The sequence below is a fragment of the Pongo abelii genome, chromosome 18 (assembly GCF_028885655.2).
Source record: "Pongo abelii isolate AG06213 chromosome 18, NHGRI_mPonAbe1-v2.0_pri, whole genome shotgun sequence".
In the NCBI taxonomy this organism is placed as follows: domain Eukaryota; kingdom Metazoa; phylum Chordata; class Mammalia; order Primates; family Hominidae; genus Pongo; species Pongo abelii.
In genome coordinates, this window is record NC_072003.2 from 54711754 (window position 1) to 54833649 (window position 121896).

A 121896-nucleotide genomic window follows, 5' to 3' on the forward strand; every position below is an offset into this window, starting at 1 on the left:
GCCCAAGCTGGTCTGAGCACATTCCCTTACAGCACAGGGAGCTCACTGCTTGCTTTCCAACTAACTCCCCATAACCTGGGCTTCCCCGGGGTTGCTCAAACAGCGGCAGGAATGTGACCCCTTCCTCACTGATATCCTGGTGCTCCATGGGGGCCAGATCTCTACTCTGATCTCTTCCACCTGACAAAAGAGGAAAATCCAACCCCCAGGAGCACAGGAAACGGCAAGGTCTCTGCCTGGCTTAGTGACCTGCAGACAGACAGACTCACACCAGGACCTATGGCAATTCACTAGCCTTATCCACTTAAGACTCCTTCTCTGGGGGATGAGTCCTGCCCGGGAAGAAACTTAGTGGTGGCCTTTCCAAGGTAACACTTCTATTGCCCAGGAGCTTTTAGGTACAAATAATAAAAACATTACTCAAATTGGACTAAGTATAAAAAGGGCTCACTACACTAAAAAATCCAAGACTAGATTGGTTTCAGGTATAGCTGGATCCAGGATCTCAAACAGCATCACAAGGCCATGTCTTCTGCTCCCCTGCTTCTCTCTGAGGAGCCCCTTGCCTCAGACAGACACGTTCAACAGTCTTCTATGCCCATTCCTGAAGTTAGCATCATGTCCCTGAGGGATCAAGTCTCCCACTGGCCAGGAGCACATGGCTGGTAGGGACACCTGCTTTCTCGAGGACAGCCTAGTATGCTGTGAGCAGAAGAACAGAGAGTGGGGGTGAGCAGGCACAAACAACAGCTGCCCCAGCACCACATCCTAACCTGTCCTGACCATCCCAGCCAGAGGCCACACATTTGGACAAAACCAAAGTCAGAGGCTGTGGCTAAGAACACAGCAGGGAGAGATGGGGAAGTGGGCCGGAGCAGAGTCTTGGAGGACACAGTGACTCAGGGACTCAGAGACCCCAAGTGGGGGTGGTGGAGAGAAAATTGGATGGGGGAAGCAATGAGCAAGGTGGGGGTGGCAAGGAAGGAAGCCAACTGCCCACTTGTCCTTCCCAGCCCAGCCAGAATCTTTAAGCTGTTTTAAGGTCCTGGAGTCCACCCATGAGTCCAGGCTAGGCCAAAGAGGGTCTCACCAGTCCTCTGTCTTGCTAAGGTCCCTCAGGGAAGTGGGCCTACCTTATGAACCCTTTAAATCCTCATTCTTTTTATTTGCTGTTGGGAAGTCCCACCTAGAGCCTACCCTAAATTTCTCCTGCTGTTGGTTACAAATAAACAATTCTACCTTCAGACTCCCAAGTCTAAAGTGGCCTATCTTTACCTTACCTCCACATGGCAGAAAGGGAAGCTCTAGGATGGAACTTGTGCCTTTATAAGACAAGAAAATCCCTAGAGTTTTGAGTCAGCTAGAAGACTCCTGAGCAGCCCAGGGCAGAGCCCCCAGTTCTCTGTTTAGCCTTTCCTTCTACCCTGGGCACCACCCCCACCATCCCCAACTCCAGTTACCGGGCCTGCCTTTCCATCTCCCCATATCTAGGGAAGTATCATTCATTTCTTCAACCATGTATTTATTCAACAGATGTTTATTGAGCACCCACTATGTGCAAAACCCTGTTCTAAGTACTGGAGATGCAGCTGACATTCAAGTGCAGGAGTCAATTTTAAAAAGTCAGAAATTAAAGTAACAAGATTGTTTCAAGACAGCAGTAGCTGCCGGAAATGAAATAACACGGGAGTGACTGATTTTAGGGGATGGTCAGTCAAGGAAGGCTTTGCTGAGGAGATGGCACTGGGGCTGAGACCATAAAGATGAGAAGTTTTGCAGTTCAAGGGAACATTGAATGCAAAATCCAGTGGGGACAGATGTGTCAGTTGGGTCCTCCAGGAATCAGAGTCTGAGATGAAGCTATAAGTTTGGTGGACTAAGAAAAAAAAAGGGGGATGAAGCATATTTGAAAAGAGAGAATCTCAGACCTCCAGACAGCTCTGAAAAGTATCAACCCACCCAATGGGGAGCTCTGGAGAAAGGATAGCAGTCCCACATTTAGGCAGATACACCAGGCTCTAGCCCCCTGCCGTGCTTAACCATTAGCTGGGGCTTGACTGAAAGGAGGACGGCTTAGGCTTAAAGGCTGAGGCTGTCATTTCACTGCATTCTGCTGCTGAATGGCAAGTTCTTTCTTTTTCTTTTCTTTTTTTTTCTTTTTTCTTTTTTTTCTTTTTGGAGACAGGATCTTGTTCTGTCTCCCAGGCTGGAGTTCAGTGGCACAATCTTGACTCACTGCAACCTCCACCTCTAGGGTTCAAGCAATCCTCCCACCTCAGCCTCCTGAGTAGCAGGGACTACAGGCATGCGCCACCACTCCTGGCTAATTTTTGTATTTTTAATGGAGATAGGGTTTCACCATGTTGGTCAGGCTGGTCTCGAACTCCTGACCTCAAGTGATCCACCTGCCTCGGCCTCCCAAAGTGTTGGGATTACAGGCGTGAGCCACTGAGCCCGGCCTGCAAGTTCTTTCTTTAAAGAGGACCCCAGCAGCCACCTTTATGGCCCTCACCACAGGGTTGCTATCTTTCAGGAATAGAGAGAAGGCAAGTGTGGCCCAGGCTGAAAGATCAAGGGAAAGAATTCGAAGATAGAAGCCAGAGCTGGGCCCTCCTCTTTGCCTCCCCAGGTGGCTCTGCACCTCCCACCCTCAGACTGCATTGCCTAGCTCCTGTGCTCCCTGGGCTGGACTGGGGAGCATGGCAAAAGATCAGAAGGAGAGAGGAGAATAAAGTCAGTGTGTTTATTTCCGGATTCCTCCTGGGAGGTTGCCTGGGGCTGGCTGCTTCATTCATGGCCTCTGCTGTGTGCAATTTTCCCTCCTTTTGGGTTCCAGGAACTGCTCCCTCTGGTCAGCCCTCTGGGCCTGGTGCTTCTGGCCCAGGTCCCTGTGTGCCACCCCTTGGCTTCCCTTATACCCTACCCCTGTGCTTTGGAATTAATCCGTTGTCAGTAAGCTCTCCTCAAATTATCCTTATCCGGGAGGGCCATCTGCTCCCTCCTGGGGTCCCGATTGCTGCAGAGAGGTCATGGCAGAGTGTGGAGGGTTCTGCAGGCTGTGGCAAGGAGTTGTGGTTTTATTTTAAGAGTGAGTTAAAGTTGGCAAAGGGTTTTAAGAACAGTAACCAGGACTTCTGAGCCTCTGGAGCTTGGAATCCATGAGCCTGGGGTTGAGGAGCCCAGCAGAGAACCTAAATCTTCTGGGATGTCTTGGCCCTGGGGAACGCCCTGCCTCTGCTCCTTAAGGGCTCTGTGTCCCAGCCCACTTTTGGGCCCTTGAATGCTTCTCAGATGTACCTGGGACCTGTGACAAAACCAAGGAGGGCAGGGACCTCGGGCAGAGGGTCTCTGTAGCCTTCTTGCTCTTTCTGGCCTTCCCTTTTACCCTGGGGACCACCCCACCAGCCCTAACTCTGTTTACTGAGACTGCCCTTCCATCTGCCCATATGTATGGAAGAATCATTCATTTCTTCAACCATTTATTTGTTCAACAGATATTTATTGAGTACCTACTATGTGCAAAACCCCGTTCTAAGTACTGGAAACACAACTGACATTCCAGTTCAGAAGTCAATAAAGAAGTCAGAAATTAAAGTTATAAGATTGTTTCAAGACAGCAGTAGCTTCCAGAAATGAAATAACACAGAGGTGACTCATTTTAGGGGATGATTAGTCAAGCAAGGCTTCACTGAGGAGGCAGCACTGGAGCAGAGACCTTAAAGATGAGAAGCTTTGCAGTTTCTTATCTTTAAGACGGGAGGTTTCTCGGCTAAGAGGTTTCTCAGCTAAGAGGTTTCTCAGCTAAAGTCTTTCACTGTTTCAGTCAAGACTTTCAGGTTGCAAGTGACAGAAACTCAACCCAGGCAGCTTTAAGCAAAAAACAAAACAAAACTCAAAGTTGAGAGGAGGAGATGTATTGGCTCACAAACTAAAAAGTGAAGGATACTTCTGGCTACAGGCAGAGCTGGGTCCAGGGTTTCCACTGATTTTTTGGCTCTGTTCCTGAGGTGAAGCTTCAACTTCGGGAAGCCTCTAGCTAACCTTAAAGGTAGCTCCACCCTTAGGTCAGACCAACTTCATTTACAGGTGAAAGTGTAGGTGCATCCCAAATATAGGCATAACTCCCAGAGGTTGCAAATTCAATTCCAGGCAGCCACCATGAAGCAAATATTGCAATAAAGCAAGTCATACACAGTTTTTGGTTTCCCAATACGTATAAAAGTTATGGGCAGGGCATAGTGGCTCACACTTGCAATCCCAGCAATTTGGAAAGCTGAGGGGGGAGCATTGCTTAAGCCCAGGAATTTGAGACCAGCCTGGGCAACATAGTGAGACCCTGTCTCCACAAAAAAATCAAAAAAATTAGCTGGGCTTGGTAGTGCATACCTGTGGTCCCAGCTACTCGGGAGGTGGATGTGGGAGTATCACTTGAGCCCAGGAGGTAGAAGCTGCAGTGAGCCATGATTGTATCACTGCACCCCAGCCTGGGTGACACAGTAAGTCCCTGATTAAAAAAAAAACAGTTATGTTTACATTACATTATAGTCTATTAAGTGTGTAATAGCATTATGTTTAAAAAAAAGTACATACTCTAATTTAAAAACACTTGATTGCTAAATAAAAAAAAAAAAAAGAGAACAATCATCTGAGCCTTCAGTGAGTCATAGTCTTTTTGCTGGCAAAGAATGTTGCCTCATTGTTGATGGCTGTTGACTGATCAAGGTGGTGGTTGCTGAAGGCTGGGGTGGCTGAGGCAATTGCCTAAAATAAGACAACAATAAAGTTTGCTGCATTGATTGACCCTTCTTTTCACAAAAGATTTCTCTGCAGCATGCAATGCTGTTTGATAGCATTTTATCTGTACTAGAACTTCTTTGAAAATTCGAGTAAATCCTCCCAAACCCTGCCACCACTCCTTTATCAACTAAGTTTATGGAATATTCTAAATCCTTTGTTGTCATTTCAACAATGTTCACAGCATCTTCACCAAGAGTAGGTTTTTGTCTCAAGAAACCACTTTCTTTGCTCATCCATAAGCAGCTCCTTATCCATTCAAGTTTGATCATGGGATTACAGCAATTCAGTCACATTTTTAGGCTCCACTTCTAATTCTAATTCTCTTGTTATTTCTGTCACATCTGCAGTTACTTCCTCCACTGAAGTCTTGAACCTCTGAAAGTCATCCATGAGAGTTGCAATTGACTTCTTCCAAACTCCTGCTAATGTTGATATTTTGACCTCCTCCCACGAAATCATGAATGTTTTTAAGGGCATCTGAAATGGTGAATCCTTTTCACAAGATTTTCAATTTACTTTGCCCAGATCCATCAGAGGAATCACTATGTATGACAGCTATAGCCTTATGAAATACATTTCTTAAATAATAAGACTTGAAAGTCAGAATTACTCCTTGATCCACGGGCTGCAGAATGGGTGTTGTGTTAGCAGGCATGAAAACATTAATCTCATACATCTCAATCAGAACTCTTGGGTGGCCAGGTGCCTTCTCAATAAGCAGTAGTAGTTTGAAAGAAATTTTTGTAAGGGCCCAATATTTTTGAATTAGCAGGCAAGCATTGGCTTCAACTTAAAGCCACTAGCTGCATTAACCCCTGACAAGAGAGTCAGCCTGTCGTTTGAAGCAGGCATTGACTTCTCATCTCTAGATATAAAAGTCCTAGATGGGATCTTCTTTCAATAGAAGGCTGTTTCATCTGCATTGAAAATCTGTTGTTTAGTGTAGCCACCTTCATCAATGGTCCTAGCTAGACCTTCTGGATAACTTGCCGCAGATTCTCCATCAGCACTTACTGCATACCTTGCACTTTTATCTTATGGAGACGGCTTCTTTTCTTAAACCTCATGAACCAACCTCTGCTAGCTTTAAACTTTTCTTCTGCAGCTTCCTCACCTCTCTCAGCCTTCATAGAATTGAAGAGAGTTAGAGCCTTGCTCTGGACTAAGCTTTATCTTAAGGGAATGTTATGGCTGTTTTGTTCTTCTATCCAGACCACTCAAACTTTGTCAGTATCAACAATAAGGCTGTTTCACTTTCTTATAATTTGTGTGTTCACTGGGATAGCACTTTGAATTTTCTTTAAGAGCTTTCCTTTGCATTCACAACTTGGCTACCTGGTGCAAGAGGCCTAGTTTTTGGTCTCTCTGGGCTTTTGCCATGCCTTTCTCACTAAGCTTAAACATTTCTAGCTTTTGATGTAAAGTGAGAAACGTGCAACCATCCCTTTCACCTGAACACTTAGAGGCCATTGTAGAGTTATTAACTGGCCTCATTTTGATATTGTTGATTGTAGGGTCCAGGGAGGCCCACAGAAACGGAGAGAAATGAGGAATGGCCAGTCAGTTGGTAAAGCAGTCAGAACACACACATTTACAAGGGTGATTTAGTTCACCCTTGTATATGGGCACAGTTTGTTTTTACTCGCGTCCATCTGAAGAGACCACCAAACAGGCTTTCTGTGAGCAACAAGGCTGTTTATTTCACCTGGGTGCAGGCGGGTTGAGTCCAAAAGGAGAGTCAGCGAAGGGAGATAGGGGTGGGGCCATTTTATAGGATTTGGGTAGGTAAAGGAAAATTACAGTCAAAGGGGAGTTGTTCTCTGGCGGGCAGGGGTGGGGGGGGGTCACAAGGTGCTCAGCGGGGGAGCTTTTGAGCCAGGATGAGCCAAGAGAAGGAATTCCACAAGGTAATGTCATCAGTTAAGGTAGGGACCGGCCATTTTCACTTCTTTTGTGGTGGAATGTCATCAGTTAAGGCAGGAACCGGCCATCTGGATGTATACGTGCAGGTCACAGGGGATATGATGGCTTAGCTTGGGCTCAGAGGCCTGACATTTGTGGCACTTCAAAACAATTAAATAGTAAGATCAGAGATCACTGATCACAGATCACTATAGCAGATATAATAACAATGAAAAATTTGGAAATATGGCAAGAATTACCAAAATGTGACACAGAGACAGGAAGTGAGCACATGCTATTGGAAAAATGACATCAATAAACTTGCTTGACGCAGGGTAGCCACAAGCCTTCAATTTGCAAAATTGCTATCTCTGCACAGCACAGTAGGGCAAAGTGTGAATAAAATGAGGTAACCTGTACCTCCAGCTAAAGCCCCAGAATTAACTTTCCTTGGCTCCAATGGATTCACAAGCCGGTATCTGAATCATCAACTCACCAAGATGCCTGGATCTGCCTTTTAGCCCAACTTGGGTCACATCGTCACTGGGGAGCCAGGAGGTGTGTCACATCTGCTGAACTCAGACCTAGAGTTGGGGAGAAGTGGCTTCCCAATGGGAAGCTAAGGGGCAGGTACTAAAAGTAGGAGGACAGGGTCTTGGGAAGGCTTACCTGGCAGATGGCCACTACCTCCCTCAATGCTCTGTCCCCTACTTAGCGTCCCGCACTGTAATTTCTGCCTCTTCATCAATAAAACACCACCTTAATGCCATTGTACCCCAGCACCAAAAACAGTGTTCATCAAAAACTTCCCGAATAAATGACAGAATTCATGTCATATCGCAATGTCTTCTAATCACAGCCTGCGTAGTTTTCTGGGGCTGCTGTAAAAAAGCACTACAGAGTGGGTGGCTTACAACAGAAATTTATTCTCTCAGAGCTCTGGAGACTAGAAGTCCAAAACCAACATGTCAGCAGGGCCACACTCCCTCTGAAGCCTCTGGGGGAGGAATTCCTTCTTGTCTCTTCTAGCTTCTGGGTCGCAGGCAATTCCTTGTCTTGCAGGCATTCCCTGTCTTGCAGGCATTGCTCCAATTTCTGCCTCCATGGTCACATGAAGTTCTTCTTGCTGTGTGTCTCTGTGTCCAAATTTTTGTCTTCTTATCATGACAACAGGCTTTGGATTAGAGCCCACTCATCTTAACTTGATTGTATTGGCAAAGACCCTATTTCCATGTGAGGGCACAGTCACAGGCATTAGGACTTGAAGATATCTTCTTGGGAACAAAATTATATCCACTAAACAGCATTTTTGCATCTATATTAAGAATGACTAAAAGATGCTGCAGTAACAAACATATCCCAAAAGCTCCATGGTTCGTTGCGTAAGAGTTTGTTTTTCACTTACGAAGTCTGTAGTGGGTCTGGTGGCTTTAATTTTATAACTTTGCCAGATCAACACAGGGCTCCCAGGGTTACCATGGCAGGGGAAGAGAGATATACAGGAGTGCACAGGGGCCCTGGAGCATATTGCATGTGCTCACCAACAAGCCCATTATCATCAGATGCTGCCTGTTCTCTCCTCGCCCCCGGGCCATTCTAGGCCCCAAGTGAGGATTCTTGGATCTCACACAAGAAGGAATTTGAGGCGAGTCCATAAAGTGAAAGCAAGTTTGTTAAGAAAGTCAGGGAATAAAAGAATGGCTATTTCATCGGCAGATCAGCCCCAAGAGCTGCTGGTTGCCCATTTTTATGGTTATTTATTGATTATACACTAAACAAGGGGTAAATTATTCATGCTTCTGCCTTTTAGGCCATATAGGATAACTTCCTGATGTTGCCATGGCATATGTAAACTGTTGTGGCACTGGTGGGAGTGTGGCAGTAAGGCTGACCAGAGGTTTTTCTCATCATCATCTTGGTTTTGGTGGGTCTTGGCCAGCTTCTTTACTACAACCTGTTTTATCAGCAAGGTCTTTATGACCTGTATCTTGTGCCAGCCTCCTATCTCATTTCCTGATTAGGAATGCCTTAACTTACTGGTAATGCAGGCCAGCAGGTCTTAGCCTAACCCCTATTCAAGATGGAGTTGCTCTGGTTCCAATGCCTCTGACATAGTCACTGCTGGGCACAGAAGCCTCTCTCTCACTGAGTGCTGCTTCTGCAGCCATTGCCATCTCTGAATGGGCACCAAACCCCACACTGGAAACCGATACCCTTGGAATGCCAAAACCACAGAGGCTGTGAAGAGGTACAGTCAAAGCTGCCCTCTGCCAGAGGAGCCCCAAAGCATGTTATGTAGACTCCAGAGATTTTCCGAAAAGGTTAAAACTCAAATTGGGCAAGTGTAAATGAACAACACCTAGTGAAGGGAGTCACATATAAGGCAACACAATAGAGAGTGGTGAGGACTGTGGCAAACCAAAGTATGTGCCTCATCTAAAGGGAGCAGTCACTATTCAGCTTCAGCAAATTATTGCCATATGGAAACTGGCATCCAGTATTGCCAGATTTTTGGGAAATTTTTTTAAAAAAAGAAAACCAGAAAGTCAGATTTTTACATGAAGTTTCCCAAATTTCAAAATGCTGTTCAGGCTGGATTCAGCCCACAGGCCACGAGTTTGCAGCCCCTGCTTTAGTGAGACAACTTTTTCCATTTTCACTCTCAGCTCTCAGCTCTCCAACTTGGCTCTCTGGCTATCCAAAGGACGTGGACATGAGCCCAATGGGGCTGGGCCAGGAGGCAATCCCCCTTCCCAACTGACCTCAGTCTCGCCCTCTCCAAAAGAGCCAAGGTTTCTCACTGGGTCAGGCTGAAGGGCCTGGCTCCCTCCTGCGGGGCAAGGTCCCTCCCAAGAGGCTCCTTTAAAACTGACTCTGGAAAGTCAGCAGCACACACCCACCAGACAAGCCTGAACTTGTCTAAAGCCCACTGAGACCCAAGCCACAGAGACTTTTCCAGCCGTGATGATCAAGACTCATAATCGTGACCTCCAATGCCCCCCACAAGCATATTGCTCCTCATTCTTTCAGCCCCTGACCTTACTTCTCAAACTGTTCCCTGCAGACCCCCAGTCCTATTTGCCCCCTTCCTAGGCTGGTCCTTACTGACCCCTCCAGCTCCATCCCCTCACCCTGTGCCCCACCTTTTTCAGATAGAAAAAATTTCCTTCTCCAGTGCCTCTTGCTGTTTTTCATCTCTGGGCCATTGTCAATGTTCCCTAAAATATTTCCCATATTCCCCGCTCTTCAGGTCTCAGCTCAGAACTCACTTCTTCCAGGAAGCCTTTCTTGATTGTCTTTACTAGTTTAGGGGCTGAAGTCAGGCGTTCCCAACAGCCTGCTGGAGTTTCCAATCACAGCTTATCTCTCAACTGTCTTTCCTGAGAGAGGGAGAAGACATTCCTCAGAGAACTTCAAAATTGGGATTCAATCTGAGAGGCCACATGGATTCTTGGCTTGGTGCAGGAAAGGATTCAAGAGTGAGTGGGGAATTCGTGGAACTGAGGGCTCCTCCCCTTTTTAGACCATATAGGGTAAACCTCCCCACATTGCCATGGCATTTATAAACTGCCATGGCACTGGTGGGTGCTTCCTTTAACATGCTAATGCATTATAATTAGCGTAAAATGAGCAGTGAGGATGACCAGAGGTCGCTTTCTTTGTCATCTTGGTTTTGGCTGGCTTCTTCACTGCATACTGTTTTATCAATGGGGTCTTTGTGACCTCTATCTTATTAAACCAGTCTTGTCCAATTTCTATCTCATCCTGTGACTGAGAATGCGGACCCTCCTGGGAGTGCAGCCCAGCAGGTCTCAGCCTCATTTTACCCAGTCCCCTGTTCAAGATGGAGTCGCTTTTGTTCTAACGTCTCTAACGCGGGGCCCGTGACTGCTCTATTTCCCAAGGTGTATCTAGCATCTCGCACTATGCGAGGCCAAGTTAAGCTTACACATTTGCTGAAGGAAAGAGGTAGGGAAGCAACCTGGGACCTTCCACTGTCTCTGTTTCCATCTCTCTCTTTCCATCTCTGTTCATCCCATTCCTCTTTGTCCCTATCTCTAAATATCGAAAATTTCTGTCTCTGACCATCTATCAATGTGGCTGATCACCTGTTTCTGACCATTTCTTCCCGTTCCTGACCCCAGGGAGTGCAGGGTGTCCTGGCCCAGCCGGCGTCCCTCCAAGTAGTACCGCTGCTCTCTAACCTCAGGACGTCAAGGGCCTAGAGCGACAGCGCCAGACGTTTCCCAGGAGGGGGTTCTGAGGCTGTGTGCCCAGATCGCGAGAGAGGGAAGTGGGGTGACGAGGTCGCGCACTGAGAGTGGACGCAGAGGCCAGGAGTAGCAGGCGGCCGGGGAAAAGAGGTGGAGAAAGGAAAAAAGAGGAGAAAAGTGGAGGAGGGCGAGTAGGGGGGGATGGGGCAGAGAGGGGCGGGCCCGAGTGCGCCCCCCGCCCCCAGCCCCGCTCTGCCAGCTCCCTCCCAGCCCAGCCGGCTACATCTGGCGGCTGCCCTCCCTTGTTTCCGCTGCATCCAGACTTCCTCAGGCGGTGGCTGGAGGCTGCGCATCTGGGGCTTTAAACATACAAAGGGATTGCCAGGACCTGCGGCGGCGGCGGCGGCGGCGGGGGCTGGGGAGCGGGGGCCGGACCATGAGCCGCTGAGCCGGGCAAAGCCCAGGCCACCGAGCCAGCGGACCCTCGGAGCGCAGCCCTGTGCCGCGGAGCAGGCTCCAACCAGGCGGCGACGCGGCCACACGCACCGAGCCAGCGACCCCCGGGCGACGCGCGGGGCCCGGGAGCGCTACGATGGAGGCGCTAATGTCCCGGGGCGCGCTCACGGGTACCCTGAGGGCGCTCTGCCTCCTGGGTTGCCTGCTGAGCCACGCCGCCGCCGCGCCGTCGCCCATCATCAAGTTCCCCGGCGATGTCGCCCCCAAAACGGACAAAGAGTTGGCAGTGGTGAGTTGCTGCGCTGGCCTCAAGGAACCACGTTTAGACAAACTTTGGAGGCAAAGGATGGGGGTGTCTCTCCCCCTGCCCTTGGCGGTGGGCACACAGCGTGGGGGAGGGGCTTCGATAAACAGCTTGGGGGGTCTTTGGCGAGCTATTGGAGTGATCTCTTGCAAACGGTGGGGAATCTTTTGTAAGCAAAGAAAACCTTTGATAAACAATTTGGCAACCTTCAGCATACAGCAGTGGGGCGAAAAACAAGCCAGAGAGTGGGAGAGGGGTGACCTGGCAAACTACTGGAAAGGGACTCTTATGTAAATAGCGGGGACCTCCTCTAGTATCTGGGACATTTGGCAAGGGGGGGCGGTCTTTGTAAACAACTTTTGGACACATCCGGGCAGTTGCTAAGGGCTCTGGCCAAGCGTCTAGGTAGGCCTTTGGCAAACAGCTAAAGGGGTCGTTTTTGCTAATGTAGGACTTTGGGAACGGGGCTCTGGCACACAATTTGGGTAAACTTATGCGCGCATAAGGATGGGAGGGAGCTTGGCCAAAGCGGGGCTTGGCAAACTTCTAGGAACCTTCGGCACAGATCCGGAGAGGGACCTTTAAATAAACAGCTCGAGGGGGCCATTTGGGAAGTGACTGGGGCAGGAGGGAAGCAGAGAGCGCATCTTTTTTCTCCTGGCTTAATGGACAAATTGGTCAAGGGCTGGGCCTCGGAAAGTTTCCTCGAACTTCTCCAAAGGGTAGGAGAAAAGAAGGAGAGAGCTGGCCCGGCAGGAGGGAGGAGGAGTGGGGCAGGCGCTGGAGGGCCAGGCGCGTGGGGCGGGGGCGGACTGCGCTCCGTTCGGGTCGGAGAGCGGCCAGAGAGCCCTCCTTCCTGGCTGGGCTCCCAAACCGCGGTTCAGATGTTGTCTTGTGAGCGTGCGCGCCCCTGACTGCAGCGGCACTGAGCCTGGCCGCAGTGTTGCGTAAGTAGGGCCTGAGGAGAGAGGCAGCCCAGGGACCCATCAAGATGTCCTTTCCAGTCCAGGGGATATCTGCTCCCTTGTTGCCTCGGCCACCCTGCCCTCCAGCCTCCCCCTCAACCTGTCCGGGAGAAGACTCCCATGCCCTCTTGTCACCCCAGGAACACCTTCAAGAGGTGACCCGCTCCCAACTCTCACCCTTTCCAAGCAGCTAGGTCTCAGCCGCCTCTGGATAGATGGGTTAGGAAACCTCCATACGTTTTTAGAGGGCTACTTTTTTCAAGGGTCTGGAGCTGGCCGGCATAATGACGCGGCAGTTGGGTGGGGGTGAGAGTGGAGCTTTGGGACAATGACAAAGCTACTTGGGTTCCTACACCTTTTCCAGCCAATGGGTCACAGGATGAACCCCTAAACTGGGGTTCAGCCTGGGGGCCACATGGGTTCTTGGCTTGCACAGGAAGGAATTCAAGAGCGAGACAACAGAGTAAAGTGAAAACAAATTTATTAAGAAGGAATAAAAGGGTGATTATTCCATAGGCAGAGCAGGGAATGGGCTGCTTGACTGAGTATACATATGGTTATTTCTTGATTATATGCTAAACAAGGGGTGGATTATTTAAGAGTTTTCCAGAAAAAGGGTGGGGAGTTCCTGGAACCGAGAGTTCCTCTCCCTCTTAGACCATATAGGGTAACTTCTTGATGTTGCTATGGCATTTATAAACTGTCACAGCGCTGGTGGGAGTGTCTCATGTATTTAACATGCTAATACATTATAATTAGCATATAATGAGCAGTGAGGACGACTAGAGGTCACTTTCATTGCCGTCTTGGTTTGGGTGGGCTTTCTCCAGCTTCTTTACTGCATCCTGTTTTATCATAGGGGTCTTTGTGACCTGACCTGTATATTGTGAAATCAGTCCTACCAACCTCCTGTCTCATTCTGTGACTAAGAATGCATGCCTGCCCTCCTGGGAATGCAGCGCAGCAGGTCTCAGCCTCATCTTACCCAGCCCCCACTCAAGATGGAGGTGCCTGGTTTGAACACCTCTGACAAATGGAAGTCTGTGTTGTCCAGAGGCAATGCAGTGGGGGCTTAAGAAGATAGCTCTGGACTTAGACCGCTTGGCTTCAAATCAAAGAGTGCATGAACCAACCAGCTGGCCTAGTGATGATCTTGGGCAAGTGACTTCTCAGTTTCTTCATCTGCAAACTGGGAAATTTCCTATCTCAGGGTTAAAAGAGAGGTAATCTTAGGTGCTTACCTAGCACATGGTAAGTACTCAATAAGCACTAGCCATTATTCCTATTATATTATTATTGTTGTTATGTCCTCGATTTCCCCTTTCCTAACTACTTCCAACAAGGCTAGGACCATTGTCAGAAGATCTCCTGGCTCCTTTCACCATTCCAACACAATACTTATCACATACTTCATTTTGTTTTATTTGTGATCTATCAGCCTCCCTGTTAGGATTTGAACCTTAGAGACAGAGTTGTCTATCTTGTTCACCAATTTATCCTCAGCAGTAGCACTGGGCTTGGTACATGGTAGGTGTTAAAAAGTATTTGTTGAATAAATAAATGAGTCGGTTGCTCCCTGAACCTCTGCAGGGACCTGCTCAGTTTTGGCCTCAGTTTGGGCAGGGCCAGTTGTATGGCTCATGAAGGGCAGGACTACTTTCTTTTTGCAAATGGCTGATTCAGGATTTAAACCCAGGTCTGTCTACTGCCAGAGCCCATGCACATAGTCCTTGAATCTCTTTAGAAGGAAACAGGAGGAAAAAAGTCCCCAAGTCACCAGCTGCAAGGTAGATAAATGAGTTGACAGAGGTAAAGGAAGGATGTTGGAGTATCACGTTTCCTAGCACAGGCTCTGGAGCCAGATTGCTTTGTCCCAAATCCAAATCTACCATTTGTGAACTGTGTGATCGTAAGCAAGTTTCTTAACCTCTCTGTGCTTCAGTTTCCTCCTCTGTATAATAGGGTTAGTATATCTACATTATAGAGTTTTGAGCGTTAGATGAGTTAACATATTCTGACTTTAGTGCCTGGACATATAGTCAGCATCCAGCACCAACTAGTGGTAGCCATGCTCTCTGTAGCTGTACGTCCTGTTGCTCAGCTAATGGGTGACAGTGCTGGTTTGGGAACCCAGTAGTCCACTCAGTGCTCTGGGACCCCCGGCTTATATCCTGTCTGGACTGGGTTGGGCGGCTGATTGCTACAGCCTGCTTTGGTCAATACTGTGCCATCCTAATGTGGCTGCTTGCCTTGGGGGTGTGCATTTCTTTCAGCAATACCTGAACACCTTCTATGGCTGCCCCAAGGAGAGCTGCAACCTGTTTGTGCTGAAGGACACACTAAAGAAGATGCAGAAGTTCTTTGGACTGCCCCAGACAGGTGATCTTGACCAGAATACCATCGAGACCATGCGAAAGCCACGCTGCGGCAACCCAGATGTGGCCAACTACAACTTCTTCCCTCGCAAGCCCAAGTGGGACAAGAACCAGATCACATACAGGTGCCGGGGCAGGGCTTGGGGAGGCAAGGCCATTGGGCTGAGGGACACGAGTCTCCTTGACCCATGCATTCTCTCCACTCAGGGGATCCATGAGGTGTCTTTTGTGAAGGCTTGGCATCTTAGAGAGTTTCAATACACAGTTCTTAGAAAATGAAGTCAGACAGACTTGAGTTTCATACTTGCTAGCCATGAGACATTGGGTTACTTTTCAGTGCTGTGAATGTTGGCTTTCCGATCTACAAAATGGGGCTTAAAAAATGCCCTTATATGGTTGGTTGGGGGACTAAGCTAGACTAAACTAATACAAATGGCTTCTATGATTTTTGACACAGAGCAAGAATGTAGTAATGCTAGTCATTGTTATTGTTTTTAGATGAGGTCATTGGGATGGGCAGAAGAAACGTGATGATTGGTAGCTAATTGGATTTAGCAGCCCAGTTGGGTTATAATTGGTTGCTAATTGGGCCAAGAGCTGTGCTCTGTATGGGTGGTGCTGGGTTCCAATGGTGAGATCTTTGCCCTGTGCCCCATAATGCACTACTTATGGCCCTCCCCCACCAGCCAGAAGTGACAGATGGAACTCCTGAGCTGGGGCCTAAAAATGTTGGCTGGCCCGGGACTCCCTGGGTCTTCAAGGCATTCTGGGAAGGTTGTCCTTGGCAGTGAGCCCTGCCCAGCCTACACACACATACACGCAGGCACATGCTCACATATACATACACATACCTGTGCACCCTTCCCATGCTTGTGCACATACTTGTATGTTCACATACACACACACACTCAAACTTTTTCATATATCTGTGCACACACACATACTTGCATATACACACACTTGTGCACATGCATACACACTCACATGCATTTCTACCACCTCCAGGATCATTGGCTACACGCCTGATCTGGACCCAGAGACGGTGGATGATGCCTTTGCTCGTGCCTTCCAAGTCTGGAGTGATGTGACCCCACTGCGGTTTTCTCGAATCCATGATGGAGAGGCAGACATCATGATCAACTTTGGTCGCTGGGGTAGGCAGAAGATGGGGCAGAAGAGGGGCCAACAGGGATCAGTGTTGAGACGAGGGGGCGAGATGGACATTAGAGGGGCGTGGGGATCCTGAGGGCAGCTTAGATAGGACAGTAGATGGTGTGGGCCCTGGGGGTGGTTTAGATGGGGGCAGCACAACACGGAGTAGACACGGGAGAGCCACGTTGACATGGGGGCAGATGGTATGCTGTGGTGTAACCTGGAGGCCGCCTAAACCCGAAGCAAGTGGTCTACTGTGCTGTCCAGTATGGCAGCCATTAGGTAGAATATACATGGCTATTTAAATTTAAATTAGTTAAAATTTAAAATCAGTTTCCTGGTCACACTGGGCACATTTCAAGTGCTCAAAAGACACAAGAGGCTAGTGACTATTGATTTTGGACAGCACAGACAAAGAATATTCCTCTTATCACAGAAAGCTCTGTTGGATGATGCTTGTAGACACTGAGGAACTGTAGATATATAAGAGTGGTTTGGAAACAATGAAGCAGTGTAGACATGAGAGGAAGGGTCATAGAACCTGGGGCCAAGTGGCCATGTGAGTTTATGGTGTGAACACTGCCAGTAGCACAGACATAAAGGTGGGTGGTGTAGACACTGAGTGGTAAGTGATGAAGGTAAAGAGCATGGGAAACAATGTAGACAAGTGGGTGGGTGGTACAGGCCTTGGTGACAAGGTGGGCATGAGGATTCGTGTCGCAGATATTGGTGGTAGTGTGACATGAAGGCAGGATTGTGGTTAAGAGGGCAGTATTGACAGGATGGAGGATGGCATAGACACTGGGGGTGATGAAGGTGGGGTGAGGACACTAGTGTGGCAATGTGGGTATGTGGTACATATAGTGTCGTGGTGGTAGAGTAGACAATAAAGGTAGAGGGTATGGACACTTGGAGTCATGTAAACCTGGGAGAGCACTGTAGACCATAGGATGGTAACAATCAGGTCAGCAGATCTCTACTGAGCTCCTGTTCACAGTCCTGGATAACCCCACTGGGACAAGGGAAGGGGACAGATGCTGGGTGGGCTGACAGTCTCCACACGTAGATGGGGTGTGGAAGGGTTTCAGGGTCTAGGTGGCACAGCTAGAAGCTAAGACCCAATGTGTGTTTCAGAGCATGGCGATGGATACCCCTTTGATGGTAAGGACGGACTCCTGGCTCATGCCTTCGCCCCAGGCACTGGTGTTGGGGGAGACTCCCACTTTGATGATGATGAGCTATGGACCTTGGGAGAAGGCCAAGGTAAGAAAGGGGCCCTCTGCATGCCCCAGACCTTCTCTCCTGTCCTCTCTCCACTCCATCTGCTTGGACCAGAGAGGTGGGAGGGGAGGAAAGTCACACATCTCGGTGAGTCAGAATCTTGGTCTCCAAAGAAGGCCTGGAGAAGTCCAACCTCTCCCTTCCATGTCACCCTTTAGTGGTCCGTGTGAAGTACGGGAACGCCGATGGGGAGTACTGCAAGTTCCCCTTCTTGTTCAATGGCAAGGAGTACAACAGCTGCACTGACACCGGCCGCAGTGATGGCTTCCTCTGGTGCTCCACCACCTACAACTTTGAGAAGGATGGCAAGTACGGCTTCTGTCCCCACGAAGGTGAGCATCCACTCTAGTCCCCAAGACTTTCCACCCCAAGCCTCCAGCTTCCCAGGCTCCCCACTGTGCTCCGCCCTCCACACTCTCCAGGACTGGTTGGCACTGCCAGTCAATGAGCATCCCTCCAACGTCCTTCACTCAGTTCCCCCACATCCTGATCTGAGCCATTGCTGTTTCTCTCCCACCAGTACCATGATGAACGTAGTACTTTAATTAAATCAAGTCTATTTTTTTTAAGTTTCACCGTTAGCAATCATTTAGGAAGTCACAGATTTGATTTGCTAATTATTTATTTCTAATATATATTGGAGTGAACTTAGAACTATTGCAATTCCCAGTGGTTCTCTCTAGAACCAGTCTTTACCCTACAATCAAGATTGATACTTCAAGGGCATGAGGAAAGGCTTGCTGGTAGCTGGAAACCTAGCAGTGTGATAGGGAGGCAGGACTCAGACCAAGGCTGGACTCAACCTGGTTTGCAGACTCCAGCTGAAGAATTTCAGCTATTGCTCCTGCCTTGGTCCTGATGCTGCCTCTGCTAATGTGTGTGTGTGTGTGTGTGTGTGTGTGTGTGTGTGTGTGTCTGGGCACAGGGGATATACTATCTGCCTCTCTTAGGCACTGTCTTTTTCTGCCTCCTGTCTAGCTTGTGTCTGCATCTCTGTGTCTTGATAAAGACTTTAGGCTTGACTCAGTATTTGTGTTTGTGTGCCTGTCAGTGCCTGAGACACAACATTTCAGAGATTTTGAAGCCACATGGGGGAAATCTTTTAAAATGGGGTACAGATATTGACATACACACTCAATCCTTTTTAAAAATATCCTTGACACACTTAATAGTCATAAATCACAAAAAGACAGTGTATGTAACTTCATACTCTATGAAGTCATCATATTTGATAATTCTGCAGACTGAAAGCCCAGAAAACCCGAGGAAAATGGAAAAAAGTCTAAAAATTTTTAACACTATCTTCTTTCCCATGTCACAAAGACTCTTTAGTCTACATAGACTAAAGGCTGTCTTTTTGTCTGTAATTTTACGTCTGTGAATCTCCCTAACCCATTGTAACTGAAAACTGAGCACCAACCATCTTGACAGAATGAAACAAAGAGCTAGTTAATTCCCTTCCTGTTTACACTTTTATTACCAGAGCTAAACTTTATATTAAGTAAGAGTTTTAGCCATTCACCGTTAATAAGTCAGAAATTTTGAAATAAAAATATTTTTTGTATCTTGCGTTTCCCGGTAGGGATTACATGTGGCGTTAACCCTTCCCTGTGTCACCCCTCTGATAGGAACAGAATGCTTTGGTGATAGATGTGGAAACAGCTGTATTTCATAAATTTGGGAAGGGTTATTCCCTGCATTGGACATTAGCCATTTACTTTGTGCTTAGCCAGATGCAAGTACGCACAACACGCACGTGTCTGGGTCTCGAGGCAGAGATTCTTGTTACTCAGCCCCTGCTGACTGCTGAGTCAGTGTCTCATTCTTGCCATCCTTGTCAGGGGAATTTGGGAGGAGACAGGGGCTTCCTGGGTGGTAGAAATGGGAGGTCAGAGGCAGGGGGCTGGCACTGGTCGAAGTTAACACTTTGCCTTTCTCAACTCTGAGGCCACTAAGGTATCTGGACTCAGTCTTGCCTTTTCTCTAGGTGCCATTGTTTCTGGCATTGCAGGACAAGGTCTTTTGGAAGAGAGGGGAGCGGTGAGGACACAGGGCCTTGAGTTCTGTGGTGGGAGGCCAGGGACTGGGCTCCATTCCAGCCATGGTGGAGTTAACGGGGGCTGGTGAGGTCACCTCTGGCGCCGTTGTGCACAGATGGTCCTTGTTATGGACTTGTGGTTTTGCTGGTTGGCAATTCCAGAGACACACCATTTTTTAGCTTTGGGTGGATGAGGGGAGGACGGGGAGAATCCAAGACAGACAGGCCAGGCTCTGAACCCCACTCCCTCCCCCAATTCTCCATTTATGGCCCCTGTCTTGAAGATGTCAAAGTAGGAGCTCAGAGTGTTTAGTAAAAGGGACCTGAAGGCACCACCTCCCTCTCCCTCCCTCCTCCTCTTCTCTCTTTCTCTCCTTCCTGCAGAGACTGCAACAAGGCCATCCAGGAAGGGGCCTGGGGTTGACAGGAGGTAAAGCTTTCTTTCTGTGTATGCGTGTGCACACACACACGTATGAGTGACAGACTGAGCAAGAGAGATTGAGATTCGTGTGTTTTGTAGTTTTTAGTTACAACCTTCATTCACTTCTTTCATTTCTGTGACCATGAGCACTTTGAGAACCAGCTTTGTCCTAGCCTTGATTTCTCCACATATCAAATGGAGAGAGATTCTCGTGGTCCTGCCTGCCATGACTGATGTATTCATGTCATACATCATTATTACATGAAATTTGCATGGTACAGGCGTGGACCAGGCAAAATGGACAGTGCCCTTGGGGCTGAGGCAGGGTTCTAGAAGCCCTTGCTGTGTGCCAGGTGTCAATCATTTTGTTGTTGGGTGGTCCACAAGGTCCCAGGGGAGGGATTGGGATAAGCAGGGAAGCAGAGGTTCTCTCTGGGAGCTCAGAGAAGCAGCTCCTTACCAACCAGTAGAGATGTTTTCTTAATATTTTAACAATGCATCAACTTCACTGGTGTGAACCGGCAGGTGGGCAGCCAGCCAGCCCTATGCCCATGGAAGCATGTCTCATTCACATCCTTCCCTCTCTCCCCCACCCCTAGCCCTGTTCACCATGGGCGGCAACGCTGAAGGACAGCCCTGCAAGTTCCCATTCCGCTTCCAGGGCACATCCTATGACAGCTGCACCACTGAGGGCCGCACGGATGGCTACCGCTGGTGCGGCACCACTGAGGACTATGACCGCGACAAGAAGTATGGCTTCTGCCCTGAGACCGGTGGGTGCCACTGCCTCTCTCTCTCTCTCAGGGCCCAGCACCTGCTGTCCGATAAAAAAAAAAAAAACCCCATAAGACTCCCTGTGCCCACCTCCTTTCCCCAAGACAGGGGTGCTAAGACATCTGTGCAAATGACATCCACACCTAAGATGTCTGTGTAGCTAGTCAGGATACTTGTCACCTGGTATGGCCTGGGCACTGAAATCAGAACAGACATTGGGCATCAACAGTTGAATTAGTGACACCTAAATGTCAGGCCTGCTTAGGATCCTCTGACCGATCTGCATCCCTTTTCTCTCAGGCTCTCTGACAGATACTTCTCTCTTGTCCTCTCTGACCCTGCAGTCTCTTCCCTGCCTTTCCTGGTCTTTATCTCCACCTTTTAGTCTGTTTTTTATTAAGAGCTCCCTGCTTTCCTCCCTGTCTCCCTCCTGCCCTCCTTCTCTCTATCCCTCCCTCCTTTCCTTCTTCCCTTCCTCCAACAGGAATTTACTGAGCGCCTGCTTTGTGCAGCAGACACAGAGGTTGGTCTCTGCAAAGCCCTGCCCAAGGGGGCTCACAGTTGAGGGTCATGTGCTGGTGCCATCAGCTTCATCCAACTCCCTTTGCCCCTAGCCCATCTGCCCCCTTCCATGGGAGACTCATTAGAACTCTGGAATCTGGCTTCCTGGGTTTGAATTGCAGCTCTGATACTTCCTAGCAGTGCTGGCTTAGGGAAATTTCATCATCTCTCTGATCTGTTTCCCATCCATGAAACGCGTTGCTATTCAGTCCCTCCTGCACAAGGCTGTTGTCAGAGGTGGGTGAGATGGGTCTAAAGATACAGTGCCTGGGACTGAGTCTAACTTAGGTGTGGTTTGTTAAGGTCAGCGTCATGTTATTGCTTCCTGGTGGTAGCCTCAGACTCTTCAGACTCTTTGCTGTGCCTTGACCCGTATCCCTAACCCCACAGCCATGTCCACTGTTGGTGGGAACTCAGAAGGTGCCCCCTGTGTCTTCCCCTTCACTTTCCTGGGCAACAAATATGAGAGCTGCACCAGCGCCGGCCGCAGTGATGGAAAGATGTGGTGTGCAACCACAGCCAACTACGATGACGACCGCAAGTGGGGCTTCTGCCCTGACCAAGGTACGAGGCCCTGGTCATTGGACAGAGACCCTGGACATTGCCCTTGCCCCTAAACTTGCTCCAAAAACCTTCCTGAGACCTCACCCACTTCAAGCATAGACACTGCCCCCTAGACACCCACCTACCCAGACCCGCCCACCTAGGCTGAGACAATGCCCATCTCTGGTGGAGCCAAGGTCCCTGCTTAGATCCTGCCCATCCAGGTGGAGGCACAGCCTCCAAAATCAGACCCTGGTAGATCAGGTGCTGCTACCTGCCTCCTGGGTAAGAACTGGCCTTCCTGAGGGGTCACTGCTCTTGCCTTCCCCTTCAGCCACCCTCCAGGCGGGCTTATGACTACCAAAATTGGCTGAGTTCTGAGCACAGGTTACCAGAGAGAGACAATTCTTCTAAGAGACATTCCCACTGCACAAAGAGGTGCATTCAAGGAGCTGGTAGGCAGCAGAAGAAAGGAAAAAAGGAACAGCCTCATGCTTGATCTGACCCCATGGTCCACGCAGCCCTGGGGGAGCCCCCAGAGCCCTCCCTCCCCCATCAGTCAGCACCATCTGTTACCAGGGTGCAAGTGGTGGGTCCTCGTCAATCCTGGGTGCTGAGGATGCAGCTGGCTGGGACAGCTCTCTGTCCCCTGGGACTCACAAGCTCAGGGGAGAGAGTGACCAGAAGACAGCTTATGACCTTACTATGTGCTCAGTGCAGTGAGCAGGGTGCTTGGGGCCCTGTGCCCACTCTAGGCTACAGGGCCCAGGGTTACAGGGTTGCTTAAAGCTCCCTGATGGCCCATAATGGCCAGGTCAGTGGGCAGGTCCAGGGCCTGTCAGAATTAGGCAAGCCTGTCTTTATGTTACTTTCATTCTTTTTAATCATCATGAGATGGAACTTGGCAGATGTTGGTGGATAGAGGCTGGCCAAAGGAGGTTTTCTTATCCCCTGCTAAATTCCTTGCTAGGACACAGTCTGATTTTACCAGCCTAAAGGTGGGATTCTCCATCTTCCTGAGTGGTTCAAGGATCCAGAGCTCAGTGGCTCACCCAGAGTGAATATTATAGTCTCCTAGGGCTGCCATGACAAAGTGCCACAAACTGATGGCTTGAAACAAACCCCATGTATTCTTTCATGCTTCTAGAGGCTGGAAGTCTAAAATCACCGTGTCAGTAAGGCCATGTTCCCTCTGAAGGATGCGTCACTCCAGTCTATGCCTCTGTCTTGACATGGATGGCCTTCTTCCCCCTCTGCCTGCCTCTCCTCTTTTTTTTTTGAGACGGAGTCTTGCTCTTGCCCAGCTGGAGTGCAGTGGCATGATCTCGGCTCACTGCAACCTCCGCCTCCTGGGTTCAAGTGATTCTCCTGCCTCAGCCTCCTGAGTAGCTGGGATTACAGGCATGCCCCACCACACTTGGCTAATTTTGTATTTTTAGTAGAGACAGGGTTTCTCCATGTTGGTCAGGCTGGTCTCGAACTCCTGACCTCAGGTGATCCACTTGCCTCTGCCTCCCAAAGTGCTGGGATTACAGGTGTGAGCCACCGTGCCTGGCCTCTTTCCTCTTCTTATAAGGTCACAAGCCATATTGGATTAAGGGCCCACTCTGGTCCAATCTGACCTCATTTTAACTTGCATCTTAATTACATGTGCAAAGACCCTATTTCCAAATGAGATCACATTCACAGGTCCCTAGGGTTAAGACTTGGGCAAATCTTTTCTGGGGGGACACATTTAACCACAACAGGGTGTGACACAGGTTTTGCTTGCTGGCTGTGGCTCAGCCTGTGCAACCATGCTAAGTGTGAATGGTTTTTACTGCTTTCACCTGGGCAGAAATGGTGGTAACAGGGGGCTAGCCTATCCCCACTCTTCTTACCTCTTCAGAGAGGCTGAGGAGCTGGGTTTGTAGAGCTCATCTTTTATAGAGAGACACAAAAAGCCAGGAAGCAGGATTTTAAAATGAATGGGATTTTAAATAGAAAATTTGCAGATACTACTTGTCCCGTTCTTTTATAGCACACTTGCCCTGATACTGACTTGGAAAGAGACAAGAGGACTTTGGCTGACCCCACTTGGAGACAACAGGCACTAATCCCAAAATTGTGTATTGATCCCAGAATTCTCAGGAAAAGAAAAAAAAATCAATACATGCCGCTTCCAGGGTTCTCAGCCTTACTGTGGGGCTGTCCTCAAAAATCTGCATCACTGGGTCAGGTCCTGATTTCTCTCTCATCTCTCTTCCTTTCAACCCTCTCCCCTCCCTGCAACCCTCAGGGTACAGCCTGTTCCTCGTGGCAGCCCACGAGTTTGGCCACGCCATGGGGCTGGAGCACTCCCAGGACCCTGGGGCCCTGATGGCGCCCATTTACACCTACACCAAGAACTTCCGTCTGTCCCAGGATGACATCAAGGGCATTCAAGAGCTCTATGGTAAACCTCCAGGCGGGGGTTGCGGGGTGGAGGGTGGGGAGGGGGGAGGTCATGTAGCCTGGGATGGAGGCCCAGGGGGTGGGACCAGCAAGATCTCATCCAGCCAGGAGTGCTGGAGAGGAGGGTAGGAAATGGGAGTGTTGACCTGGTCCTGGGAAGGCAGAGCAACTCTCCAAGGGGATGCTTGGATAACTCTTCCCTATCCAAACAATGCTAATATCCATGTCACTCTTAGCACTCCATTTCTGGGTTTCTCCCGTTTTCTAGGTGAGTAAGGTCACCTGGTGCAAGGTTACACAGGTTTGACCAACCCAGTGGAGTTTAGAATCCAGGAGAATAGCCAAGTACAGGACAGAATTTTCCATCGCGTGGAATGACCTTAACAATATGAGGGTGGAATTTTCTGGTTTTCATAATAAGCTTTGATTTTAGTATGTAATAGAAACAGAACAACCAGTGCCTTAAGCCAATTATTATTTATTTATTTATTTATTTATCGTTGATGCTTACAGTGAGGCTAGAGTTTAAAAAGTCAGTTCATTTTTTAAAAATATTTAATGGTCCTGGTGATATCTGAGCCAGGCCAAAATAGTGAAAATGGTGCTTGAGTGATGAAGTTTGGGGACTGCTAGACTCAGGAAAAAGCCCAAGGTCTGCCGTGAGAGGTGCTGGGTTCAAATGTGGCCTCTGCCCTTCACTAGCTGCAAGATATTGTGTAAGTCTTTATACCTCTTTGGACTCATTTTCCTCATCTCTAAAATAATCACTTATCATGAAAAGTGCCATACTCTCAGTGCTGGACACACCAGTGGCCCCCTGACTGCCCTGACTCTTGTGGGTATAAGAATCTGAGCTTTGGGTTTGAATCCTTGGGCAAGTCACTCAACTTTTCTGGGCTTCAGTTTCCTCACCTGTGAAATGGTGCAATCATGATACCCCACTCCCAGGGCTATAGAGAGGACTGATTTGGGTGATGTCAGTAAAAAGCATATATAAAGTACAAAGGGCCCCGGGACTCCCCAAGTCCAGGCATCTTCTTGTTACCTTACGGAGCTTACACTAAGGCCAGAAGACGATTTCTTCTGACTCTTAGCTGGTTGGGTGGGCACCCCTGGGGGCTCAGCCTAGTGGGGAGAACCTCTGGAGCTGCAGAGAGTCTAAGGTCAGGTGTTCTCCCCCAGGGGCCTCTCCTGACATTGACCTTGGCACCGGCCCCACCCCCACGCTGGGCCCTGTCACTCCTGAGATCTGCAAACAGGACATTGTCTTTGATGGCATTGCTCAGATCCGTGGTGAGATCTTCTTCTTCAAGGACCGGTGAGTGCAGGAGCTTGCTTCTTGTCCTCCTTGTCTCCTGTCCCCTGCTCTTATACCATTATTCTTTTCCCTCACTCTTTGCTGAAGACTCCACCAAGTGCTTCACAGAATGACCTGAATGAGGCAGTTTCTGCTGTGTGTCAAACAACCTCCAGGTTTCAGTGGATTTGCACCCAAACATTTTGTTTGCTCTCTCATAGTCTGTGGGCATACTAGTTATCTTGGCTTTCAGCTACAGTTTGGGTTCAGGTATGCTCTCCCTGTTGTTCTCATGGGATTAGCAGCTACTCCTGGCAGATGACAGGGTGCAAGAGGCCAAACTGAACTACACAAGCTCATTTAAAGCCTCCACTCACATCTTGTCTGAGAATATTATACTGCCTGAAATAAGTCACATGGCCAATCCCAACACCTACCATAGAGGGTGGTACTGCAAAGTCACATGGAAATGCATATGAATGCATAATCCTAAAGTCGAAATGGAGGGAAGAATTGGGAACCATAATTCAGTCTACCACAGGCCTTCTTCTAGAATGGTGTTGCCCTCAAATGGCCACTTTACTGTGTGTATGGGTGGTGAGTGACTGCAGAGTAGAAAGAGGTGGTATTCTTCATGCTATAGATAAAGATCACCACTCAGTTGACTAAAGACTGAGGTTTACCCTAATGCCCTAGTTCCCTGAAGAATGGCAGGCAGTATCTAGGACCTCATTAAAGGGTCTGTCCTTCCATTCTTCTATTATCCATCTGTCTACCCATCCATCCATCCATACCTATATCTTTCCATCCATCATCCATCCAGCCAGCCAGCCATCTATTATCCGTTATTTATGACCCAGCCATCCATTATTCATTATTCATCCATTTATTCATTCATAGAGTGTAGTAGTTGAGAAAATGGACTCTGAAGCCAGATTCTCTGGGTTAGAATTCTGTAACTGCTACTTACTGGTTATATAATCATAGGCAAGTTAATTAAGTATCTTCTTTGTACCTTGGTTTCCTCATTTATAAAATGGGGCTAATATTCCAACCTATCTCCTAGGGCTGTTGTAAGGATTAGATGAACTTAGTGCTGAGAACAAAACAATGCCTGACACAGAGTAAGTGTATTCATATTAGCTATTGTTATTGACAAATAATTGTTTGGTATCTACTGTGCCAAATACTTTGCTAGGCTTTAGTAGCTGGAGGAGGAAGAATGATGTTCTCGGGACAGTGGGGTGGGGGGCTGCTAGATCAGGGTTCTCAAAGACAGGCGCATGGGCCTTCTATAACAGAACCACCTAGAGTGTGAGTATTGAAAGGTGGGTTTCTGTCCCAGCTTCAGACCCTCCTGACTAGAACTCTGGGGCTAGGCCCCAGGAATCTGCATTTTAGCAAATTCTCCCAGTGATTCTGATGCACATTAAAGTTTGTGCATCACAAGTCTAGTTTGAGAAATAGGCATAGAGAACTGACATGGCAAGATGAAAGAAAAGTGATCGCAGAGGCGTTAGGTGCTTTTGTGAGCACGTCCCAGCCAAGGAAGGCTTCACAGATGCAGCAGCATTTGAGCAGAGCCTTTAAAGGAGAAGCAAGAATCTGATGGGGGTGACAAGTTAGGAGGTTCTTTGAGACAGAGGGACCTGCAGAACCAAGCCATAGTGATGTGAAAGTTTCTGGATAAGCCAGCGAGAATCTGGTGAGGCTAGAAGATGTTCCATAAACTTTCAGGAAGAGTTTCCTCTACTCTAGGCACTGGGCCAGATTCTGGGGTGCAGATGCCTTGCCCTTCACAGGGTCTGCTGGCCAGTGGGGAAATGGCAAGAATGCAATGAGAGATGAGACTTAGAATGTAGTGAGAAATCAGGTCCCATCAGGCCTCGAATGCCCAAATGAGGATATATGACAGCAGATGTCAGCACTGCTCTGCAGTCCCCATTGTAAGGATCTGGCAATGTCCTTCATCTGGAGCTCCTCCCACTAAGAAAGCCCTGACCACACATGCAGATCTCAGATGTGTGGGGCCTAGGAAAGGATGCAGAGCCCAGACCCAGGCTGGAGCCATCCCTGGCCTACCACATCACAGTTTTCTTTCAAAAGGAACTTGATGAGTGTTTAATGGGCTTATTTGATTAACCAGTAAATATTAAACTTCAACCACGAGCAAAAATTGCTGCTAGGCACTGGTGAGGGTGGGGGTCATGAAGGACAGTATCGCAGGGTGATTAAACTCAGACTTTGGAGTCACATCTGGATTTGTATCTTGGTAATAACTAACTTACTTAGTCATTGATGTAGTAATAACTAAGTAATTTGAATCTTAACCTCTCTGAGCTTCATTTGCTAAATAAAAATTGTGACACCTTCCTATGCTAGGATGTTTTTCTGCAAATAACAGAGACTATCCCTCTGCAAATTCAATCCAGCCTATAGAGTAGAGAGAAATTGCTTTCATATGGTACAAAGTCCATGGGTAGAGCTGCCTGCAGGGGCAGAGAGAGGGTCAGTGACTTGATGTCTTTGTCCAACGCTAGCGTCCGCACTGACTTCATCCTAAGGCCGGTTCCCCCTCATGGTCACAAGAAGGCTACCAGTGGCAATTGGGGCTCTAATCCCTGCCCTCTCCCAGGAAGCGAGAGAGAAAGAAACATGCACAGATACACACACACAGACCTCCAGATGTGAAATACAAGTCTGTGTGTTCCGTCTTTACACCACTGTAAGTCATATGGCAACTGCCGAATCAGTAACAGTGCTAGGGAATGCTAAACTCTGATTGGCTTAGACCAGTACTTCTCAAATCTTGGCATGCATTAGAATCATCTGGAAGGCTTGTTAAAACACAGATTCTGGGCCCCAAGCCCAGAGATTCTTATCTGTAGATCTCTGGAAGGACCCAATCATTTGCATTTCTAATGAGTTCTCAGGTGACTCAGATGCTGCCGGTCAGGAGACTGCACTTTGAGAACCAGTGGCTTAGACCAATCAGTATCTACCCCTAGAATGGGGGTTGGGGACACAGGGTCTCAGGAAGTGAAGGCTGGATCATAAATGTGGAGTTTTGTGAAGAAGGATGGTGGGGAAATAGATAACTAATGCTAGGTAGACCATCCAGAGTGCATGCTGTCTTAAAAGATTGTGAGGATTAAATTACAAGGCACATGAAGCGCATGGCATTTAGTAGGACCTCAATAAATGATAACCCTTGACAAAGCACACAAATTCATTTCATTTTAATTCAGGAAATACTTGAGTGTCATCAGCTCCTGCCCCAACTGGCCTCTAATCAAACACGAGAGTTAAGGCAAACAGACACTACTGTTCCAGGTACTCAGAGTTGATGATTTTGAGAGGCTTAGAGAGGGAAAACACAATATGGACAGAGGTAGTCAGAGAAGGCTTCCTGGAGGAGGTAGAGGGAGAGAACAGGGTAGGAGGATGTTTCTCAGCTCCAGCAGATTGCAGACAGGCGCTCTGCCCATTCTCCGGTCCTTCTCCAACCTTCCTTTGATCTTGCCTCCCACTCCCATCATGGAATCATCTCTGGGATGTTTCTGGGTGGGTTTGGGGGGTGCGTGTCGTTTGAGCTGCAGGGTGACTGAAGATGTGCTTTCCTGTGCCTCCTTGCCTCCTGCCAGGTTCATTTGGCGGACTGTGACGCCACGTGACAAGCCCATGGGTCCCCTGCTGGTGGCCACATTCTGGCCTGAGCTCCCAGAAAAGATTGATGCGGTATACGAGGCCCCACAGGAAGAGAAGGCTGTGTTCTTTGCAGGTGTGTGGGAAGCACCCTTCCTTGGCCCTCAGCTCCACAGGGCTCTGCACCAGGGCTCCTGGGTGTCCCAGGCTCACTCCCCCTCCCAAACCACAGTTCCTATGCACCCATGAGTGCTCCCTTTCCTTTATGGATTCATTCTTTCAACATTATTTCCTGAAGTGCACAACTCCTCTGGGAGATTGGTTCCGACACCCAACATCAGACAGCATTAACCCTCAGTGTACACATTTCATTTTCTTAATTCTTTTCAATCCGTCTCATTTCTTTTCTAGAAGAAAAAAATCTCAGTTTAGTGCTGGTGTGTCCCTAACGCCTTTGTAGTGATACAGTCTTTGGCAGGTAACAGTTTTAGTTCGAATGTTTTAAAGAATATTTGTTTTCATTTTTACTTTTAGACATAAATTGGTTTTAACAGATGCAGTTAGTTATAATAGGGTGGAGTTTCAAATCAGGAGAGAAACGGATTTTTCAGTAACTGATATTTTGACAGTCAAAAAACATTTTTTAATAAATTTGTTTTTAAAGATTTCAAAATGAATTCACTGAAAGCAGGATGTTAAGTAAATAATAGCACAGGGAGCCCCTAGAAGTGGTAGAAATCATCAAGGTGAGGTCTGTATGGCTAAGATTTGCTTATTTAACATTTACTGGAGCATTTCCATGCGCTGGGCTTTGCCAGACCCTGGGGATACAAGCTCTGCCCCTCACGTTGCTCACAAACCACTCAGGGAGACAGACCACTGGGCTGTTATGAGGGGTAAAGAAGGACTTAGGAGGTCCCTGTCCTGGTCTGAAGTGGGATCCTAGAGAAGATAAAGGCTCAGCCAAGACTATTGTCTCCACCACCTGGCTCCCATCTCCCCCAATCCACCGTAATCATGGGTCCTGGAGAGGACAAATGCTGGCTCCTAGGGCACCTTTTTGCAAATTAGCAAAAGGTGCCTCTTCATGGCAGCAAGGCCCTTAGAGTGCACGACGTGGTGAGCAGAGTGTGAGCTGGATTTATACCCCTACTCACGTCCTTGACCAGGCACCTTCTGTAATTGACTTCTAAAGCCCTCTGTGTGAGCCCTGATTCTGGGCACTGCAACCAGGAGTGAGCAGGAAGTTGCACTCTGTTGGGAATGGCTGCAGTGGGGCCCGTGGACAGATAGATGATGGGAGGGAGGAACAGGCTGGACTAGGGCATGTCAGCACCAGCCAACACACCCTTTGCTTCCACCCCAGGGAATGAATACTGGATCTACTCAGCCAGCACCCTGGAGCGAGGGTACCCCAAGCCACTGACCAGCCTGGGACTGCCCCCTGATGTCCAGCGAGTGGATGCCGCCTTTAACTGGAGCAAAAACAAGAAGACATACATCTTTGCTGGAGACAAATTCTGGAGGTAAGGGAGGGTGGTGGGTAGGACAGCAGCACAGTTGGCTGCGAGAGACAGAGAAGCCGCCCTGAGGCTTCAAGCCTCCTGGGTTGAGTTCAGAGGTCGGTGGGCTCTGGATGCCCTCTCTCTGGTCTCTAACCTCTTTGGTCTCTGGCACCTCTGAGATGTTGCCAAAGGTGAACCATTCTTGTACACATTGCTGATATAATTCTGGTTGGAATATCCTTTCTCTTTGCAGAACTCTTTTGATTGGCCCATGTCTGGTCTGGACCCCCACATTTTGAAATGACTCACTGAAGAAGGGGGTAATAAAAATAAAGATAATAACTGCTCCTATTGACACTATGTGCCAGAGACTGTCCCAAGGGCTCTATGGGATAGGAATTATTATTCCTCCCATTCTACAGATGAGGAAAGTTGGGTTCAGGAAGGTTAGGTAACCGTGGCTGGGCACAGTGGCTCACACCTGTAATCCCAGCACTTTGGGAGGCCAAGATGAGCGGATCACTTGAGGTCAGGAGTTCCAGATCAGCCTGGCCACATGGTGAAACCCCATCTCTACTAAAAATGAAAAAAAATTAGCTGGGCATGGTGGTGCATGCCTGCAATCCCAGCTACTAGGGAGACTGAGGCAGGGGAATCACTTAAACCTGGAAGACAGAAGTTGCAGTGAGCTGAGATCACGCCACTGCACTCCAGCCTGCGCAACAGAGTGAGACTCCATCTCAAAAAAAAAAAAAAGAAAGGTTAAGTAACCAGCTTGGAGTCACATAGCCAGGTAGGGACAGGTTGGATTCTGTCTCCTGGGAAAACATGTTAGTCTTCACTTCTTCGCTACTATTCTATACCTGAGATGGTGGAATGGGGGTTCCAAGAGATGGGGGAACATGAAGGCAGAGGACAAAATATGAAGAAGACTTAGAGATGGGTGCACCAGTCGTCCATAGAAGCCAGCATCCAAATCAGACCCCTTGGAAGGAGCAGGTGCCCTGTGTCATGCCCACAGCAGGCCCGTGGCTGTGGGTGCAGGTTGGCAGGGGAACAATTTGGAAGCAGGTGGTTCTGTGCTCCAGGTTATCTACAGGGAAGGGTCCAGTTCTGAGGGGCTATAGTCATGCCCTGGGAACCTAATATCCAGGAGTGGCTGGTGAGAGGTAGCCCAAACCTCAGGAGTTTGACTGTAATTCTTCACACTTTCTAGAAAAGGAAACAGAGGTCCAAAGAAATTAAATAACTTGTCTAAGCTATTGAGATACGTGTGTTTGCACAAAGCCAGGATTATAGCTACTTCTCTTGTATTCGAACTGAGTACCCCCTCCACTATATCTGCCAGTCCATTTGATTAGTGAGGAAAGAGTGGTTGGGGCACAAAGACTTGTGGTATGTCCTTCCATCCCCTCCCTCCTGGTATCCCCACATTCCTTCCGTGGCTGCCACGGCATCTGGGCCCTACCCAAGAATTTTAGAGGGCACTTCCTGAGGCCTTTGTCTGCCATCCCCACAACAATCCCGCTTACTTCCTAAGGCCTCTGTCTTCTCCCCCTTCCCTCCTCCCCACTTCTCTGCCCCCCAGCTGCCCTGCATTCAGAAACTCTTTATATCCCAGGCCTGCCCATGTCAGGGTGGAATTCCAGACATATTGCTAAGACACTTAGCAACCTAAGCTGATTGATATCTCAAGCCTCAAGAAAGAAAACAGTCAGGCAGGAAACCACAGAGCGGGCTTTCCACCCACAGGCTCCAGACACTAGCCCCAGACAGTGTGTACACACACACACACACACACACACGTACTGTGAATGGCATCTCAGCATTGTAGGAGCCCTGAATCTCCAAGTCTTAGAATTGTGGCTGGAGAGCTGCACAGACCCACAGAAACGTGAATCTTAGAATCCTAAAGCCCTGAAGTTTTCAAATTATGGTATTGGAAGAACTTTTTAAATCACTTTTCCATGCACTGTATCTATGTAAACATGCAAAAACAGACCTTTTCCTAACATATAGGAACATGATTGTGTGCGCATGTGCGCGCACACACACACACACACACACACACACACACACACACATACACAGGCATGGAGGTTGTGGCAGTGCCTTGCTGGATTTCCAGGCAGAGTTATTTGCCTCCCAGTCCTTTTCCACACAAGCCCACCTCCCAAAGCCAGAGCCAGGACAGACAGCCTGCTCTACAGAGGAACCACCCTGAGACTTCCTGAAAAGGGGCAGAGCTGAAGGGCCTATCAGAAGCTGTGGGCTGGCTTCCAAAGGAGACAGATCTCTATTCCAAGAGAAGTGGTGAATGAGCTTGTGACACTGGCCCTGCCGTGGAGTCTGCAGAGGCCCCAGAGGCATCTTTGCTGGAGAAGGAGAGAGCCCCAGAGTGACAGAGGCTGAGCAGCTGTCTTTAGCATGCCAGGAAGAGCTCAGGACCTGCTTGTAGAAGCTTTCACTAAGCCACAAATATATGTTCCTCATCTGCTGTGTGCCAGGCACTTAGCTAGCTGCTGGAGAGACGGGGTCAAGAAATCATCACACCCTGGCCTCATGTAGTTTATAGTAGAATGAGGGAAAATTATGTAAACACATTTGAATCAGATAATGATGGCTCTCAGTATGGGGCCTCTACCATAGCCCAGCCTGAGGCTATGCATGTCACCTATATTTCTCAGTTGAGGTAGATACTATTAGCTCCTTTTCCCAAGTGTGGAAACTGAGGCTAAAGTGGCTCAAGGAAAAGCTGGGACACAAATATCTGTGTTCTTAACACCTGCTATACATGGCAACTTCTACAGCTGCAGAGAAGTACCACATCTTCTGACACCACAGTGCTTGTATTCTTTCTGGATGAAAAGAACTTGGAAGCAAAATAATTCTCTTATCTGAGCCTCAGTTTCCTCATCTGTAAAATGGGCTTAACTTCTGCCATCCCCACCTTCTGTGGGTAGAATGAGAAAGAAATGAGGGCCAGTTCAAGTGTGAGACACGCATCTCCAAACCATCCTAATGCTAGAGAATGTAGTTTGAGGGCTCAGTGGAGGTGCCTTGGATGGGAGTGTTGGGATTTTGAGCTAGGGAACTTGGTTTTGGTGACCTAGGGCATGAGAAGCATGCCAGGTTTTGTAAGAATGAGTCTTATGCTGCAGCTGGGATTAAGGAAGGCTTTAGTTCTTCGGGGTGATGGCTGAGGGAGAAGTCCCTTCGAGGGAGAAGTCCCCTCTAGAAGGGAGCATATAGGGAAAGCTGCTGTTGGGGTCCAGGGTGGAGGTGGTCAAGGCTGGCTGCAGAAAGGAAGAGAGCCCACTAGGAGGCACTGTGGAGCAAAGGGTGGCTGCTACCAGGATGGGATGCAAACACAGATTCATCTAGAAACAGCTCCACTTGGGCAAGACTTGATCTTGCTTACTAGGATATCCATGGCTCCCATAGTGGGAGCTCAGTAAATATTTACGGAATAATGAAGTGGAGAAGCAAAGGAATCAACGTGACAGCAGCATTTGAAAAGTTCTCCAAAAATCTTAAAAGACAGAAGGGTTGCTGGCCAGGGAGAAGAACATACCAACCGATGCCCAAAGTATTTACCTGAATTAAAGGCGGGGCCCAGGATTGCTGCCGCTGGAACTGAGGTGGCACGTGGCCCACCCTGTGACTAACAGGCCTTGGACTCACATGTACCTTCCACCTTGCATTGTAACCTCACTGCCCCAGCCATGATCATCTCCCAGGGCAGGGACTGTCATCTCCCTGTGGCAGATGAAGAAGCAGCAATTTTTCCAAGCCATGAAGTGAAAGAGTGATGGGGCAGATTCTCATCCCTGGACTTCTAGTTTAGCACTCCTCAGATTACAGCAGGGATTTGTTTGTAAGGGAGCTAACATTTCTTAAATACCTACTAAATATTTATGAGACATGGGGATAGAGGCTCTGCATGTGCTGTTTTATTTAATGCATGCATTAAATTAAATACACTAAATTAGACACAACCCCATTTTACAGCTGGTAAAACTGAGGCTGTATGGAAAGTGGTTAACACACTGTTTGGCATGTAGAAAGTGCTTTATGAGTGTTAGCAATAATCATGAGATTGTTTTTATGGGGTCATCCAAAGTCATATAATTAAAAGTGGCAGATCTGAGGCTCAGACTCAGGTCTGTTTCCATGCCCTTCCTTCCACTGCAGCTGGCTGCTTCCCTGAAGGGCTAGGTCCAGTTTCCCAGGCCTACCCAGGAGCCATCAGCTGGGTGCTCTCGTCCAGGCCAGGGGGGAAGTGTCCTTTAGAGAGGCCCTGCTGGTTCACTGTGTCTGTTTCTTTACAGATACAATGAGGTGAAGAAGAAAATGGATCCTGGCTTCCCCAAGCTCATCGCAGATGCCTGGAATGCCATCCCCGATAACCTGGATGCTGTCGTGGACCTGCAGGGCAGCGGTGAGCCACCCAGGACTGTCTCCGCTTTCTAGGACTCCCCGCCCCTAGCCAGGGCTCAGCTCCTTGCAAACACACACTTCTTCATTGTGCAGGGCAGGCAGGCAGGCGGCGCCCGGGAAAACAAATCAACTCCTTCATCCCAGTGCTGGGAAGGTTTCCAGATCCCTGACCTCTGCTCCTTGGCCTGGCTCCAGGCAGTAAGACCCAGAAAGACTTCTCACAGCTGCAGGGCCTGGAGCCAGGGCAGGGGAGGGCGGAAGGTCTGGGCTGGGGGAGAAGGAACATGGGCTGTGTGCCGTGGATTCATTCTGGGGTTTGATCCAGGCCCTTTTGGGTTTTGCAGGAGGCCTGTGACCACCTCCCATTAGCAGAAGGATGGCTCCATTTGAGACGAGGCAAACTTTGTCATGCTCTGTTGCTCATGTGGCAAAGATCCTCCACTCAACCAGTTTGCCCCTGGCCCCCTGCTGATTAAAACACAACCAGTAGCAGCGAGGGATAGAATTTGGAGTTTGAAAATCATACTCTTGAGGAGGCATCTGTGAGCTCTCTAGGATCCTGGAAATGGGTCCAGTTTGGCTTTTTTAGAGGAGATTTTAACTAAATCCCACAGATTTTTTTTTTTTTTTTTTTGAGCACCTACTGTATGCTAAGCACAGGCCCTGACCTCCAGTAGCTGAAGGTCTTACATGTCCAAGAAAAAGCAGTGTATAATCAGTTGCTAGATTAGGGGTTATCTTCAAGAAGAAACATCTATTGAGCACCTACTACATGCTAGCATATTAATAGTAAATGAGATTATGTATGTCAGGAGTCACAAACTCCAAAAGCTCCATGGGTCAGGCAGGTAGCACAAATGAGCAAAGCAGGCAGGGGCAGACAGTGGGGAATTGTGGAGTCTGCGCGAAATCAGAGAGCACATGCCTCATTTACAGGAGATGCTTGCTTCTCACCTTCAGATAATTATTGGTGGGCAAGATTAGGGGCCTAGGCCAGCTGCCATGGTTCATACCTGTAATCCCAGCACTCTGGGGGGCCAAGGCAGGAGGATCGCTTGAGCCCAGGAGTTTGAAACCAACCTGGACAACATAGTGAGACTCTATCTCTACAAAAAAATTTTTAAAAACATTAGCTTCACATGACGGCACATACCTGTAGTCCCAGCTACTGGGGAGGGCGAGCAGAGAGGATTGCTTGAGCCCAGGAGTTTGAGGCTGCAGTGAGCCGTGTTCATGCCACTGCATTCCAGACTGGGTGACAGAGTGAGACCTGGTCTCAAAAAAAAGAATGGGGCCTGGTGTTGTTAGATACTCTATATTAGATATTCTAGTTTTTTTTAAAGAAGCCAGAAATCTGTACTTCTGTGTGACTTTTCTGAATGTTTACATGTTGGCAAGTTATTCAGATTTAAAGACAAAACAAAACAAACTTGTGAGAGTCAAATAAAACCCATCTGTGGGCCTCATAGGACTGGATATATCCTGTTTTGCCACCTCTGGTACATGGAATGTGCTTAGTTTGATGCTTGTGTTAAATGGGGTTATTGTTTTTAATAATAGCATATGTTATCTGACTTAATGCTCACTGCGAGCCCTAGAAGGTTGATAATCTTTATCCTCATCTTAGAGATGAGCAAACAGGGAATAAAAGAGCTTATTTCACAGCAATTTCCCTTCTTCCGCTCCCAGAGGGCGATCTTCTGGGCTTTTGTTGTGTTTTGGTTTTGTTTTTGTTTTCTTTTCTTCAATCAGCTCAGGTTCAAACAATTGAATTTTTTTTTTTTTTTTTGAGACAGAGTCTCCCTCTGTCACCTAGGCTGGAGTGCAGTGGTGCGATCTTGGCTCACTGAAAGCTCCACCTCCCCGGTTCACACCATTCTCCTGCCTCAGCCTCCCTAGTAGCTGGGACTACAGGCGCCTGCCACCACGCCCGGCTAATTTTTTGTATTTTTAGTAGAGATGAGGTTTCACCATGTTAGCCAGGATGGTCTCGATCTTCTGACCTCGTGATCTGCCCGTCTCAGCCTCCCAAAGTGCTGGGATTACAGGCGTGAGCCACCGCACCCAGCCACAATTGAGTTTTTTTTGTAGGGGGGACAAGGTCTTGCTCTATCACCCAGGCTAGAGGCACAATCATAGCTCACTGCAGCCTCGAACTCCGGGCTTAAGCGACCCTCCCACGTCAGCCTCCTAAGTAGCTTGGACTACAGGAATGCACCACTATACCCAGCAAATTTAAAAAATTTTTATGTAGAGATGGGGGGTCTCTCTATGCTGCCCAAGCTGGTCTCGAACTCCTGGGCTCAAGCAATCCTCCTGCCTCAGCCTTTCAAAGCTCTCTTTTGGTTTAAAAGCTTCTTCCCTATGCCAGGCAGAAACTCAAAGTTCCCAGGAACCTTCTGTGTGTCAGAATGTCAGGATAAGGGGGTCATGGTCTCTTCTTTCTCTACCCCAGGTCACAGCTACTTCTTCAAGGGTGCCTATTACCTGAAGCTGGAGAACCAAAGTCTGAAGAGCGTGAAGTTTGGAAGCATCAAATCCGACTGGCTAGGCTGCTGAGCTGGCCCTGGCTCCCACAGGCCCTTCCTCTCCACTGCCTTCCATACACCGGGCCTGGAGCACTAGAGAAGGACCCAGAGGGGCCTGGCAGCCGTGCCTTCAGCTCTACAGCTAATCAGCATTCTCACTCCTACCTGGTAATTTAAGATTCCAGAGAGTGGCTCCTCCCGGTGCCCAAGAATAGATAGATGCTGACCGTACTCCTCCCAGGCACCCCTTCCCCCTCCAATCTCACCAACCCTCAGAGCCACCCCTAAAGAGATACTTTGATATTTTCAATGCAGCCCTGCTTTGGGCTGCCCTGGTGCTGCCACACTTCAGACTCTTCTCCCTTCACAACCTTCTGTGGCTCACAGCACCCTTGGAGCCAATGGAGACTGTCTCAAGAGGGCACTGGTGGCCCAACAGCCTGGCATAGGGCAGTGGGATAGGGGCATGGCCAGGTGGCCACTCCAAACCCCTGGCTTTTCACTGCTGGCTGCCTTAGAACCTTTCTTACATTAGCAGTTTGCTTTGTATGCACTTTGTTTTTTTCTTTGGGTCTTGTTTTTTTTTTTTCCACTTAGAAATTGCATTTCCTGACAGAAGGACTCAGGTTGTCTGAAGTCACTGCACAGTGCATCTCAGCCCACATAGTGATGGTTCCCCTGTTCACTCTGTTTAGCATGTCCCTACCGAGTCTCTTCTCCACTGGATGGAGGAAAACCAAGCCGTGGCTTCCCGCTCAGCCCTCCCTGCCCCTCCCTTCAACCGTTCCCCATGGGAAATGTCAACAAGTATGAATAAAGACACCTGTTGAGTGGCTGTGTTTGCCATCTGTTTTAGCAGAGCCTAGACAAGGGCCACAGACCCAGCCAGAAGCGGAAACTTAAGAAGCCCAAATCTCTGCTCCCTGCAGGGCACAGGTGATGGTGTCTGCTGGAAAGGTCAGAGCTTCCAAAGTAAACAGCAAGAGAACCTCAGGGAGAGTAAGCTCTAGTCCCTCTGTCCTGTAGAAAGAGCCCTGAAGAAACAGCAATTTTGTTGCTTTATTGTGGCATCTGTTCAAGGTTTGCTTCCTCTTTAAGTCTCAGTTTCTTCATTAGCAATCATATCAGTTTTAATGCTACTACTAACAATGAACAGCAACAATAATATCCCCCTCAATTAATAGAGTGCTTTCTATGTGCAAGGCACTTTTCATGTGTCACTTAATTTAACCTTTCCAACCACATAAATAGAAAGAGGCTATTATTAGTTGAATCTTATTGATGAAGAGACTGATGGCTCAAGAGAAGTGATTTTTCCAGGGTCCCATAGCTATTAGGGACTTACAAGGCCAAAGGATAGCCTAGCAGAGGAGCTTTAGCCCTCAAACCAGAATCTCACCACCCTCAAAACCACCCCCATCACCTTCAAAACCACTCCTGCTACCCTCCACCACCCCCAAAACCACACTGGGTAAACACAGTTAGGGGAGAAATACTGTGCTTGCTTCTAAACACAGCTGGTATTAATGGATAAGCTCCTTACTCCTTCCTACCCCAGTCTACCCACCCCTAATCGCCTACATAGAAATTCTGGAGCTACTGCTGAACAGAAATTGAAGGCCTGGGATTTTTCTGAGGCCCTTTCTGGCTCCAATAGTCTGATTGATAGTATATTGCTTCTGGCCTCTTATGATGGGGCTGGTGAGGAAGGTGCGTAAGGAGTGAACTCTACAGGTGACCTCCTCAGTGAGCTTGATGTCATTGTTTCTGTCTCTTTTTTCTGTTTTTGAGATGGAGTCTCACTCTGTCGCCCAGGCTGGAGTGCAATGGCACAATCTCGGCTCACTAACCTCTGCCTCCCAGGTTTAAGTGATTCTCCTGCCTCAGCCTCCCAAGTAGCTGGGATTACAGGTGCACGCTACCATATCCGGCTAATTTTTTTTGTATTTTGATAGAGACGGGTATCACCGTGTTGCCCAGGCTGGTCTCAAACTCCAGAGATCAGGCAATCCACCTGCCTTGGCCTCCCAAAGGGCTAGGATTACTGGTGTGAGCTACCACTCCCGGCCCCACCTTTTCTATCCTTTATCCTCCCATGGCCTGTCCCCTTGACTCAGATTCTTTTTGTTTCTTCTTCTTTTTTTTCTCTTTTTTGAGACAGTGTCTTTCTCTGTCACCCAGGCTGGAGTGCAATGGCACGATCATAGCTCACTGCAGACTTGATCTTCTGGGCTCAAGCAATCCTCCCACCTCAGCCTGCTGAGTAGCTGGGACTGCAGGCATGCAACAGCACAGCCAGCTAATTTTTAATTTTTTTTTAGAGATGGTGGAGTCTCTCTTTGTTGCCCAGGCTGGTCTCGAACTCCTGGGCTCAAGGGATCCACCCTCCTCAGCCCCCAAAGTGTTAGGATTACAGGCGTGAGCCACTGCACCTGGCCTGGCTTAGGTTGTTGACAGTTGGAAAGACATCTTTCTGTTCAGGTATCTGGCTAAAGAGTCTCAAGGGTCTGCCAGTCCCAACTTGAAGAGCCCCTAGACTGGGGAATCTTCTATCATGACTGTAATGCACTGTTATTAATGTTCCCTGTTACACTGAGAGAAAAGTCAGTGGCTCCACAACATAATAATGCTTAAAACACGCCATTTCTTCAGTGTTTCTCTATGAACACTACACATGCATTATTTTATTTAATCCTTGCTACAATTCTATGGAGTTAGAATGAATCTCCCATTCCTAGACAAGGAAGCAAACTCAGGTTAAGTGACTGACTCAAGGCCACACATCTATGTGGTAGGGCTGGAAGATTCTGACATTCAGAGGGTAACTTTGGAGAACCCCAGGGCTCAGACTCAGATTTTCATCCTGGCCTTCCTACCTGCTGTGAGCAGAGTTGATCAATAGGGATGAGTTGATTATCATCTCCTTCCTTTAACTCTCAGCCACTCAGGGTTGATCAACTGTCCTCAGATAATGGGACAAACCCCTGCCCTCCCACCCCCACGAGCACCCACATAGGTCCAAACAGGCTTGAACTTCCTCAGTATGAAATGGAGCCACAGCCCAATACATTTCCCTTTTCTGGGTCAGGTTCCTCATCTAGCGTGGAGAGCAACTGTAATTTTTGCCTTTTCTGGTAATAGTAGCTCAGTTTTCCTCTGGAGGACCATCTCTCTCCCCTGTCAATCCATTATGTTTTGAGTGAAACAAATTCCACCCCTAGTGCCATCACGGGTGTATTAATATTAGCTCACTTAATGGAACAGCCCAGGGGAAGTGGTTGCTCAATGGCATTACTGGATCCAGGTTAGGATTATCTGAGAATACATTTATCTGCATTTTACGGAAAGCGACTGAGGTTCATAGAGAGAGTGATTTGGCCAGCGTCACAGGCCCAGTAAAAGGGATTGAAAATCCAGGTCCGCCCGACCCTAAAGCAGGGAACTCTGCCTAGTGTCTCGCTGTGGAGTGTCAGGGATCCTGGGGTACCCTTCAGGGTCTTGGCTCTGAAGGAAAAGCATTCCCCCGAGGGGATGGGCTATATTACCAGGGGTGTGGAGCCAGATGCCTGAGGGGGTGTGGCCAGAGCCTGGGGCGTGTCACAGCCGAAGGGGCAGGGCTGCAGCAGCAGGCCTCTAGGTAACTTCAGCGCCTGCGCAGAAGCTCCCCAGCGTCGCCCTAGGCTGGGACTCTAGTGGGTCTTCGGCTCAGTTTTGGCTGCAGCGCCCGCGTAGGTCGCTTCGGCCGGGTTCTACGCCCGGCTCGACTATGAGCCGGTGCGCCCAGGCGGCGGCAGTGGCGGCCACAGTGCCAGGTGCCGGCGTCGGGAACGTGGGGCTGCGGCCGCCCATGGTGCCCCGTCAGGCGTCCTTCTTCCCGCCGCCGGTGCCGAACCCCTTCGTGCAGCAGACGCAGATCGGCTCCGCGAGGCGGGTCCAGGTGAGGGGCGTGGGTCTGACAGGGGAGGTGGTCTGAGGGGGATGTGGGTCTGAGGGAAGAGGTGGTCTGAGGGGGGCCTAGGTCAGAGGGGGGTCCAAGTAAGAGGTGTGGGTCTGAGAGAGGAGGGCGGCCGAGGGGGGCGTGGGTCTGAGGGAGTGAGGTGGTCCGAGGCGGGCGTGGGTCTGAGGAGGGAGGTGGCCTGAAGGGGGCGTGAGTCTGAGGAGGGAGGTGGCCCGAGGGGAGCCAGGGTCTGAGGCGGGTCCAGGTGACCGGTGTAGGTCTGACAGGGGAGGGCGGTCGAGGGGCGCGTGGGTCTGAGGGGCGTGTGGGTCTGGGAAGCAAAGGCATCAGAGGAAGAAAGAGCAGTGGATCTGAGAGGAGAGGACTTTTGAGGGGCCGTGAGCCTGAAAGGGGCAGGGATGTGCGTCTGAGAATTGAGGACATTTAGAGGATGGTCTGAGCGGGCACGGGAGGAGAAAAGATGCTGGGAAGATGCTGGCCTGAGAGGAGGATCCAAAACAGGAAGAGACTGAGCTGGCTGGTGGCGCAGGCTACATTCCATGCCCCAGAAGGTTGAAGCAATCTGTGAATCTGTGACAGAAGCTTCAACTTGAGTTTATGAGAGTGTAGTGGGAGGCAGATCTACCACGAGAGAGTAGATTTGAAGAAGTCTTTTTTTTTTTTTTTTTTTTTGCCTTAGGTAGGAGAGGAGTCAGTATGGGATGGATAAGAGTGAGGCAGAAGGCAGAGAGCCCAGGTCTGTGTTTAGAACAACAAGTAAGGCTGGAAAGATTTAGCTGAGCAGGAGCATGATGGAGGGTGGGAAGTCAGAATCAAAGAAAAGGGACAACTGAGTCAGCTTAGCATGTTCAATAAGTTTTGGTCCAGAATCAGTCTTCACCTAAAAACGTTTCCTAAGTTGAAGCATGAGAAGTAGTAGCCCAGGCTGTTTTCCATTGTTAAAAATGGCTATACTGTTATGCACAAAGGAAGTTTCCTTTCCTTTCCTTTTTCTTGTAAAGGGTTCCTTTTACCATTGGCAGTTGCACTCTTTGGACTTCCTCTTTGTTAAAGTTAGTGATCAGAGAACAAGATAGACCCTGCTAACCACATTTGTCCTGTGTGTTCTCTGGGGGGTGGGGGTGGGGGACAATTTTGAAGTTTTCATGTCCATCTCACACATTACTTTGGATCTGAAGCAGTATAATATTTGCAATCAGCTTGTATGCACTAAGACCATTGTCTTCTACAGTGGGGGAAGGTTAAGTGCAGAGCTAAGCAACACAGGTGGTGGCTTGAGTAATGGTAGATGGGTGTCTGGTTGAAGAGGGGTGTGAGAGAGGAAGAAGATAAAGAATATAGTAATACCACTTTGTGAGGAAATTAAACGTTTAAAAATGTGATCCTCATGTCTTTAAATTAATAGATATTCTTTTTGTGTCTTCACATTCCTGAAACATTTGTAAATACATAGACCATTGTTCAAGATTAAATTTAGTCTGATTTAATTAAATCACACTTAAATGAAAATATGCCCATCTATTTGACTTCATATTTTGGAAAGAATCAGAATGGAATGTTGACAAATATTTATATTGCACCTATAATAAATTATTATGTTTTTCCATCACCTGGTTTGTTACTGTTTAAAGATCTCTTCCAAATAACTCTCTGAGAGTTATAGTATAATGGAATGATAGCTAGTCAGTTATAGGAACTGGTCATTTATTAGTTGTGTGACTTTGGCCAAGTCACTTAACCTCTCTGAACTATACTTTTCTCGTCTATTACATTGGAATATTAATAACTCAAAGGAGGGCTAAAATTAAGTGAAATAATCTGTTATTGTTTGTTGATCTTAATATTGATAATACTGATAGTTATCCTATATATTTTCTACAAAGTATATACTGTACTTAAAATTTACTACTTGGATTAAATGGGATTTAACAAAGTCTGGATATTAAAAATACTTTTTAAATTTATGTAGATCAGAGATACCAAAGAGGTTTCAGTGGCTTGAATCATCTGGGAAAAGGGAAGATTTGAATAGGCATGGTAGAAAAACAATGTCCATATTATCCAGTTTAAAAGGTGGACATACTTTCATTTAAGTATGTCTTAGTATGATTAATTTAGGCTAAATTTAATCTTAAATGATGATCAATGTCTTGCTTAAGGACTGTTGTCCTCACATTTCACTAAGATAGTTGAACAAACAAGTACAAAAATATATAATCTCATGTTTTAGTAAGTGTAATGAAGGAAAACCAGAGAATAATACTGAGAGAAGGCCACCCAATGGAGATGACACATTACCAAATGGAAATATGATGAATTCTCTTAATTTGTCAATGAGTTAACTCAAAATTGATTTACTATTAAGCACTATTATTTGTTGCAAACCTTGAAGATGGCACAGAAAAAAAGTTGCCTAATATTTTGCAACTTGTTCAATTAAAATCCATATGGGTTGCTCAGTGTAGACATGAGTGACTCTTATGCTAATATACTTTAAACTCATTCCAACTCTTTCTTCAGGGTCTATTCTATATGGTCCTTTCTTTCAGTCAAGATTATTTCTTGGTTTTTTAATAATGATACCTCTTTGAAGAGAATCTCAGCCAGTGACCTACCAGAGTGACTTGGGAATTTGAGTCGTCTCATCTTCTCCACAGTACTCTTCCCCAGTATACCACCATACTTCATTGCACCACCATTCAAATAAATATAACATTATCTAAAAATAGTGTGCTTACCATGTACACAGAGCTTCAAGAAAAATCTCCTGGATCCAAGATCCCTTCTATATTATAGTTCTGAAACTCCTACTCATCTTACCTAATACGTATTCTGTTTTATAGGAAATAAGACTGATAGCATAAGTTTCATTATATTTGTAAGTCAGTTTTCAAGTGAATAATAATAATTTAACAGGACTAGTTTTAGTCTCAGGAATGGTGGAGTAGCTTAATGTAGACAAACCTTTCCGTGCATAACAATTATAAACCCTAGTCAAAATATGAAAAACTACACGAAGGCACTATAGAGCAACACAAATCAGACAGAAACTGGAGGGATTTGTTTCTTGAAATAATACTTCTATACTGTGTAACATTACCCCAGCCCCTTTTTTTTCCTGAAGGTTATCACTTGACACCACGAGAAGGGATTGCTAGAAAGCCTCAGCCTTATTGACATGATATATCAGAGCACAAAGTTCAAGACTATCAAAGTGACTAAAAATCAGAGAAAGTCCCAGAAAGAAGGAACCTAGAAATGAGGGAGCCCCTAAATTGGCATATAAATTATCTCAAAACCTTGGCCGATTCCTGAGCTGTGTATTTACAAAGGAGCCTTCAAGGACCCTGGAGGAAAGTAACAGCTGGAAGGAAGAAGAAACAGAGCAGACATTTCAACTGATAGACACCACAGGGAAGGCACAGTTAGAATCCCACCAATTAAGAGGGCCTTGGCAAACATCTCAGGCTTTACACTGAAACCTCACAAAGGTGATACCATAGGAGAAAAGCTAGTCCTATACCCTAGGACTAAGGCTTCAGTCTAAGACTAAGGGCTAGCTTCAAGCAAATTTTCCTTAAAAAAGTATAAAACTAAGCCTTCACAAAGTGAATGCAATCAGCCAGAATTTTACCTACCTGCTAGGACAGAAATCAACATTCTTTAGAAAAGGATAACAGAATCGAGAATATCTGTAATATATCACCCAAAATGGCCAAAATACTATAAAAACTATACTAGACATTCAAAGAAATAGGAAAATGTGACCTATGATCAAAAGAAAAATCAGGCAATAAAAATAGACCCTGAGATGATCAAATGTAGGACTTCGCAGAAAAATACTTTAAAGTAGCTATTACAAAAATGCTCAAGGACTTAAAAGTAAAGAGTGGCATAATGAATGAATAGTTGGAAGGAGCTTAGCAAAGAAATAGAAAATGTAAAAGAGAACCAAATGGGCATTCAAAACTGAAAACTGTTATATCTGAAATGAAAAATTCACTGGATGGGCTCAACAACACATTGAAGATGGTAGAAGAAAGTATTAGTGAATTTGAAGATAGGTCACTAGAAATTATTCAGTCTAAAAAGCAGAATGAAAAAAACTGAGATGAGACATCAGCAAAACTGGTGAAGTAAAGGCCTCTGAAAATTATCTTCTCTATAAAAGCAATGAAAACAAAAAAAATTATCAGAATCAACTTTGTCTTAGCTCTGAAAATTAACCAGAGGCTTTCAACAATCCAAGGAGCATTTATTTAAGAGTGCTGACTCTTAGTTAGAATAGTAGGCTTTGTTACAGTTTAATTTTATTCTAATTCCTCATCCTCAGCTCTGTAGTAGCCTTAAAAACCAACGGCCTACAGTCATAATGAAAACCAGCAACCTGTCAGCCACTAGAGGAGGAAAAATAGTGTTGGAGCATTTTCAAAGCCCCATTCCCAAGGAATTGTCATTATTGGTCAGTCTGGTGGCTGCCTGGAATGCCTCATTTGGAAGACTGTCTTGATTTGATTTGTCTTGGTGCTTACACAGTGCAAATAGCCTTCTCTCAAGGGCATTTGTCAAAAACAATCAGAGGAAAGGGCACTCCCTTTCCTATAGTCCCAGCTATTCAGGAGGATTATGTGAGAGGATTGCTTGAGCCCAGAAGTTCAAGGCCAGCCCAGGCAACATAGGGAGACTGCTTCTTAAAAAATAAAAATAAAAAAATCAGAGGCAATTGCTTAACATCCCAGCTGCCTGAGACAGTGAGTAACAGTTGGAGCAAACAGTAGGCTAGCCAAAAACCTTAAAAGAAAAGCTAAGGGATGAGATGATCATAGGGGACTTTAAAAGCTTTGACATATTCCTAGGAATCTAGAAGGCTGTCCACATGAGTAAGGCTTTGTTCATTCTCAAGGCTAGGCACATGTCCTGAAAATATCTAAAAATACCCTAAGCTCTCACCTCTGACTAACCTTGAGGGACTGTACAATTAGAAAGTGAAGGCTAAGGCAGAGTTGTCATCTGTCACCTGACTGTTTATGATGTGCCCCAACATGTACACAGAGACCCTTTGCAAGCATCAGGAAACTTACTGGTTTCAGGTGCTTAAGAAAATCTCTAATCATTAGCTGATTACTAAGCTAACTGGTCAGAGACTTTAACTTTAGTAGCCACAATGACAAAGAATAAAAGCTTTACAAATTAGTTTATAAAAGACACTAAACAAACAAATAACAACAACAAACAGCAACCACAACAAACCCTGGAAAGGGATGAGAATAATTTCCAGAGTTGCTATATTATTTAAGATGTTTAGTTTTCATTTAAAAATTGCAAGGTGTGTAAAGGAAAACAAAGTATAGCTTATAAATAGTTTAAAAAGCAGTCAATACAAACTTTCCCTGAGGAAGCCCAGACTTTAGTCTTACTATACAAAGACTTTAAATCAGATATTTAAAATATGGTCCAATAACTAAAGGAAACCATGTGTAGAGAGCTAAAAGAAAGTATGGAGCAGGGTATCACCAAAGGGAGAATATCAATTAAGATGCAATGCGTGTGTGTGTGTGTGTGTGTGTGTGTGTGTGTGTGTGTGTGTGTATTCACTAGAGGGGCTCAACAGCAGACTATATCAAACAAAAAAGGAATCAGCAAACTTGAAAACAGGTCAACTGAGATTATCTAGTTTGAGGAACATAAAGAAAAAAAGATGAAGAAAAATGAACAGAACCTCAGAGACCTGTGGACGCTATCAACTTTACCAACAGATTCATAATGGGACTCCCAGGAAAGGAGAAAGATGCAGAAAGAATATTAGAAGAAATAATGGCCAAAAACTTGCTGATTTTGATTAAAAACACTAATCTGCATTCCCAAGGAGCTCAGGGAACTCCAAGAATAAACTCAAAAATACCTATATATACAGTTACATTATGTACATTATGTACAAAGAATCCTCAACAAGATTAATGACTGATTGCTCATCAAGAGCCACAGAGACCAGAAGGGAGTAGCAGGATGACATATTCAAAGTGCTAAAAGAAGAAGACTGTCAACAAAGAATTGTATACTAGAAAACTATCCTTAAAATGAAGTATAAATGAGCAAAAACTGAGAGAATTTTTCATTAGCACACATGCCCTAAGATAAATAATAAAGGGACTCTCTCAGGCTGAAATGAAAGGACACTAGACAGTAACTCAAATTCACATGAAGAAATAATCAGCAGTGGTAAAGGTAACTACATGGGTAGATATAAAGGACAGTACAAATGTAATTTTTTTTTGTTTGTAAATCTTTTTTTTCTTATCCAACTTTAAAAACATCTACATAAAGCAATAATTATAAATCTGTGCTGATGCACATACAATGTATAAAGACATAATTTGTATAACAATAATAGCAAATAGGAGAAAGGAAGGAATGGATCACAGTTTTTGTATACTATTGAAATTAATTTGGTTGATCCGAACCAGAAAATTATTATAAGTTAAGATGGCAACACTTAGGACAATCACTAAGCAAATACATTTTTAAATATAGCAAAAGAAAGAATGAGGGAATTAAAATAATACACTAGAAAATATTTAACACAGGAGAAGGCAGCAATGTAGACATAGAGAAATTTAAGAAGACCTAAGACATACAGAAAACAAATAGCAAAATGTCATATATAAATCCTATCTTATTAGTAATTACATTAAATATAAATTGATAAAACAATCCAATTAAAATGAAGATTCACAGAATTGATAAAAATACGTAACTGTGCGCTTCCTAAGAGAGACACACTTTATTTATTCATTTATTTACTTAAAGGCAGAGTCTCACTCTGTTGCCCAGGCTGGAGTACAGTGGTGTAATCACAGCTCACTCTAGCCTTGACCTCCTGGGCTCAAGTGATCCTTCTATCTCAGCCTCCTGAGTGGCTGCAACTATAAGCATGCACCACCACACCCAACAAATTTTTGTATTTTTTATAGAGATGGGATCTCCCTATATTGCCCAGACTGGTCTCGAACTCCTGGGCTCAAGCAGTCTTTCCACCTTGGCTTCCCAAAGTGCTGGGATTATAGGTGTGAGCCACCATGCCTGGTCAAGAGACATACTTTTGATTCAAATACACAAATAGGTTGGAAGTAAAAAGATGGAAAATGATATACCATGCAAACAGCCGAGAGAGCTGGAATGGCTGTATTACTATCAGATAAAATAGACTTCAAGACAGAAGTTGTTGCTAAAGAAAGACATTTATAATGATAAGAGGGTTGATTCATTAAGATGTAATAATTATAACCATATATGCATCTAGCAGCAGAGTCCAGAAATACACAAAGGAAAAAGTGACAGAATTGAAGGGTGAAAGATTTTCAACAATACTAGAGACTTCAATTACTCAATAATGATAGAAGGCAGAACAATGAGACAGTATCATAAGGAAATTGAAGACTTGAAGAACACTATAAACAGACTAGATCTAAGAGATATGTATGTAGAACACTCAACAACAGCAGAAAACACATTCTTCTAGTGCCCATGGAACATTTGCCAAGGTAGATCTGTATGTTAGACAATAAAACAATTCTCAATAAATATAAAGTGGTTAAAATAATACAAAGTATGTTCTCTGACCACAGTGGATTGAAACTAGAAATCAATAACAGAAAAAAAAAACTGACAAATATTTGTCTGCACTGACCAAGAAAAAAATGAAAGAAGACTCAAATTAAGAGAGGACAATACCACTGACCTTTCTAAAATAAAAAGGATTATAAGGAATTATATGAACAAATGCATGCTAACAAATTAAATAACTTAGTTGAAGTGGACCAATTTCTAGAAAGACACAAAATACCAAAACTGATTCAAGAATAAATAAAAAATCAAATAGACCTATAATATATAAAAAGAGTAGCTAGTTATTAAAAACATCCCACAGAGAAAAGTTGAAGACCAGATGACTTCACTGGTGAATGCTACCAAAGGGTTAACGAAGAATTAATGCCAATCCTTCACAAGCTCTTCCAAAAACTAAAAGAAGATGGAGCACTCCCCAACTCATTCTGTGAGGCCAGGCCTACTCTGATACCAAAACCAAAAGAGGACATCACAATTAAAGAAAACTACAGAACAATATCCATTGTGAATATATATGCGAAAATCCTCAATAAAATGCTAGCAAACTGAATCCAGCAACTCATGGCAAAGTCGTATTTAGCCTAAAAATGTAATGTTGGTTCAACACAGAAAAATTAACATGAGCACCATATTTATTGAATAAAGGGCACAAGAAAATAGACACAGAAAAATGATTTGACTCACTTTCATGATAAAAACCATTCAATAAACTAAGAATGGAAAGGAATTTCCTCAGCCTTATAAAGGGCATCTGTGAAAAATAGTTAACATACTTAATAGTGAAACACCAAAAAGTTTTCTTCTAAGATCAGGAATAAGACAAAGATATCTACTCTCATCACTTCTATTCAACATTGTACTGGAGGTTCTAGCAAGGGCACTTAGGCAAGAAAAAGAAAAGACATCTATATTGGAAAGGAAGAAGTAAAACCATCAAGATGGCATGATTTTTTAAATATAGAAAATCCTAAGGAATGCACAAAAACACTTGGAGCTAATAAATCAGTTCAGCAAGGTGGCAGGATACAACATCAATATACAAAAATCATGGCATATTTTTTCACAAGCAACAATCTAAAAATGAAATTTAAAAACAGTTCAAGTTAGCATCAAAAAGAGTGAAATACTTTAGCAACAGAAGAATTCTACATTAAAAACTACAAAATATCTTTGAAAGAAATTAGAGACGACTTAAATGGGAAGACATCCTGTGTTCATAAATTTGGAAAACTTAAATAGTTAAGATAATGACACTCCCCAAACTGATCTACAGATTAGTATAACCCTTATCAAAATATCAGCTGGCTTCTTTATTTTTTTGCAGAAATTGATGAGCTAATTTTAAAATTCATACAGAAATGCAAGGGACTACAAACAACCAAAAGAATCTTGAAAAATAAAAACAAAATTGGAGAACTCACATTTCTCATTTTCAAAACGTACTGTGAAGCTACAGTAATCAAGACTGTGTTGTACCAGTAACAAGACAGACATATAGATCAATGAAATAGAATTGACAATACAGAAGTAAATTCATACATCTGTGGCCATTGATTTTCCACAGGATTGCCAAGACAATAAAACGGGGAGAGAGTAGTTTTTGCAACAAATGGTCTGGGACAATTGGATTGACATGTGCAAGAGAAGGAAGTTAGGTCCTTACCTGACAGCATATACAAAAGTTAACTCAAAGCAGATCAAAATACTAAATGTAAGAGTTAAAATCATAAAACTCTTAGAAGAGAACATAAGTGTAAATCTTCATGACTTTGGATTAGGCAGTGGTTTTCTAGACATACAACAAAAGTACTAGCCACCAAAGAAAGAATAGGTAAAGAGGACTTCATCAAAATAAAACACTTCCATGAAATTGAAAAGATAACTTACCAAACGGGAGAAAATATTTGCAAATTATACATTTGATAGGAGTGTTCAAAACATATAAATAACTCTTAGAACTCACCAATAAAAAGATAACCCAACCCAACTATCCGCCCATAATTCTATATCTAATGAAAATATTACTCAGAAATGAAGGGAAAATGAAGACATTTTCAGATAAGAATGGAGGGAATTTGTTTTCAGACCTGCATTCAAGAAATGGTAAAGAGGCCAGGCATGGTGGCTCACGCCTGTAATCCCAGCACTTTGGGAGGCCGAGGTGGGCAGATCACGAGGTCAGGAGATTGAGACCATCCTGGCTAACATGGTGAAACCCTATCTCTACTAAAAAAAAAAATACAAAAAATTAGTCGAGTGTGGTGGTAGGCGCCTGGAGTCCCAGCTACTCGGGAGGCTGAGGCAGGAGAATGAAGTGAACCTGGGAGGTGGAGCTTGCAGTGAGCTGAGATCGTGCCACTGCACTCCAGCCTGGGCAACAGAGCAAGACTCCATTACAAAAAAAAAAAGAAAAGAAAAGAAATGGTAAATAAAGTTTTTTGGGTTGTAGGAAAATAACACCAGATTGAGACTTGGATATACAGGAAAGAATGAAGAACACTGGAAATGGTAAATATGGAAAGAAATGACATAAAACTTTTTTCTTTATATTAATTTCATCAAAGAGCTAGAAAATGTAACCATTTAATACAAAAATTATTATTTTCTTTGGTTTACATACATGTAGGGGTAAAACATAACAATACTGAAAGGGTGGTGGATGGGATGGAATTGTACTTTTCTTACACTTTCTGTGAAGTGGTACAGTATTAACTCTGAGTACATTGTCTTATGCTAAGCACACATTGTAATCTTCAGACCAACTGCTGACTAAAAGTACAAGAAGGTATAGCTAAGGAGCCATTAAAGAAATTTAAATGGATCACTAAAGAAAAATTTCATGAACTCAAGGAAGAAAACAGAAAAGGAGAAACAGAAACAAAACTGATGGGATATATAGAAAAGAAATAGCAAAACAGTAGATTTATATCCAAATACATCAGTAATTACATTTAGTATACATTAATTAGCATTCTAACTTAAAGGCAAAGATTTGCAGACTAGACAAAAGAATAAGACCCAGCTGTACATTAATCCACAATACATGCACTATAAATGTAAATACAAAGATAAGAAGGGAGAAAAGATAATGTGGAAATAGTGTAAGTGTAAGAAGCTGATATGACTGTATTAATATCAGATAAAGTAGACTTCAAGACATGTCATGATATCAGATATAAAGAGGAACATTTCTTTAAAAGGTCAGTGGGAAAACTTAGCAGCACTTAATGTTTATGTACCTAATATCAGAACTTTGAAAACATGAAGCTAAAATTGAGAAAACTAAACAAAGAAAGAAATAAAACATAATTGAGGATGGTAACACACCTTTCTTGGTAATTGACAGAACAATCAAACCAAAGATTAGTAATATAGAAAATGTGAACATTGGTAACCACTTTTACTGAACTGACATTTATGGAACACTACCTCCAAAAATACCAGCATATAATTTCAAGTGCACATTTAATGCTTACTGACATAGACCAAATGCTGGGTCATAAAAAATCTCAATAAATATCAAAAGTTTGAAATATTACAGAGCATGTTCTCTGAACACAATATATTATATTAGAAATCAATAACAAATATATCTGATAAAAATCTACATATTTAGAAATCAAGCTATATACTTTAAAATAGTCCTTGCGTCAAAAATATATTACAAGTGAAATTACAAAATGTTTTAAACTAAATGTAAACAAAATGCAACGTATCAAAATTGTAGGATGCGGTTAAAGCAGTGCTTGCAACTAAACCAATACATTTAAATACATAGAAAAGAAGAAAGATTTAAAATTAATGATTTAAGTTTTTACCTTCAGAAGCTGGAAGAACAAATTAAACAAAAGGTAAGTCAAAGAAAGGAAATAATAAAGATAAGAGCAATAATCAGTGCAATAGAAAACAAACCACATAGAAAATTAAAATCAAACATTTGTTTAATAGATTAATAGGATACATTAATGGAATTGATAAATCCTTACCAAGACTGATAAGAAAACAAGAAAGAAAATGCAAATTACCAGTATCAAGAATGAAACAGCATACATCATTATAGGCTAAATGGCTACTAAGGGAACATTATTAACAACTTTATGCCAGTAAATTTGAAGCATACATGAAATGGACAAAAATCCAGTGTATCAAAAATAGACACAAGAACTAGAAAATATGAATAGCCCTTTATCTATGAAGGAATTTGAATTTATTTTGTATCCACACATATACATTTAAAGAAAACATTTCACCAAGATTATTTTACTAGTAAATTTTGTCAAACTTTTAAGAATACAATAAAATCACTCTTACAAGCTCTTTCAGAAAGTAGAGAAGTGTGAAACAGTACCTAACTAGTTTTATGGGGCTAACATTACCTTGATACCAAATCTGAAAAAGACATTATAAGAAAAGAAAATTATAGATCAATATTCCTCATGATCATAGCTAAAAGAACTCTTAACAAAACATTAACAGGTCAAATATGGCATTGTATAGAAAGGATGATACTGTGTATATCACTTCTAAATTTATCTTATATCAGGAATATAAGGTTGATTTAACATATAAAATTCCAATTTCAATGTAATTCACCATATAAGCAGAACATATGGTAAAATGCATGTGATCATCTCAATAGATGCAGAAATTTCATTAACTCACCTGACAAAATTCAATACCCACTAGTGATAAAAAAAATTTCTTAGTAAAATAGGGATAAAGAGAAACTCTGTCCATCAGATACAGGGCGTCTACAAAACACCCACAATTAATATCATAGTGGTAAAATATTGAATCTGTTTCCTCAAAGGTTTGGAATAAGACAAATATCTTGTTCACCACTTCTGTTCAACATTATGCTAGGGATCCTAGCCAGTGCAATAAGATAAGAAAAAGAAATAAAAGACATATGGATTAGAATGGAAAAAGTATAACTGTCCTATTCACAAATGATATAGACTGTATATGAAGAACTTCCTAAGGAAGCAACAGAACAACTAACTACTAGAACTAATAAGAGAACTTGGCCAGGTCATAGGATAAAAGATCAAAACTTAAAGTCAATCTTACATTTATATACTATAGGAGCAAACAATTGCAAAATGAAATCAAGTAATCTAATTTATAACAGCAATAAAATGACATTAAATACTTAGGAAAAACCATATAAGATCACTACACTGAAAACTACAAAATATTGCTGTGAGAAATTAATGAAGACTTACATAGAGAGATATACCATGTTTATGAATTGGAAGAATCAATATTATTAGGATGACAATTTCCTCCAAATTGATCTGTAGATTCATTTTGAAACCTCAGTAAAAATCCTAACAGGCTTTTGTGTCTGTGTAGAAACTGACAATTCTAAAACTTATATGGAAATGCAGAGTATCTAAAATAGCCTTCAGAAAAATGATGAAGAATGTATGGGCGGACACACACTACTTGATTTCAAGACTTACTTCAAACCTGTAGTAAATAAGGTAGTGGAGTATTGACAGAAGTATAGATCAACAGATCAATGCAACAGAAAGAAAATCCATACATTAATATTCAATTGATTTTTTGGAAAGTTACCAAGAAAATTCATTGAGGAATGTCAAGTCTTTTGGTGCTGCAACAACTGGATAAATTTATGGTTAAAAATGAACCTTGATCCATACTGCATACCACACAAAAAAAGTCATTTAAGATTGACCATAGATTGAAATGTAAAAGTGAAAATCATACAGCTTCTAGACGAAAAAATATAGAATATCTTCAGGACCTTGAGGTAAAGATTTTTTCAGAAGGACACAGAAAAGAATTAAACATAAAATAAAAATTAATAAATTAAACTTCATCAGAATTAAAATTACTTTAATCAAATATACCATTAAGAAAATGAGAAAGCCACAGAATGAGAGAAAATATTTTCAATGCATATATTGACAAAGGGCTTATATACATTTATATAAGGAACTCTTACAAATTGATAAGAAAAAGACTAACAAACCCGTAAAAATAGGCCTAAAAGACTTGAACAGACATTAATATTAGAAGTTAAAGGAATGACCAATAAGTTTATGAAAAATGTGTTCAACATTATTGTTCATCAAGGAAATGTGGATTAAAGCCACATGAGATATCCTTTTATACCCACTTTAATGGCTAATATTAAATATAAAAAAATTGACCATACCATATGTTGGTGAGGATGTGGAGTAACAGGAACTCTCATACCTTGCTGGGGATGTAAACTGGTGAAGCCACTTTGGAAAACAGTTTTATAGTATTATACAAAGGTAAACATGCCCTATGACCCAATAATTTTATTTTCAGTGAAATGAAAATGTATGGTCACACAGAGATTTGAACATTAATGTTCATATGAGCTATAATAGCTGAAAACTTATAATAGGCCAAATGTCCATGAACAAGTAAATAAATAGATCGTGATATATTCATACAATTGAATAGTACTCTCCAATTAAAAAGAGTAAATACTGATATATATGACAATATGGTTGACTCTCAAAAATATGAAGTGATCAAGCCAGATATAAAAGGGTAAATAAATGCTAGTGATTTTATTTTTATGAACATCTAGAGCAGGTAAAACTACAGTGAAAGAAAGCCTATCAGTGGTTGCTTAGGTTTGGGGAGGGTGTATTAATTGCAAAGGGCAAAAGAAAACTTTTTGAGATGATATAAATATCTTGATTGTGGTGGTCATTGCATAGGGGTATGCATTTGAAAAACTCATAATCTATAAACTTAAAATAGGTGTTTTTTCTTTTATGTACATAGTACCTTAATAAAGTTTTTTTAAGTCTGCCAAACCAAATGCTGGCAAGGATGTACAGCAGCTGAAATTCTCACACATTTCCACTGATACTTTTAAATGACACAACTTTGGAAAACTGGTGGTTTATTATAAAGTTAAATAATGTCTATGAGCCAGCATTTCCACTCCTAGGTATTTACTTAAGAGAAATTAAAACATATTTACATAAAGGCTTGTACAAGAATGTTGATAGTGGCTTTATTCATAATAGTCCGCAATCAGAAACAACCCAAATGTTCATCAGTAGGAGAATCAATAAACATATTGTCATATGGTCACACAGTGAAATAATACTCTGCAATTAAAAAGAATGAATTACTGGTGTATGAAACAACATAGTGGAATAAAAAGTATTAAATGGAAGAATGCATGATGTATGATTCCATTTACATGACATTTAAGAACAGATAAAATTAAATTATGGCAATAGAAATCTAGCATTAGTTGCCTAAGAACATAGGGTTTGACTAGAAGAGGCACAAGATGACTTTCTGGGAGTGGTAAATATGTTTTGTGTCTTAACTGTGGTGGTGGTTACATGAGTATATATTTATCAAAGCTCATTGAATTGTACACTTTAGATCTGTACATTTCCTTGTGTTACTGTTTAATATTCTAAAGATCAGATAATTAGAATATTTTGGCATTTTTTCTAAATTATTTGATGGTGCTCAAAATCAGATAAGGGCCAGTAGAGACAGAAAAAGAAGGCCACTATTTGAGTAATATAATTAGCTTATAGAAAAAAAGGCAATGTGTCATACGTAAGCAAAGTCTATTTTACTCAAAAGGCAGTACAGTAAAAGAATTAAGAGCACAAACTTTATAACCAAACTAAGTTCAAATCCTGGTTCTACCACTTGTGATCTTAAGCAATTTAACTCCCTCTGTGTTACTCCTTTCTGGTATGTAAAACTTGAAACTTAAGATTGTAAGAACTAAATAAGTTACTACATGCCAAGTGGTTAGAATGGCTGGTGTACTACATAGTAAGCATCCATGTATTATTTGCTATTCTTTTTTATTTACTTTTCATTTCTTCTTATTATTTATTTTTACTTTCTCATCTATCTCCTTATTGCTATTAGTTATAAAGTTCTGGCAGGTATACAAAACAATGTATTTACTTCTTCACACTCTGATGCCTTCACTCTTCTACCTAAAGCTCTCAAAAAGCAATTTCCCCTTCTGACCTTGCTAGCTCCTGCTTACTGCAAGATTGTTCAGGCTACAACTCCTTCAGGAAGCTTTCCCTGGCTGCTAAATCATATACACCTTTTTTTGTTCCCCCAGCATTCTCTATTTGCTTTCATTGGTATGCAGATCATTTGTCTTACGGTTTTCTTCAGTGTTGTCTCTTGCTACACAGTAGGCTTTGTGAAGTCAGATATAATTTGTTATTTTTCTTTGCGCTTAAATCCTTGTCTGGTACAGGCTAGTAGTCAATTCATCCTTGACCGAATGCATGAACACCGTAAAACTTTCCTATTACATGTTTCTGTTTGATAGCTATGAATTAAAATAATGTCCATTCATTTATTTTTACCAACTTTGACTTTCAGATTTTCCTTCTTGGGATTATCCTGCTTCCAATTCGTGTCTTATTGGTTGCGTTAATTTTATTACTTGCATGGCCATTTGCTGCAATTTCAACAGTATGCTGTCCTGAAAAGCTGACCCACCCAGTAACTGGTTGGAGGAGGTAAGAAATAATTTTGTCCAAAATATTAGGACATAATATTAAATTAAGATATATTAAATCAATGTAAGAAGAGTTCATCATAGTTTAGTCAGTGATCTAACTGCTGTTAGATAAAATATTTTATCTGCCTACTCAATAATAAATTTTACAGTTTTATCTGCCTACTCAATAATAAATAATTTATTTTTATTTCTCATATGAAATACGTAGAAATTACTGCCCAAATGCCAACTACATTATGATAATCTTCTAAAAGTTATAATTTCCTAATGTTAAAATATTTTGTTTTCTGAGTTATTGCCAAATGCGATACATCCCTAGTTCGGAAAGATACCCAGCTACTATACTTGAAACCACTGAAGCTACAAAATACCTTGCTCTCTTCTGCTCTTCCTCAGTTTTCACATTTGCTTTTCTCCCTCTACAGCTTTCTGCAGTGGCATAAGTGGATTAGTTATATTATTTTTATTAATTACTTTAGTAGTAATTTATATTAAAACAATTATTAATAACAATTATTAACCCGTATAGTCTAGTTATTTTAAACATTAGCATGAGGCAGAATGGAACTGCTTTTCAGGCATCATCTAATTAAGATGGTAATAGAGGAGAAACTGATCATGAGTTAACAAAGCTACTGGTAAAAGTTTATTCTTATTGAACAGAACCAAATTGTTGTGATCTGTGTGCCTTAAAAGTGCAGCCTCTTATGTGGACTCCATGGATTCCATGTGAATTCCAAATCTGTAGATGGGTTTCAGGGCATTGTCAAACACTTTGAAACTGTTGCCAAATTTTTATATGCAAGGATATTTTTGTATTTAAATCTCAAATGTGAATGCATCCTCCAAAAATTTTGAGAAAGACTGTTCTAGAAACTTTTAAAGAAATACATAGTTTGCTATTCAGTTCATGTTCCAGTGAACAAATGTCACTATCAAAGTGGAAATGAATTCAATGCTGGCGATGCCCCAGAGGAATCTCAGTTCTTGCAAATCATACTCCTTTGTTTTAAATTCAAGGTTGTGTAGTATAAAACAATGCTTCAAGGAACGTTTTTATGACTCACCAATTCTTTTCAGATTACCTCTTTGGTTTTTATTGTCAGTGGCTTATGAAAACCTAGGATGATAGAAGGAATAGTCTAAGTAATCCAGACAATAGATATAATAAATGTTAGAAAAGAAAGTTTTACTTTTGTCAATTAAACCAGTATCTCTTTCTCCTCTCAAACAGGTAATGTTGAAGTTATTATGTGGGACCAGACTTAGAGCCATTCTTTAAACATGTTAAATAGGAGTGTTTAACGGCTCAGAATATGGGTTAAATATAGTTATCAGAAGCTACATCACTGTGGATAAAAAATAAGAGGTGTGGAAATTTGATAAAGGAATACACTTCGTATCATTACATGAGTAGAAATCTCATCTCTAAACTAAAGGAGAAGGAAAGGAGGTACAGTTTCTGTGCCCTCTAGGAAAGTATTGTGGTTTTCTTTACCTCCTTCTTGTGAAATAAAAGTCACAGAAACTTCTTCGGAGCTAGTTGCTAATAGTTCTTCAATATATTATTACAAAAATGTGGAGAGAATTAGATGAGAATCCTATTTGTAAAAGCTGAGGCAGGCGGATCACTTGATATCAGGAGTTCAAGACCAGCCTGGCCAACATGATGAAACCCCATCTCTACCAAAAATACAAGAATTAGGCCTGGTGTTGGGCGCCTGTAATTCCAGCTACTCGAGAGACTGAGGCAGGAGAATCACTTGTACCTGGGAGGCAGAGGTTGCAGTGAGCCAAGATTGCGCCACTGCACTCCAGCCTGGGCACCAGAGCAAAACTCCGTCTCAAAAAAAAAAAAAAAAAAAAAAAAAAAAAGCTCTCATTAGATACCTCCTGGATGATGTACATATTTTATTTTTCATAAAAACCTATATGCTTATTCACATACTGAGATATCCCTCCTGTGTTTGCACTTCTAGGAATACATTTTTGTTTCCCTACTCAATTGGATCTTACTTGTCTTGTGTGTCTGGCATAGTTCCTGACACCGTTTGATAAATTAACTAATCTATAATGGCAGAATCTTTTTTAAAGGTTTTAAAAAAAAGTAGTTTCTGGAATTGCTTAAGTGCATCTCTGTTCCAGGGAAGTGAGATGGTGAACTCACTTCTGATGATTGTTGATGATATCTAAAAACTGTAACAATATGGATTACAAGACTTTTAAAAAAATCCTAAAATAATTCTGAGAACAGTTTCAGTATGAGAGCTCCAAAAGTGTTTTAGGAGATAGTAGCATCTTCATTACACCAATGTGGATTCCCAAGATAACTACTTTGAAGGACAGTTCTGATTTGGATATGTCAGTAGGGGATGTGTGTTGAAAATTCATTTTTAACACTTTATAGTCTCAGAACGATGGAGCTGTTTCTTAGCCACACATATCCTTGGGCGAATTACTTCTCTGTGCCTCAGTTTTCTCGTCTATAAAATGGAGTAATAATTTCAAGATACCTACTTCAAAAGATTAAGCTGAGGATTAAAGAGATTAATGTATATATAAAGCATTTAGAATAGTGTCTGGCACCTGGCAGAAAGAGCTCCATGTAAGTGTTAGCTATTATTCTCCTCAGCTCATATTTTCATACGAAATACTCTGACATATTTTGGTTTTCTTATTGTATTATAGAGTAAATCCCTGCTGCTAGCTTTAATTAACAAAGCTAATTATGTCTTTTCTATATTTTCAAAGGAAAATTACTCAAAGAGCTTTGAAATTTCTGGGTCGTGCTATGTTCTTTTCAATGGGATTTATAGTTGCTGTAAAAGGAAAGATTGCAAGTCCTTTGGAAGCACCAGTTTTTGTTGCTGCCCCTCATTCAACATTCTTTGATGGAATTGCTTGTGTTGTAGCTGGGTTACCTTCTATAGTATCTCGAAATGAGAATGCACAAGTCCCTCTGATTGGCAGTAAGTACTTGTAAGGTAACATAGATAAAATATTTTCATGCTCATGCTTTAAATTAAAATAATCATATATAGTTTATTGATAACCTTTTAAAAAAGTTTAAAATAAACATTTCAAACATATTTACTTTATTGTAATAAGTTACTACATGGAAATAGTTTATTTATGAAAAAGGATTAGAGACTTCCCTTTTATAGCTTCATAACTCTTTAAAACTTTTTATCACTATATCATTATGTCTTTCTGTTCTTATATGTAGCCAGAAAGACTAGTTTTCAGATACTACCTATGCTTGATTTGAGAGAATTTAACCCATGTTTGATTTGAGAGAATCTATGAAAACACAGGTATATGCTGTTTCATGAATTTATCATCAGGATATTAGGCTGCTAAATTCACTAAGTGATTTCTCCTCACTCTGTTTTCTTCATTATTGCCCCACAAATCTCCATGAGGGACCTATGTATAGCTCTTTGAAAATTATGATGTGGAACAATAGGTACTTCCTGCCATAAAAAATAATGACGCAAGTGAAGTGTTTTTCCTACCAGATGCTTTGGTCTCCCTCAAGAATTGTCTCCAAGTAACCACTCCCTGTTGTCCCAAGGTTATTGCAAACATCAGATGATGAGAGAGTGTGAAAGTTCCCTGATGTTGCCTCAGTGCTCTGGAGAAGTAATAGTAGTTCTTGCAGCTTTGTCATTCAGCTAAGACACTTTTTTTTTTTTTTTAAATGTAACTACCATGCTTTGTGTAATATGGCTTTTTCCTGAAAAATTGTGTAGCAATAGATTTTTGGTAAATCGAAGTTGATTTTTTGTGTGTTAGGAAGCTATTTTAAAAAAATGTTCTGCTGAAAATTGCAGTATTGTGAGTAATGGTTACTCCTACTTATGTGTACTATGAATTCACATAATCAGTTTTCAAGGTATTCCTAAAATAAAACAATAATCTTGTAGCATATTCCAAAGGTTTAATGTCAATTGAGGAAGAAGGCCTTTAGGAGACCTTTATGGAGAAAATTACATTTGCTTCCTTTTGTATTTTTGCTGCTTACTTCTGTTAAATTACTGAAATGTTTTTAGTTGTAAATATCCACTTCTCCTTTCAAAATTAGAAGCTAAGTTCTAATAAATTGTTTTTTAATTGTTTTCTTTGATTTACTCATTTAAATTTTCCATACAATGTGTTATATATCCAGTATTATTGTTGTGGTTTCTTTAGCCAAAAAATGGCTTGCCTTTGACTTTTCATTTGTTTTAAAGGACTGTTACGGGCCGTGCAACCAGTTTTGGTGTCCCGTGTAGATCCGGATTCCCGAAAAAACACAATAAATGAAATACTAAAGCGAACAACATCAGGAGGAGAATGGCCCCAGGTAAAACATGGTAGATGTTAATTTAAATATATTGGGAGTTTATTAATTGTATGTATGTAGACTTACTCATTTGAATCCACAATATCTGTGGACACCTATACTAGGTATCTTTAGCATAATAGGTGCAGAATAAATACAGTAGCAAGTACTAAGAAGTCCTCTTCCCCATGAGATACTCCATGGAGTTAAATGTATTATTCTTTTTTATTCTCCATACTCTTTGAACCAATTTTCTCTTTGTGTTATAAAAATTTGATTCTCTGGCTCTAAATTTAATTACCACTTTAAAGATGAGATAGGAGATACCTTAGTATCTATTACCATTATACTAAAGTATCTCCTATTTCATATTTTAGAAGCTTAATTATATAAGCTCAGTTATACTCAATATTGTGGTGGGTAAGTGATTAAGATCTTTAATCTCACCTGAAGTATATTTAGATAGTGCTTTTCAGTTCAAGGGGCATATCAAAATCACCTGTAGAACTTTTTTTCAAACTTTACCATCTCACCACCCCCTTCCCTGGAATGTGGAGGTTGCGGGGTAACATGTACTGCAAAATAAGCCAAGGGTGATTCTAATAGGCACCCCTTTATCTTTGCCCAGTTGAAAACAACTCATCTCTAGCAGACTAATAGTCCTACAGTTATCTGGCCACACATGATGACATGAAGATGTTAAAGTCCAAGGGAAAGTATGTGACCAAACAGGTTGTTTTAGAAACCAAAGCATATAAGGAATGATTAAAAAGAGGACTGAGAATAGGTGGCATTGGGAGTAGGGTTTGATTTTTCTCCGTGGATCCAAAGAATGTATCTAGGACTGGTAGGTGGGAGATAACAAATAGATAAATTTCAGCTCATTTTGCTCATCTTGAGGAACAACTTTCTGTCCAGAAGTGGAATGATCTGATGTGGAATCCTTTTCTAGAATTTTCAGGCATTGGCTGAACTACCACTATTGTAGAAAGAAATCAAGCATTAGATCTGCTAGGTGACTTTTAATGGCCCTTCCAGCTCTGAGATTTTACGATTCACTGTATATCCATTAATTGTTAGTAGTTTAGTTGTTGAATTTTCACTGAATAAAATATATTTGATATTGTATCCCGTTGTCATAGGAAACCCACTTTTAAACTGGAGAATGGAATTATATCTATTCATAATTTTTATTTTATAAATAACCTGTTATTGTGGCAATGTAGCCCAATAATATTTTCCCTATCTAATTATCATAAAAATACTTTGCTAACTGCTGTGAGTGCAGGATTTTACTTTATTTTATTTTATTCACTTAGCAGTCTATTCATGGCTAAATTTTTAAAGCATCAGAAAATTAAGTTGCTATTTTACTTAATGGGGAAACTAACATATTGCATATCTTTTACTTTGAAAACATGAAGAAGTGTGTTAAAAGCTAAAAACACTGCCTCAAAAAGAAAAAAAGATATTAAGTTGTATTCCGTATGTCGACTAATTCAAGTAAACATAAAGCACATTGTACACATATCTTTTTCCCTTTGTCATCATGACATGCCTGAACTATATGTTGTGGGAGTAAATATTAATGGGAAAACTGAAACAAAGTTGGAAATTATTTGATTAAGGATATATAGCAGAAGAAAGAATTTAATGTAGCCTAATGCACACTTTGACCATGAATTATGCTCTACATCTTTTAAGTTTATTCAGATCATTAGTTTTATCATTAAGAGACATTTGTTAAGTATATTCTTTATTCAAGGCTTAAATCCGTTTTCTAATTAAATTAATAGACAACACTTTCTTTACAAGAAAATTGAATAATCTGATAGTAGCTTTCATTAGAATCAAGTGTTAGCCTTTTATTTTGTTTTTGTTTTTTAAGCATTGGCAGCTGTTTGTGAAGTCATAAGAAAGCGAGTAAAGAGGTAATTTATTAATTAGATTGAAATATTAAATCTATTCCTTTTTTCCCAAGATACTAGTTTTCCCAGAAGGTACTTGTACTAATCGTTCCTGTTTGATTACTTTTAAACCAGGTGAGAAAAATTAAATTATGTATTCTAACAAAGTAATATGTAAGATTTTGCAAATGATTTGATAGAAATACACAAAATAACTCTTTAGCTTGCTCTGAGCATTTTTTTCTTTTCTGATAGCAACTTTTTAACGTTGTGGATCCACAGAACTTACTGTTTTGCTTTCTCTTTGGTGTCATAATTCCTCTCTCCTTGGAGTGTCCACTCCATGCATGTGCGCTTAGGATGTGTGGCTGTGTGTGTGTTTGGGAACCCTCACAGACATGTAAGGTTCTATGTCATCAAGTAGAAAACCTATCTCATTATCATTATAATGTCTTCAGATGCTTTCTAAGGTTCACTTCTTTTTTAACATTAGAAGTCAGTGAATGCAGCTTTCATTATAATTTGTAATACTTTAAAATGTTTTTGTATTAGCTGCTAGAATGCTCAGCAGCAAAGTTATGACTCACTTCTAGCAATTGTGGTAGTTCTTGCTTCAAGCATTTGTAGCTTGTAGCTTTTCTTCTTATTTTTTCTTTGTCTTGATTTTATCATTACTTAAAACAATTCTGTTGAATATTAACACTTGGAAAATGAAAAAAAGTGGAGAAATAAATCAACAAATAAACAAATATTTTAAGTGGCATAGGCACAGCATTTAATATTTTGCTTCAGTAGTTCTTAATTAAAAAAAAAATCCCTCATTTTGTAAGCACTAGGGATTTACCAACATTTAGCAAATGATTTCTGTTACACATACTCTTAAAATATTCAGTCTATTTATACTATTTATTAATTTTCTCTTTATCATAAAACTTTTATTCACATAAAAACACATTATAAAATTTCAATGTGGTTGCAGGAGCCTTCATTCCAGGAGTTCCAGTGCAGCCAATCCTCCTTAGATACCCAAACAACCTGGTAAGCACAGTATTTTACCACAGGAAGAATTTCAGTATTCCAAGTAGCGTAGATTCTCTGGAACCCCTTTTAATATATAAATAAGGTTGTGAACAGATAAATGGTGGAAGCAAATGGGAGCGCTCATTCTGCTCGCCACATCTAGTTTTTGAAATTTTGCAAGATAGGCACATATCCATTGATACCAATATTTAATATTATTTTGCTATTACTGAACTTCAGGAAGATATTTTCTTAGCCTCTACTCTGTTGTTACCATGTTGGTGTGATTAATTCCCAGATTAGGGTCTCATTAGAATGAATAGTTAAAAATTTGTGATTTTCATTAACTCTAGAAGGAAATTTTTCCTGGTTCAGTGGTCATTACTAGTGAAGAAGTATTGAAATAGCAGGATAAATATTAAAGAGGCTTGGTCTTTCATTACTGCCTCAGTACTTACTAATTGTGTTAGCGTTGGTAGTAAGTAGCTTAATTAAATAAGAAAATACCTGAGAAAACTTAACATCTTTTTTTTGTTTTTTTTTGTTTTTTTTGTTTTTTTTGAGACAGAGTCTTGCTCTGTCATCGAGGCTGGAGTATAATGGCGCGATCTTGGCTCACTGCAACCTCCGCTTCCTGGGTTCAAGTGATTCTCTCTCCTTTCTCAGCCTCCCGAGTAGTGGGGACTATAGGCATGTGCCACCATGCCCGGCTAATTTTTGAATTTTTAATAGAGACAGGGTTTCACCATGTTGGCCAGGCTGGTCTTGAACTCCTGACCTCAAGTGATCCACCTGTCTTGGCCTCCCAAAGTGCTGGGATTACAGGCATGAGCCGCTGCTCTTAGACTAACTTAACATCTTATATAAAGTCCAGAGTTGACTCAGGAAGTAGTCTTTTCTGTTCCAGTTGGGTATATTGTTGTCCTCTAGATATTGATTGTACCACCATTTTCCTAAAGAAAGATTTTTGAGGGAATGTTTTGGTTCTGAGAGGAACTTTCTTTACTAGAGAATTTATATTAAAAGCCAGGATATAATTATTAGTTATCTCTACTATTTAAGATTAAGGGTTATTGATCAAATCAGTTTTCTATTTAGAGGCTGGTTTTTCAACCTTGGACATCTATGGTTAAAAAAAGAATTAAAATCTATCAAACTTTTATTTGTTGTACTTCTGCCTATAGGTTTGAGTTTATTGTATGTTCATATTATTTTATTTCCCCCAAACATGTTTTTTTTTTGAAAACTGATATATTCTGAGTTTTTTGTAAGCAAATTAATCATCCAGATATGTTCATATTAGGAGAAAAGTGGCTAAGCATGTAAAATAGTTTTTAAAAAATTAGAACAAGTCATTTCATCAAAAGTTGTTGACATTAGGAAGATCTTTGCTATGTAGATATGTAATCCAAGAATTCATAGATCAGTTCACTGTTCTTTAACAATAATGTATTTATTTTACTTCTCGACATGTTGCTTTTAATTTCAGAAAAAATACATGAATCCCCATATTAAAACAGGATCTTTATTTTATTTAGTATTTTTCCTCCAGACTAACAGCTAAAATAATTTTTGTTATTATAGGATACTGTGACCTGGACATGGCAAGGATATACATTGTAAGTCACTTATGTCTATTATTAGTTTATATAAATTTTATTTTAGTGAAGAAAAAGAAAGATCATTTATTCATTCTTTAAAAAAGTATTATTTTAAAAATATTGTTATATTTAAAAACATAAAGATTTCTGATCAGAGCCCTAAGTCTTATAACTGATAAGTCTCTGTACAGAGCATCACTATCTTGACCACTAACCCCTGGAGTCTCCTGTGTGCAAAATTCTAGTCATCTGTCCCATTCAAATGGGTCTCAAGTGTTTGTCTGCTAGTTTATAAGTGACCTAGTTTGCATCATAGTTAGCTTTAATTTTATAGTTTTATTTCCATTGCAGATTTGGCATTATCTAGTCTCTGTATCCTTACTTACTATGTTGGTTTAAGCCATTCAGAAAAATTTAGTCATATGGCCTGAAATAGCTATGATGTGTCTGATATGAGTTGAAAAAATAGCTAACCAAGATTTCAGTTCTGCTCTTGGATTTGAAAAGCACTGGAATCAGCAGTTTCTATAAGCACTTTACTTAAGAGAGAAGAGGAATACAGTTTCATTATTAAGCAAGCTGATGTGAAGTAGGCCTTTAAAAAGAACAGAACATGTAGAAACTTGGTTTCTCTCAAGGTTGTTTGTTTAGTTCCCTCTGAATAAGTCTGAGCCTGTTTAAATTTTGGTGAGAGCCATATGAAACACCTGAATTTAAAGACTTCCCTTAGGGTCTTACCCAGTTTTCATATTGTTAAGCACAAAGCTCAGATAACATTGCTGATGGATAGGTGACAATCACTTGGAAATATTTAAGAAAATCATCAGTTGCCTTAAGCAAACTGTAGGCTTTTTAAGATAACTTCAACGTAATCCAACCAACTTCTGAAATCAAAACTGCATAATTTCTCCATTTTGTGTATATATACATTGCTTTGAAATAATAAATTTAAATCAGAATAGGTAACTGATGGGACAGTAGAATAAATATTAACACATATGAAACACTTATTTTCTTGTTATGCTTCAGTCCTTGATAATTGAAGATAAGCAAATAACACCAAAAATAAAGAACATAAATTGTAAAGGATATCTAAACAGCATATTATCGTTCACTTACCAGGAAATCAATTTATTCATTTGACTAAAATACATGTTTCATGCCATTACTTATTTTGAATTCCTGATTGCTTTTAGACATGGGAGAATTGGGAGAAACAGGTAGTATGAAAGTATTTAGGAAAACGAAGTGCCTTAACAAAGAATGCGTAGCATACTCCCACTTTCTGAGGTGTGCCATCCTTTGGGCCTTTACAGGTTAAGTTCCTTACAGAGATAGTGATGTGGCCAATAGGACTTTTTTTGGTTGCCCAGCAGTCCAGGTTAATGTGGTGATCAAATAGGAGAAAGCTTTTCTGGAAGAGGAACTGGGGATAGAAAATGTAATAGACAGGTTTAGTTTATCTAGCCTTCTCAACTGAGAATTATGTAAGAAAAGGAAAAGGAAATTAGAAGAAAGAATTCAGGAATGAAAGGGAGAAAAAATATTTTGAGAATCAAAAATTTTTCAGGACTTTTAAACAAACACAAAATCTTTAAAAGGCACAGCTTTCTTTTGTTCAATCTATTGCAAATCTCACGTCCACTTTTGTCTTCTCATCTAGTTAATATTGTTAGCACTGTGTCTGTTACTTCTAAATCTGTTTTCTCAATTGCCCTTGCTCAAAGTGCTACTCCAGATACGGATTCTAAGAAACAGATTTTATACCAAAACGAATATCCCAAGGAAAAGGAGACTTGGAATAAACTTAGAGAAGTTTTGTATCAGTATAAGAAGTATTTGGTCTGTCTGTAGGGTGGACAAGACAGGTTAAATGAGATTTTATGTGTGGTTTCATATTTTTTACAGTATTCAGAATTTTCAGAATAGAATGCATCTATTCAAGTAATTGAATTCCATAGCTCCATTTAAATAATTAAAAACAACTTATGCTAGATAGTGTGGATTGACTTTAGAGTTTATAGATAGTAAAAGATTTTTTTCTTTCAAATGGAAGATTTGTGAACTGACACATTAACAATTTATAATTAATTATGAAAGTGATATATCTACTTTCTAAATTATTTCTTTTAACTAAATTCTTAAGCTCCTAAATTCCTTAAATAAGTCCCCTCAGGTAATTTTTACAGATAAATTATGTTTTAATTTCTTAACAGTGAAAAGAGATTGGTTGGTTCTTTTCTTAAATTTGTAGTTTAATCCATTTTGCCTGGTTTCTGGGTCAATTATCTAATGAGACTAAACTAAAAATCCAGTAGAAATCTTATCCAGAGAGTCTAAATATGTACTGGAAAGCTATAAGTAGGAATAACTATTTCAAACATTATCTTTCAGAGAGTTGCTTAACCACTTTAAAGACAGCCTTTGCCTGCCTTTACAATGAAATTGAAGCTTTTCAAATTTCCTCATAACTAAAACATTTATTAATAACTGGGACAATTTTGATAAAGCTTCCAGTTTTAAGGAAAAGCCCATTGATTTTTTTTAATGTCAGAAAACAGTTCAGAAATGTAATGATCTACCTAGGAGTTTTATAAACACATTTACGTGCCTTAAAATGTGGCCTTGGGTAGTTTCTCTAGGGACTTGGGCCTTTGAGTCTGTGTTGTCAAGGAAACTTCAAATGTGTGGTTTAGTCTGTTGAGCTGAGGCTCTGACTCAAATACATATTTGGTATTCATTTGATGATTTAACTTTTGAATAATAATTGTCAAGAATACTTGTCTAAGCTGGGCACAGTGGCTCACACCTGTAGTCTCAGCTACTTGGGAGGCTGAGGTGGGAGGATCACCTGAGCCCAGGAGGTTGAGGCTGCAGTGAGCCGTGATTACGCCACTGTACTCCAGACTGGGTGATAGAGTAAGACACTGTCTCAAAAAAAAAAAAAGAATAGTTGTCTAGGCCCAAAAAGTGTTATAGCTGCAGTGTAGCATTTGTAAATGCAAAATATATATGAAGTGTGATGTGGGGGTATTTGTATCTAAAGAAATTATTGTTGAATAATATAAGATGATACTTGCATTACTGTATAAAGATAGACTTTTCTTTTTTCTCTTCAGCATTCAGCTTTGTATGCTTACTTTCTGCCAGCTCTTCACAAAGGTAGAAGTTGAGGTAAGTCATTCAAAATATAGCCTTGGAACTTGAGACTTGGCCTTTCCTTTAATTTTGAACTTCTAGTCTAGAGAGACCAGATATAAAGGTCCATCGCCCATAATATAAACCCTGGTGTTTTACAAATTGTGTATATAAACCTAGGCTGTCAGATTTAGCCCTTGAAATCATATTAGAAAACACCTGTAGATTCTGGGAACTTAAAACATGTAATCACCCTGACTGGCCAGAGGGGCATCACCTTGCTCTCATCTTTTTACTCCTTTAATGCTGACCTCTGCCAAATTGAATGATATATTTTCACATTCTGACAAAAGGAACTGACCATAGCTGATAGAGCCCCCACACCTCCTTAAAGAAAATGTTTTGTGAAAGCTAAGAGATGCTACTTGGGGTCTAGGGGAGAGACATAGAGGTCAGAAGCCTTCACTGTGAAATCACCCTGCACATGAAAAGCCCAAGGAAATTCTGTCTGGGAGGCAGTACATATCATCATTCACAGGACAGTCTTTTGGTTTGAATTACAGTGGCAGGTAGTGAGAGAGGAGTTATTACAACATTCTGAAAATTTCGACCAGATTTTTAAGGCTCTAAAGGTTGGTTCCAGAGCTGTTCTTAGTTTCTAGATGTGATGTAGAATAGACCCCTGAATTCAGAATCCAGTCGGTTTTAGCAGTACCCTCAGGTAGTCTCTGAAGAGAGACGGTTTGATAACAGGTCTCCTAGATTTTCTAATTGCATCCATGGATTGTGTAACGAAAACCTTAAGTTTGCCTGTGTTATGCAGAGTTCTGAGTGGGGTCTAGTGCCTAAGTGACAGGACTGTGGAATTTAATTCGCAAGAATACTATTTCGCTTTGTTGGATAGCTTAGTGATTTGACCATTTAGAGATTGTCAGTAATAGCAAATGATTTCGGAGGGCAAATTACATTTCAGAATGAGTTTAGTGAAATTTTCTTGAGATTGCATGTTTTCTGCCTGTCTTGAAAATATCTGTTTATTAATTATATTTCACACACCCCCACTTTTAAAACCAGCTCAGTATCTCTCACTGTGGCCAAAAAAAAAAAAAAAAAAAGAAAACCCACACTTGTTCTTGGGTTTTTCTTAGAGGTTCCTGGGGAACAAAAACTAATTTAATAACGTTAGGAAGTATCAAGGTAAACAAAATGAATTTTTTTTTTCTCAAGATTACTCAGTGCCTTTGAAATGTCTGACTTACAGAACCTTTTTCTCTGGATATCTCCCGGAACCAGTGTTCTATAGAATACACTTCAGGAAGCCTTATATCATAATATTTCTAAATACTCTGAGCACTGCTCTTGCTTCTTTAATAGCTGCTCAGGTAGTCTAGGCCTGTTTCACTTTTCTAAAAAAACAAGAAAACTCATACTTTAAAAAAGCCATGCTATCTTCTCTGCAAGATATTGTCTCTTCCTCTCAATGTACCCCTCTGTAGCTAAAACAAGATCTAGCAACACATGTAGAAATGTACACAAAGCTGTCTTTTTTGCCGTAGCATGTCAGTGGTCAAACTGCATTACAACAGAGGTATTCAGATTCCTCTTTTTTTTTTTTTGTCATGACCATTATTACCACATTTCCTTTCTGTGTCATGGCTTTCTTTCTTTTTCTGTCTTTTTTTTTTTTTTAATTACAATATTTGCATTCTCCAGCCAGTTCTAAGACCTGTTTGGATCATATTTTTCTGGCAAAGAAAACAATGTATTCTTTGTTCCATAACTTCACAAATAAAATGACTTTCAGCTGCTTGAAAATAGCTGCATCGACAGAGATTTGGTGAATTAGAATTGTAGTGCAGAACAAGAGGATGGGAATTTGTGGACTTCAAATTTAGTACAGATATTCTTATTTTAATTATGTTTACTTTAAATTTATGACTCCCCCTTTCACCCAGGTGACTCCTAAATACTTTATGATATTTTAATACTCACTGTTGGATTTAACTGAAAATGTATCCCAGCAGCCCTTCAGGCACTAAGTATACCACACCCTGGCTTGAAGCTCTGTGATAGCTGGGCCATCTCTGAGGCTCCAGCTTTTCCACTACGTCTGCTGAGGCCCAGCTTGAGATTGGTTTGTGGTCGCAGTACATTTAGTTGCTCCAGTTTCAATTGTCTTGGTTGTTCTCAAGTAACCCCCTTTTTTCTTTTTCTTTAAAATTGATGGAAATCCTTATTACTATCTTGTTTTAAACATGTTTTTAGAACTTCTTGAATATTAGGTAAACCTAATTCAAGATATATTATTCAAGAATATGGTATTAATTTTATGGTTTTTCAAATGAACTTTGAATGAATTATCAAAGTGCCATTTTAGACAGTCTTGCTTTTGTGAGTCACATGACACCCCATTATGTTGACTGCCATATCCTTTAGTTTCACAAGTCTCCCCTCAGTAATGATGACTACCAAAGTCTTTAATTACCAAAATCATTAGATATCTAAGATATAATGAGTCTAATATTTAGGAATATTTTCTTATCACCTCTTCCCAGCCCTCTCTGCTTCCCAACATAGAGACATACAGTATTTTTGAAAAGGTTATTATTTTCTCAACTCTTGGATCTTAAAAATATAGTTAGTTCTAAACCTCATGTCCTGTGTAATTGTTCTTCTGGCATCCTTGAACAAAGATGAAGATGTCTGTCTACAGAATGGTTCTACTAAAAATTATTCTTTGAATTGTAATGTGGCATAATGGGTGTTCTTAAAGTATCTTTTAGTCATACTTTTATTAACCAGCTGCTTCACAAGTATACTTTTATAAGGATATGGCTTAGGGCATAGGGAATAAAATAGCTAGTAGGAAACATTGCAAAATGTGACATGAATTAAGAGTCTGCTAGTTTATCTCATGAGAGAGAATACATGCTAAGTCACACTATAAAGCACTAAGTGGGCTGCAGCTAGTTTATGAATGGAAACAAGCCATTTACACTGACTATGCAGTCAGTTTCCTTCATAGGCTATATCTCAGTTTGCATTAAAAGCATGTTGACTTTAGAAGCCATTTAGTATATATTATAGATAAATAAAAATTGTCTGTAGTGGGCATATTAGATATATAATAAGTCCCCCCTTATCTGTAGGGAATATGTTCCAAGACCCCCAGTGAATGCCTGAAACTGCAAGAAATACCAAACCCTATATATACTAACTTTTTTCCTAAACATACATACCTCTGATAAAATGTAATTTATAAAATAGGCACAATAAGAGATTAACAGTGATAACTAATAATAAAATAGAATAGTTGTAACAATATAGATAAGAATTGAATGTGAATGTGGTCTCTCTCTCTCTGTCAACATCTCATTGTACTATATTCATCCCTCTTCTCCTTGTGATGAAGAAAGAATAGAGCAGGATGGTATGAAATTTTATCACCCTACTCAGAATGGCATGCAATTTAAACTTATGAATTGTTTATTTCCAGAATTTTTCATGTAATGTGTTTGGACCATGGTTGACTGTTAGTAACTGAAACCACGGAAAGCAAAATCCCAGATAAGGGAGACTACTGTATTTTCTTTAGGAAAATTCCTTTAAAAGCTTATAGTGAGCTTATAGTGGCTAGCATTAGGCCTAAAATACTCTGTGGTGGGCGTTTCATTTCCTTAAAGTAATAGAAAGGTTTGCTTTTTTTTATTTAAAAGGAATTTCTGATTTAGGAAAAGATTGCAATTAATAATGAGTATTATGATCAACAGCTACATGTATATATCACTTTTAAGATCTTTAGAGAGCTAATTACTTAGGGAAGATTCAAAGACATTTATATAGTTTATTTAAGTTTCCAAATGCACTACAATTATTTGTAGTTTTTAATCTAAAATGAGTCTTTTAGAAAACCTCAGTCACACAACTACACACACACACACACACACCCCCTACTTGTTCTAACAAAGCTAATTTCTTCTGGAACTTAGTAAAGTTCTGGAATTTGTGAATACTAATAGAGAAATAAAAAGGGTATTAACTAGAGTTTTTGTTCTAATCCTGTTACTACCTACCTGTAGGTACTTGAGAAAATTAAACCTTTCTAAGCCTGCGTCCTCACTGACAAAAATGGGGATAATGACAGATAATTTATAGAGTTTTGAGGAGTAATAAAGTTACTTATGTGCTGGCACACACTAAGTGTTCAATAAGCACTAACTTTTACTTTCTGTCTCATCTAGATGTTTCTGTTCTTTTGGGAGGGAAGCAGCAAACATTGTTTAAAAATATCTTCCTTCTTTTGCATTTTTTCTCTTTGAAGATTTAAAAGAAGAATTATAGAAAGAACTAGAACTAGAACTAGAACTGCACATTTTTTAAGATTGTCCTTTTAAAATTCTTTTCTGTTACAAGGAAAAAATAAAAGATTGATTATAGTGTCATAATTCCTCAATCTTCCTCATCATTTTTTTAGTAGAAAGGAATGTGCTTGATGTAGTCAAGAAAAAATGAATAAACTAGCTTTAGTGATACTGAGAATCTATGTAAGTGACTGGCTTTGGTTGATGGATGTCTTAAATAGTAGGCTGAAGAATTTTGTATATTGCTTGTATGCAATTTAAGGACTAAGAGGAAGTGGGGGACTCTGGGACCAAAAGCACAAATGAGATGTTAACCTGAGAAACATGTCGCTTAGTCTCCTCCTCATCTGGGGCAGGATGGTGCAAAGTTAAGTGTGGGGAAGGTACAGAGAATACTGTATTTGAAAGGAGAGGGGAGTGGAGCTTTGAAGCCAGTTTCAGGTGCAATAGAAGGGAATAAGTTCACATAAGCTGTCTTCTTTATAAAGTTGAAAGTGAAGTACCATTTGTACCTCACAAGAGTGAGGTAAAAGTGGAATTGCAACTTGAAAAGCATGGAACATATGTAACATTTTTAGCATCTCTCAGTGGTCCCTAACAGGAATGTGAAGGCAAGATCAGGAGAGGTGGCTGAGGATGTGTGATTGGCACTGTGGGCATGGCAGAAGTGAAAGACTCTAAGTAACAGGTCATACAGAAGTATCTGACTCCTAAGTCCAGTGTAGATAGGCAGGGAGATGTTGCCAGAGGGAGTGGATAAAGAGGGATGATTGATCCAGATGTGACCATTAGGTTGTCATGGTCTATGCAAGACCAGATTGGGGAAGAAATAAACACTAATGGATAATGAAGGGAAATTGATTGAAGAACTTAGCAGAGATTAGAGTCATAAGTTTGTTTCCATGGCTGAGGTAGAGTCTAGAAGAATATCTGTGGCAAGATGTCAAGTGAGTCATCAATGTGAGTACTGAGGATACTGAGAGAAGATGAAGTTAGAAAGGAAAACTTGGGGGCTTGAAGTCATTGGGGTATATAGATGTGTGTTGTGAACCACAAAAGATAGTGGCAATCATGTTCCCCTCTCTTTGATTGATTTTTCTTTCCAAATAAAGGATACATTCATACTGTGAGCCTTGAATGACTGTACAAAATGGAAATGTGATATAGAGGGCAAGGTCTTATTCTAGGAGAGGTGACTTTTTATTAGAATTTCCATTGAATTGCTTCTTAGGAGGAATGGGGCCTCCAAGGCCCATGGGTGTCAAATTTAGGATTTTAATTATTTTATACTCTCAGTGGAACTTTATTCCTTAAGAATAAGATGTCACGCCAATATGAGAGTTATTAAAAATCATTTTATGAAAAATACTACCTGCACTAATATAAAACCAAACCTGTATTTCATTGTATTATGTTTGGTTAACAGTGTAGCAGCAATTTATTTTTCAAGGTTTTCAGTATGTGCTTTTATGACCTACAAATCAAGTGTATTACAAATGGTTGTTTGACTTTTTTAAAAAATGAAGAATTATATGGCAATTAAAAACTTTAATTTCTTACACTGTTTTGTTAGAGATTTTATGAACATTAATTTCAACTTACTGGTTTTTTCTTGGATTTTATACTAAGCAAATACAAGAAATTTTACTAGATCAGGATGCAGGGAATTTTTAGAAATATTTCTTTGCAAAGATAGTTATTCTAGATATATAAGGATGTGGGGACCTCTGGTGGCTTAGTTTATTTTTCTATCTTAAAAAACAACTATGTAAAATAGAGAGCCACACACAGAATTCCAATGGGAAGGACTTCAGAGATCATTTAGTTAATTTTTTCATTTGACAGGAGAGGGCACTGAGGCTCATAAAGGCTAAATGACTTTTCCAGGATCACACGGCAGATCTCAAGCAGCAACCCAGTCCAAGAACTCTTTCTGCAGCTTGCAGCTGCCCCCTTAGAGAGGAAATAATCAGATAAATGTGAAAAGTAAAACTGTCCTATAGCACATTATTCTATAATTCCGTAAATTTTATCTTAAAAATGCAACTTGCATCCATGCCATCCTCCACATCCTCACTCCCTCTACTCAAGGTCTTATTAACTCTCCCATGATTGCAGCTGCTTCCAGACATTCTCCCTGCTCTTAATCTCTTCTTTGGTGCATACACTCCTTACTGCTGAAGTTACCACTTAAAAACTTGGACCTGGTCATGTCATTCCCTTGCTTAAATGTCACCTCTGAGATACCAATGCTTACAGGTTTCTTAATGTGATTGACAAAACTTGAAAACAGGTCCATTTGGAAAAAAATGGTATTTTTAACTACTTCTAGTTGCATTCTTTATTTATCAAATGGAAGTGGTAAGATTTACCTCAAGGAATTGTTTAGAGAGTTAATCATATAAAGCCCCTAATATAAAATACCCAGCACACAGTAGATGTTTAATGGATGGTAACTCTTATTAGTGGATTTAGCTCACTGTTTCATAAATTTCTACCCTACTGAATGGAGAGCTTCTTGAGGGTAGGGACATTGCTGTCATGTTTTTAGGGCTTAGTGCAGTGCCTGAGCACCTACTATGGGGGAAAAATTAATGAAATAAAATAATGTGTGTAAAACACCTAGCATGATGCCTGGTTTGTAGTTATAATTCAATAAACAGTAACTATTGACAAAATCTCGCTTATTCTTAAAAAGCCAACATCAGGTATTAGTTCTTCTATAGAGCACTCTTAACAGAATTAGCTTTCCTGTGTGCACTCTCTCCCTAGGCACCACCTTCCTCTTGGCTGCATTTCCCTGGCCCCTGACAAAATTAATCCTTTCCTACCTCTTGCTCTCATACTCCAGGAAGGATGGTTAGTGGAGGAAATAAGGTTTTTTTTGAATCTGACAAATCTTGGGCTGAATTCTGGCCATGTGACTTGCGTGCCTTTAGGTAAGTTAATTAAGCTATTGAGCCCCATCTATAATTGAGGGTAATAAGGGTAATGGCACTTAGCCTATGGAGTTATTAATGTGTTGTTCTATAATATTAAAACATTGATCTTCTTTAGAGCAGGAAATAGGGTCCCATTAATCTTGCCTGGTATACAGTAGGTGCTGAAAAATACATAATAACTTGAATATGGCACTAAAACCTTGTTAATGTTAGGGAACCATAAATGAAAACAAAAACAGTACAATTGAGACATCACAGAACATCAAGTGGAGAAAAAGTACAATTAAAAATGCTAAAGCCAAAAATGGTGTTAAGCAAAAAAGCTGTAAAGCCAATACTAAGAGTTTTTTTTAAAAAAGCAGAATAAATGACAAAACATAAAGTTCAAACAACTAGTAAAAATATGGTTGACATTAGAATGGATAGAGAAGATGAAAGGCAAAAAGAAAAGAAAAAAAGTTTTCACATAAAGGGATGGGAGTTTCACATAAAGGGATGGGAGTAGTAGAAAATGCAGCTCGAGGAGAAAGATCTTAGTAGCTACAGCTTTACACTTCGAGAATTCCAGACACTGGCTTGTTTCACCCTCACAATCACCAGGGAAGTAGTGATCTTAGCCCTCTTTTTAGAGTTGAGGAGATGGTTCAGCAAAGTTAAATGACATACTAGTTAACACACAAGCAGACCCAGGGCTTAGAAACAGATATCCTGAGTACAAGCCCAGTGCCCCATTACCTCATATAACCTATGTTCTAGAAAGGTAGATGATTTAATATATTGATAATGTATAAATTAATTTACTTGGCATTTAATGTCTTAGGCTTAAGACATTGTTATGGAAAGGTATATTTGTCTTTCAGTTTATGCCAGTTCAAGTACCAAATGATGAAGAAAAAAATGATCCTGTCCTTTTTGCCAATAAAGTCCGGAATTTAATGGCAGAGTAAGTGTCTATATTTGATTATAACTCGTAAATAATTTGAAAATTATTTGTGCATGTCGTTTAACTCATTTTAAGGATTTTTTTTAACCCCTGAAGGCCTCGTTCCCCAACTCATTTTGATACGTAAAATAATGTGCCCAGGGATGAGGTCAGTATAACAATCTATAACTATTTTCCCCAGCTGCATACCACAAATAAGGAAATATATCTTTACCGGAAAGACTGGAGAGTATACAATAACCAGAAAAGACCAGTCAGTTCCTTGCACAGGGTGGATTCTCCTAAGCTGGCCCGCCACTGTCAGATGAGCCTTGTGATGATCTCAGTGGTTCCTGCTGTGGCCCACCTTCTATCCCTTCGACCTTCATATAGCTGCCCAAGGATGAGTGTTTCTAAGGCATTACTGACTATAGCACCAAAAAGGAGAAAGTTTGCAATGCAAAAAGAGATGCATAGAAGACGGAAAAAGTCACCTCTTCATGGATGGCTATAAAATAGGATTTAGAAACTATAAAACATAAGGTTGATATTTTCCTGCACATAAGGGAGTTCTAACTGGCCATTATTCTGACTAGATAAATCACCCCCATCTTGTAATGAAAGAATGTATTATACTATACCACCACCCGGGTAGCCTCAGAGCCCTCCAGGTGTGCATCCTTTTCCCACACACCACCTCCGTCATTCCCAGTAGTAGGTTTGGAGCTAATAGACCAGCAGTGTTTATTCTCTTAGTAAAAATTCAATGAGAACTCTGAATTTAGCTTCATAGCTGAATTTAGCTTTATAGCCAGATTTCATATATATAGCCAGCCATGTATATGTGTGTCTCTGTAAGTATATGTTTTATTCTAATATATGTATCTTAATATGTTTCTGCAGAATAACTATTTTCAAAATAGAATAAATGTTTGGCAAAAAATTTGCTATTAAGTGTATATAGATGTGCTTGTTTTATCTAGTTTCTAGATCAGCTACAAAGTTAGTTTTTATGTTTTCTTCTCTTCCTTTCTTATGTTTTCATGCCAGCTTATATCCAAAAGGTAGAAAGCAAGATAATTATTAGACATTGAGAGAACTGGGCTGGGCGTGGTGACTCACACCTGTAATCCCAGCACTTTGGGAGGCCGAGGTGGGTGGATCACAAGGTCAGGAGTTCGAGACCAGCCTGGCCAACATGGTGAAACCCTGTCTCTATTAAAAATACAAAAATTAGCCAGGCACTGTGGCAAGCGCCTGTAATCCCAGCTACTCAGGAGGCTGAGGCAGGAGAATTGCTGGAACCTGGGAGGCAGAGGTTGCAGTGAGCCAAGTTTTCGTGCCACTGCACTCTAGCCTGGGCGACGAGTGAAACTCCATCTCAGAAAAGAAAAAAAAAATTGAGAGAACTTATATCAGATATTTTGGCTTCCCAAATTGTGCTTAGAAACAAGAGAAGGGATTTGTTTAGACAGCCTTTTTCTGAATTCAAAGGTGCAGAGGTAATAATGACTTGTGATAAAGAGTAAGAAAGACCTTGATTAGCTGCACAACTTTGGACAAGTCTCCTCCAAATCTCCTTCTCCTCACATGTGAAATGGGAGTTAAAATCATTGCCTTGTCTTTCTCATGGTTTTGATTATTAGGATACTCAAGTAGGAAAGTATATGACAAAAGCGTTTGAAAACACAAGTACTGTGGTAGGCCCTCAACTTAAGTTATTTAACATTATCTTTACATCAACTCTATGATATAAGTAAGAAAGCTGACTTGGGGAGGTGAGTAGTTTGCCCAAAGTCACACTAGGTAGTGACTGTCTGGGCTAGAACTCAAATCCACATTTCCTTTTACCAAAGCCCAAGCTCTTAACTATTATACTGTACTATTTATTATTATAAGTCCCAAAATATTTTAAAATTTAATTTTCCATCTTATATATTCTTATACCAAAACACTTATTAATCAAAGAGCTTAGAAAAAAATATTTTAGATAGAAAGAAATTTTTTTTTTTGTTTTTTGTTGTTTTTTTTTTTTGAGACAGAGTCTTGCTCTGTCACTCAGGCTGGAGTGTAATGGCGCGATCTTGGCTCACTGCAACCTCCGCCTCCCGGGTTCAAGTGATTCTCCTGCCTCAACCTCCCAAGTAGCTGGGATTACAGATGCCCACCATCATGCCCAGCTAATTTTTGTATTTTTAGTAGAGATGGGATTTCGCCATGTTGGCCAGGCTGGTCTCGAACTCCTGACCTCGGGTGATCCGCCTGCCTTGGCATCCCAAAGTGCTGGGATTACTGGTGTGAGCCACCGCACCTGGCCGAAAAAAATGTTTCATTCTGATTGTATTCATTCAAAATTTAATGTTTCTAGCAATGATTCAACAAAATCCAGTACAGTTTAAAGACATAATTTTATGGTTTTCACTGAATATTTGTGAATAAAAATTTAGTGAAGAAGAATGTTTATCTCATGCACCTTTTTTTTTGGTATTCAGTGTTTTTCCAGTTCTTATAAATATGTATTTTTTTCAAATCTAATTCAGTATCATTTAATTTGTGAGTAGTGAAGTAGGAACTAGGAGTTATACTTTCCCTTAAGGATGGAGGATGTTTAGGTTTAGAAGAAATATCTTTTGCTTCAGTATTTTTAGAAGATTGCTATGTAGCAAGAAGGTGATCTCTAGCTATAAAAGATGAAAAACATAGACAGCTAGCAATTTGGATAGATTGTTTACTTACACTATATACAAATGCCATTTATCTGTTTATTTTATTTCATTTATTTTTTGATATGGGGTCTCCCTCTGTCACCCAGGCTGGAGTGCAGTGGTGCAGTCTCAGCTCACTGCAACCTCTGCCTCCTGGGTTTAAGCAGTTCTCCTGCCTTAGCCTCCTGAGTAGCTGAGACTACAGGTGTGCCTCACGTAATTTTTGTATTTTTAGTAGAGATGGGGTTTCACCATGTTGGCCAGGCTGGTCTCAAACTCCTGGCCTCAGGTGATCTGCCTGTGTTGGCTTCCCAAAGTGCTGGGATTACAGGTGTGAGGCACTGTGTTCGGCTCCATTTATCTGTTTAAACAGTACCCTCCACAGGCGTTCTTTTTTTGTCCTTACAATAACCATTTGGAATAAGGATAGTATTCACTCCTATGTACAGATGAGAAAAGTGAGGCTTCATCCACAGCTGGTAAAAAACTCCACTAGGACTTGAACCTAAGTCTTCTAATTACTTTCCATGAGACTGAAGGCAACTATTATTATTATTATAGTTAAAACACAAAGCAAAAATTATCAGCTACGCAGACAGAAGCATGTAAATATAAGGAGATTAACTTGATCCTTAGTAAGTCTGCAGAGAAATGGAGAAACATGTCTCTTTGTCAAGAAAAGCGAGAATTACTGGTTTAAAAAGTAGTAAATACTTTTTCACTTGCTGTTGTTTGGAACCAGTTAAAGCCTAGTGAAATATGATTACTTTTTTTTAAAAAAAAATGAATTTTAGTTTGCTTCTTAATACTTTTAGAGCTCTGGGAATACCAGTAACGGATCATACCTATGAAGATTGCAGATTGATGATTTCAGCAGGACAGCTAACATTGCCTATGGAAGCTGGGCTGGTGGAATTTACTAAAATTAGCCGGAAATTGAAGTAAGTGTATTTTAAAATGACTACACTTTCATAAAGTTGTCCAAAAGGGATCTGAAATCCTTTGTGTTTATTTTCTCCTGCTTTATTAATGCTCAGCTCTAGTTCCCACTTGGTGTATATTAGGAAAGTCGGAGTTGTGAATTTATCTCACATTTTATTCATCTGCTTTTGCTTTTTCAAGAAGAGTTAACTCAGAGATATGTGCATTGGTCACAGGAGGAGACCAAGGGATAATAAATGTGGATCCACACAGATCTGCCTCCCTACTCAGAGGGAGTTAGTGTCTCAGAGAAGTTAGTCCTGCTACCTTCTTACAAGGACAGCATCATTAGATGATACTGGCATGTGGTAGTCAGAACTTCACATGTGAAACATGAATTGATTTGTATAGTTGCAATTCTTACCACCACTGAATATTAAATACTTGCCCTAGATCTGCCTTTTTTTCTGGATACCTATTTTTTAAAAAAAGGCAAAAATCTTCTTCCTGCTCTTTTGATCTAGTTTAAACCATTGAGAACATTCTTGTTGAGCTATTTGCTATAAAAGGTATAACCCTCAACCTCCCTCTACCCTTATTGCAGTTCATTCTGTTCTCAGCCCTAACTGGAATTTGCAGAATTTATTAATTAACATCCAGTCTATGAAGGAGCTGAAGAGCCAGTTACTATATCAAAGTTCATTATTAAAGTATAATATTTTGATAACTGATATAGAAAATATTATTTATATTGTAAGATAACAAAAATGTTTTGCTTTTGTTTGCATATTATGGTTACAATGTTCTGTAGATTTAAAAAGTTTAGTTAGTCACTGAAATTGGGCTAAGAAGTATATGTTAGGTCATTTGTTTAATTCAACAAAGCAAAGATAGGATATGATGTAAGCTACAGTACATTTTCCAGTGTTTTATCACCGTGGTTTTTCATAACTAATCTTGGAGGACATGTGTATAGTCTAATGAATCCCCCTATCATAACATTTTGTGAAATATGAATTCATTATCAGCCTGAAAGCTTCTTGAAAGCAAGAATTGTTTTTTCATCTTTAAAAACTTAATACATACTATAGACTCACTAAGTAATGTTTAGATTTAAAATATTTGCTTTCTTATTTTCTTCTCATGAATAAATGAACATTCCACTACAATGTTCTTCTTTTCATTTACTTTTCTTTCCCTGAGATATTTGAGATAATTGTCAGTTATACAAGTATCCTTTAAAAGGTTAAATGCCTGCATATATGTTGAATATATGCTTTTAAGTACCTATTTTATTCTCCTTTACAAATTTAACACTTAAAATATTTTTCTCTCAGATACATTAGTAAAATAATGATCATAAAATGTCCATGTGAATTGTAAAGGGCTAATAACATGTATCTATAATTCTTTGTTTGTTTAGATTAGATTGGGATGGTGTTCGTAAGCATTTGGATGAATATGCATCTATTGCGAGTTCCTCAAAAGGAGGAAGAATTGGAATTGAAGAATTCGCCAAGTATTTAAAGTTGCCTGTTTCAGATGTCTTGAGACAACTTTTTGCACTCTTTGACAGGGTATGTTAAAATTTAATCTTTCACATTTTTACTCTGTCAGTCCTACACTGAGTAAATCAATATGGTAAGCAATTTGAAAAACTTGATAGGTCAGTGTTAGAAGAATCAAGGCTGAGCCCATGGTTTAATTGCATGATTTTTTTTCTCCTTAATAGTAATATTAATAATTGTGTGTGTGTATTGTAACATTTATTATACTGTCATATATAATATAATAAAATATCATATATCATATCATATCTATATATGTATCTATTATTTTAGTGTAATATGATGTAATATAATATATGTATCTATTATTTTAAATATCAGGTCAGAAATAAATATTGTGACCATATAACCACATTTGTGATATGGAACTGGAAGAGTTTATATCATTGGCAGGAATTTTAAAATTTATATCAAAACTCATACATTGATGACATGGGTGTTTAGAATTTTATTCTGAAGGTTTTAGACTTCCACAAACCTGTATGAAGATCAAATAGATTTTTATTTTCTTTTTTTTTTTTTTTTTTCTTATGGATATATTTTATTTCTTTTTTTATTTTTATTTTTTTATTTATTTTTTTTTCTTTTATTATTATTATTATTATTATACTTTAGGTTTTATGGTACATGTGCGCAATGTGCAGGTAAGTTACATATGTATACATGTGCCATGCTGGTGCGCTGCACCCACCAACTCGTCATCTCGCATTAGGTATATCTCCCAATGCTATCCCTCCCCCCTCCCCCCACCCCACAACAGTCCCCAGAGTGTGATGTTCCCCTTCCTGTGTCCATGTGTTCTCATTGTTCAATTCCCACCTATGAGTGAGAATATGCGGTGTTTGGTTTTTTGTTCTTGCGATAGTTTACTGAGAATGATGATTTCCAATTTCATCCATGTCCCTACAAAGGACGTGAACTCATCATTTTTTATGGCTGCATAGTATTCCATGGTGTATATGTGCCACATTTTCTTAATCCAGTCTATCATTGTTGGACATTTGGGTTGGTTCCAAGTCTTTGCTATTGTGAATAATGCGGCAATAAACATACGTGTGCATGTGTCTTTATAGCAGCATGATTTATAGTCCTTTGGGTATATACCCAGTAATGGGATGGCTGGGTCGAATGGAATTTGTAGTTCTAGATCCCTGAGGAATCGCCACACTGACTTCCACAATGGTTGAACTAGTTTACAGTCCCACCAACAGTGTAAAAGTGTTCCTATTTCTCCACATCCTCTCCAGCACCTGTTGTTTCCTGACTTTTTAATGATTGCCATTCTAACTGGTGTGAGATGGTATCTCATTGTGGTTTTGATTTGCATTTCTCTGATGGCCAGTGATGGTGAGCATTTTTTCATGTGTTTTTTGGCTGCATAAATGTCTTCTTTTGAGAAGTGTCTGTTCATGTCCTTCGCCCACTTTTTGATGGGGTTGTTTGTTTTTTTCTTGTAAATTTGTTGGAGTTCATTGTAGATTCTGGATATTAGCCCTTTGTCAGATGAGTAGGTTGCAAAAATTTTCTCCCATTTTGTAGGTTGCCTGTTCACTCTGATGGTAGTTTCTTTTGCTGTGCAGAAGCTCTTGAGTTTAATTAGATCCCATTTGTCAATTTTGGCTTTTGTTGCCATTGCTTTTGGTGTTTTAGACATGAAGTCCTTGCCCATGCCTATGTCCTGAATGGTAATGCCTAGGTTTTCTTCTAGGGTTTTTATGGTTTTAGGTCTAACATTTAAGTCTTTAATCCATCTTGAATTGATTTTTGTATAAGGTGTAAGGAAGGGATCCAGTTTCAGCTTTCTACATATGGCTAGCCAGTTTTCCATACCAAAGCCTGGCAGAGACACAACAAAAAAAGAGAATTTTAGACCAATATCCTTGATGAACATTGATGCAAAAATCCTCAATAAAATACTGGCAAACAGAATCCAGCAGCACATCAAAAAGCTTATCCACCATGATCAAGTGGGCTTCATCCCTGGGATGCAAGGCTGGTTCAATATACGCAAATCAATAAATGTAATCCAGCATATAAACAGAACCAAAGACAAAAACCACATGATTATCTCAATAGATGCAGAAAAGGCCTTTGACAAAATTCAACAACGCTTCATGCTAAAAACTCTCAATAAATTAGGAATTGATGGGACGTATCTCAAAATAATAAGAGCTATTTATGACAAACCCACAGCCAATATCATACTGAATGGGCAAAAACTGGAAGCATTCCCTTTGAAAACTGGCACAAGACAGGGATGCCCTCTCTCACCACTTCTATTCAACATAGTGTTGGAAGTTCTGGCCAGGGCAATTAGGCAGGAGAAGGAAATCAAGGGTATTCAATTAGGAAAAGAGGAAGTCAAATTGTCCCTGTTTGCAGATGACATGATAGTATATCTAGAAAACCCCATCGTCTCAGCCCAAAATCTCCTTAAGCTGATAAGCAACTTCAGCAAAGTCTCAGGATACAAAATCAATGTGCAAAAATCACAAGCATTCTTATACATCAATAACAGACAAACAGAGAGCCAAATCATGAGTGAACTCCCATTCACAATTGCTTCAAAGAGAATAAAATACCTAGGAATCCAACTTACAAGGGATGTGAAAGACCTCTTCAAGGAGAACTACAAACCACTGCTCAAGGAAATAAAAGAGGATACAAACAAATGGAAGAACATTCCATGCTCATGGGTAGGAAGAATCAATATCATGAAAATGGCCATCCTTCCCAAGGTAATTTACAGATTCAATGCCATCCCCATCAAGCTACCAATGACTTTCTTCACAGAATTGGAAAAAACTACTCTAAAGTTCATATGGAACCAAAAAAGAGCCCGCATCGCCAAGTCAATCCTAAGCCAAAAGAACAAAGCTGGAGGCATCACACTACCTGACTTCAAACTATACTACAAGGCTACAGTAACTAAAACAGCATGGTACTGGTACCAAAACAGAGATATAGATCAATGGAACAGAACAGAGCCGTCAGAAATAATGCCACATATCTACAAGTATCTGATCTTTGACAAACCTGACAAAAACAAGAAATGGGGAAAGGATTCCCTATTTAGATTTTTATTTTCAAGTGACATTTCGTAACAAAGATTTCAATTAAAATCTGGCCATTTGCCAGTATATTGGGGATGCAGTTTGCTGCTTATGAATATTTAAGTACATGCAATTAGATAATTGAATTGTCAAAAAGTTTCCCTAGGAAAACTGTTCACAACTTCAGGTTTTCTATTTTTTAATTTGTGTTTTAATATATAAAATTGATAGTATACAGAAATTAGCCAGGCATAGTGGTACACACCTGTAATCCCAGCTACTCAGGAGGCTGAGGTGGGAAGATCACTTGAGCCCAGGAGGCGGGGGTTGCAATAAGCCAAGATCATGCCACTGCATTCCAGCCTGGGCAACAGAGCAAGACCCTATTCTCAAAAAAAAAATTGATAGTAAAATGCACTCTTTTGGTTACAGTTCTATGAGTTCTAACAAATGCATAGAAGCATGTAACTACCACTGCATTCAAGATACACAACAGTTGAAAAAATATATATATTTTCTTACAGCTATTCCATTTGTAGTCAAGCCCTTCTCCCAGTTTTAAGTCCTGGCAGCCAGTGATCTGTTCTCCATCAATATAGTTTATCTTTTTTCCAGATGTCATATAAATGGAATCATACAGTTTATAGTTTTTTGAGTATGGCTTCTTTCACCGAGTATAATGCATTTAAGATCCAGGCATGGTGTTTTATAGATCAATAATTAATTCCCTGTCATTGCTGAATAGTATTCAATTGTATGGATGTACCATAGTTACTTTATCTATTCCCTAGTTGAGGAATATTTGGTTTGTGTGCAGTTGGGGGCAAATATGACTATAGCTGTCATTCTAAGCATTTGTGTATAGGTTATTATATAAATGTAGGTTTTCATTTCATTTCACTTGGGTGAATACTTAAGAGTAAGAACCCTTTATTTTATCTTATTTGAGAATTACCTTATTTTGCATTCATTCTGAAGGATATTTTTGTTGTACAGGCAGGTCTTAGAGATGTTTGGGGTTTGGTTCTAGACCACTGCAATAGAGGCAGTATCACAATAAAGTGAGCCATATGCAGTTTTTGGTTTCCCAGTGCATAGAAAAGTTTATTTATAATATACAGTAGTCTACTGAGTATGCAATAGCATTATGTCTAAATAAACAATGTATATACCTTAATTTAGAAACACTTCACTGCTAAAAAATGTGAGCAATCATCTGAGCCTTCAGCAAGTTGTAATCTTCTTGCTGATGGATTGTCTTGCCTCAGTGTTGATGCCTGCTGACTCATCAGGATGGTAGTTGCTGAAGGCTGGGCTGGTTGTGGCACTTTAAAAAAATAAGACAACAATGAAGTTTGCTGCATTGATAGACTCTTCCTTTCATGAAAGATTTCTTTGTAGGCTGGGTTCAGTGGCTCATGCCTATAATCCCAGCAGTTTGGGAGGCCAACGTGGGTGGATTTCCTGAGGTCAGGAATTTGAGAACAGCTTGACCAACATGGTGAAACCCTGTCTCAACTAAAAATACAAAAATTAGCTGGGCATGGTGGTACATGCCTGTAATCCCAGCTGCTTGGGAGGCTGAGGCAGGAGAATTGCTTGAACCTGGAAGGCAGGGGTTGCAATGGGCCGAGATCACACCATTGCACTCTAGCTGGGCAACAAGAGCGAAACTCCATCTCAAAAAAAAATATTATTTTTGTAGTATTCGATGCTATTTTATAACATTTTACCACAGTAGAACTTCGTTCAAAATTGCTGTCAGTCCTCTCAAACTCTGTCATTGCTTTATCAGCTAAGTTCATGTAACACTCCAAATCAATTGTTGTCATTTTAACAATGTTCACAGCATCTTCATCAGGAGTAGTTTCCATTGCAATAAACCACTTTCTTCGCTCATCTATAAGAAGCATCTTATCCATTCAAGCTTTATCATGAGATTGCAGCAATTCAGTCACATCTTCAGGCTCCGTTTTTAATTCTAGCTCTCTTGCTATTTCCACATCTGCATTTACTTGCTTCACTGAGGTCTTGAGCCCCTCAAAGTCATCCATAAGGGTTGCAATTAGCTTCTTCCAAACTCCTGTTAATATTGATATTTTGACCTCCTTCCATGAATCATGAATGTTCTTAATGGCTTCTAGAATGGTGAATCTTTTCCAAAAGGTTTTCAATTTACTTTGCCCAAATCCACCAGAAGAATCACTAGCTATGGCAGCTATAGCCTTATAGCATTTCTTATGGCAGCTATAGCCTTATAGCATTTCTTATGGCAGCTATAGCCTTATAGCATTTCTTAATAAGGCTTCAAAGTCAAAATTACTCCTTGATCTATGGGTGGCAGAATGGATGTTGTGTTAGCAGGCATGAAAACAACATTAGCCTATTTCTGTATCTCCATCAGAGCTCTTGGGTAACTAGGTGCATTCTCAGTGAGCAGTGATATTTTGAAAGGAATCTTTTTTTCCTGAGCAGTAGGTCTCAACAATGTTCTTAAAATAATCTTTAAATCATCCTATGAACAAATGTGCAGTCATCCAGGCTTTGTTGTTCCATTTATAGAACACAGACAGAGTAGATTTCACATAATGTTTAAGGGCCCTTGGATTTTCAGAATGGCAAATGAGCATTGGCTTCAACTTAAAGCCACCCACTGTATTAGCCCCTAACAAAAGGATCAGCCTGTCTTTTGAAGCCTTGAAGCCAGGCATTGATTTCTCTCTAGGTATGAAAGTCGTAGATGGCATTTTCTTTCACTAAAAGGCCATTTCATCTGCATTGTCATCAATTATCTTAGCTAGATTTTCTGGATAACTTGCTGCAGCTTCTCCATCAGCACTTGCTGCTGTACCTTGCACTTTTATGTTATGGAGACAACTTCTTTTCTTGAACCTCATGAACCAACCTCTGCTAGCTTCAATCTTCTCTTCTGCAGCTCCTTCACCTCTCTCAGCCTTCACAGAATTGAAGAGAGTTAGAGCCTTATTCTGGATTAGGCTTTGGCTTAACAAAATGTTGTGGCTTTGACATTCTATCCAGACTATTCAAACTTTCTTCATAACAGCAATAAGACTGTTTCACTTTCTTATCATTTGTGTGTTCACTGGGGTAGCACTTTTAATTTTCAAGAACTTTCCTTTGCATTCACAACTTGGCTGTTTGATGCAAGAGACCTAGCTTTTGGCCTGTCTGGGCTTTTGACATGCCTTCCTCACTAAGCTTAATCATTTCTAGCTTTTGATGTGAAGTAAGAAATATGCAACCATTTATTTCACCTGAACACTTAGAGGCCGTCATAGTGTTATTACTTGGCCTAATTTCAGTATTATTGTGTCCAGGGAACAGGGAGGACCAAGGAGAGGGAGCAAGACTGGGAATGGCCAGTCAGTCCATGGAACAATCAGAAGACACACATTTATCAATTAAGTTTACCATCTTACATGGGCAGAGTTTGTAGTGCTCCAAAACAATTATAATAGCATCAAAGATCACAAATTATAGATCACCATAGCAGATATAATAATAACAAAATTTTTTGAAATATTAGGAGAATTATCAACACGTGACATGAAGACATGAAGTGAGCACGTACTGTTGGAAAAATGGCGCTGATAGACCTGCTCATACAGGGTTGTTACAAATCTTCAAATTGTTACAAAAAATATATTGTCTGTGAAGTGCAGTAAAGCAAAGAACAATAACATGAGATATGCCTGTATATAGAATTCTGAGTTGACTGTTCTTTTCTTTTAACAGTTTAATAATGTCTTACTTTAAGTGGGCTCCATGGTTTTTCAGCCTTACTAGCTGTTCTTCAAGTTTTGACTTTCCTCACCAATCCTCCTCTTATGGTATTTTGTCCAGAGGTAGTTGCTTTTTGTATTTTGTTCAAAGTTTCCAGTTATAGTCGAGAATGATAGGCTGGCTAAAGATTCCATCCATCTTGGTGTGTAGCAAAAGTTCCAGTTTTATATTTACTATTGGGAAAAAAAGTAGTTTGTAAAGAAAACATGGCTTGATGACCAAAATAACCAGGGCTTTTTTCTTTTTTCCCAGACCACACTAAATTCTTCTAATGACTTATTCTGTGATCTCATAGGTGAACTATTCTTTAACAAGATGCTGTTAAGCAACCTTCTTTTAGGTGTAGTGCCTGGACCTCTCTTCTGGGCTTGCATGCAGCATACAAATAATCTGTCCTCATCTGTGAAATACTAATGTATGACTGCCGCAGTACTACTATAAAGTGCAATGAAGATTTAGGGGAAGAAAGAAGTAAATTATTGTTTATTTGTTTTTTTCTTGAGACTGAATATCACTCTGTAACCCAGGCTGTAGTGCAGTGGCGTGATCTCAGCTCACTGCAACCTCTGCCTCCCAGGTCCAAGTGATTCTCCTGCCTCAGCCTCCCAAGTAGCTGGGATTACAGGCATGCGCTCCTACACCTGGCTAATTTTTATATTTTTAGTAGAGACAAGGCTTCACCATGTTGGCCAGGCTGGTCTTGAACTCCTGACCTCAGGTGATCCACCCAATTTGGCCTCCCAAAGTGCTGGGATTACAGGCGTGAGTTACCACACCAGCCACAAGTAGATTATTGGATGTAACTGCACAAGTTGGAAAATTAGAGGTACCTTTTTACTTGTATGATTACTAATATTTCTGAGATTTATATAGCATTTTCCACTATGGTTTTAGAAACCATGCAAGTAATTTTAAATAAAATGTATATATATATATGAAACTAGTGAGGGGAAAGAATATGGCAGGGATGTACAAACCAGGACAAGAGATAGGGAAATAGGAAGGGACATGAAACAGGGACAAAGAACGAAGTTTATAGCATATCTTAGACATTGTGCTCATCAGGATTTTTAATCAAAATTAAGAATAATATCTGTAGAGCTTGCCCTGTCCTTCAGGTGTCAAACTATTATAGCTAGCAGTTACAGAATTGTTACGACACCAGGGCCGGGTGCAGTGGCTCACGCCTGTAATCCCAGCACTTTGGGAGGCCGAGGCGGGCGGATCACGAGGTCAGGAGACCGAGACCATCCTGGCTAACACGGTGAAACCCCGTCTCTACTAAAAATACAAAAAAAATTAGGCGGGCGTGGTGGCTGAGGCAGGAGAATGGCGTGAACCCAGGAGGCGGAGCTTGCAGTGAGCCGAGATCGCGCCACTGCATTCCAGCCTGGGCGACAGAGCGAGACTCCGTCTCAAAAAAAAAAAGAAAGAATTGCTATGACACCAGTTCTGTCTTTTGATGATTGATGATACCTGCCAACACCCTCATTGTTTGTACAGCACTGTTAACTATAGGAAGATTTGAGTGGGGAAGGGGATATAAACCAAAGATTAAAATAACTGCCAGCTAGCTGATTGACTAACTCAGACTAGAGATAACAATTGGCTCAGGCAGTTGGAAGACTGGTGAGCCTTTGCAGCCTATTTGGTTACCGCATTTTCGCATGAACTGATTTGGTAGGCTGACATATTATTTTATAATTGTGAGGGTTTTTTTTGATGTTGTTTGTTTGTTTGTTTTACTTCTTTGTATGATATGTCTGAGGTTTAGATATAAACCGTAACTGTTCTTCAAAGCACTTTTCTTTTGATCTCCAACATACTGGAAGGTAGAGAAAACAGTCCAGAGAATTAATGATTAATGCATTTTCACCTTTCTTTCCTTCTCGTTTCCTTTTTTCCTTTCTCTGTCTCTGTCTCTCTGTCTCTGTCTCTCTCTCTGTCTTCTTCTCTCTCTCTTTCTGTTCTGAACACACCTGAATGTCTTGTGCCTGTGAAGATTTACTTTGTTTTGAGAAGCTGAATTGTGCAATTGATGCCACACCTTATACACATACCCACTTTCCATGCTACCCTTGTTTTCTCAGTCTCTGTGAGTGATTTAGCAGAGGGAAGTTTGATGGGAAAGGCAAGAAATTTCAGCAGCTCCATAGTTTGTTTCTCTCAGGGTAGTTTATCTTGCTAAACTAAGTACACAATGGGAGGAAGGATGGGAAAGGGAAAAGGTAAGGTGTCCCTGTTGCTCTTTCAGCCGCTAGAAATTCCTGTAGTGGAAAATGCTCGCATAAGCCCTTCCCATGTTCCCTTCCCACTTTATCCTCCTTTCCCCCTTTCTTCTTTTCTTTTCTCATCTTTCCTCAAGTCTAGTGCTGTTGTGGTTGGCATTTGGGGGATGGAGGGAAAACCTCAATATCTCTCCACCATTCCTTTACTTTTTCTTCCCACCTACATTCTTGGTTAGTCTACAAAAACTTCATAATGGTTTTTGTCTCAATTTATCCTACAAAAATATGCTATTAGCTCCTTCTAATATGTCTTTACATTCTCAGATATTTGATGGCAGACAGTTTGAAGGCCCAACAGAAATGTGGTATTCATGATCCAAAGCATGGCATAGTTCACTAGTTTGGGATAATTTCCTTTGGAAAGGTCTCATATCTTTGAAAAACAAAAAAGACCCTTTTCATCTTTGGGTTTAATTTCGCTTCTTTATTTTCATGAATGTGTTCTTAACTCTCTGGTTCAGAGGTTCATTGGGGATTAGTTAAATGTCCAGATGAGTGAGAGCTAAGAGCTTAAACAATGGTTTAAAACAGTGGCTTCTCAACATTTTTTATGTTTACAATTCAGATTAAGAGTAGACGTTATGCCAGCACACTTGAAGGGATTCAAAGACACTTAACAAGATTAGGAAATTTTTACACTGGCTAAATCAGAAGCAATTATAGCACAATCATTTTTACAGTTATAACAGTGTCTTGCAATGTCCAAACAGCAACATTGTTCATTTCATCCTCCTTCAGCACCATGTTATTCAGCAGTTGTGTGCTGCCCTGGCAGTGGTATCTTCTGTACCTATAAAACAGTTCTCACATATTTCTGTAAGCACATGATTTTTTTTGCAAACTTGCCAATATACCATATTATCTGCCTCTTACCTCCTACCACAAGCAAGTCATATCTCTTCCACACTACATCTCAAGATGCATTCATCTTAATTTTCTATCTAACACTGTCGCCATACTCACTAGCAGCAAAGCTATATTTCAGTCAGGAAACTTTTTCTGTAAAGGACCAGATAGAAAATATTTTTAACTTTGCAGACCATATGGTGTCTGTTACAACTATTTATCTCCACTATTATAGAACAGAAATGGCCATAAAAATACATAGATGAATAGCATGACTATGTCCCAATAAAACTGTATTTGCAAAACAGGCCCAGATTGGATTTGGCCCACCAGCTGTAGTTCGCTGGTCCCTACTGTATTTCCTGAGCTGATGAAAACAAAGCATGCTCATAGGTTTAAGAACTGGATTGAAGGATTACTACAAGTCACTGTAAGTCTGACTTATAGTGACTGTTATTAATTTGTGAGTATTCTACATCTGACTTAAAGGAATCACTAAGCCTCTTTATTATTGACTAATCTGTCTAGCTCTTGTTACTATCCTCCCATAGTTGTAAGTAGTGGTGTATCATTCATCTTCACAGATGAGAGGAAAAGGGTGAGGAAATTGATTTCTAATTCTGAGCTGTAGCCTGGCATGAGCTCACTTTCTCTTTTTACCAACACCATTATGTGCATCATAGATTATTCCTTAGTAAAATTTAGATAGATGATTATGATTTCCATTCTGTAAGAAATTTAACAACGGTCATGATTTTTCCCATTTCTGCTCCTAACAAGTACTTAGTTCTTCTGGCATTACTATGTACTTTGTTTAAATACTAGACAGGAAAAGTTTGTGTATACTTTAGCACTTTGGCAGTCCAGCCTTCTTGGCTATTGTAAACTGCTGTAGATGTTTTATTACTGTTTCACATTATGTGGAATGAATATGTTTCTTTATTCCAAGTTTTTCCTGTCTGCCCTGTTCTTGTTCTTGGTATTAGTTCAAGTGTTAAATCTTGAGTGCCAATAATAACAAACATCCTTGCCTGCCCCTTCCTGTTAGAGAAGGTAGGGTGCTGTAGTGTGCAGGTTTTCTGCTCATGCTGAGAGTTAGGACAGGGCACTTTGGTGGCTTAAATGACTGGAAACAAACAGTAAAGTCTTCTATCTTTTAAGTTTCCAGTTAAGGTTTTATATGTAATACAGTATTTCATAATTCATATGAAAAGAACCATTTTGATTCTAATCCCAGTTAATCAGGATTTGCTATATGAAGTCTATTCCACAACTTATATGATACAATTTGCAAGAAAAAAAAAAAAAGGCTACAACTTTCTGCGTGTGACACATAAACTTTTCTATTCAGTTGTATAAGCTGCCTTGAAAGTTTGGTTCTATATGTCTGAGTATTTCCCTATTCAATTCTCAGGTTCACTTAGCTCCTCCATTTAGTCCATCACAGTATTTTCTATGTCTGAGTGTAGTTAACTAAAATGTCCATTTAGACATGAGAATTATATGCTTTACTTTTGGCTTCTCAATGCAAGTATACTTGGGAGATGCATAGAGGAAACAGACAGGAGACTGTAAAATTAAAATGTAACTTTTTAAACTAGAGCAAGGGAGTAATTACTGGCCTCCTCCAAGAGCACAAGGAAGTAAAGAACAAGGCTTTGTAAAAAGAAAATTGTGTCAGACCAATTTAATTTCCCTCTATGACAGAGTGACAGTCCAAGATGATAAGGAAAACGAAATAGATTTCATCTATATGGACTCTAGAAAGGCTTTTGATTTCATCCAACATGACATTCTTATCAACAAATTAGGAAGGTCTGGTCCAGATCATATTGCAGTTAGATGAAGGCCCCACTTGACAGAAAGCCTTCATCTAAAGTGGGAGTTGTGAGTCCTTCTGTGTTATTCTAGACGAGGTTCAGTTCACCTTGGAATTCTGTTTGGAAAGCAACATACTTAATAGGTTGCAGTCACCAGACAATATGTCAAAGTGGGAATAAGGGTAAGTGAGCATGTCTTTAAAAGTTGTAGAACCAGACCCAGATAAAGAAAGATTAAATTAAATTAATATATAGCATAAAAAGGTGTAGGCGCCAGAAGGAAACTAAATACAAGAATGATGTTGCTGTCACAAATCTAGATTCACAGAATTGTAGAGCTAAACAGATCTTTGGGTATCAAATTGCCTATCTTCTTCATTTTGCAGAAGATTGCCAGCTCAAGAGAGGAAGTTACATGCTCAAGGCCACATAGCTGGTTAATTGCAGGACTGAGACTAGAATTCCTAGTTTGGTATTCTTTTTTACTACAAACTGTCACTATTTTTAAAAAATAATTCTCTTGAGGCATATTTTATATATCCTAATTCACCCAAGTATACAATTCAATAATTTTTTTTTTGTAAATTTACCAAGTTGTGCAGTCATCAACTTTCAAGCAGTTTTAGAACATTCCCATCACCCCAGTATGATTTTTTATGTCATTAACTGTTAGTTCCTGTCACCTACTTATCCCCTAGCCCTAGGCAACCACCAATCAACTTTCTATCTCTATAGATTTGCCTTTTCTGGACATTTTATATAAATGGAATCCTATAATGTATGTCTTTTGTGTCTGGCTTCTTTCACTTAGCATAATGTTTTAAGGTTTATCTATCTTGTAGCATGTATCAGTCATCATTTTATTGCCAAATTGTATTCTTGTATGTGAATATATCATATTTTGCTTATCCATTTGCCAGTTGGTAAACATTTAGGTTGTTTCCATTTTTGGACTATTTTGAATAATGTTTTTAATAACATTGTGTCTCATTGTGTACTTTTTAAGTCTAATAACTTTGTTCCCCAAATTGGGACTAAATTATCCATCAGATGTGGCTTCTTCCCCTCCTACACTTTTTTTTTTTTTTTTGCAGATATGGATGGTAGAGTTCCCACAGACAGCAATTAAGGTTGCTATTAATGTTCTAATAAATAGCCATAGGGGATTAAATCATCCAGAGGAGAAAAAGCTTGTTAATCTAATAATAGTCTTTTATTCTATGATGGCTTATGAGAAACTGTTAGCCAAATGCCCTCCATCTTCACAGAAAATAAATGAGAAGAATTGGATTTAAACCACAGCAAAAAAACACTTCAGATGGGCACAAGGAGGCACATTTTATATAACAGTCGATATTATTAAGTTAATTTGCAATATTATAAAAACAAAGTTCATGTAATTTTCTCTGAGAGAAGCTTATATGAATGGGTTTAAATCTGTCTAAGGCCAGATGGCCCCTTGTGATTCCCTAAAAGGAAGACAGTTCTTTTGTGATACTTTTGCTGAGTAGTTAAAGAAGATATTTGGTTTTTGGTGTTCACAGAGGCCATTTCATTGTGCCTATGAGAAATAAAATCAGTTTTTGGAAAGTTTTACACAAACCACTCAGTGTGGCAGAAGACAGGACATTGCTCTCATGTCCTGGACAGTGCGATGTCCCCTGGCTACTATTCTCTCCCTAATAATAGCTAGAATAATCATTATTCAGTTCTAGAATTACATAATTTCCAAAGTAATTTCACATCGAATCTCCTTTTGACTTTACATTTGCGCTGTCAGTAGTTTCTACAATTACTTGTGAGAGAGACTCTGCCACATAGCAGTTCAAAGCCCTTTCCAATCTGATTCCATTTTATTGATCTCTCTTTATCTCTCATCACTCCTAGCAATAGAGTCTCATCTCATTGTACTATTCACCATCTCTTGAATACCTCATATCCTTTAGCTCTTCTGTGTTTTTGCGAGACTGTCCTTTTATATCCCTTATCTATTTGGAGAACTCTGAGACTCAGCCTCTAGTCAGGCCTACACATGATCTCTTCTTTAGGTAAATGTTCTCCTTTCCTTTGCCCCAGTAGAATCATTGATCCCTTTTTGTGTGCCTATACTGGTTTGATATCACAGGACAGTGTACTAGCTGCATGACCTTGGATAACTAGCTTAACTTTTCTTGAATTTTTCTTACCTTATCTAAAATACATTTGTATCTTTCAGAGGAATTCAATGAAACCTAAATACTAAAACATATTATATACAAATATAATAGATTAGTATTAATATTAGAAATGTGAACACAGACTTCATATTATAATTATACCAGCTTCCTGTAGTTCTACTTGATTTTTGAGCACAGCCATCCTGCTTTATTCACCTTTGTAACCTAAGTACTGAGCCCAAGTCCTGATACACAATAAATCAGATTGAATCATTTGAAGTAAGCAAGGGCGATATTATTATTATCATTTTGTAGATTCGAAATTGAGACCCCAAATGCTAAGTAATATAATGACTTAATCATTAAGACCTAGCTACTTTTCCCCCAAGTTCACCAATAGAACTTCCAACAACCTCTGGAGCACTTGTACTCTGACTATAACTAGTATTAAAGGTAGAATTTCTCAAAGTATTATCCGAGCTACCTGTTACAGACTGACTTCTGAAGATGCTTTTTAAAAATATAAAATCAAATGTCAAAAATATACTGTTGAGGGGGGAAAAAGCTAGACACATAAAACCAGAAATGAAAGAGAAGACATTACTACCAATTTTACAGAAATAAAAAGGATGATGAGTGAGTACTATGAACAACTGTATGCCAACAGATTGCATAAGCTAGATGAAATTGTCAAATTCCTACACAACCTACCAAGGCTGAATCATGAAGGAGTAAAACATATGAATAGACCTATAGCTAGCAAAGATATTGAATAAGTAACCAAAAACCTTCCAACAAAGAAAAGCCCAGGACCAGTTGGCTTCACTGGAAAATTCCACCAAACATTGAAAGAAGACCTAACACCAGTTGTTTTCAAACTCGTCCAAATAATTAAAGAAGAGGGAATACTTTCTGATTCATTCCATGAGGCCAAAGTCAGATAAAAACACTAGGAGAGAAGAAAACTACAGACCAATATGCCGTATGAACATGGATGCAAAAATCAACAAAATACTAGCAAACAGAATTCAACAGCACATTAAAAATATTATATACCATAATCAAGTGGGATTTATTCCTAGAATGCAAGATGGATGGTTCAATATATGAAAATCAATTAATGTAACACAGCATATTCTCAGAATGAAGGGGAAAAATCACATGATCACCTCAACGGATGCAGAAAATGCATTTGATAAAATTCAATACTCTTCCCTGATAAAATCACACAACAAACTAGAAGGAAAGTGCCCCAACATAATAAACACCATATATGAAAAGTTGATAGCTAACATTGTGTTCAGTGATGAAAAGACTGAAAGCTTTTCCTCTAAGATCAGGAATAAAGACTAGGATGCCCACTCTCATGCTTCTACCAACATGGTATTGGAAATCATCACCAGAACAATTAGACAAGAAAAAGAAATAAGAGGCATATGAATTAGAAAGGAAGAAGTAAAATTATCTCTGTTAACAAATGATATGATCTTATTTGTAGAAAACCCTAAAGATTCCCCCTCACACATACAAAACACAGAACTAATTAAGGGACTTAGCAATGTTACAGGATATGAATCAACACACAAAAATCAGTTGCATTTTATACACCAACAATGAACAATTCTGAAAAGGAAACTAAGAAAACAATTTCATTACAATGGCATAGAAAAAATTAAAATACTTAGGAATAGACTTCAAGAAGGAAGCTAAAGACTTGTACACTGAAAACTACAAAGCACTGCTGAAAGAAATTGAAGAAGAGACAAATAAATGGAAAGATATTCCATGTTTATATATTAGAAGACAATATTAAGAGTCAGTACTTCCCACAGTGATCTACAGATTTAAAGCAATCCTTTTCAAAATCCCAGTGTTTCTTTACAAAAATAGAAGAATCAATCCTAAAATTCATAGGGAATTTCAAGGGACCCTGAATAGCCAAAACAATCTTGAAAAAGAATAACGAAGTTGAAAGCCTGACATTTCCTCATTTCAAACCTTACTTCAAACCTACAGTAATCAAAACAGTGCAGCACTGGTTTCAAGAAAGACATATAAGCCAATGGAATAGAATAGAGAACCCAGAAGAAACCCTTGTGTATATGGTCATATGATTTTCAGCAAGAATGCCAAAACCATTCAATGGGGAAAGGACGGTCTTTTCAACAAATAGTGCTGGGAAAATTATATATCCACATGCAAAAGAATGAAGTTGGACCCTTACCTTACACATATACAAAAGTTAACTCAAAATGGATCAAAGATCTAAACATAAGAGCTGAAACTATAAAACTCTTCAGTGAAAACAGAGGAAAAGCTTCATGACACTGGATTTCTCAATGATTTCTTGAATATTACACCAAAAGCACAGGCAGCCAAAGAAAAATAGATAAATATGACTACATACAAATTCTAAACTTTTGTGCATCAAAGGACACTAACAACAGAGTGGAAAGGTAACCTACAGAATGAAAGAAAATATTTACAAATTATAGGTCTGATAAGGGATTAATATCTAGAATATTTAAAGAACTCCTGCAACTCAACAACAAGAAACCCAACAAATAACCAGATTTTAAAATGGCCAAAAGATTTAAATAGGCATTTTTCCAAAGATCTTCTTTGGCCAGTAAGTATTAATACATTAAAAGATGTTCAACATCGTTAATCATTAGGGTAATGCAAATCAAAACTACAATGTTATACCACTTTACACCCATTAGGATGGCCATTATTAGAAAACAAAACAAAACAAAAGAGAAAATAACAAGTGTTTGCAAGCATATGGAGTAATTGGAACTCTTGTGTATTGCTGGTGGGGATGTAAGTGGTACAGTCAATAAGGAAAAGCATATGGTAGTTCCTTAAAAAGATAAAAATAGAATTATCATATGATTCAGCAATTCCACTTCTTGGTGTATACCCAAAAGAATTGAAAGCAAAGACTCAAACAAATATTTGTATACCCATGTTCATAGCAGCATTATTCCTAATAGCCAAAAGGGCAACCCAAGTATTCACCAATGGGATAATGGAAAAACAAAATGAGTATATTAATGCAATACAATATTATTCATCATTAGAAAGGAAGGGAATTCTGACACATGCTACAACATGGATGAATCTTGAAGAAATTATGCTCATTGAAATAAGCAAGTCACAAAAGAACAAACACTGTACGATTCCACTTATATAAGGCATGCAGAGTAGTCAAATCATAGAGCTAGAAAATAGAGTGATGGTTACCAGGGGTGGGGGAAGGGGAGAATGGGAGTTATTCTTTAATGGGTACAGTTTCAGTTTTGGCAGATGAAAAAAGTTCTGAAGATAGCTGGTGGTGATGGTTTCACAATGCAAATATACTTAATGCCACTGAACTCTATACTTAAAAATGGTTAAAATAGTATATTTTATGGCTGCATAGTATTCCATGGTGTATATGTGCCACATTTTCTTAATCCAGTCTATCATTGTTGGACATTTGGGTTGGTTCCAAGTCTTTGCTATTGTGAATAATGCGGCAATAAACATACGTGTGCATGTGTCTTTATAGCAGCATGATTTATAGTCCTTTGGGTATATACCCAGTAATGGGATGGCTGGGTCGAATGGAATGATGAGTTCATGTCCTTTGTAGGGACATGGATGAAATTGGAAATCATCATTCTCAGTAAACTATCACAAGAACAAAAAACCAAACACCGCATATTCTCACTCATAGGTGGGAATTGAACAATGAGAACACATGGACACAGGAAGGGGAACATCACACTTCGGGGACTGTTGTGGGGTGGGGGGAGGGGGGAGGGATAGCATTGGGAGATATACCTAATGCTAGATGACGAGTTGGTGGGTGCAGCGCACCAGCATGGCACATGTATACATATGTAACTTACCTGCACATTGCGCACATGTACCATAAAACCTAAAGTATAATAATAATAATAATAATAATAATAATAAAAGAAAAAAAAATAGTATATTTTATGGCATGTGTATTTTATCACAATTTTAAAACATTTAACATTTTTATAATGAAAAAGGAATAAGTGAAAGAGTCTGTACTGTCTGATTTAATTTATTTAAGGTGCAAAAATAAATCTATGGTGTTAGATGTCAGGACAGTGGTTATCCTTGGAAGCGGGAAGTAACTGGAAAGAAGTGTGAAGAGGCCTCTGGGATGTGTGCAGTCTGTGAAATTCTTTGAGCTATCCATTTGTGATTTATATGATACATTTTTTACATGAATGTTACACCTCAAAAAAGATTTTAGCAATGTCAATCACAGACCCCACAGCAGACCTATGGAATCAGAATCTCTGGGAGTGGAAATTCAGGAACTTGCATTTTAAAAATCTCCCTTCTAAGTTTTTCTTAAGACTACTGGATTTTGAGAATCTTTGCTAAAGGAAGAGGATTAAATATTCTTCCAATGCCCAAGATTTCTTCAATTCTATTCTAACAATAAATATTTCTTAGAAAAGAAATTTTTGATTTTCTTGCATCATTTACCTTCTTCCTATTAGGAAAATGCACATAATTTTTTAGGTGCTGAGACAGAGGACTAAGAAATCAATGAAATAAAAATGCATACTTTAATATTTTTTCTTTAAAACTATTATCCTAAGGTGTCCTACATACTATAATTTATAAATATCTGGAACAGTGAAAACAATTTTATTGAGGCCTTGTAAAATATGGCAGGTGCTAGGACCTCATGGAACTCAGGTATCTTCAGTAGGATGTGAAACATCACATCATGGGGGCGTGGTGCAGTGTAAGCAGGTAAAGAAAAGCCAGTTCTTCCACATGTAAACTACTTGAACTCCATTTCATCTTTTTTCATACCATCTCTAAGATTGCTGCCGCATTTGCTTGTTAAACTGAAAGCATGTTTCTTGCAAAGGCTCTATTGGAAGGAGCAGATCGAGGTCTTGGAGAAGCTCTTGGAGACCTCTTTGGAGGAGGTGGTCAGAGAAGAGAAGGAGGAGGAAGAAATATTGGAGGGATAGTTGGAGGAATTGTGAATTTTATCAGTGAGGCTGCAGCAGCTCAGTATACTCCAGAACCGCCTCCCACTCAGCAGCATTTCACCAGTGTGGAGGCCTCAGAAAGTGAGGAAGTTAGGCGATTTCGGCAACAATTTACACAGCTGGCTGGACCAGACATGGAGGTGGGTGCCACTGATCTGATGAATATTCTTAACAAAGTCCTTTCTAAGCACAAGGATCTGAAGACTGACGGTTTTAGTCTTGACACCTGCCGGAGCATTGTGTCTGTCATGGACAGTGACACGACTGGGAAGCTGGGCTTTGAAGAATTTAAGTATCTGTGGAACAACATCAAGAAATGGCAGTGTGTTTATAAGCAGTATGACAGGGACCATTCTGGGTCTCTGGGAAGTTCTCAGCTGCGGGGAGCTCTGCAGGCCGCAGGCTTCCAGCTAAATGAACAACTTTACCAAATGATTGTCCGCCGGTATGCTAATGAAGATGGAGATATGGATTTTAACAATTTCATCAGCTGCTTGGTCCACCTGGATGCCATGTTTCGTGCCTTCAAGTCTCTGGATAGAGATAGAGATGGCCTGATTCAAGTGTCTATCAAAGAATGGCTGCAGTTGACCATGTATTCCTGAAGTGGGAACTGAGAAGTCAAGACCCTCCCTGGAGGACAAGACTGAAAACCTTGCCAAGCTGTATACAGTTGCTGATACCCTGTGCAACAGCTCTCATTTCCTGGCGAGCTTTTTCACAACCCTACATATTTCTGATCATGTGCTGCCTTTTACTGCTGAATTAAAACATATTTCATGAAAAATGTTCTGAGTGGTTTGTATATCAGCTTTTTGAGATTTGGATTTATATGGACTTACATATATATGGTGGGGAGGTTGTGGGGTAGAGTTCTAATGGAGTAGATTTTAAAAGGTATTGCTTATTTAGTGAATAAATTCCAAGGAGTAGGAACTTTATTATTGTTTTTATTGTTGTTAAGAATGAATTTTTTTAATCCTGGAATAAATCAAGAAAGCCCTCAGGAGATACATTTTCCATTTTAAAAAGTTGAGGAGAGAGGTTCAAAATCTGTTTTTCTTGTAATTTTATACCTGGTTTTTCCATTGTGTAAAAAAATGAAAAGTGCTTTTTAGGAAACTTATTTAACCGTAAAGAAACAGGTTCAAACAATGAAATTAAGCAGTTTTATATAAGCGTAGCATTTTTTTTTTAAAATGATGGAGCTACTATCTAAAATTCTAAAGTTCTTTAATTCTGTTTCTTTAGTAAAAAAAGCACATAGCAATTTTGTTTTGATACATTTGTAAAGAGAGTCAAAGACATTGAGGTATAAAACAGTATACTCATAGTTCAAAAATGTCTCTAGCTGCCTTAATGAATCAAAATGTTTGCTCTTACACGTACTTCATACAAAATCAGGCATGCCCTGTTGACGTTAGCCAGCTCTTGTCGTGTCTTGTCCTGCCTTAGAGCAAGGAAAATTCTTTTGTTCATCTTTGAAAACTACAGACAGGAAATAAGCAGCAAACAAAGAAAAACAAAAAAAGAAAAACACATGAACAGTAATCAGTTAAATGGAATGTAAACCAATATAGAGAACATATATTGCTGACTATTGCAATTGTTCTCAGCCCTGGCTGCAGTTTGGAATCACTGGGAGAGCTCTTTAGGAATACTAATACTTGAGTCTCCAAATATGTTAAATAAGACTCTTTAGAGGTGGGGCCCAGAGATGAATATGTTTAAAGCTCCCCAAGTGATCCTAATGATCAGCCAAGGTTGACAGCCTTGATTGCTTTGAAGTAGGGCCACCTCACAGTATTTTTCAAGCCTGTCTCAGCCAAAACTAAGGCCACGCAGGAGAGTCAGTGTTGCCAGCATTCAGGAGAAGGAAGATAGAAATACCAAGAAAATGCCACCCAAAAGCTGGGGTAGTTGTGCCTTTCTTGCGTACAGACCTTGGTTTGGCTTTATAATTTTGATAACAGGCTAATACAGCAGAGCAAACAGAATCCAGAATCCCGGTGCCAGTAGACACGGCTAGAGAGGCTACATTTGTAAGTGCTCGGTTCCTCTGTCTGCTATTCAATTGGTCTCTACCCATTCTGCTTCTCTGATTTTTAATGCGTTGTCTCTATCCCAGGCTACTTTGTAGGGTCATCCCGAGTTTACAGATAAATTCTTCCTTCCTCTTTGGACTCATTTAGAAGAAAGTTGTAACTATGAAAATGATGTAACTAGCCTGTTAACATCCCTCAGCTTCCTGTTAGAAATCCCCAGTGAAATGTGGAGAGGTTGGCTTTTGACCTTTGTGTTCACCATCATCACCATCATATAATATTTATGAAACACCACACACGTATAATTCTGAACTGAGCCAAGCACAGAGATCACATCCACTTTCCTCAAGGGACTTGTAATTTAACCTTGGTCTGGTGTGCTACTTAGACCAGGTGTGGTTACATAAGAAGGAGGCTGCTGCCAGCAACCACACATTAATAACAATCTCTCTATTTTAGAATAAGTCCAGGAATATGTTAGGCATGGTTGTAGTAAAGTAGCCAAGAAAGGGGAAAGCTGCCAGACATCTTTTAAGGTCTCAGAATATTAGGTTTATAATTTAACCTTTCCATAGGATGGTTGTGGAAAGAACAATGTAACCACATTTTTGTTCCTCACTTTACTGTAAATGTTTCATAAAAGTTAAAACAATCATCTCACACTAGGAGTGGTATTATTGCCCTTGCTTCTCAAGTTGAGGGATTACCTACTTTTACAATTCTCTTCCAGCATGCTCATGGAAAAACATCCCGAAATTACCTAAGTTTCTCTCCTTTTCTCTTCTGAATTTGTATAAGTAACCTCAGACATCAGAGTGGATACTAGAAACTAAAAAATCTGGACTTTTTCCAAGTAACCAAATATTTAGCATTGTGTAGAACCAATAGCCTAGCAAGTGATTGAATTCCTTAGTTTTCATTCAATATTTGATGTTTTAAAGGCACATTTTTAATGTTAGAAGCAATATTTAACTTGACACCTTTTTAAAAATTTGCCTGTTCTATATGCAAGACTATTTATAGCCTAAGATTTATATAAGATAATTCATATAACTCCATGCCACTACTTTCAAATTTCTGACATTAAGTAATTTAATCAATGTAAATTGAAAATCATACTCAGTGATAAAAATGTGAAATTATACATCTACATTTTTAAATTTCAAAAGATCCCATGTGATTTTGAAAAGTAACTTTATCTTGATATAATCCACTAAATTTTATAACCTATAAAAAAGGAAAAAGAATCATGTGCTCTGTAACTATGAACAGCAAACTTCCAGAAACATTCAAAATTTGTATGTGATCTTAAAGGTCACTTTAAAAATATTTCAGGTAGTGGTGCATGTGTTTTTAAAAGTTGGTTCATCTAGCTACCCCAGTCAGAAATCTTATCAGTACTGGCTAGGCATGGTAGCTCATGCCTGTAATCTTAGCACATTGGGAGGCTGAGGTGGACTGATTATTTTGAGCCCAGTAGTTCAAGACTAGCCTGGGCAACATGGCAAAACCCCGTTTCTACAAAAAAATTAAAAAATCCCCACAACTAGCCAAGCAAGTTGGTGCACACCTGTAGTCCCTGCTACTTGGGAGGCTGAGGCGGAGGATCGCTTGAGCCCGGGGGGTCCAGCCTAAGTGATATAGGGAGACCCTGTCTTGAAAAAACAATTATTTAAAAAAATCTTATCAGTAGTATTACACAACTACCCATATAGTGGGGACTTAAAAAATATTTGTGGAGGCACTTACAAAGTATGGATATTTAATGTGCCTACTGATCTTGAAGAACCTTCAGAATTGCTTTTTAAAAATATTTAAGTATATTAAAACAATTTTATTCCTAGAAAACTGGTTCAATTATGTATATGGGTAGAAATATGCTCTTAATCAGAATATTCAGTTAAATAGAATACTTCTTCCCATGCTTTTCTGTACAGCTCAGAATTTACTGTATTTTAATAATAATACTCCTTTGGATTTATAGAGTATCTCTGAAGATGTGAAGACTTTTTTCTGTTGGTTGCTGCCAAGTAAATTCTGTTTTATGTAAACGTTTTAAAATTATTTTGATGACACTGATTATCTCTCATTTACAAGGATGATATATTTCAGTTATAACATAAGAAAGAAAAATAGTCCCTCTTCTTGGGAGTTTATCATTGCAAAATGTATTCAAAACCATATCCTTAAATTTTACTAAACATAAAAAGTTATAAAGAGTATCTCATTCCACATGAATAAAGATGTTGAATAAATTCAACTATGGAACAACTGGAAGGAACTGACACCCGAGAATCAGACACATGAGAATCACCACTTATTTTTTGAAGAGTTTTAAGTGGACAATATTTGAACAAGTAGCCTAGAGCTTCCTGCTGGCCCTGAAAGCTGGTGTTGTGTGACCAAACAGATGAAAGGTGCTGGGGGGCCATGAGCTCACAGTGACCTTCCCTCACACACACTTCCATGCTTTTCTGATCCTGCTGACTTCCAGGAAAGGGATGGGGCGCACTGTCTGGAGTTTCCATGAGACCATTATCTTTTCTATTTGTACTTACCCAATGTAACTCCTTAGTTCTAACTCTGGACTTCTCTGGGCTCCAGATTAGGACAGGTTATGGAGGGATTATGGCCTCCCTCCAAAGAGCTGGTCTCTTTTGAAATGTGGCCCTGAAATATTTTCAAGTCTGGATATATTTTTATTAGGTTTATAATTCTTCCTGGGGACCTCAGTAGGTTTTAAAGAAAATAACTAAAGATTGTGCAATAATTCTTATCATGATACTGATTTGACATTTAAGAATTAAAAATAGTATATTTTGCTGTATAATTTTTATCTGTTTTGGGGTACATTTTATCAAGCTATTTGCTTTAGTAAGCAGCCAGATTATCTAAATTTTAATTGCAGCTATGGCAATAGTGAGTTTTGTGACCTCAAGAGAAACTTTTGTCTCATTTTTTTCATCGGTAAAATGAAGAAGTTGAATGGATGATTTATAAGATTCCTTCCAGTTCTAAATTTTGTTATTCTGAATTTGGAATCTTAACAGTATGTTGATTTACTAATCCAATAATATAATCTCTCAGAATAATTTCCATGCTGCTTTTTCCTTCACATTATTAGGATGAAAAGATTCATATACCCTCTCTTGTGATCATCAAGATTCTGCTTTAACATTCTTTGTCATTCAAAACCACTCATATGTTAACGAAATTAGGGGTCCAGAATGTTACCTTGTTCTGTGACTAGTGGTAATGTTAAGAGTTTGTCACATTTCTATTTCTCCATCTGCAAAATGACTTAATGATGCTTCCTGACAAGTGTTACACATAGGGTTTGGTAGTATAGATAAAAACTGGATATCTCACAATAAAGATACAACATAAATTCAAAGGAGTATTTCCAATTATACAGACAATCTGTGATAGTAACTTCAGTGTCCAGAAATCATTCTTGGATCTGTTCTTAAGAACTTCTATTTAAGACTTCCATGTTGCTTAGTGGAAAAAGCTAATTGCAGAAGAAATGTATCTATGTTGAGCAATAAAGCCATGGTTCAAGAAGCTCCTCAACCTGTAAGGTTCAGTAAAAACAGCCCTCCAGAGTGCATAAGAAAATTAAGTGGTGGTGGCAAAGAAGGAAATGATTTCCTTTAATACTCTGCCTTCTCTGAAACTTCTGGAGTGATGAAATGTAGATATTGACTGTGGCGCTGGTTACCATGGTGTATACATTTATCAAAACACATCAAACTAAGCTCGGTGTGGTGGCACATGCCTGTAGTTACAGCTCCTTTGGAGGATGAAGTGGAAGGATCTCTTGAGACGAGGAGTTCAAGCCTGTAGTGCGCTTATGGTCATGCCTATGGATAGCCACTGCACTCCTGCCTGGGCAAGAGAGTAAGAGCATATCTTTAAAAAAACCAAAGACCAAAAAACACATCAAACTGTACATTTAAAATGGTTGCATTCGGTTGAATGTAAATGTAATCAACACGAATAAAGCTGATTAAAGAAAAGGAAAAACAAAAAACAAAACAAAAAAAAAAACAGCTCTCTGACAGACTGGTAATCAGACAAAAGAAAGTCAGATGACCTGAATGTTTGTTTCAGGAATAAACCTTGTTCCTTTAGGGAAATCTTGAAACCTCTGTTTCTACCTTCTCTGGTGGGAAAACGAGATTAAATTATTACTCCTTTTAGTTTCCACCCTGCAGTAAGATAAAGTAATATGGTGAAAATGATTCTTAACTTTTTAAGTTTTGGTTGCTTTGAGAAGCTAATAAAAGCTACATTTTTCTCTAGAAAGATGTCATAAAAATTGCATACCATTTCAGGGGCTTCACAGCCCTTCCTTCTCCAAATTCATCCATAAAACTCCAGCAAAGAATTCTTGCCTTAGTGTTTTAAAGTGAAAGTTCTATGAACCTAGACTAGTAGGTAAGGGTAGATGAGAAAAAGTTGTGTTTGTTTTTGTTTTTTGTTTTTTGTTTTTTGTTTTTCTTAGCCCCTGTCTCTGTGCCTCGGAATGAGAATACATTGTTACACAAAGGAAACAGCCCTTGCTTTTAAGAAACTTTTGATTGAAGCGTGGATACTTCATCACAGATGATTATCATACTCTTGTTGTGTCAAATATTATTATTAGTCTATCAAATTAAGTACTGCCCTAGCTTTGTTGTTACTAGTTCATAGTTTATCTGAGAATTTATCACTTGAAAATTTTGCTGCCAAAATAATTCTAACACCTGGTATTATAATCAAGTACTTACTTACAGTTCTCTTTCTTTCTCCCTCCTCATACCCTCCCTCCACCTCTCTATCTTTTTCTAACACTTCCATCTCATTTGTCCCTTCTCCTCTACTCCCTCTTTCTTTTTTAGTTCTCTGTCTGGCCTCTCTTCCTTCAGTCCTCCCTACTTTCTACCTTATCTCTATCTCTCTTCCTTTTCTCCTAAGCTTTCTTCTCTCCATTTTCATCTTCTTAGTGCTCCTGTCTAGGTAAACAGTTAATGTATAGGGAAAACTCTGTATTTAGTCAGCCCGAATTACAATGATCAATTTCTTCCTTTATATTGCCATCAGGAAATGCCTCCTAAGGTGTATTATACTAGTTATGCTTTATTTTCATTGGCTTAGAAGTATAAGATCTTCTGGGGTGATGTCCCCCAGGGCTATTAAAGTTGCCCAAGTTTGCTTCAGTTACTCCTGGTTTACTGCAGATTAAGCCTGGAAGGAAGAAAAAATGTAGCTGTGATTATTGCCCTTTTTATTTTCTTTCATTTTCCACATGTGGAAGATTGCTTAGTAACTCCTTAGGACCCTTAATGACCCTTTGGTGTTGGTCTTTGTGGTAGGACCACCAGTAATGGTGGAATGAACACTTCACTTCCACAAAGGATGAAACTCATAGGTCCTGCCTCCCAGAGGGGCTCCCATCATGGCAAAGCTGAGCTCAAGAACCTACACTGGGTGCCATAGAGCCATGATAAATGGCCCCAGTCATAAAAAGTTTATATTTATTGCTGAACAGAAAATATATTTTTCTTCCTTCTTGGGAATAGTTGGGCTACTTGCTTACTGTTCCTTCTCAGTGAGACTTTTCTCCAAATAGTGAATGATGAGGTTGAGCTATAAGACATACCTGAATTTTGTCTTGTAGTAGGATTAATAGTAATTCCACTAGTGGCCCTCCTAATTGATTTATCCCATCCTTTCACAGAACCATGATGGCAGCATCGACTTCCGAGAGTATGTGATTGGCCTGGCTGTCTTGTGCAACCCTTCCAACACAGAGGAGATCATCCAGGTGGCATTTAAGGTACTGTCAGCCCCATTGAAAGCATCTTGGTCTGCCTTGTAAACAAGTGTTGACTCTAAGTGTATTATTTGAAAATCAGTGAATCTATTACGTGATTTTATAGATCTGCTGTGACATGTACAGGACAATAATGTGATTAAGTCAGTTGCTACTAAGAATAAAGAAAACACAAGCATTTATTTAAGCAAAAAGTCTCTAGAAGTAGCCTAATTAACAGCATCAAGATTGAAGAGCAGGAGATTTCACAAGCTAACTTAAAAAATTATTTCTTTTCAGCTTCCCCATTTTGAAGCCCCAAAGGGAAGTTTATAAATAAACACCACCTGTCACTAGTCATCCTAATTCACTCTCTGGAAAGTTCTGATCTATCGTTATTTTCTCATTCTGTATGTCAGTGATATTTTCAGTGGTACTTTTTCTAATAAAATTTGTTTTGTCATTGTGGCATCAGGTGAACACCATCATAAATGTCCCAAGTTCCTACCCCTCATGTCTTCCTGTAGTATCATATATATTTTCACAGCAATACAGAGATCTAAACTGGGAGCAGATGAATAAAATTCATGTCCCTGGTTCCCACAGAGCTTGATGAAAGTTTGAATTTTGAAGACTATTTACTTACAAGTGCAAAACAAGAGGGAGGGAAGAATACATTCCCAAAATGTGTGTTCTGTTCTGAGAGTAAAGGGGCTTCATCTAATCAGTATGTTTAAATATGATACTCCCTTTTAGTTCTAAGGTCGTCTCTCAAGTAAAAGAGAAACTTCATTTCTCTCCTTGTCTTGCTAAGCTATGTATATTGGCTCTTGTTGTACAGCCACGTAGTTTCCTTGCTTTTGTCCGGCAGGAGAGCTGCAGACCTTCTCTGTTTCTGTTTTCTACTCATCTCTTCCTGACTTTCTTGGAGAAGAATGTCTCCCTGCAATTCCAAGAAGTCTTTTCCCCCTCTACTATCTAGAAAGACTTTCTTCTTCCAAGAGTTCTTTCTTATGTCTTAGAGGCCAATTGGGATAAGCCTTAGGAATTTTCATGTGCACTATCATTGACAGAAGAGCCCCTGAGTTTACTTTTTATTTTAGATTGGTTTAAACTGAGTTAACTGCTAGGCTTATAAAGAACCTAAATGGTTGATGCTTAGCAGATGGTCATAAGGCAAGGGCCAGACTTTTTCCAAAGTTTAAACCCTTCAGCTTTTACAGACGTATTCATCATAAAACCTAAAATTACAACATAGCTAACTTATTCTGATCTAGATATTTCTGTTTCTGTTTGGGGATTGTACGTGTAACTGTAAGTTTAGTTGAGCAAATGGTCATTTTTGGTTTACCAATGAAAGACCTAATATAAAATTTGGCCTTTAATCACAGTAATTACGTTTTGAAAGAAGCTGTGAGATTTTTATCTAGCCTAGACCTTGGTTTGGGGAAGGGGAAGGGAAGAAAGGAGGGCTTAAAACTATAATTAGCTTTTTTTTTCAGTAAGACAAGAATTATGCTTTACATTGGTTATTTTTTAACCCTCTTTTTCAAATGTGTTTTATGTTTTGGAAGTATTTTTGCATACTTTTTATTTAGTAGTATCCTTTTACATATAGGATTCTTTTACGTACTTTTATTTGGATAGCACTTCACAGTTAATTTCCCATCTTTTATCTCATTTCACCTTCACAGTGACACTTAGAGTTAGAATATTAGTCAAGATTCTTCATTTGCAAGCAATAAGATAGACTGGCTGACTGATGCCAAAGTGGAATTATTTGTAAGGCCAGGGAGTAGACTCAAGGGAAAACTCACAGCCAGGAAGCTTCAGAGGTCCTGGCTGCAGGAACAGCCTTACAACCTCCCTGGCCACTGCAGTTAAAATGAGCAAACTCCAACTCTGTTCATAATGCACATTTCAGGGAGGGTCCAGCTGGTCTTGGGCCATGTGCTTGATGGGAAAGACAGAATGTTTTCATTAAGATTCCACATTATTCTGTGCAATGGGGAGATATCAGTCCCCATTTCAAAGGAAACTGAGGTGTTAAACTTTCTACCAGAGTCTAGATCATGCATGTGGTTTACCTTAGATCTAGGAACTTTGTAGTGGGGAGTGACGAGTAAGTGAGGGAAATTGAAGAGTTTAGAGAGGGGAGTTATGGCAAAGGACACATATAGAGGAAGTAAAAGTCTTTAGTATGGACCATGTAAAAGGAACTTATACAGAAGTGAGAGACACCAAAGCACCAAACCTGGCAAGAATTTAGACTGTTTAGATGAGTTGGTGCAAACTGTTTAGAAATGGAAAGCCTCTGAAGAAAGCTTAGAGCTTGTGAGGAGGGAGCTATGACTGAGTCCTGGCAATTACTGCGTCAAGTCCAAGGCGCATGAAGAGCCTGAGGTCTACAGTTTGTGAAAACAGATGTCGATTCACTTTTCACTTTCCAACTATTGTATCCCCTAACTAGGCACTGAGTGGTAAGAAATGGACTTGAAGCCAGAGCTTTGTCTGCTGGGGCAACAAATCTCAACTTCAAGTTATATTTTTTTGTCCTCCTACACTTTAGGGACCATTAAAACATGATTCAGTATTTGCTTATTATTTTTTTCATGGTTATCACCTCTTATCTAATACCTGTTTTTCTCTGTTTTTGATCTTGTATTTGGTCAGAAGTAGAAATCTCAACATCAGGAACTCTAGATATTATCTGCCTGGATTTGGATGCCCCCCTTACTACTTGCAAGTGGTGTGACCTTGGGAAAAGTTACCTAACTTCCTTGTGCCTCAGCTTTCCCATCTGTAAGACAGGACTAACAGTGGCACCTACCATAAGACTATTGTGAGGGTTGAGTGAGTTAATACATGTAAAGTGATTTGAACACTTTTGATCAGTGCTTATAAAAAGTAAGTACTCATATCATTAAAAATTCTTAAGACCCAGGAGAGGATTTTGAGTACGGAATATTGTCCATCAGTTATCCTTATTTTGCTGCATGACTTTCAGTCTACCCAACTCTACTGCCTTTTCCCATCCTCCTAAACCATATTCAGTCTCTCCCTTCCTAAAATAACCTCTTTTGTGCTTGGATACTACCCCGATTATCTCTTTCCCTTTGTTTCATAATTTCTTAAAATGAAGAGTCCATATTTCTTGCCTCTGCTTTTCACTTATATTCATCTCTTGATTCCCATTACCATCTGGCTTCTGGTCACCTGAAATTGTTTACTAAAGTCATCAGGATCCTCTAATAATCAAATCCAACAAATGGTTTTGCTTCTTGCTTGGCCTTCCTATGGCATTTTGCTCTGTTGGCCCTTACCACTGTTAGCATCTCTTCCTCTTTCCTGAACACACCCCCTTAGCTTCTAAGATGCATGCTCTTATTTCTTGGTTCTCCTATCTGGCTGCTGCTTCTAAGCCTTTTCTGTCAGTTCCTCTTCACTATTCATACCTCAGCTGTTGCCGTTCCCAGGACTTTGCTTTACTTTTTGCATTCTCTACAGATAAGCTCAAACATAACCATAGTTTCCATTCTTACCCAAATTCATATCTCAAGACTCATCAGTTTCCTAAACTGATATTCTGAATCTCTTCTTTACTCCTGGCACCTCTGATTCAAATTTAACCTATCTAGGTCTAATTCTTGATCTCATTTGGCACTTGTTCTGTTTTCCCACTTTGGTTTATGTAATCAGCTTTCACCCAGTTGCCTAAACTAGAAGATATCATTTTTACTTCGGACCATTCCATCACTACAGACCCCTTATTGATATGCAAGTCTTGTCTTTGCTTTTTATGAATTCTATCCCTTCGTATCCTTCCTGCTTCTCAAACCCAGACTCTTAATTGGTTTTCCTGCCTCTGGTTTTATCAACCTCTTGCTCCCAATTCATCCTCCATACTCTGCCTCAAAGTTTTCTCAGTTCTCATAGGATCACACCACCTCCACTCCCATTATAATCCTGCAGGATTTGGTGAGGAATTATACACCCACCATGATCTAATTCCTGTTTGTCTCTATCTCCTGACTGGAGCCCCAGGCAATCACTTGCCATTCTTTGTATATTCTGGGAACTTCTCTTCATGTTCTAAGACCCAATTCAAATGTCAACTCCTATGAAGCCTTCTTGGACCTCTCTGGGTAGGATTCATTATGTTCCCCATGGAGATCCCCTGTCCCTTTGTACTATGGACCATTGGTATAGCTCCTGTTTTAATCCTGTCTCTCTCAAACACCAAGCTACAAGTGTTGTGAGAGTAGTAGAGATGATACTTTCTTAATATACATTTTTCTAGCCCATGCCACAGTAGATGTTTGAATTATTAAAGACTTTATTTTCCAAGATTATTCCCTACCACTATGACCCTGAGGGAGCTAATTCTTACATTTTATTTTCTTCAGCTGTTTGATGTTGATGAGGATGGCTACATAACGGAGGAAGAGTTCTCCACCATTCTACAGGCTTCCCTTGGAGTGCCTGACCTTGACGTTTCTGGTCTCTTCAAGGAAATAGCCCAAGGGGACTCAATTTCCTATGGTGAGTAGGCAATCTGGCCTCCTGACTTAGTTTACAAGGAGGACATCCAGAGTATGGACTGATGCTCAAGAGTACTGTTTCTCTTAACTAATTACATTAATAATAGACATAATAGTAATAATGATGACCACAGTAATAATGGTAGTAATGGCATAATAGTAATAGCTAATTATTGAGGACTTCTATACTAGGCAGTCTTCTAAACATTTTATATATATTAACCCATTTAATCTTTATAGCAAGCCTATCTAATCGGTATTCTTAATTATTCTTATTTTACTAAGATACAAAGACTTTAAGTAACTTATCTAAGATAATTCAGCTAAAGAACATCAGAGCCACAATTCAAAAACCAAAACAGTTTGGCTTTGGAGCCTGCACTATTGACTCTACACTTTAGTGATCTCTGCTGTCAGTGTGGCCAGGCAAAACTGAACAAGTAAACCAAGTAGGTTGCAACTATAGTAAAGGAACATGGATTGAGGCACCAACAATAATAGTAGCTAAACGATTTATTGATGTTTACTATTAGTGACCTATGTAACTTTTCACATTCCTTGTCTCATGCCATCTTGTAAGCAATTCCTGTGAGTTAGGGTCTATCATGGAGAAAGATCTTGTGGCAAAGTGGCAGGTCTATCCATCAGTAACTGTCTTTTCTCTTGATGGCTCAAGTCCACCCATCAAAACAAGTTGCACTGGACTGAAGCTTCTCTATATTCACAGTGCAGTTGTTGAGAAACACACCTCAATGGAGAGACCAAGATAATTGTTTCCCCGTCTTGGGTTTGGTGGTGGTCATGGATGTCAGGCTGGCTTATCTTCCCCAGTCTTTCCCCTGAGACTGGATGGAGACTCCTCTTTAATTACTCTTTCCTTATGGTGTTCAAGAGTTTCAGCTTGTTAACTTTCATGGGATGGGAAAAGTAGATCACATACTTCTCTTACTGTCTGTTTTTAATTACTGTCATTTAGGTAATTAAATGCCTAGGGCACTTAATCTATTGAGTTCATTTAAAAATAGGATAAAATGGGAAGTATAAATACTGAGATGAAACTTATGAGTCATAAATTCAAGTGTACTAATTCTTCTCTGGCTATTTTCATAAGTAAGACTATTACTCTAAACTACTAAATTTTGAAAAACTATTTGGAATAACTACTTCAATGGAAGCTAATACTAAAAATGATTTGTAGATAGCCATAATAACCTGTTGATTTAAGTAATTTTTCAGGGAAATCTGCTTTGTTTTTTTGGAGTACAACCTTTTTCTATGCAGAATACAGAATATCTCCCCTTTCCCGATATTAGGCAAATCTGCTATTTTTTTCAAGAATGTTTGAAGTATTTAAGTATAATTTTGTTTAAAAAGTAGATATTGATATCTGTCATCAATGTGACCATTTAGATTATTTAAATGTGATCCTTTAATTCAGGGGTTCCCAACCCTTAGGCCATGTACCGGTACTGATCTGTGGCCATTAGGAACGGAGTTACACAACAGGAGGTGAGTGGCAGGCAAGTGAGCATTAGAGCCTGAACTCCGCCTCCTATCTGATCAGTGGAGGCATTAGATTCTCATAGGAGTGCATGAACCCTATTGTGAACTGCACATGTGAGGGATCTAGGTTGCACGCTCCTTATGAGAATCCAATGCCTGATGATCTGAGGTTGAACAGTTTCATCCTGAAACCATCTCCCCAATCCCCTTTACCATCCATGGAAAAATTGTCTTCCATGAAACCAGTCCCTGGTGCCAAAATGGTTGGGGACTGCTGCCTTAAATTACTTTATTTTCAGTTTTCCATTATCTAAATTAATGCTCAAATTCCACATAGAGTCAATCACAGGACTTCCAGAAATGAGTTTCTCTTTAATGCCACTGACATCCCAACAGAGGATCTTGATCTTTTGGCCATAGCACAAGTCTTGAAATTAAAGTTCTTGGTTTCAGTAGATCAACTGTCATGCTCACTTATCTTCAAATTCACTTAAGTCTTCTATGTGTCTCCGTCATTGAAACAGACTCATGTAGATTAAACTTTATTTATTTTTATTTTTTTCTATAATGTATCCCTAGAAACAAGAACTTTTATTTTGGAAGTTAAAAAAGAACAGTTAGTAGTTTGCCTGATTTAGAAATAAAAAGTGGTTTATTAATGCAAAACAACATTGCAATTGCAAATAATGATTTGGATTCAATCTGGTGACTTCCTCATCACTAAGACCTGTTCGTTTATTTGTTTTTTTGAGATACGGTCTCACTCTGTTGCCCAGGCTGGAATGCAGTGGCATAATCAGAGGTCACTGCAGACTAAGACCTATTTTTATATTCAAGAGTTAGGTAGCCTAATGTGTCATGAAGCAGACCCTTGCTTATCAGAGGATTTTTTAAAAGTAAATGGATAGAAATAGGACATTTAGTTAACATTATTTTATTATGGAGCCAAATGGCAGCTAATCCAAAGACCATGCTATCTTTGCTGTAATAAGCTCAATAAAGTTTTATCCACCCAAAAGAAGAGAATAGAAGGATTTCAAAATAGAAGACAGAATAATATTTCAGAAACTCCAGGTTACTGGAGGATTGAGGTTCAAGTCCTGATAGTTAACTAAGTAAGCCTTCTATAGCCCTATCTCAGCTTCTAAAACACTTGAGATAAAAAGAACTCCTCTACTTGGAGGTCTTGTGGTATGATTATTATATATTGTACACTTTCCTATCCATTATTGATTATAAATCAAGGCTCAGCTTTTTAAGACTGTATTTTTCTGTACCAAGTTAAGGGCTCAAATGGTTTTAAAAACCAGTTACAGAAAGTGGTGGGTAATATAATTTTTTAAACATTTTTTAAATTGCTAGAAAGAACAAAAATGCAGAAAACGAAATAAAACATATAAAGCACAATGAAGTTTTATAAAGTGAACACCCGTGTAACTACCATTCAAGTCAAGAAATAGAGCTTTTCCACAACTCCAGAAACCCCTGTGTGCCTTTTCCCAACCACACCCCTACCTCTCTCTTAAAGAAGGGGGTTGTTATCCTGACTTAAAAAGGAATCTCTGCCTTGCTTTATTTTACTTTAACAGTTCACCCCTAAAGTATGTATCTTTAAATATTAAATTTTAGTTTTGTCTAAGTTTTTGGACTTTATATAAATAGACTCATACAATTATGTGTTACTTTATATCTTGCTTTTTTCATTAAACATTATGGCTTTAAGATTAATCCACATTCTTACTACATAGCTGTTTATTCATCTTCATTGCCATATGGCCTTATGTTCCATGAGTATGACACAATTTATTTATGCATTTCTACTGTTGATGGACATCCAAGTTGTTTTTATTTTTTATCTATTATAAATAGTGTTGCTGTGAACATTCTCATACATGTCTCTCAGAGCACAATATGCACAAATTTCTCTAGGATATATAACTCAGAGTAGAATTAATGGGTCAAAGAGTATGTATATCTTCAGCTTGACCAGATAATGGAAAAACTATCTCCCAAAGTGGTTGTACAACTTATATTTTCATCAGCAATATTTGTGTGTTGGGTAGTAGAATTTTGTAATAATTGCATTATTAGAGTCATTTATTAATCTGCATCATGCCGAAAGAAGATTCACCCCAACTTATTGGATTTTTTTCTTTCTCTTCTAGAGGAATTTAAAAGTTTTGCCTTAAAGCATCCAGAATATGCTAAGATATTTACAACATACCTAGACCTCCAGACGTGCCATGTGTTTTCATTACCAAAAGAAGTCCGGACAACCCCCTCCACCGCCAGTAATAAAGTCGGCCCTGAAAAGCATGAAGAGAGTACCTCAGACAAAAAAGACGACTGAAAGCAGTATTTCCAATAAGGAAAACACAGTAGCTTTTGCTTGAAATTGTAAAGGCACTTATTGATAATACTTTTAATGTGTTGGTAATGATGTTTAAAATTGAAAGATTTTAAAAATAAAAATGATAGATTTTCTTACTAAAAATGTTTTTATTAATCTTGCTTTTATTGGAAAAAATCAAGCAATATTTCTTTTTCTTTTGTGTTATATTGTACTTTACTGATTCATTTACTGGTGATACATATGTTTTTATGGATTTTCCAGTTTAATTTGCATATACAAATGAATGCAATGGTCTTACTATTGGTGAGCATTGAGCAACACCGTATAAAGTTTTAAAAATATAAACACTTTTTAATCTACTTTCCTCTAAAAATCAATAATATTCTATTATTTCTAATCATTTTCCATTTGGGAAATAACAATGAAGAATCTGAGAATTTTACATCTATAACTTTACAGATTCATTTTTCCATTTAAATTTCAGTTTCTTGGATCACTGAATATGGGAAGGGAGAGCTTCACTAATTAGACGCAGCTTCTTAAGAACTTATATTCTCTTTAACATACATCTCTATTGTAGTTTTTTTGTTTTGTTTTGTTTTTTGAGATGGAGTCTTGCTCTGTCACCCAGGCTGGAGTGCAGTGGTGCAATCTCGGCTCACTGCAACCTCTGCCTCCTGGGTTCAAGTGATTCTCATACCTCAGACTCCCAAGTAGTTGGTATTACAGGTGCCCACCACCACACCCGACTAATTTTTGTATTTTTAGTAGCCATGTGGTTTTGCCATGTTGGCCAGGCTGGTTTCAAACTCCTGACCTCAGGTGATCCACCCACCTCAGCCTCCCAAAGTGCTGGGATTAAAGGCGTGAGCCACCGTGCCCGGCCTATTGTAGATTTTCTTAACTACTTGCTAAGGAAATCATATCCTTTTACATGAACTACAGGTTTAGCACTCTGTTTTAAGAAAACTGCTATGGCCAGAGGGTAAATGGGAATTGCCTTATTGAAGGTAACATTGATTGCCTAATGAGAAAATGAATTGTTTGCCACAGAGTTGAATTTAATTTGAGTTAGATAGTTCAGAATATAGCACTTGCCCTATAAATGAATTAGATTTGTTCTATTTATATAATATTAGAATTAATATATTATCATGTAAGTGGGAATTTTATTTTGTTAAGTGGACTCTCAAATTTTAGAACTTGTGTGAAATATCTCCCAGAAAACACAAAAGGTTTCAAGGTATCACCTAAAGCTAGGGAATCAACAAACGTACTTTATTAATGCAACACCACAATTTAAGCCCCAGGCAGGAATCCAACAGTAACATTTTTCCTTTAGGTTAAGCAATAATTTTTTTGAATTGTCATTTTTAATGGGTCTCATACATGCATATTGCTAATATCATTCATGTTTGAGATTTTCAACAAAGAACCAATTTATTAATATAATGTACAAAAATAGTTGGTTCATTTTCTGAATTCAGTCTTTGAAATAAAACTCCTTGTTTTGGCTGTGTTTCTGAATGTATTGGTGATTCACCCCCAAGCTAATTTTTTAAAGTCATTTTTGAAGTTGGGAAGTCTCATGAGAGATGTTGAAGTATGTATTTAATCAAGAGTCATGATTTCCAACCAGTTTTACATATTAAGCAGTTAGTGTTCTAATTTAATGGATAAATGTGTGTTTGGATAATTAAATACCTAAAAATTTTATCCTTAAGTATATGTAATTATTTGCCTCTTACATGTCTTAAAGCTATTTAAACAAGGTGTTAAATGAGCCAAAACAATTGTTTAAGTAATTAGAGTAGTACATTTTTATAAGAGTGTCTGTCATATGCAATGAATGTATGTAATACTAAAAAATCATGACTACTTTTATCAAAGAAAAACCACACATTAATCCTATTAATCATGAAAGCGTAGCATTGTAAATTAAAGGTTTTCTTTGAGGCTCTTGAAAGTGATCCCATTGCTTTCCTGTTTTAAAAATATTTTATGCTCTTTATTTCCACTTCTGTGAATGTGATACTTCTATTTTGTGATTATGTTACTGAATAAACAAACTTGCTACATAAAATTCTTACCAATTAAAAAAATTCTGATTCTGCCATTCTGTCTCAAATGTAATATACCCTTTTAATATCATGTTTACATATTTATGAATCATTAATCATTTTTGTTTGCATTAAACTTTATGAAATGTCAGAAATGATTTTACTCTAATGAAAAACTCAAATTTTGCCCAAAGTAGCAATATTCTTAAAGATGTTGAATTTTGACTGGTTGAATTTTATACAGTAACACACAAGTCGTGATCATCAATATTATTGCAGACCAGGACTCTGCTTATATGCCTTGCTAACAAAGATTTCTTTCACAGAGGCTTTTCTCCTCTTAAGATTTAAAGTAAGAATTACATTTTATTAAGTCAGTTAAATGCACCATGGTTTCATATAGTAATATAAAAAAACTCTTTGAAGTGAGAAATATTATATCCTAAAACCTCTATACCATAAAAATTCAATTGAAAGAATTCTGTTGAAGGATAATGACATACTGACTGCTTATAGACCAAGTTGCTTGCATTATGTATGTTTAGTCCTCCTTTGCCACTGCTTTTAGAGCCTTGGAAGGCTAAGCGTGATAGTAATGCTAGCTCTAATGGATATTTAAAGGAGACTGCCTCGCTTTTAGAAGACATCTGGTCTGCTTTCTGCATAAGGCACAGCAGTAAAGCTCTCTGATTCCCAGAATCAAGAACTCTCCCCTTCAGACTATTACCGAATGCAAGGTGGTTAATTGAAGGCCACTAATTGATGCTCAAATAGAAGAATATTGACTATATTGGAACAGATGGACTCTCTACTACAAAAGTCTTTGGGTATTTGTTTCTTATATAGAAAATGCTAACATGAATAGAAAGATACTGGTACAAGACCATTCCCGGGAAAGCAGACATATTTACATTTTTTTCCTTTTCTGCTCATTTGAATGAATGAACTCAATTTTTTGTTAAATTGTTATATCAGAGTGACAAATAAGTGCTATGCCTTGATAGAGGTGAAGCTCTTCACATATATTCAAAATACATATCACAAACTTTGGTAAATAGGATAGTAATCTGAAGAACTTTTGCCCTTTTTACCCCATTTACTGTAACTCTTGTTTCTAGGTAATCGTTCTCAACAAACTTCTCAAGTGTCTGTGTAACAAGCAACATGTTCTAAAAAATTGTCTCCATTGCACTTCAACAGCCAGCTCCCTATTTTTGATAACGTATTAACTTTATTATTTTCTTATTATTTTAAAAGAATCTATGCACATTAGCAAAATTTAAAAGGTAGAGAAAAATATAAACAGAAAAAAGTATGTTTACTTCTACCACACTAAATCAACTATTATCAGTTTTATACATATTTTACTCCATCTTTTTTCAAAGTTTCTTACATTTTCAAAATAATAATGTGTATATGCTGTTTTATATCCTACTTTTT

At 39.9% G+C, this 121896-nt stretch overlaps 3 protein-coding genes across 3 annotated transcripts; all 3 read left to right on the top strand.

The window, feature by feature from the left end:
* Positions 1 to 10670: 10670 nt before the first annotated feature.
* MMP2 (matrix metallopeptidase 2) lies at positions 10671 to 38466 on the top strand. The gene is made up of 13 exons (XM_024233230.3): positions 10671 to 11658; positions 14912 to 15138; positions 16019 to 16167; positions 17300 to 17428; positions 17605 to 17778; positions 20505 to 20678; positions 21631 to 21804; positions 24062 to 24217; positions 25399 to 25534; positions 29158 to 29294; positions 30525 to 30684; positions 34995 to 35104; positions 37559 to 38466. Exons 1-13 carry the CDS (start codon positions 11506 to 11508, stop codon positions 37660 to 37662), a joined length of 1983 nt encoding a protein of 660 aa, XP_024088998.1. The 5' UTR covers positions 10671 to 11505; the 3' UTR covers positions 37663 to 38466.
* A 721-nt stretch (positions 38467 to 39187) lies between these two features.
* LPCAT2 (lysophosphatidylcholine acyltransferase 2) lies at positions 39188 to 120512 on the top strand. The gene is made up of 14 exons (XM_024233917.3): positions 39188 to 41568; positions 57607 to 57746; positions 60500 to 60717; positions 61981 to 62093; positions 64054 to 64114; positions 64959 to 65017; positions 66584 to 66618; positions 69720 to 69774; positions 77902 to 77984; positions 81484 to 81609; positions 83013 to 83166; positions 109925 to 110023; positions 114406 to 114541; positions 118209 to 120512. The coding sequence occupies exons 1-14, from the start codon at positions 41398 to 41400 to the stop codon at positions 118391 to 118393; spliced, it is 1635 nt and encodes a 544-aa protein (XP_024089685.1). The 5' UTR covers positions 39188 to 41397; the 3' UTR covers positions 118394 to 120512.
* CAPNS2 (calpain small subunit 2) lies at positions 101581 to 105268 on the top strand. Its single transcript, XM_054533927.1, has one exon. The coding sequence runs from the start codon at positions 102016 to 102018 to the stop codon at positions 102760 to 102762; it is 747 nt and encodes a 248-aa protein (XP_054389902.1). The 5' UTR covers positions 101581 to 102015; the 3' UTR covers positions 102763 to 105268.
* Positions 120513 to 121896: the final 1384 nt, after the last annotated feature.

What these genes read in the sequence shown, in the direction of transcription:
- LPCAT2 (XM_024233917.3), top strand. Translation starts at nt 41,398, where the DNA reads ATGAGCCGGTGCGCCCAGGCGGCGGCAGTGGCGGCCACAGTGCCAGGT. An exon ending in ACAAGTCCCTCTGATTGGCA is followed by an intron (nt 60,718 to 61,980) that starts GTAAGTACTTGT and finishes TTTGTTTTAAAG; the next exon opens with GACTGTTACGGGCCGTGCAA. An exon ending in TCATCCAGGTGGCATTTAAG is followed by an intron (nt 110,024 to 114,405) that starts GTACTGTCAGCC and finishes TATTTTCTTCAG; the next exon opens with CTGTTTGATGTTGATGAGGA.
- MMP2 (XM_024233230.3), top strand. Translation starts at nt 11,506, where the DNA reads ATGGAGGCGCTAATGTCCCGGGGCGCGCTCACGGGTACCCTGAGGGCG. An exon ending in GACCTTGGGAGAAGGCCAAG is followed by an intron (nt 17,429 to 17,604) that starts GTAAGAAAGGGG and finishes GTCACCCTTTAG; the next exon opens with TGGTCCGTGTGAAGTACGGG. An exon ending in TGGCTTCTGCCCTGAGACCG is followed by an intron (nt 20,679 to 21,630) that starts GTGGGTGCCACT and finishes CTAACCCCACAG; the next exon opens with CCATGTCCACTGTTGGTGGG.
- CAPNS2 (XM_054533927.1), top strand. Translation starts at nt 102,016, where the DNA reads ATGTTTCTTGCAAAGGCTCTATTGGAAGGAGCAGATCGAGGTCTTGGA.